The sequence below is a fragment of the Mobula birostris genome, chromosome 1, assembly GCF_030028105.1.
Source record: "Mobula birostris isolate sMobBir1 chromosome 1, sMobBir1.hap1, whole genome shotgun sequence".
Lineage (NCBI taxonomy): Eukaryota > Metazoa > Chordata > Chondrichthyes > Myliobatiformes > Myliobatidae > Mobula > Mobula birostris.
This window is the reverse complement of record NC_092370.1, coordinates 80,540,150-80,662,097: the sequence shown is the minus strand read 5'-3', so window position 1 is coordinate 80,662,097 and position 121,948 is coordinate 80,540,150. Positions and strand designations below refer to the sequence as shown.

The following is a 121,948-nucleotide window of genomic DNA, read 5'->3' as shown; positions in this document are numbered from 1 at the left end:
TTCCCCTATGCTCCAATGAATTAGATTAGATTATGAGGACACTCAGTCCTTGTTTATTGTCATTTAGTAATGCATGCATTAAGAAATGATACAATGTTCCTCCAGTATGATATCACAGAAACACAAGACAGACCAAGACTAAAACTGACAAAAACCACATAATTATAACATATAGTTACAACAGTGCAAAGCAATACCGTAATTTGATATAGAGCAGACCATGGGCACGGTAAAAAAAAGTCTCGAAGTCCCGATAGCCCCATCATCTCACTCAGATGGTAAAAGGAAGAAACTCTCCCTGCCATGAACCTCTAGCACTGCAAACTTGCTGATGCAGCACCCTGGAAGCACCCAACCACAGCCGACTCCGAGTCCGTCCGAAAACTTCAAGCCTCTGACCAGCCCTCCGACACCGAGCACCATCTCTGCCAAGCGCTTCGACCCCGGCCCCGGCCGCCAAGCAACAGGCAAAGCCGAGGATTCGAGGCCTTCCCCTCCGGAGATCCTGGATCACACAGTAGCAGAGATGGTGAAACAAGCATTTCAGAAGTTTCACCAGATGTTCTTCTGTGCTTCTCACGTCCATCTACATCAAATCAGGATTGTGCACGGTATCCTACTTGACAAATAACAGATATTCATCACTGGCGTGGCTGCTGCGTGCTGCGTCGCGCCGCCATCTTCTCTTCTGAGATGGTTAAGTTCCAGGTTGCTTAACCTCTCTCCATAACTCAGTCCCTTGAGTCCTTGGACAAATCATTGTAAATTTCTTTAACTCCATCGTCCTTATCCTTCTGATTCTTTAGTTGGAGGTGGGATGGGGATGGAATGGTTTTGACCGTGGGATGGGGATGGAATGGTTTTGTCTGTGGGATGAGGATGGAATGGTTTTGACCATGGGATGGGGATGGAATGGTTTTGGCCATGGGATGGGGATGGGATGGTTTTGGCCGTGGGATGAGGATGGAATGGTTTTGTCTGTGGGCTGGGATGGAATGGTTTTGACCATGGGATGGCGATGGGATGGTATTGACCGTGGGATGGGGATGGAATGATTTTGGCCATAGGATGGAATGGTTTTGACCGAGGGATGGGGCTGGAATGGTTTTGGCCGTGGGATGGGGATGAAATGCTTTTGGCCGTGGGATGGGGATGGGATGGTTTTGACCGTGGGATGGGGATGGAATGGTTTTGGCCGTGGGCTGGGGATGGGGGGATGGAACGGATTTCGTATTTGACCGTGGGATGGGGATGGAACGGTTCTGACTGTGGGATGGGGATGGAATGGTTTTGGGGATGGGATGGTTTTGACCGTGGGATGGGGATGGAATGGTTTTGGGGATGGGATGGTTTTGACCGTGGGATGGGGATAGAATGGTTTTGGCCGTGGTCTGGGGATGGGGGGATGGAACGGGTTTCGGATTTGACCGTGGGATGGGGATGGAATGGTTTTGATGGTGGGATGGGGATAAAATGGTTTTGGCCGTGGGATGGAATGGTTTTGACCGAGGGATGGGGCTGGAATGGTTTTGGCCGTGGGATGGGGATGGAATGGTTTTGGCCGTGGGATGGAATGGTTATAATCGTGGGATTGGGATGGAATGGTTTTGACCCTGGGATGGGATGGAATGGAATGGTTTTGACCATGGGATGGGGATGGAATGGTTTTGGGGATGGGATGGGAATGGAAAGGTTTTGGGGATGGGATGGTTTTGACTGGGATGAGGATGGAAAGGTTTTGGGGATGGAATGGTTTTGGCCGTGGGATGGGGACGGAACGGATTTGACCGTGGGATGGGAATGGAACGGATTTGATTATGGGATGGGGATGGAATGGTTTTGGCCGTGGGATGGGGATGAAATGGTTTTGGCCATGGGATGGGGATGGAATGGTTTTGGCCATGGGATGGGGATGGAATGGTTTTGTCCGTGGGATGGGGATGGAATGAATTTGGCTGTGGGATGGGGATGGAATGGTTTTACCCGTGGGATGGGGATGGGATGGCTTTGGCCGTGGATTGGGGATGGAATGGTTTTGGCCGTGGGATGGAATGGTTATAATCGTGGGATTGGGATGGAATGGTTTTGACCCTGGGATGGGATGGAATGGTTTTGACCATGGGATGGGGATGGAATGGTTTTGGGGATGGGATGGGAGTGGAAAGGTTTTGGGGATGGGATGGTTTTGACTGGGATAGGGATGGAAAGGTTTTGGGGATAGAAAGGTTTCGGGGATGGAATGGTTTTGGCCGTGGGATGCGGATGGAACGGATTTGACCGTGGGATGGGAATGGAACGGATTTGATTATGGGATGGGGATGGAATGGTTTTGACCGTGGGATGGGGATGAAATGGTTTTGGCCATGGGATGGGGATGGAATGGTTTTGTCAATGGGATGAGGATGGAATGGTTTTGTCCGTAGGATGGGGATGGAATGGTTTTGTCCGTGGGATGGGGACGGAATGGTTTTGGGAATGGAATGGTTTTGACTGTGGAATGGGGATGGAATGGTTTTGACCGTAGGATGGGGATGGAATGGTTTTGATCGTGGGAGGGATGGAAAGGTTTTGGCCGTGGGATGGGGATGAAGTGGTTTTGACCGTGGGATGGGGATGGGATGGTTTTGACCGTGGGATAGGGATGGAATGGTTTTGGGGATGGGATGGTTTTGACTGTGGGATGGGGATGGGGATGGAACGGATTTGACCGTGGGATGGGGATGGAATGGTTCTGACCGTGGGATGGGGATGGAATGATTTTGGCCATGGGATGAGGATGGAATGGTTTTGTCCGTGGGATGGGGATGGAATGGTTTTGACCGTGAAATGGGGATGGAACGGTTCTGACCGTGGGATGGGGATGGAACGGATTTGACCGTGGAATGGGGATGGAACGGTTCTGACCGTGGGATGGGGATGGAACGGATTTGACTGTGGGATAGGGATGGAATGGTTTTGACCGTGGGATGGGGATAAAATGGTTTTGGCTGTGGGATGGAGATGGAAAGATTTTGCGGATGGAATGGTTTTGGCCATGGCATGGGGATGGAATGGTTTTGGCCGGGGGATGGGGTTGGAATGAACTTGGCCATGGGATGGGGATGGAATGGTTTTGGCCGTGGGATGGGGATGGAATGAACTTGGCCGTGGGATGGGGATGGAATGAACTTGGCCGTGGGATGGGATGGAATGGTTTTGACTGTGGGATTGGGATGGAATGGTTTTGACCGTGGGATGGGGATGGAAAGGTTTTGGGGATGGGATGGTTTTGACTGTGGGATGGGGATGGAAAGGTTTTGGCCGTGGGATGGGGATGGAACAGATTTGACCGTGGGATGGGGATAGAAAGGTTTTGGTGATAGAAAGGTTTTGGGGATGGAATGGTTTTGGCCGTGGGATGGGGATGGAACAGATTTGTCCGTGGGATCGGGATGGAACGGTTTTGACTGTGGGATGGGGTTGGAATGGCTTTGGCTGTGGGATGGGGATGGAATAGTTTTGACCGTGCGATGGTTTTGACCATGGGATGGGGACGGGGCAGATTTGGCTGTGGGATGGGGATGGAACGGATTTGGCCATGGGATGGGGATGGGATGGTTTTGATCGTGGGATGGAGATGAAATAGTTTTGGCTGTGGGATGGGGATGGAACGGATTTGACCATGGGATGGGGATGGAATGGTTTTGACCGTGGGTTGGGCATGGAATGGTTTTGACAGTGGGATGGGGATGGGGATGGAACGATTTTGTCCGTGGGATGGGGATGGAATGGTTTTGACCGTGGGATGGAGATGAAATAGTTTTGGCTGTGGGATGGGGATGGAACGGATTTGACCATGGGATGGGGATGGAATGGATGTGACCGTGGGATGGGGATGGAACGGTTTTGACCGTGAGATGAGGATGAAACGGTTTTGGCCGTGGGGTGGAGATGGAAAGGTTTTGGGGATGCAATGGTTTTGACTGTGGGATGGGGATGGAATTAATTTGGCAGTGGGATGGGGATGGAAAGGTTTTGTCCGTGGGATGGGGATGGAATGGTTTTGACCGTGGGATGGGGATGTAATGGTTTTGACTGTGGGATGGGGATGGAATGGTTTTGACAGTGGGATGGGGATGGAAAGGTTTTGGGGATGTAATGGTTTTGACCGTGGGATGGGGATGTAATGGTTTTGACCGTGGGATGTAGATGGAATGGTTTTGGTCGTGCAATGGGGATGGAATGGTTTTGACCGTGGGTTGGGCATGGAATGGTTTTGACAGTGGGATGGGGATGGGGATGGAACGGTTTTGTCCGTGGGATGGGGATGGAATGGTTTTGGCCATGGGATGGAATGGTTTTGACCGTTGGTTAGAGAACAGAATTACTACCACTTCAGGCTTCATTTTTGTTTCAGTCACTGTATCACAGATGCACTGATTGCAAACTAGGGTGCATACATTCTCCATCAGTGGTTACATTGTCCATCAGCTTGTTTGAGCAGCTGGTACACTTCTGCCCCATGGAATCTTGCACTTATGTGGATTCAAGGGCAAAACATACAGATTTTTAAGGGAATAAAAGATATCAATGATGAAGTATCAACTTTATTTTCCATATACGTTTACATGAATTAGGAATTTGCTGTGGTGTGTTGCACAACATGTAACAACAAATTCAACAATTATAAAGAATTGTGTGAAATAAAGTTAGAAGTATGGATATGGAATAAAATGTACATGAATACATAAATACCAGCATGCATTTACAATGTATACAGCATTATAAAAAATGACTTAAAGTGTTTCCGTGCAGTGACTGATGTAATAGATAGAAGTGATATGGGAATAGTGTGGGATTGTGCTCTTAAGGCGGAGGGACAACCTTGCTTTTAAATGGCTTTGCAGATTATAAGGACCTACTATGGTTCCTGGCAGCAAAATAAAATGCTAGTTCAGGCACAATGGGCCAAATGGCTTCAGCTACACCAATTTGAGCTAAGATAAAGGAAATCAGGAGGCTCAGAGTCGTCAGACATATCCACCCTGACCGGTGTAAGGTGAGATGAATCTGCTAGAGTCCAGGAGGTATAATGGAGACCAGAACCAGGTAGGCCATCTGATTTTCTTCTGTATTTTTCAGTTTTTATTCATCAAAATCTGGTCATTTTATTTGCTAAAATAAACCTAAGAGATACATCAATTTTCATTCATCATAGTGTGCAATGCAATTGAGATTATCATATATACACTTGTATTAATAGTCATATTACTCATTAAAATGTGGCTAGATACACACAAGTGAACTGTGCATCTCTTATGCAGATGCATGGACATTTTGAAAATCAGATCCAAATTTCTGAAAGCAAAATGAAAATGAAAATTTGGCATGGTCAATATTTATTTGCAGTGTAGAGTTTTACAGATGAAATAAAACTTCAAAGCCTTTGGGAGTTGCTTTTTATTGATTAAAACCAGAAATTTCTAGCTCTAGGGTGAAACAGCTCAACAATAATTCAAACTGGAGTAATTCTAAGTATACTTGTGGTATAGTGTTGCCTGTAGGAAATGAATTAAAAGACAATTAAGCAGGGCAAAGATTTAGTTGTGGAACTTTTATCCAAACCACTGATGTGTGTTTACTTAAATTCCAGAGAGTAAGTTAGCCTTCAGAAACCTGAACCCAATGAACCTCACTCCACTGGAGGCAGAAGCCATGAGGAATGCCCATACAATGATAAGTGATTTACAAATAAGCATCTTAATTCGATGCATGGCAAGACGTGTGTTCGTCCATCATCGACGTCGATGAGGACCTCGACACCATTATGATAGTGTCGAGACCAGCACGTGGTTTGGATTTAAGTGAGGGAGAGTTGCGCATAAAACATAATTATAATTGTCCTAATACACATGGGTTCAAATCTTGTCTCTCAGCTCACTAAAGAACTGAAAGTAATGTAAGAGCTCTACATTTTAAGATTGTTAAGAACAATCTTAAATCTAGGCTGAAAGGTTCCTTGTTGGACTTCAACTTGATTTAGTAGTTGATAAGTAAGCAGACATTTATATAGCACTTGCTATAACCAAAGAATCACGAGAAGAGCAATAATAACCACAAGAGACACTACAGATGCTGGAAACTGGGGCAACATAAAAAGCACTGGAGAAACTCAATAGATCAGGTATCATTTCTGGAGGGAAATGGATAGTTTATGTTTTGGTTCGAGACCCTTCATCCCAGGTGAACAGTCTCGACCCAAAATGTCGACAGCCACTTCCCTCCAAAGATGATGCCTGCCCGCTGAGTTCTTCCAGTGTCTTTTGTGTTGCTAACAACTAACCAAGTTCCTTTTGAAGAGCAGTTGCTCCTCTAGAAAAGCAAAATTTCAGTGAATTGAAGGATAAATATTGGCCTGGACTTCAAACTGGGCTCATCTGCACACTTTGGTATATCTGAGAGTGAGTAGGTGTTTGAACATTGGTCTCAGTAAGCCACAGTTGACTTCTGAAATCCTCATTAACTGGAGACTATCATTTGTCAGGATGCTCAACATAAATTCAAAACTGGAAGCAAGAATCCCATTCATCGTCTCCCAAAGCCCTGCATGATCACATAGCTGCAGAAGGGAAAGCCATGATAGAGGCCTAGAAAGCCAAAATAAATAAAAGCACTATGAAATTTGAGAACATCTGTGAATGTTCTAAGACAAAATCTTACAATCTGTGTAAACATGTTCTTCAATGTGTTACCAATTATTTCATTACATAGAGATCACTATCTTTATAGTTGTCATCATTTGCCAAGTCAAAAAGCTACATGTAGCCAAGATAAGTTGGAACATCGTTCATGTTCTGATGGTTCCATTGTTGCCGATGGCGTTTTAAAAACCTTTAATCGCTGATTCTACAGAAATAGATGGAAAACTCTCCAATGTGTCATGCCTCTTGACTCCCCAAATCTTTCCTTTTGCCCAGCTTGGGATGGAATCACCTGCACATGTGTGGACAGGGTAATTGGGGTCGTTTATCAGAATGGAGGCCTGAGTCTAGCAGTGTGATATGGGGTTTGGTACTAGAACATTTGCTGTGACTTGTATAAAAGATTTGGATGTGAATGTACATACAAGTTATGGCTAGTTAGTCTGTGGAGTCTGTCTTCACATGCTGGGATAGATAACTCCCTATCTCACCGAGGGTTTGAGACCCGTCGGCTGCCCTCACCTGGTTTAGTCGGCTTGTCAAAGCCACTGCGCAGGGTTTGGCCGCTGTCCCATGCAAACAGCTATGAGGAGCCACAGGTGAGAGCTGAGTGCCAGGTAGGGAACCAAAGGTGGACAAACCACCTGAAAAGGACATGACATGTCCCCCCACCAAGTTGTTCCAGTCTTTTTGGAAGCAAGGATCCATTCCTCAGGAACTTAAAGATGCGCTCGTCCGGCATACGGATGACATGACCTGCCCTCGGGTAGACTGATGGTAGACTTGCTCTAAAGAGAACTTCAGTGTCTGGTACTTTGTCTTGCCATCTGATGCCTAATATTCTGCGAAGACAAGTCATGTGGAAATGGTTGAGCTGTCTTGCATGCCTCCTATACACAGTCCACATTTCACAGGCATACAGGAGGGTAGTGAGTACCACGGCTCGGCTCTGTAGACCTTCAGTTTTGTTGCTGGACTGATCCTCGACGTTCCCATACAGTGGAGCGCAGTCTACCGAAAGCAGAACTTGCTATTCTGCAGTTAACTTATGTAACAATAGTCACTGCTTGGGAGAGGGTGCTGCTGTGAGTAAGTAAACTGGTCCACTGCCTGTAGTTCCTGTCCTTTGATTGTGATTTTGGGTTCTGTGTACAGTGCATGAGGAGCAGGCTGGTGCATGATTTCTGTCTTTTTGATGTTGATGGTGAGTCCAAAGTTGTCACAAGCCATGAAGAATTTGTCCATATTGACTTGCATCTCTGGCTCTGAACCAGTATTACTTTCAAATCTCTTACTATCGCTTTCTTCTGTTAGTCTTGATGAAGGGTCTCAACCCAAAACATTGACTGTACTTCTTCCTATAGATGCTGCCCGGCCTGCTGCGTTCCACCAGCATGTTGTGTGTTTTTCTATGACCATATGCCTTCCACACTATCCTCATGATGAATAATTACCAGTGAGGCTCAGACAGGACAGTGAGTACAGAGGTAACCGAAACATCTGGTTTATTACCAACCCTATACAGTCAAACCTTCATATTCTTAACTGCCTGAACAATCTATTAAAAATAATTCTTGTGACTTTACTATCACTGTGCCTAAAGGCAATATCCAAAAATAGCCATTACATCAAACATTTGGTTATGACAGCATAGTTTTATTTTTTTCTCTTCTAGTCACTTCACAGTCAGCCATGATTCAGTAGTAAAATCTTGACTCACCGAAGCCAGAAGGATGGGATTCCATCCTTAACTATCATTATGCCAGGCTGATAATCAAATCAAATTTAATGTCATGTGCACTGAGGTGCAGGTGCAATAAAATTCTTGCTTGAAGCAACAGCACAGACATATGGAATCAGACAAAACATGAATTATACATAAACCAAATGAGACAGTGAAGAAAAATACTTTACAAAGCAAGTCATTAGTGTGGAAACACTATCAGAGACAAATCCATGCAAGAGCAAAAGGTGGTCTATAGTATTTCATTGCTGAGATAGGGTTAGGTTTCTGCTGGTTGGTTCAAGAACTTGATGGTTGTAGGAAAGTAGCTATTCCTGAATCTGATGCTGTGGCTTCTGTACTTTCTACTGAACTGTAACAGTGAGAAGAGAACATGAGCTGGACGGTGGGGATCATTGATGAAAGATGCTATCTTCTTGATGCAGGCCCTCATGTAGAAGCTGTGCCCATGATGGAACAGGCTGTGTCCACAACTCCTTGCATTGGTACTGAGAACACGTGGCATTGCCTTCCCCTGTTGGTCTTTCAGTAAAAGATACCTATTGTAGGTGAGTGAATCTGGAGCAACACACACAAAATACTGAAGGAACACGGCAGGTCAGTCTGTATCTTTGGAGGGAAATGAACAGTCGACGTTTTGAGCCAGAACACTTAATCAGGACTGGAAGGGAAAGGAGCAGAAGCCAGAATAAAAGGGTGGGGTAGGAGCAAGAACTGGCAGGTGATGGATGTTTCTGATCGCGTCCAAGATATCCTGGTGGGAAGGAGAACAACCAGAGGTAGTGGTACATATTGGCAGGAAAAGGGAGGAGGTCCTGTAAGCAGACTACAGGGAGTTAGGAAAGAAGTTGAAAAGCAGGACCACAAAGGTAGTCATCTCAGGATTACTGCCTGTGTCATGCGACAGTGAGTATAGGAATAGAATGAGATGGAGGATAAATGCGTGGGTGAGGGATTGGAGCAGGGGGCAGGGATTCAGATTTCTGGATCATTGGGACCTCTTTTGGGGCAGGAATGACCTGTACAAAAAGGACAGGTTGCACTTGAATCCCAGGGGGACCAATATGCTGGTGGGGAGGTTTGCTGAGGCTGTTGGGGAGAGATTAAACTAGGATTGCTGGGGCTGGAAACCAAACTGAAGAGACAGAGGAAGAGGCGGTTGGCTCACAAACAGAGAAAGCTTGGAGACAGTGTGAGAGGGAGGATAGGCAAGTGATCAAGAAGGGACGAACTCAGACCGATGGTTTGAGATGTGTCTATTTATAGACCACCCAATAGTAACAGGGACATCAAGGAGCAGATAGGAAGACAGGTTCTGGAAAGGTGTAATAACAACAGGGTTGTCGTGGTGGGAGATTTTAATTTCCCAAATATTAATGGCATGTTCCTAGAGCAAGGGGTTTAGATGGGGTGGAATTTGTTGGGTGTGCTAAAGAAGGTTTCTTGACACAATATGTAGATAAGCCTACAAGAGGAGAGGCTGTACTTGATCTGGTATTAGGAAATGAACCTGGTTAGGTGTCAGATCTCTCAGTGGGAGAGCATTTGTGTGGAATTCTGCATAGGTACGTTACAATGAGACAGGGAAGTTATGGTAGGGTACAGGCACCGTGGTGTACAAAGGCTGTTTTAAATCTAATCAAGAAGAAAAGAGCTTACGAAAGGTTCAAAAAGCAAGGTAATGACAGAGAGCTAGAAGATTATAAGGCTAGCAGGAAAGCTCAAGAAAGAAATTAGGAGATCCAGAAGGGGCCATGAGAAGGCCTTGGTGGACAGGATTAAGGAAAATCTTTTACTTTTACTTTACTTTATTGTCGCCAAGCAATTGATACTAGAGCGCACAATCATCACAGCGATATTTGATTCTGCGCTTCACGCTCCTGGAGTACAAATCGATAGTAAATATTAAAACTTTAAATTATAAATCATAAATAGAAAATAGAAAAGGGAAAGTAAGGTAGTGCAAAAAAAATGAGAGGCAGGTCCGGGTATTTGGAGGGTAGGGCCCAGATCTGGGTCAGGATCATTCAGCAGTCTTATCACAGTTGGAAAGAAGCTGTTCCCAAATCTGGCCGTATGAGTCTTCAAGCTCCTGAGCCTTCTCCTGGAGGGAAGAGGGACGAAAAGTGTGTTGGCTGGGTGGGTCATGTCCTTGATTATCCTGGCAGCACTGCTCCAACAGCGTGCGGTGTAAAGTGAGTCCAAGGACGGAAGATTGGTTTGTATGATGTGCTGTGCCGTGTTCACGATCTTCTGCAGCTTCTTCCGGTCTTGGCCAGGGCTTCTTCCGGTCTTGGCCAGGTTGTGATGCACCCTAGAAGAATGCTTTCTATGTTGCATCTATAAAATTAGTGAGGGTTTTAGGGGACAGGCCAAATTTCTTCAGCATTCTCAGGAAGTAAAGGTGCTGGTGGGCCTTCTAAACCCCAAGGTATTCTACAAGTATGTTAAGAACAAGAGGATAAGATGTGAGAGAATAGGACCAATCAAGTGTGACAGTCGAAAAGTGTATATGAAACCAGAGGAGATAGCAGAGGTACTTAATGAGTACTTTGCTTCAGTATTTACTACAGAAAAGGTTCTTGGTGATTGTAGGGATGACTTACAGTGGACTGAAAAGCTTGAGCATGTAGACATTAAGAAAGAGGATGTGCAGGAGCTTTTGGAAAGCATCAAGTTGGCTAAGTCACCGGGACTAGACTAGATGTACCCCAGGCTACTGTGGGAGGCGAAGGAGGAGATTGCTGAGCCTCTGGCAATGATCTTTGCATCATCAATGGGGCCGGGAGAGGTTCCAGAGGATTGGAGGGTTGTGGATGTTGTTCCATTATTCAAGAAAAGGAGTAGAGATACCCAGGAAATTATAGACCAGTGAGTCTTACTTCATTGGTTGGTAAGTTGATGGAGAAGATCCTGAGAGACAGGATTTATGAACAGCTGGAGAGGCATAATATGATTAGGAATAGTCAGTATGGCTTTGTGAAAGGCAGATCATGCCTTACGAGCCTGATTGAATTTTTTGAGGATGTGACTAAACACATTGAAGGTAGAGCAGTAGGTGGTGTATATGGATTTCAGCAAGGCACCCCATGCAAGGCTTATTGAGAAAGTAAGGAGGCATGGGATCCAAGGGGACATTGCTTTGTGGATCCAGAACTGGCTTGCCCACAGAAGGCAAAGAGTGGTTGTAGATGGGTCATATTCTGCATGGAGGTCAGTCACCAGTGGTGTACCTCAGGGATCTGTTCTGGGACCCCTTCTCTTCATGATTTTTATAAATGACCTGGATGAAGTAGTGGAGGGATGGGTTAGTAAATTTGATGATGACATAAATGTTGGAGGTGTTGTGGATAGGGTGGAGGGCTGTCAGAGGTTACAGCAGGACATTGATAGGATGCAAAAATGGGCTGAGAAGTGGTAGATGGAGTTCAACCCAGGTAAGTGTGACGTGGTTCATTTTGGTAGGTCAAATATGATGACAGAAAATAGTATTAATGGTAAGACTCTTGGTAGCGTGGAGGATCAGAGGGATCTTGGGGTCCAAGTTCATAGGACACTCAAGGCTGCTGTGCAGGTTGACTCTGTGGTTAAGAAAGCATACAGTGTATTGGCCTTCATCAATTGTGGGATTGAGTTTAGGAGCCGAAAGGTAATGTTGCAGCTATATAGGACCCTGGTAAGACCCCACTTTGGAGTACTGTGCTCAGTTCTGGTCGCCTCACTATAGGAAGGATGTGGAAACCATAGAAAGGGTGCAGAGGAGATTTACAAGGATGTTGTCTGGATTGGAGAGTATGCCTTGTGAGAATAAGTTGAGTGAACTCGGCCTTTTCTCCTTGGAGCGATGGAGGATGAGAAGTGACCTGATAGAGGTGTATAAGATGATGCAAGGCATCGATCGTGTGGATAGTCAGAGGCTTTTTCCCAGGGCAGAAATGGCTAGCACGAGAGGGTACAGTTTTACAGTGCTAGAAGTAGGTACGGAGGAGATATCAGGGTTAAGTTTTTTTTACGCAGAGTGGTGAGTGCATGGAATGGGCTGCCAACAACAGTGGTGGAGATGGATACGATAGGGTCTTTTAAGAGACTCTTGGACAGGTATATGGAGCTCAGAAAAATAGAGGGCTATAGGTAACCCTAGTTAATTTCTCAGGACATTTTCTGCACAGCTTTGTAGGCCGAGGGGCCTGTATTGTGCTGTAGGTTTTCTATGTTTCTAATCCAGGTGAGAGGAGGTAGGTAGAAAGGAAGGGGAGAGAGGGGAGGTGGAAGGTGGAAGAAGCAGAGTTGAACCTGATGTAATCTGGGACATCTGAGAATCTCACTCCCACCATACTTGCTTTGCACAGAGGGTAAGAATGGATATTTTAGATGCTATCTTCATAAATACGGTTCCTCTGTGTGCGATGACACTATTTCCTATGTCTGTAAGAATGTGCAAGCAAATGTTTTTCTATTTTAAGTATTCCAAATATTTCATTAAGAATTTGCAGCTTGTCATGACTGATGTTTTGCATATTAAGTGCTAATTTGAAGGGATTCAGCCTCATCATTGCAAAATAAATTGAGTATATTATCCTCAGAGTCTTGGCCAAAATGTATGGCTAAGAGCAACAGATTATCTGCTATCACTTTGCAGTTTTTTGGGAGATTCTCTTGTGCAAAAAATGGCTACCTTGCTTGTGATGTGACATAACAGATCACACTTCAAAATTACCTCATTGTCACAAAGTGCATTTCAGCTACTGGCCAAGAAATACATTCAGATACAAAGGTTTGTGGTTTCTTGAGCTATCTGTACATTACCTCAGAATGGAAAAGATGTGACTTCTAAAGCAACATTGGAATAAATGACAGGGCAATTTTTAAAAACCTAAGAGCAGATCTCTTTTCAATCCAGTATGTTTTTCCAAAATGAGGTCATGAAGAAACACTTTTAGATATTTCTAACTGGTGAGTGAAAATGTATGAGGAGAGTCAACATTTCGACCTGTGACCCGATGAAGAATTTCAGCCTGAAATGTTGACTGTTTGTTCCTCTTTATAGATGCTGCCTGACCTGCTGAGATCCTCCAGCATCTGTAGAATTTCTTTAAGATTGCAGAGTAGAGACATAATCTGGCTTTAAAATATCTAATTCTATGAAGTGACATGGTTTGATTGATCATTAAATTAATTTTGTTTTAATTGTTATTTTCAACTCTGGGCTGAACATTAATGGAGATAAGGGACACTGCATCAGAACTTCTAAAATTCCTGCCATTTCCCCACCCCACACCACCACGTGTGTATGCACAAGCAGCAACTGCTTGATCCACTGAGTTCCTCCTGCAGTTTAATTTTTGCTCTGAATTCTTATATCTGCAGTCTCTTATTGTTATCAGTAGCAATTGGCTGTAAATGTTTCCCTGAAGTAACTATTGCTTTGCATATCAAGTGGTAACTTCAAGAAATTCCTCCTCACCATCACAAAGGACAAATGACTTTTCCTCAGCTCTTTGGCCAAAATGTGTCCCCTGGCTGTAAAAGGCACAAAGCAAGTCTTTTAATCTATCCCTGGAACTGTGGAAAACTAGGTAGAGGAAAGCATTTTCTGAAGCTTTAGTGCCCTCTAAAGGGCTATATTTATACACCAGCTCAAAATATTTAGAACTTGGTGTATTCAAAAATTTCTATTAATGTCCAGAAACAAATGCAGTTGTGCCAGGACAGTGTAAAGACACAGAATCACTATAAATTAATATTAATGGCTCCGTCTAAGTAGACAATGGATGTGCCCGGTTTAGGACTCAATTGGGTGTGGAACAGCGTCGGCTGTGGCTGAATAAGCCGATTCTTGAGCGGCAGTCCTTGGCACGGCTGCTGCACACGGAGGCTGATGGCTGCTGCTGGGCCGTCACTGCTGCAGCTTTCCTTCTCTCTCTTCTGTCCGACCACAGTCGAGGTCGTTTTTCCTCTGCATTGGTAATGCATGTACGTACAGCCTGTCGCCAGGTACAGCGATTTGCAGTTGTCTCTTCCCAAGTGTCCACCCCGATATCAGCAGACTTCAGGTCACGTTTACAGACGTCCCTGTAACGCAGCGGTGGTCACCCTGTGGGCCGGGATCCTGTGGCGAGTTCTCCGTATAGGATGTCCTTGGGGATGCGGCCATCTTGCATGCGGTGGACGTGGTCAAGCCAGTGCAATCGTCGCTGTGTGAGAAGGACATACATGCTTGGCATGCTGGCCTGGTCCAGGATGTCCTTGTTTGGCACACAGTCTTTCCAGGAAATGCTCAGGATCTGACGCAAGCACCGTAGGTGGAAGCTGTTGAGGTGGTGCTCTTGGTGCGCGTAGGTGGGCCAACTCTCGCTGCCGTAGAGAAGAGTACTCAGTACGCAGGCTCTGTATGCTGCAATCTTGGTGGCTGTGGTGAGTTTCTTGTTTCTCCACACTCTCTTTGACAGCTTGGCCATAGCAGCAGCGGCTTTCCCTATTCGCCTGTTGAGCTCTGGATAAATTACAAAAATAAGTTATGCAGTAAATAGAAATAGAGGTTGTGTTCATAGACCGTTAGACAGTATGATGGCGAAGGGGAAGAAGCTGTTCCTGAATGATTGAAGGTGGGTTGTCAGGCACGTGTACCTCCTTCTCAATGGTGGTAACAAGAAGAGGGTATGGGTGGGTCCTCACTGAAAGATGCCGCCTTCTTGGAGCATCGTCTTTTGAAGATCTCTCGATGGTGGGGAGTGTTGTGCCTGTGGTGGAGCTGGGTGAGTCTACAATCCTCTGCAACTTCTTTTCATCCTGCACATTGGGGACTCCATACTAGGAGGTAATGCAACTAGTCATAATGCTCTCCAACTTGCAACTGTATATCAGGGCAGCACTGGTAGCATTTTGTGTTCCTTCAGCAGTTGTCCCCAATCTTCACACTCTCTCCCCCATCTTGCATTGCTCTGATGCACTCTCCCATCTTCTGACAGCACCTTCCCTTGTAACTGAAGAAGCTACACCTGTTCTACCTCCTCTATTCTGCATTCTAAACAAGTTCCAGCTGAAGCAATGATTTACCTATACTTCTGTGTTCATAATCTGTGCTCATCTCTGAGGATACTTAACTGAGAATAGATCTGTTCAGTTATATATATTAACCAAGACTCCCAATACCTGAAATTTTTATTTCAGATTTTTTTTTCCCCACGTACATAAACTTTAAATTTCTAAAAAAAAGTTAACACAGGCATAAAACAAATAACATTTATCCCAGCAGTCTTATATAGTGATATAGTTTTCATAGTGATAAACTCAATTGCACTGACTTACTGTTTAATTCATTCTATGTGGGCTTAACCTCTCATAAATCCTCTGGATTCAAACACTGATTACAATTAAACAAACAAGAGTTCAGTTTAATGTCAGTAAAATATATTGCAGTCACAATGAATTTCAACTACGTGCAGATCAATGCAAGGCAATCTTGTCAGCACTGCATGGCTGGAAATAGCAAATAAGAAACAAATCTGTTCAGAGAGTTATCTTTGAGTCAATTAGCATCAGAATTCAAACTCAGCTTAACAGGATGTACCATTCAATTGAAGACAAGAGCTCTGGCCATTGGAGAGAGAATGTAAACAGTGAACTTCAGACAAGCTTTGAGATACCGCCTGAAACTTGCACAAGTATCTAGTAGCATCTTTTTAAACTTCAATATTTATTTTTGCGAGGCGATACTGCAGGGAAGCAGAATTCCTCACCAGTACCAAGCCACGCTTCTCTGCCGGTTGATTGGACAGCATATGCAAGAGTCCTAATAAGCTAACAAATGCCAAGGCTTCCCCACAGCCTACATTCAGTGAAAAATCCCCTTGGCTTACATATCCAATTGCAAGTCTGGAGCAGTGGGACATCACATCCTGTGGCGGATCAGGCCACAAGCCTAGAACTAAGTCCTTTTGATAATTTGAAACTGATTCGAAGTCCTGTCCTCCAGAGCCACTTTCTTGATCTTTTGACAAAGCTCCTTTCTTTTTCTTCAAGATTTTAATTTGCCGTTTGTAGGGGTCTCTGTGCTTTGGTTCTTGAGGAGCACATCTCTGAGGCTCAGAGGCTGCAAACTGGAGGTCTTCCTCAGAAGGAATACAAATTGTTGCATTAGCAATGGGACAGCCCTTTGTCAATGATGAGAGTCTGGCCCAGACAAGGAACCGGGGATAGGAGCACACAATGGAATTCACCACATCTGCAGCCATCTGCACTTGCAGGGACCCACAGGAGAATTTAGCTTGCTGACCACGGCTTGATGTGGGGCGACACCATGCAGATAATTGCTTCAATAACTTTCTGCTCCTAGAACACAACAGAAACAACGATGACTACAATACCCTGCTAGCTTATAGAATCACTTGAGCACAACCATGTTTTAAATTATGCTTTTCAGAGTACATTGGCACGAAGTTGGAGAACAGTTGGAAAGCAGTTACTGCAGTTTGAATTGAGTGCAGCACAACAGGGATACAGATTTAAAACATTTAAAGAAAAACTTGGAACAAGTTTCGAAGTCTATAAAGTCAAATTTATTGTCATATGCACAAGTTTATGTCTGCACAGATGCAATGAAAAACTTGCTTGCAGGAGAAGCTCAGGTATATAGCATATAAGCAGCATTCTTAAGATAAAAAATTTACAAGAGATAACACAATTATAACAAAAAGTGCACTAAAATAATTGTTCCAAGCAGACACAGTGCTCAGTATGCAAGATGGACAACCAGATCAGAACAAAACCCCCTAAAGCATTATAAAAATAGATAGTGCACTTTGTCTTTCAGAATGTGAAAACAATGAACAGCTAGTTACAGACAGGGGTCTTGGGGGTCCATGTCCACAGCTCCCTGAAAATAGCCGGGCAAGTAAATTGGTGTGAAAGGCGGCATATTGCATGCTTACCCTTGTTCCTCATGGTATTGAACACAAGACTCAGTGCACCATATTGCAGCTATATAAAGCTTTGGTTAGACTGAACTTAAAGAGTAGTGTACAATTCTGGTTGACCCATTACAGAAGGATGCAGAGCCTTTGGAAAAGGTACAGAAGAGATTCACCAGGATGCTGCCTGGACTAAAAGGTATAAGAGTTTGGAAAAACTTGCATTGTTTTCTCTGGAGCATCAGAGGAAGAGGGGAAACCTTATATTAGTTTGTGAAAGGCATAGATAAGCAGAATCGTTTTCCCAGGGAAGAAATATCAAATACTAGAGGGCATGTATTAAGAGTGAAAAGATTAAAAGAGGTGTTCAGGGCAGAGAGTGGTAGAGACTGGAACAGGCTGCTGGGGTAGTAGCAGATACATGCCATTTAGATAAAAACATGAATATACGGGAAATTAAAGAAGATGGATCATGTGTAAGCAGAAGAGTTTCATTTAATCCGGATTATATTTAACGCAGACATTATGAGCTGAGGGGCCTGTTCCTGTGCTGTACTGTTCTATGGTCGTGATACAGCGCGACATTATTACAGCTCGGGGCATTCCAGTGTTTGGAGTTCAATTCCGGGTCCGTTATTTAAGGGTTCTCTGTATGTCCTCCCCATGGAATGCATGGGTTTTCTCTGGGTCCTCCATTTTCCGCCCACAGTCCAAAGGCGTATACGGTAGGTTAAACGGTCATTGGAAATGCTCCCATAATTAGGTTTGTTGGGGCCTGCTCTGCTCTGTTTTGCTAAGTATAAATAAAGTGCAGGAGATGCAGATTGCTTACTGTCCTTGCCTTAAAACATTGAAGCTATTTTATCAGTAATTAGAGACTGATAATGAAATCAAGATATCATCCTTTCTAATGCTTCTACTCAATAAAAAGAGGAATCCTTTCTGAGGCATACTTTCATTAGTAATATTGATAGACTTTGGAAAAAGACCAAGTGATATACAGACCTTAGTACAGAAACATGACCACTTTCTGCTGGAATGTCTTTAGTGCTTGAAATTGTTGGCCCAAGAACAACATTTTCAGAATCCTCTTCCATTTCCTCCCCAGGCTCAGGAGTTTTCTCGTTATTTGATGACTGTTTGGGCATTTTTCCTTCATCTACACAAACTGAACTCTCCTTTGAGTTCTGCACTTCAGAAGTTAGCTCTGTTTCTTTGCCAAAGAGAGTAGGTTTGACACTGTTAGCTTTGCACTTTCCTTCCCATTCCTCTACAAGTTGCTGCCAAGGACAACGAAATGGAGTCATGGTGCCATAGTGGATATAGTTGGGTCTCTTGGCAGGTGGATATCTGAAGAGAAATATGGTTAGTCTGTAGAACAAATGGGTAAAACTTCAATATAATGTTATCAAGAGAATAATATACAAGCCTTCTAAGACAACTACAATAAACTATGATGAAGCCCAGGCTGGAATCTGGCGCAAAGAATAAACTGCTGGAGGAACTCAGCAGGTCAAATTGTGTGGGGGAAGCGGGGTGGTGAAAGAATTGTCAATGCTCCTGATTGTGATTATATATCAGAACTCAAATGTCTTGACTCTTACATTTTGTTCTGATCCTGACGTAGCATCTTAACGAAATATGTCAACAGTCCCTTTCCCTTCACAAAAGACAAAGCCTATGCTCATTTTTCAAAAATCTGCCAGTTTGCAATAAATTACATTAGTTCAAGTAGATCTTTAAATGGCACAAAAACACTCAATAGCCACTTTATTAGGTACTTCCTAGTACAGGAGGTACTTACTAAGTGGCCACTGAGTGTATTTCTGTATGTTCGTGGTCTTCTACTGCTGCAGCCTATCCACTTCACAGTTCAACATGTGCATTCAGAGATGCTCTTCTGCACACTACTGTTGTAACGTGGTTATTGGACTTCCTGTCGCCTTCCTGTCATCTGAACCAGTCTGGCCATTCTCCCCTGACCCCTCTCAATTAACAAGGTATTTTGCTCACAGAACTGACACTTACGGGATGATTTTTTTTGTTTGTTTTTTGCACCATTCTCAGTACACTCCAGGGACAGTTACGCATGAAAATCCCAGGAGACCAGCAATTTCTGAGATAGTCAAACCACCCTATCTGGCACCAACCATCAGTCACTTTGATCACATTTCTTCCCCATTTTGATGTTTGGTTTAAACAACAACTGAACCTCTTGACCATACCTGCCCATTTTTTTATGTATTGAGTTGCTGCCACATGATCGACTGATATTTGCATTAACATACAGATGTACCTAATAAAGTGGCCACTGAGTGTATATGTTGACATATCTCGTTAAGATGCTACATCAGGATCAGAACAAAACGCAAGAGTCAAAACGTTTGAGTCATCCTTTTATTAGGTGATGTTCAGTGAAATTGATTCGTTAATGTTTTAGTTTTAAACTTCAAATGCAAATGTTTAAGCTTTAGCTACAAGTGAACCAATACTGTAGTGGTTCAAAATGCTCAACTCCACAAATTAGCAGACAAAAATAATTAATTTCCAATAAGAAGGCAAAGCAGTATAGGATTAAATTACTATCCAGATGCCTAGACAAATAACCTGTTAGAAAAGTGTCACATTGGGCAGCACAGTGCTGCAATGACCATGAGCACAGAAAACTGGTGGAATCAAACCAGTTAGACATGGAACCATAATGAGTGAAGGTGTAAAGAAATGCATGATGTAATCTGCATAAAGCTTTTAAAGTCTTAATTAATTCAAATGGAAATAGAATTGTAAATGTAGCAAGTCAAATAAAAACAGTGAAGGCAGATTTGTATGCTGAAGGTGTTGGAGAGCTGATTTTATCATATACTAAAAAGCTCAAGCAGAAATACCTGATAAAGGTTTCCATTCATATTTCCACCCAATTACATTAACCCCAATACTGAAGAGTACCTCCAAAGTTAATTTGGCATCAAAAGGTCTCCGACAAAGGATGCAAAAAATTTTCCCAGAATGTTGACCCAAGTTTAAATCTTGTGATATGATTTAAATGCTATGTACTTTTATTTTTATTCTGTGTTGTTAAATTCTTATAATGCTACCTGTAATAGGATTGCTGCTTACCTCTTGTATTTGTCCATTAGCTCTTTCTCAGTCTCCTCACTGTGCCGCATGCCAGCTGGACAGTCTGGAAAATCATCAGGGAAATGTGGGATTCCCTGATACTGAGAATGCTTAACTCCTTCTTGCAAACCTCCTGCTCGTATACCCCTATAGATCTGACATAATAGTCACAAAATTTCATACATGATTAAAACCTCAAAACATGGACATTTTACTTACTGGAAAGAAGGGAGGAATTCAAAGAAACAGAGTAGACAGCATCTTTAACTATTGGGTTAATTGAGGGAGGACATTGGAGTGGTACAGGTTAAACAGCTCTGGATAGGAGACTGGAGGTGATAGCGGATAAAGTAATGAGTCAGCCTCCCATTACAGCTAAAACAAGCTGCTGGAGGAACTCAGTGAGTCAGGCAGCACCTGTACAAGGAAATGGACAGTTGATTTCAGGTCGAGACCCTTCACTTGTACCAAAAGAGTACAGGGAAGATAGCTAGTGTAAAAGCTGGCATGAAATACCTAACATTAGAGGCGGGTAAGAATGCAAAAATGAAAATTAAATGTCCTTCATTTAAAAATATAATTAAAGACAGTCAGCATAGATTTGTACAAGTCATGTCTCATCTTATGAATTAGAGTTATTTGAGAAAGGATTTCAGTACATTGAAAAGAGAAAAGCATTCGATAAGATACTGCTTTGTGCATTAATGGCAAGTTCATAATATGCAGTATTAAAAGTATCAGCACTACAACAGGTAGTTGAAGATTTTTGGAGGACCAAAAACAATACTGACTAATCAACTTTTAATGACTTGAACAACGCTTGCCCCACTGTAAAACAACACAGGTGTCGATCTCAAAAGATAACTAAATAATCTGGCCTTGGTTTACAGGATACAATAGAAAAATGTACAGACAAAACAAAAAGACAAGCATGGTTAGCTGCGAGGAGGTCTGCAAACGAGTTAAGAGATTTAAGTAGAATTAGAAGAGGTCAAGCAGCACACACAAAATGCTGGAGGAACTCAGCAGGCCAGGCAGCATCTATGGAAAAGAGTACAACTGACATTTCCGGCCAAGGCCCTTCATAAGGACTAGTTTTTAGATGAGGTCAAGGCCACTTGGCCTAAGTAATCATGTCAGTGTTTGTGATGCATTGGAGACTCCTCCAATCTCCCTTTTAAACACTTTGAAATAATTCCTTCTAGTTTTCACTGCAATAGTGAATTCTATATCCTGAGCACTCTCGAGGGAAAAGGGCTTACTCTGAATCCACTTCTGATTTCCTTCAAAATATCTCAAATTGAAAGCATATTTCCCATTATATGAGACACTTTCCTTGTGTGTACTCCATTGAAAGCCTCCATAACTTTGAAAATAATCAGGAGCCACTTTCAAGACACTGGGAAGATGACAAATGAAATTTAATGCTGGGAAATTAGAAGTTTTGGAACAAGGAACAAGAACATAAATCCAGTAAATGAAAAATCTTTAAAAGCAAGAAAAGCAGACAGATTGAAGGAATCCAGATAAGTCTTTACCAGTGACAAGTTGACAAGGCTATCTGATAAAGGAAAATAGAACTTAAGTTTTCAAACTGGATTCCAAATAAGGATAGTGCTGAAGTTAATCACTATATTACTGGCTCACACAAGATTACAAATGCCTGACTTATGTACAACCCTGTACATAATGACAAACATTTGGGAGACCAGGGGGATAATTTGTCAGCTGTTATGGGGCTGCAGGTACTGTATCCTCTGCCACTTGAGAATTCAGTTTGCACCAATATCATTGCAATTTGCAGAGAAATCCAAATGGTCGAGTTCAATACCCTGGCTTAATTACACAACACACAAGGTGTTGGAGGAACTCAGCCGATCAGGCAGCATCTTTGGAGGACAATGAACAGTTGATAGTTTGGGTTGAGGCCCTTCATCTGAACTGATACATTTAACTACACATTACTCTTGATTGATTTAGATTTGTATTTAAATACGCATATTGCCAGATAGCCACATTTCAAACTTGTGAATGCATAACAACGACAAAAACACCTTTGGCTCCCGAGAAGCTGTCACCTTCCCCACTTTGTTTTCTGTGCTGTGAAACAATTCTCAATATGCTCGCCTGTTCTCTATTCCTCAGTGTACGCCAATCTTGTTGACCAACTCCTGCATGGAGCCATACAAGAAGTGTTCAGTTGGGAGGGAAAACTTGGTAATTGGGGTTTCCTTTACCAGGGCATGGGTCAGACGACCTGACAGATGGTCTCTCTGACGAGGATTGTAAACTGGGTAAAGGTGGGACAAGTAAAGGTGGGACAAGTAAAGGCAGGAGGTGAAAAGTCAAAGGAAATATGCAAAGAAACTTTTTTTGAAAAAAGAGTAGGTGCCAGGAATCTGCTGTCAGGGGAGATGGTGGAGGCTGATACAATAGATATATTTAAGCACTTCTTAGGTAGGTGCATGAATATGCTGAGAATGGAGGGATATGGACCATGGGAAGGCAGAAGGAACAATTAGGTGTCATGAACTTAATTATTTCAGTACAATAACAAGGGCTGAAGGATTGTCCCCATGTTGCACTGTTCTATGTTCTTAAATTATTTTTGTTGATTGGTGAATTAAACCAGAGCAAATAATAGTAATGAATTTATCAATCAAATGAATGAGGTGGAAGAACACATTAAATATAGTCATAGAAAAATACAGCACAGAAACGGGCCCTTCGGCCCATCTAGTCCATGCCAAAACCATTTAAACTACCTACTCCCATCGACCTGCATGGGATCATTGACCTTCATACCCCTACTATCTGTGTACCTATCCAAAATTCACTTAAACATTGAAATTTGAATTCATGTGCACCATTTGTGCTGGCAGCTCATTCCACACTCTTACGACCGTCTGAGTGAAGTTTCCCCTTAAAACTTTTCACATTTCACCCTTAATCCATGACCTCTGTTTGCAGTCCCACTCAACTTCAGTAGAAAAATCCTCCTTGCATTTACCCTATCTATACCCCTCATACTTTTGTACACCTCTATCAAATCTCTTCTCAATCTTCTACGTTCTAAGGAATAAATTCCTAACCAATTCAACCTTTCCTTATAACTCAGGTCCTCCAAACTCAGCAGCATCCTTGTACATTTTCTCTGTACTCTTTTTACATCTTTCCTGTAGGTAGGTGACCAAAACTGCACACAATACTCCATATCAGGCCTCACCAATGTCTTATACAACTAACATAATATCCCATCTCCTGTACTCAACACTTAGATTTATGAAGGCCAATCTGCCAAAGGCTTTCTTTACAACCCTATCAACCTGTAATGCCACTTTCAATGAATTATGGAGCTGTATTTCCAGATCCCTTTGTTCTACCACACTCCTCGGTGCCCTACCATTCACTGTGCTACCAGAGTACAACACCTCGCACTTAGCAGCATTAAGTTCCATCTGCCATTCTTCAGCCCATTTCCCCGCTGATCCAAATCCCTCTGCAAACCATGATAGCCTTCCTCACTGTCCACTGCAACCCCAATCTTGCTGTCATCCACAAATTTACTGATCTAGATAACCGTATTATCATCCAGATCATTGATATAGATGACAAACAGCCAAACCAACACTGATCGGTGTGGCACACCATTAGTCACAGGCCTCTAGTTACAGAGGTGACCATCTACTACCACACCCTGGGTTCCCCCACATAGCCAATGTCTAATCCAATTTACCTCATCTTAAATACCGAGCAACTGAACCTTCTTGATCAACCTCCCCTGCGGGACCTTGTCAAATGTCCATGTAGACAACATCAATTGGCTTGCCTTCACCCACTTTTCTGGAACCTCCTTGAAAAAATCTATAGGGTTGGTTAGACATGACCAACAAAGCACAATTCCATGCTGACTATCCTTTATCAGTCCATGTCTATCCAAATACTTATATTCGGTCCCTTAGAATACCTTCTAATAATTTTCCCACAACTGATGTCAGACTCATCAGCCTATAATTTTCTTGTTTATGCTTGGAGCCTTTCTTAAACAGCAGAACAACATTAGCTATCCTCCAATCCTCCACTACCTCACCTATTGCTCGTTGTTAGGTCACATCTGGAATTTCCAGTTGGCGGATGATTTCCCTCCACACCGCTGTCCCAACAATTGTCCACAACATCCCTAGTCTTGTCCAGCTTGGTCCAATCCTTGATGTTATCCAGCCACGTTGTTCTTTGCCTTCCTCTTCATTTCTTTCCCTCCACCTTTCCATATAGCAAGTCCAAGATGTTATCTCTCTGCGTAATTTGTCCACAGTAAGCAACTTTTAACTTCATGATCTTCTCCAGCAATATCCGTGGTCTATCAACTTCGGACAAAACCCTCTCATTTGAAACTTTCTCTACCCAGCTGATCTTCAATATTCATTGATAGCACCACATTTCAAAAGCATTAATTCGTTTCATGTCATCCTTCTTCAGGGTCCATGTTTCTGATCCATACCTCCGTAATGACCATATGTAACACTCGAGGCAGCGGATTCTACTTTGGATGTCTACCTTCCGATTGTATCGTAGATCTTTTAGCTTCATGAACTGGGTCTTACCCATACCTATTCTCCTTCTGATCTCAACTTCACATCTCCTGTCATCTGTCAGGCAACTGCCAAGATATTCAGACTTTTGCACCTGTTTAACGTCTTGTCCATTCACTTGTAACGATACTATCATGAATGAGTCTTTAGTGTTTATTTTGCTTACCACCATCGATTTTGTTTTCTTAGGGCTGATTTAAGTCCGTAGTCAAGACTTTTCTTATTCACTTTATTCAGCATAATTTGCAGTTCGCATTCGCTGTCAGCTAACAACATGGTGTTGTCCGCGTACCTGATGTTATCCACCTTCCTGCCTCTGCTTGGAATACCTATTCCTAAGGATGATATAAATATCTCTGCTAAGGCCCCTGGCACCTCCCACAGGGTCCGAGGGAACAACTTGTCAACCCTGGGAATGTATCCACCCTCATTTGCCTCCAAGACAACAAACACCTCCTCCTCTGTAATCTATATAGGGTCCACAAATCAATGCTGCTTTGCTTCACTGCAATTGACCCCATGTCCATCTCCTGAGTAAATACAAATACAGAACACTTATTTAAGGTTGCCCCAATTTATTTTCGTTCCTCACATAGATTACCATTCTGATCTTCCAGAGGACGAGAGGACCAATTTTGTCTTTTGCAATCATTTTCCTCTTAACGAATCTGTAGATGCCGTTAGGATTCTCCTTCACCACGTCTTCTAGGGCAACTTCATGCCTTCTTTTAGCCCTCCTGATTTCATTACTAAGCGTTCTCTTGCATTTCTTGTACTCCATAAGCACCTCATTTGTTCCTACCTGCCCATGCACCTCATTTTTTTCTCTTAACCAGGGCCTCAATATCTCTTGAAAACTGAAGTTCCTTACACTTGTTATGTTTACCTTTTATTCTGACAGGCACATACAAACTGTGCACTCTCAAAATTTCATTTTTGAAAGCCTCCCTCTTACCAAGCACACCTTTGTCAGAAAACAGCCTGTTTCAATCCACATGCCAGATCATTTCTAATACCATCAAAATTGGCCTTGCTCCAACTTAGAATCTCAACCCATGGACCAGACCGATCTATTTGCATATTCATTTTGAAACTAATGGCATTGTGATCACAGATGTAAAATGCTCCCCTACACAAACTTCTGTCACCTGCCCTGTCTCATTCCTTAAAAGCAGATCACACATTCTCTCGTTGGACTTCTGAATTAAACCGACGTTGTTACTTACATCTTTCACATGCACGAGGAGTAAAAATATTTACGTTACATCTCTAAATGAGCAATGTGCAATTTATAGTAATTTGTAATTAGTAGTATATACAATGGGACAGTTAATATAACAGAGAAAAACAATTGTATCAGCGCGAATTAATCAGTCTGATGGCCTGGTGGAAGAAGCTGTCCCGGAGCCTGTTGGTCCTGGTTTTTATTCTGTGGTACCATTTCCCAAATGGTAGCAGCTGGAACAGTTTCTGGTTGGGGTGAGTCAGGTCCCCAATGATCCTTCAGGCCCTTTTTACACACCTGTCTTTGTAAATATCCTGAATAGTCAGAAGTTCACAACTACAGATGAGCTAGGCTGTCCACACCACTCTCTGCAGAACTTTGCGATTGAGGGAATTACAGTTCCCATACCAGGCGGTGATGCGGCCAGTCAGGATGCTCTCAATTGTGCCCCTTTAGAAAGTCCTTAGGATTTGGGGGCTCAAACCAAACTTCTTCAACCGTCTGAGGTGAAAGAGGCACTATTGTGCTTTTTTTCTACCACAGCCGGTATGCAAATTCTATCCCATCTAGTTCTTTTACAGTATGAGAGTCCCAGTCAATATGTGAAAAGTTGAAATCACCTACTATAACAAAACTATGTTTCTTGCAACAGTCTGCCACCTCTCTATAAATTTGTTCCTCTAAATCCCTTGGGCTTTTTGGTGGTCTGTAATATAGCCCCATTAACATGGTCATACCTTTATTATGTCTCAGTTCCACCCATAACGCCTCACTAGATGAGTTTGCGAATCTATCCTGACGGAGCACACAGTGACATTTTCCCTCACTAGTACCATCACCCCTCCTCCTTTAATCCCTCTCACTCTGTCACATCTAAAACAACAGAACCCCAGACTATTGAGCTGCCATCCTGTCCCTCCTGCAACCGTCTCACTAATAGCTTCAATATCATAATTCCAGGTGTTGATCCACGCCCTGAGTTCATCTGCCTATACATATTTTAAATATCCATATATTACATATATTTGCTGTGTTCTGGCCATCATCTGTACTTTTGAGAAAACAAAATGGATCTCTATGTAAAAAGCAAAGAATCAAGGAGCCAACAATCTAATAGGACCTTTGCAGACAATCATCACAGTGAAATTGGGCGCCATGCTAGTGTAGTGGCTAGCACGATGCTATTACAGCTTGGGCTGTTGGAGTCTGGAGTTCAATTTGACGTCCTTGGTGAGGAGTCTGTATGTCCTCCCTGTGGAATGCATCAGTTTCCCCTGGGTATACCCATTTTCTCCTACAGTTCAAAGACATACCAGGTTGGTGAATTATTCATTGTAAAATGTCCCGCGGGTCAAATTGGGGTTGTTAGAGTTTGCTGCTGAAAGGGCCAGAAGGCCTACTCCGCACTGTATCATTAAGTAATAAATAACCTCCTGTGTGGCACAGTTTTGCAACTAGCACCATTAGGAAAGGAAAACTCAACCTAAGTTTTGAACTACAACCAAGAACAACACACAAGACATGCAGACAGATCTAAAGTTCAATAATACTTCACACAACATTACCAGAGGAATCCAGAATGCCATTCCCCATCCTTTTGGGAATAGGATATCCCAGCCACTCCCCCAACCGATGTGCTCCTTTCCAGCCACTTTCCCCGGTTGCTGCACCAGCAGGATGGGAATCTTAGATTCCCGTAGCCCCAGATTCAGCTGAGATCCAGGGACTAAGAGCTTGCTTTTCATCTGATTTAGCTCCTGGAACACAAGAAAAATAACAGCATCTTTAACTTGATAACAAGGCATGAGTTGAATACCACTTCAGTTTATTTTGGAATAACTATTAAAACATTGAAAACTTTGCTGCAAATACGTTTTACTGAAAAAAATTTACAGTACAGTTGGAACCTACTTTCTATATAATTTCATTATCAGTGTCTTGCTAGAGTAATCCATGACTAATACCTTAGTTCCACTTTCTCTATTGCCCCTCCCTTTCAATGTTTTCCTGCTGCAAACATTTATTTGCTCTTCCGTTGAGAGATGCAACAGTTTCTACCTTAGCTGCTCCCTACTGAACACTTCAAACATCAAGAACAGATAAAGGTATTAATCATGTTTCCATAGTTCCATACTGCACAGAACTGCTGTATTACAGTACAAGTACGAGATCATTTCTAGTGAGAGACGAGAAGAAATTGATTTCTGTATTCCTCATTTCCTCACTACCCATTTACCAGGAGCAATGTATAACAGAGATGCAAAGTGTACCAGGTAATAGAAAACAGACAACTTTTTCCAATAAGGTTGTGTGAGACTAGAACTGAAGGTCATAGGTTAAGGATGAAAGATGAAATATTAAGGGGAAACTTCTTCACTCAGAGGGTGGTGTGAGTGTGGAATGAGCTGCCACCAAAGTGGTGGGTGCGGGTTTGATTTCAACATTTAACAGAAGTTTGAATAGGTACATAAATGGGAGAGGTATGGAGGACTATAGCACAGGTATGGGTTGATGGGACTAGGCAGAATAACGGTTCAGCACAGGCTAGATGGGCTGAAGGGCCTGCTTTTGTGCCGCAGTGCTATGACCTTTTAACAATTGTGGGAGACAATGGAAGACTGATTGGTATCCAGGGATTGGGAGTGATTGACCGGTGGTTGAAGAATATCCGGAGGTTGAGGCCCAAAGTTCGAAACACTTGGGTTGGTATGTCCAGAGGTCGGAGGACTGAGTCTGGGCCAGGGACTGGAGGTTGAAAGCCCAATATCTGTATCTGAGAGCCCAAGGCCAAGGACTGGTGGTCAGAGGCCTGCAGACAGCCTTTCATAGTCATAGTCATACTTTATTGATCCCGAGGGAAATTGGGTTTCGTTACAGTTGCACCAACCAAGAATAGAGTATAAATATAGCAGTATAAAACCATAAAAAATTAAATAATATGTAAATCATGCCAGGAAATAAGTCCAGGACCAGCCTATTGGCTCAGGGTGTCTGACCCTCCAAGGGAGGAGTTGTAAAGTTTGATGGCCACAGGCAGGAATGACTTCCCGTGACGCTCTGTGCCGCATCTCGGAGGAATGAGTCTCTGGCTGAATGTACTCCTGTGCCCACCCAGTACATTATGTAGTGGATGGGAGACATTGTCCAAGATGGCATGCAACTTGGACAGCATCCTCTTTTCAGACACCACCGTCAGAGAGTCCAGTTCCATCCCCACAACATCACTGGCCTTACGAATGAGTTTGTTGATTCTGTTGGTGTCTGCTACCCTCAACCTGCTGCCCCAGCACACAACAGCAAACATGATAGCACTGGCCACCACGGACTCGTAGAACATCCTCAGCATCGCCTGACAGATGTCGAAGGACCTCAGTCTCCTCAGGAAATAGAAACGGCTCTGACCCTTCTTGTAGACAGCCTCAGTGTTCTTTGACCAGTCCAGTTTATTGTCAATTCGTATCCCCAGGTATTTGTAATCCTCCACCATGTCCACACTGACCCCCTGGATGGAAACAGGGGTCACCGGTGCCTTAGCCCTCCTCAAGTCCACCACCAGCTCCTTAGTCTTTTTCACATTAAGCTGCAGATAATTCTGCTCACATCATGTGACAAAGTTTCCTACTGTAGCCCTGTACTCAGCCTCATCTCCCTCGCTGATGCATCCAATTATGGCAGAGTCATCAGAAAACTTCTGAATATGGCAAGACTTTCCTGGGTATACAGGCCTATCTGTGTGTGGGAGTGGGGAAAAAGAGCTTGTTTGCTGTGGTATCATTATCCGTGTGGGTGAGTGGGAGGGAGGAAAAGGGCTTGTTTTGCTGTTGTTGTTTTGTTGCTTATTGTGTTCTGTGTTGTTCTGCTGAACATTGTGGGAATATGTGGCGATACTTGTGGACTACCCCCAGCACATCCTTAGGTTGTGCTGGTTATTAACACAAACACCACAGTATGTTTTGATGTACATGTGACAAATAAATGAATCTGATTTGGTATCACTAGAGCCACTAAATTTTTTTTGAGTTCGCGGTAGCCGGCCATGGGATCTTTTTCCAAGGGTAAGAGGGCAGAAAGAACCATATCCAAGAGACCTCATCCCTAGCAGCGCAGTGCTTACTTGGTTTTGGAGAGTCAGCCTAGATTCCTGGCTCATCACTCTGCAGTAGGAATTAAACACACAAACCTTCTGATTCAGAGGCAAGTGTGATAACAAAGACAAGCTGAAAGAAGCAACAAATCCATAAAGCAGGACCAACCAATCATCCAAGAGTTGGAGCAAAGGGAAAACAAAGAGTGAAGAAAAAAAAATCAACTCTGTATGATATTTTTTCTATTGCAAATATTTTGTCCTTTCACTGTAGTCAAATTACCTGTTCGGAAATTTTAGTTTCTGTAACAAAATTGCGAATGTTCCGATCCCAGATCTGACTCTGAGCACATTCTGACGGAAGTCCTTTAAGAGACAGCTCCTTTTCTTTTTCCAGATCTGCAATGCAAGGGGAAGATCACTGCAGTAAACATGTGTTAGTCACATAATCGGAATGCACACATGCACACAGTTCCCACACCTTGTAGATTTACATTATTTTCTAGAATCAGGTAGCAAAGCCATGGGGATACAAAACTGAAAGTTGGGGAAGGGAAGAGTGGGAAGCCAAAAAAAAAGAGTAGCAAGATGATTTGTAGTTGCTTTGTTTCCTAAGTAAAGCAGTATAGAGAATGTTGTAACAGGATTATCTAAAATTGGGCTTATCTTGCACTTCGTTTTCTCCCTGGAAACAAAGACATTTTTAATTTCTTATGAACAACCACAAATACACTTCATCTGCAGCAGAATGAGGGAATTCCTACAGCAGTCATAAAAGAGAACAAAGACACAAATCAAAGTTAACAATCTAGCGAGAAATCACAACTCAAAACCACCAAATGTAACAAATAAACAGGTCCTACAGAAACAATTAGTGTCAGTAAACACAGGATTACACAGGAATCCATAAAGCACTGAGGTCACCTCTGCTGTTAGGAAAGGAATTCAGAAATTTTCTATAGGTGGTTGGAAGCATCTTCATAAATTCGACAGGTACTTGTGTTGTCCACTGAACTCAACCCTTGCTCAGTGCCCCATCTGATAAGTTTTTTTTAAATATAGGAAGGATTCTAAAGCAAAGGCTCAAACCCAAAGATCCACAATCTCCTATTCAAGTTTAAGACAAGTGCTTGCTGCTCTGGCAAATTTTTACATCATAATGGTTTAGTTAACATATGGGTACATTTGAAGAAGAGGGTGTTGCCTATATTTTTTTACCCCCAGGCTAAATGAAGTCAGATAAACAAAATAGAAAGATATCAAATATTGCAAGTATGACTGCTCAGGATTTTGGAGTCAAATACTAGTTATAAATCAAATTGAGGTAAGTCAACTAGAACAGTAACTGATTTGTTTACTACAGGCATAATCTGACCCACTCACTGTTTCCAGCATTTTCAGTTTCTATATCAAAATCAGTAAATGTGGCATGTTTGACCTTACCTTTTCATAGGTCCTGCACACATCAATGCGAAACAAAATGATAAGAATGAAAACGAGATAGAATTGCACAGCACTAATAAAGCAGAAAATATGTCCAAAACATTTGCTCCAAATGACATAGCTGGATAAAATTTGATGACAAACAAAATTCTGATATTAGAAGGGGTGATAAAAAGACTGGTCAAAGATGCATGTTTTAAAGATAACATAAGGAGAGAAGTGTAAATCTAGGTTTTCCTTAATATATTCAAAAGTACTGCATTATCTTCCCTGATTATAATGAACATTTCAAAAGCACTCCATCTGAGATAACAGCTGAGGTTATTAGTACAGTGTGCGTGTGTGCCACATGCATAGATGTGCAAAGAAAAAGTGAAAAATCCTTTGTGGATTTCTGCTGCAAAGCTGCCAGAAAAGCTGTGTGTAATGAAAAACACTTTCCAAATATCCACATTTTGCTTTGGTGAAATTTTCCTGTGTTGCTATGGCAGAACCAAAATATCATTCGGGGTATTTAAATTAAGTGCTCATGGCTGATTTTATTTTTAAGGGTTGCAAAATATTTAACCAAATAAAAAGTGGAAAAATCAGGGCAAGGATATAAAGGAACATCATGGCAATGACAGCACAACTTCAACAATTAAAATTACTAATGTCCTAAGCAGCTCATCTGGCAAAAAGCAACCAATCAAATATGGAATACATACACTAAAACTGTGTGCTCTGCAGGGAAGTTTAACATCACATTATGTGGATATTCTGACGCCAGTTTAGACCTATGCAACATGTTAATCGTTGCAAATTTCTTGTTGCAAATACTGTTCAGCACCAAGATGGCCTTGCCAGGATTCAAACCTGGAACATCTGTATGAAGAACAGAGGCTCTCACTGAGCACAAGACCAGCAAAATGTGCCTAAGTATTTGCTGTTACTGAGATCATAATAATCTAAGACCAAAGGACAGAATCAGGTTTATTATCACCAGCATGTAACGTGAAATTTGTTAACTTAGCAGCAGCAGTTCAATGCAATCCATAATCTAGCAGAGAGACAAAAAAAAAACAAATAAATTAATTACATATATTGAATAGATTTTTTAAAATGTCCAAAAACAGAAATACTGTATATTTAAAAAAAAGTGAGGTAGTGTCCAAAGATTCAATGTCCATTTAGGAATTGGATGGCAGAGGGGAAGAAGCTGTTCCTGAATCGCTGAGTGTGTGCCTTCAGGTTTCTGTAGCTCCTACCTGATGGTAACAGCGAGAAAAGGGCATGCCCTGGGTGCTGGAGGTCCTTAATAATGGATGGGGCCTTTATGAGACACCGCTCCCTAAAGATGTCCTGAGTACTTTGTAAGCTAGTGCCCAAGATGGAGCTGACTAGATTTTCAACCTTCTGCAGCTTCTTTCAGTCCTGTGCAGTAGCCCCTCCATACCAGACAGTGATGCAGCTTGTCAGAATGCTCTCCACAGTGCAACTAAAGAAGTTTCTGAGTGTATTTGTTGACATGCAAAATCGCTTCAAACTCCTAACAAGGTATAGCTGCTGTCTTGCCTTCTTTATAATTACTTCAATATTTTAGGACCAGGTTAGATCCTCAGAGATCTTGACACCTAGGAAATTGAAGCTGCTCACTCTCTCCACTTCTGTTCCCTCTATGAGGATTGGTATGTGTTCCTTCGTCTTACCCTTCTGGAACTACACAATCAGCTCTTTCGTCTTACTGACGTCGAGTGCCAGGTTGTTGCTGTGGCACCATTCCACTAGTTGCATTATCTCACTCCTGTACGCCCTCTCATCACCACCTGAGATTCTACCAACAATAGTTATCAGCAAATTTATAGATGGTATTTGAGCTCTGCCTAGCCACATAGTCATATACAGAGAGTAGAACAGTGGGCTAAGCACACACCCGAGGTGCACCAGTGTTGATCGTCAGCTAGGAGGATATGTTATCACCAATCCGCACAGGTTGTGGTCTTCCAGTTAGGAAGTCGAGGATCCAATTGCAGAGGGAGGTACAGAGGCCCAGGTTCTGCAACTTCTCAATTGGGATTGTGGGAATGATGGTATTAAGTGCTGAGCTATAGTCGATGAACAGCATCCTGACATAGGTGTGTGTTGACTAGGTGGTCTAAAGCCTTGTGGAGAGCCATTGAAATTGCATCTGCAGTTGACCTATTATGGCGATGGGCAAATTGCAATGGATACAGCTCCTTATCCATTGACAATAAACTGGACTGGTCAAAGAACACTGAGGCTGTCTACAAGAAGGGTCAGAGCCGTCTCTATTTCCTGAGGAGACTGAGGTCCTTTAACATCTGCCGGACGATGCTGAGGATGTTCTAAGAGTCTGTGGTGGCCAGTGTGATCATGTTTGCTGTTGTGTGCTGGGCAGCAGGCTGAGGGTAGCAGACACCAACAGAATCAACAAACTCACTCATAAGGCCAGTGATGTTGTGGGGATGGAACTAGACTCTCACTGTAGTGTCTGAAAAGAGGATGCTGTCTAAGTTGCATGCCGTCTTGGTCAATGTCTCCCATCCACTACATAATGTACTGGGTGCGCACAGGAGTACATTCATTCCTCCGAGATGCAGCACAGGACTCATTCCTCCGAGATGCAGCACAGAGTGTCATAGGAAGCCATTCCTGCCTGTGGCCATCAAACTTTACAACTCCTCCCTTGGAGGGTCAGAACCCTGAGTCGATAGCTGGTCCTGGACTTATTTCATAATTTACTGGCATAATTTACATATTACTATTTAACTATTTATGGTTCTATTACTATTTATTATTTATAGTGCAACTGTAACGAAAACCAATTTCCCTCGGGATCAATAAAGTATGACTATGACTTTGCTGAGGCAGGAGTTCAGTCTGGTCATGACCAATCTCTTAAAGCACTTCATCACTGTCGATGTGAGTGCTACCGGGCGATAGTCATTAAGGCAGCCCATATTATTCTTCTTAGGCACTGGTGTAATTGTTGCTTTTTTGAAGCAAGTGGGAACTTCTGCCCGTAGCAGTGAGAGGTTGAAAATGTCCTTGAATACTCCCGCTAGTTGGTTGGCACAGGTTTTCAGAGCCTTACCAGGTACTCCATCGGGACCTTCCACCTTGCGAGGGTTCACTCTCTTTAAAGACAGCCTAACATCGGCTTCTGAGTCAGAGATCACAGGGTCATCAGGTGCAGCAGGGATCTTCACAGCTGTAGTTGTATTCTCTCTTTCAAAGCGTGCATAGAAGGTGTTGAGTTCATCTGGTAGTGAAGCATCGCTGCCATTCATGCTATTGGGTTTTGCTTTGTAGGAAGTAATGTCTTGCAGACCCTGCCAGAGTTGCTGTGCATCCAATATCACCTCCAACCTCGCTCAAAATTGTCTCTTCACCCTTGAAATAGCCCTCCCCAAACCATAACTGGTTTTCTGGTACAGGTCTGGGTCACCAGACTTGAATGCCACAGATCTAGCCTTCAGCAGATGACACATCTCCTGGTTCATCCACGGCTTTTGGTTTGGGAATATACAGCAAGTCTTTGTGGGCCACATTCATCCACACAGGTTTTAATGAAGTTGGTAACAACTGCAGCATACTCATCCAGGTTCGAAGATGAATCCCTGAATACAGTCCAGTACACGATTCAAAGCTGTCCTGTAGGCACTCCTGTGCTTCCCTTGTCCATACCTTTTTGGTCCTCACTGCTGGTGCTGCAGTCTTCAGTCTCTGCCTATACTCAGTGAGTAAAAGTACAGCTAAGTGATCAGACTTCCCGTAGTGAGGGCATGGAATAGCACGGTAGGCATTCTTGATGGTGGTGTAGCAATGGTCCAGTGTGTTGTTTCCTCTGGTATTACAAATGATCTGTTGATGATATTTGCTTAGTGATTTTTTCAGATTGTCCTGGTTAAAATCTACCAAAATGATGGTGATGGTGTTAGGGTGCGCTGTTTCGTGCATGTTGATCCCATTGCTCAGATCATCTAAAGCCTGCTTGACATTGGCCTGAGGTGGAATGTAAACTGCTACCAAAATGACCCCAGAGAACTCCCATGGTAGGTAAAAAGGACGGCACTTTACTGCTAGACATTCCAGGTCTGGTGAGCAGAATTGGGACAGCGCTGATATATTTGTGCACCAAGAAGAGTTGATCATGAGGCATACTCCTCCACCTCTGCTTTTGAGAGACTCTATAGATCTATCCTAACAGTGTATAGTAAACCTGTCTATCTGGATCACTGCATCCGGTACGGAAGGGATTAACCAGGATTCTGTGAAACAAAGGACACACACAGTCCTAATGTCCCTCTGATTCAGCACCCTAGCTCTGAGATCATTGATTTTATTCACCAGAAACTGCACGTTCGCCAGTAAGATAGTCGGTATAGGGAGTTTAAACCCCCCGTTTCCTTAAACACACTTGTAACCCCGATCTACACCCGCACTTCCTCTGAGGGCACTTCCGACCACAATCGGTGTTGTTTCCGTCGGTTTTAAGCAGCGATGAATCGTTTGAATGCAGTAAGACATCTTTGTTAACTGTGCTGACCTTGGAAGCAGATGTGAATTTTAGCTCTATCAGGTTGAAATGGGAATATTTAATCATATCCATTGAGAGTACTGCTGCTACTTGAGTTGCGCCTAGGCGCCCTGGAAGTAAAAACGTGAGTAAAAAGCACATTTACGTAATGCTTTTAGCATTTCTCCAAGTAGCAATTTCCCAAACTAATTCGACATACAAGCATATGAACATCACTGGCAGCAAATGACTAGTCTAACTACCCATCTCAAACAAACCTGGAAACCTACCCATGTACAATGTGAGTTCCACTATAGCCAGAAACTTCACATTGTCTCTTTAAGGAGTATCGCAAACTATCACTCGTTGCCTGAGCCGGCAGGCAACAGTCTCTGTGAAGTCTGGCTTGGCATCTAACCAAGTTCAGCATTTGTAAAGCTTCTAAGCTTGATTCCTGATATTCCTTCAAATATTTTGTTTAAATAGCTAATCTGCAGAAATGTAACCTCATTTCCATTATTATAAATCTTGAACATGTTGCTCCAAGTCTAAGCTCCTCTAAACTTAAAAGAACCTAACTTGTTGACCCTGAGAGGAAATGGTCATGGATACAATTACAACATTTGAGAGACACTAGTATAGATACATGGAGGTGAGGGGCTTGAAGTGTTCTGTGCTGGATGCTGACAATTGGGACTAGCAGGGAGGATACTGTAATCAGCATGGATCAGTTCGGCCATTTCCATGCTGCATTACTCTTTGATTCCTCCTGGGTCACTAAACTAATCTCATGCCCTGCCATTCATAGAATCATTGACATATTCAGCTTGAAGCAGGTCATTCAATCACACTAACCAGTGGGCACCCATTGAAAGCTGGAAGTGATCCTATCTTCCAGCATTTGGCTCATACTCTTCCATGCACAAATGATATAAATGTTCATTTCTTAAACGTTGTCAGCGACCCAACCTGAACCACTCTCTCAGACAATGCATTCCAGGTACTCTCACCCCTCTGTGTGTAAAGGGCCCTGTGTAGATTCCATCTAAATCTTTTACCCCTTCCAGAAATCCATGTCTTCTAGTTTCATTTCACATGGAACATCGAACATTACAGCACAAGATCAGACCCTTGTGCCCACAAATGTTATGCCGAACCACCTAAAAAGCAAAATGAAAACACCCAAACCCTAATCCCTCCTACCTAAACAATATCCATAATCCCTACACCTTCCTCACACTCATGTGCCTATCTGAATATCTCTTAAAAGCCTCTAATGTATTTGCCTCCATTACTCCGAGTAAAAAACTTGTCCCTCACGTCCCCTTTGAACCTACCTTCTCTCACCTTTAATGCATGCCCTATGGTATTAGACATTTCCATCCTGGGAAACAGACACCCCCTGTCTTCTCTATCTATGCCTCTCATAATCTTATCAATCTCTATCAGATCGCCCCCTCTACCTCTGCAAGTCCAAAGAAATAACCCAAGTTTATCCAGCCTCTCATGATAGCACATGCCCTCTAAACAGGCAGGATCCTGGTAAACCTCTTCTGCACCCTCTCCACAAAGCCTCAACATCCTTTCTATAATGAGGCAACCAGAACTGTATGTATTACTCCACATATGGCATAACCAGAGTTCTATAAAGTTGCACATAACCTCTTGACTTTTGAACTCAATGCTTCGACTAAGAGAAGCAAGCATTCCATAAGCCTTCTTAACCACCTTAATGACCTGTGCAGCCACTTTCAAAAAGCTATGAACTTGGATTCCAAGGTCTCTCTGCTCAGCAACATTGTTAAGGATTTTGCCCTCAACAGTGTACTGTCTCCTTGCATTTGCCCTACCAAGGTGCAACACCTCACATTTATTTGGTTTAAGCTCCATCCACCATTCCTCTTCCTATATCTGCAACAGATCTACATTGTGCTAATTTCTTTGCCAGTTTTCTACACTATCCACAACTCCACCAATCTTGATATCATCCACAAACTTATTAACCCACACATCTACATTTTCATCATTTATATACATCACAAACAGGAGAGGTCCCAGCATAGATCCTTGTGGAACACCACTAGTTACAAACCTCCAGTCTGAACAAGTCCCTTCAACCACTACCCTCTGTCTTCTACGTGCAAGCCAGTTCTGAATCCAAACAGCCAATCCACCATGGACCTCAAGCATCTTAATCTTCTGGATTAGCGTCCTATGAGGGACTTCATCAAATGCCTTAATAAAATCCATGTAAACAACATCCACTGCTCTACCCTCATCAATCTCTCTCATCACCACGTCAAAAAACTCAATTGAGTTGGTAAGGCACGACCTGCTCCACACAAAGCCGTGCTGGTTCTCTCTAATAAGGCCATGGGTTTTCAAATATTCGTATATCCTATCCCTAAGAATTTTCTTCACCAATTTCTCCACACCTGACGTGAGACTCACTGGCCCATAGTTCCCAGGATTTTCCCTAGTTCCCTTCTTAAATAGAGGCACAAATTTAGACACTCACTAGCCCCCGGGACTTTGCCTGTGCCTAGAGAAAACACAATGATACTAGTCAAGGGCCCAAGAATCTCATCCTTTGCCTCCTTCATTAACTTGGGGTAAATCCCACTAGGCCCTGGAGTCTTAACAGCTTAATGCTCATTAGGAGAGCGAACACTTCCTCCTCCTTGACTTCTAAACACCCTAAAGTATTTATACACTCATCACCGATCTCCTGGTCTTCCACATCCTTTTCCTTGGTAAATACTGATGCAAGTACTCATTAAGTATCTCACACACAATCTCTGCATCTAAGCAAATCTCCCTCACTTTATCTTTCAGTGGTCCTGCCCTCTCCCTAGTTTCCCTCTTGCTTTTGACGTATGTATAGAATGCCTTGGGATTCACCTTAATCCTATTTGCCGAGAATTTTTCCTGGCCCCTCCTGGCTTTCCTAATTCCCTTCTTTAGTTCTTTTTTGGGTTTTTTATACTCCTCATGTGCTTTGTTTGATCCTTACATACTTATCCTTTTCCTTCTTGACTAAATTCATCACCTCTCTGGACAGCCAAGGTTCTCTTATCTTTCCATCTCTGTCCTTCCTTCTAACAGCAACATTCCTTTCCTGCACTCTGTCCCAGTGGCTATTAGAGGGTCTGTAGTACAATCCCATCAGTGTGATTGCAGCGTTCCTGTTCCCGAGTTCCACCCAAATGGACTTGGTGTCTGAACCTTCCATTATGTCTCCTCTGAGTGCTGTGATACTGTTCCTGATTAGTAGTGCAACTCTTCCCCCCCACCTTCCTTTTACCTTTTCTATCTTTCCTAATGCTTTGAAAACCTGGTACATTAATCACCATTCCTGTCCCTTGCTCAGCGTTTCAGTGATAGCCACAAAATCATAGTTCCATGTACTGACTGAAGATCTGTGCTCTAAGTCCATCACCTTTACCCATAATACTCCTAGCATTAAAATATACACACTTCAAACTATCTGACCCATTATCCCTGTTATTTTGATTATTATACCTGTTATTTTGATTTTGCCTTTCCATGCTTTCCCTGGCATCTACCTTCCAGTCCGATCCTTCTCTTACTGACACAGTGCTCCAGTTCCCAGCCCCTACAAAACTAGTTTAAACTCTCCTGAGTAGCATTAGCAAAGCCTCCTGGCCAGGATATTGGTTCCCCTCCAGTTCAGGTGTATTCCTCTTATACAGGGATTCCCCTTCCCTAGAAAAGGTTCCAATGATCCAAGAACTTGAAACGCTGTCCCCTGCACCATCTCCTCAGCCACTCATTCATCTGTGTTATCACCCCATTCCTACCTGCACCAGCCTGTGGTAATGGGAGTAACCCAGAGATTACTACTTTGGAGGTCCTTCTCTTCGGTCTCTTTCCTAACTCTATACACTCACTGTATAGCAACTCTTCCCCTTTTCTGCTTATGTATTTACCACGACCTCTGGCCATTTACCCTCCCCCTTGAGAATATCCTGCAGCAGCTCCAATACATCCTGGACCCTAGCAGCCAGGAGGCAACACACCACCCTGGTGTCTCTTTTCTGGCCATAGAACCTCTTTTCTGTCCCCCTTAACTATCAAGTCCCCTATAACTACTATGGGGAAGTTTCCTGTAGTGTACCCTAAGAAATTTTATATACATCAGTCATGTCCCTCTTAACAATCTCCACCCCAGGAGAACAGAACCAGCATCTCCAGTCTCTCCTTCTAGGTGAGCTGCTCCATCTAAGGAGACATTCTGATGAATTCCTATGTACCCTTGCCAGCACCTTCACATCCTCCACTCCCCTCTCTGAAACCATTCCAAAGCCTCACAATAACTTTTTTACTGAATCTGCCACATCCATCTATTAAAGATCACTCCTCAATTTAAAATAACCTTGTAAAATTAATTTTATTCATTTGTTTGTGATGTTTTTCCATGTTTATAAGATTATGAAAGGCATAGACAGACAGCTGGTATCTTTCCTTCAGAGTCAAAATGTCTGAGACTAGAGGACATGCATTTCAAGTCATCATCTTGTATGTTTCTGTCAAGTCTCCTCTCACCTCTCTGAAATAGCAGAAATACAGCTAGCCTGAACAACCTTTCCTCAGTAAGTCTAGTAAAACTTCGTTTGTGCTCATATTTACTTGCTGCACATTCATATTAGCCTTCTCACCATTGAGATAATATTTTTCTTTACTTCTTCTACCAAACTGGAAAATTTCACATTTTCCTGCATTATATTTAGTTGATAAATCTTCACCCACTTATTAACATGCTTCCACTCCACCATCAAATTTCTAACAATCCATGAATACTAACTTGTTATTCCTTCTTTATGCATTATTTGTTTTTATAAGTTATGGTAATTTTATGTCTGCTGCTATAAATTAACACATTTTACATTATTTACTGTATAGCAGTGATAACAAATTGGATTCTTATCTGTGTTCTTTTGTAGCCTCCTACCTTTGTGAAATCAGCGAATTCAACAACTAGAACTGGTAACCCAATTACTTCCATTCTAAACAAAACTAGAGTAGTTGTTGTTGTCATCACTAAACAGCCATGACTTTGTGTAATGAACAGCTGACTTTTCCAAACAAAACTAATATGTGCTTTAGCTAAGGGTGAAAGGGAAGAATTGGATTTAAGAAATTCTGTTGAAAGCATTGATTTATGTCGTGCTAATCAATGGATAAAGCACCTCACAAAACCATTCTTGCAATGGTCTTCATTTCTTTGAAAGATTGAATAGAGAAATTCCATGAAACACATACTTCTAATTTTTTTTATCTAACCAATGGAAGAAAGCAAATATATACACTATGCAAAATAAGCATGTTCACCACTGACCCGATCACCATTACCATCTATTCCTATCTCTCTAGTATTTACCCAGCTTCCCTCAGATAAATCCATGTAAAAGTCTTATCGATTCCTTGTGGAAATGAATTTCACAGTTGTTATAATGACTGAAAACTGAAAAGTATTCTGAATGACTTGAGATTTGCTCTGCGGTGTTACCATGGGTGCTACCTTTAAACTTTGATGTGTCAGGCAGTGCTGTGGTTCTTTTCTCGGGTATGTTTAGTCGAGGATCCCTCACAGTAAGTCCAAGTACAGACCCTGCTGAAATTTCTGCTGGTGAAGTAATACCTTAAAAACATAAAAAAAAGCACAAAATGGTGGAAGCACTGGTTACTGACAAGAATCACGTTACAGAATAGTGGTAGGAAAGAAGTTGATGCCCTCAGACGTAACTTAGAAATTTTCAAGGCCACAATCAGATATCCTAAAAGATTTCATGTTCAATTAACACCGAGAGATACAAGTCCAAAAAGAGTAAAATCTAAAGATGCCAATAGCTAGGTTCAGTGCCTGTGAAAAGTATTCACCCCACCTTCCCCCCACCCCCTTGGAAGTTTTCAGTTTTATTGTTTTATAACATTTGAGTCACAGTGGATTTAATTTGGCTTTTTTGACCAGTCAATAGAAAAATATTCTTTCGTGTCAAAGTGAAAACAGATCTCTACAAAGTGATCTAAATTAATTACAAATATAAAACACAAAATACTTGATTGCATAAGTATTCACTCCCTTTTATTATGACACTAAATCATCACATGAGCAGACAATTGGTTTTAGAATTAGTTAACTTGAGACTTGTTTTTGGAGACCTGTGTGCAGTCAAGATGTTTCAACTGACTGTTGTAAAAATACACCTATATCTGGAAGGTCCCAGAGCTGGTAAGTCAGTATCCTAGCAAAAACTGCACCACGAAGACAAAAGAACACACCAAGCAACTCCACAAAAAGGTTATTGAAAAGTATGAGTCAGGAGATGGATACAGGATCCCTTGGAGTACAGTTAATTCAATCATCAAGGAAAGGAGATGGCATAACTGTACATCTGTCTAGAACAGTCCATTCTCAAAAACTGGGTGACTGTGCAAGAAGGGGACTAGTGAGGGAGGCCACAAAGAGACCCATGACAACTGTGGAGGAGGTACAAGCTTCAGTGGCTGAGATAGGAGAGACTGTGCATATAACAACTGTTGCCCAGGTGCTTCACCAGTCACAGCTTCATGGGAGAGTGGCAAAGAGGAAGCCAGTATTGAAAAAGACTCACATAAAATCTTGGCCAGAGTTTACCAGAAGGCACATGGGAGACTCTGAAGTCAACTGGAAGAAGGTTCTACAGTCTGATGAGACCAAAATTTTTGGCTATCAGACTAAATGCTACGTTTGGCATAAGCCAAACACCACACATCATCGAAGCGTAGTGGTGGCTGCATCATGCTGTGGAATGTTTCACTGCAGCAGACCTTGAAAGGCTTGTGAAGGTAGAGAGTAAAATGAATACAGCAAAATACAGGGAAATCATGGAGGAAAACCTGATGCAGTCTGCAAGAGAACTGCAACTTGGGAAAAGATTTGTTTTCCAACAGGACAATGACCCCAAGTATAAAGCCAAAGCTACACAGGATGGGCTTAAAAACAACAAAGTTAATGTCCTGGAATGGCCAAGTCAGAGTTCAGACCTCAATCCAATTGAGAACTTGTAGCTGTACTTGAAAAGGGCTGTACATTCATGATCCCCATGGAATCTAACAGAGCTTGAGCAGTTTGGTAAAGAAGAATGGGAAAAAATTGCAGTGTCCAGATGTGCAAAGCTGATAGAGATGTATCCATACAGACTCAAGGCTGTAATTGTCCTCAAAGGTGCATCTACTAAATACTGACATGAAGGTGGTGAATACTGATGTAATCAATGATTTTGTGTTTTACATTTGTAATTAATTTAGATCACTTTGTAAAGATCTGCTTTTACTTTGACACAAAAGAGTCTTTTTCTATTGATCAGTATCAAAAAAAAGCCAAATTAAATCCAATGTGATTCAATGCTGTAAAACAATAAAGCATAAAAACTTCCAACAGGCGGTGAATACTTTTTAGAGGCACTGCATGTAACAATAAATACAATGATTTGCTTCAGTGATATTATTACCTTGCCTTTTGTTATAAACTAGCCTAACAACTTTTTGATGCAAAGCCTAGAATCATATTCTAATTTTAATGTTAAATTAGCAAGAAGATGCTCACTAGCAGCAAAGACAAACTCAAATCTAAAATTATCATTGCCTAATTCACACAAATGTCACTGGCTTGATGCTAAGTCACCCACCAGAAAGTAACTGAAGGAAATCCCCTTGACGATTATGAAGAGCCACATCCTCAGATTTCCTGCAATATTGTGACCACCAGCAGGGCAAAGCTCTTGTTTCTGTCGCTTCTGTCACTTCAGAGTTCTAAGGACAGTTTCAAGACAAGATCATTTTAGTTAATGAAAACAAAACAGTAACACGAGTATAGCAAACAATACCAGAAGAACAAACTATTAGAAGTAGTCCCAAATAAAATTTCACAGTGACAACCATCATGCCTACTTCAAGAAAAATAACATATCTTTTATCACATCAGCTGCTCCCCTAAACATTACAAAATGTTGCAAGGTACCTCTTAAGAACATTACCAAACAATATTTGACAACTAACCACAAAAGTTATTAGAATATGTGCAAAGCAATGTCTTAAAGCAGAAAAAAAAGAGGGGTATTGTATCCAGAGAGCTGTGCCTGACATGGCTCAGCACTGCCCTCTATCCGGTCGGAAGGCACACAACATGCCGGTCAACATTTCACCCCTCTCAACTAATCAATGCACACTTAACCATTGGCCACCTTAATTGGATTAACCTGTCTAGCACCAAGCCGTTGGCCCCCTGGTGAATCACCTGGGCTGGACCCTCCAGCCCCCTGACCTATAAAGGATGCTACATGTGCTTGGCTCGCTATTCTAAGCACGTTTGTGTGAATATTGTAGCCACTTGTGTTGTCCCAAAGCACTTCTCCCCTTGTAAATAAACTCCTTATTGTTGAAACTGTGTGTCCAGAATCCTTGCCTTTGAGACCCAAAGAATCTGTCTCATTTCCAACACAAAATATGAAAAGGAATTCTGGAGTTTTGCTGCAGTAATTCAATTCATGAACACAAGTAGAAGTGATAAGATCCTGTAAGTTAATTTTTATTAGTTTAAAACAGATTAAGTAGCACTTCAACAGATAGTGGTGAAAAGAGGATTGAAGAAAGGGTAAAATTTTAAAAATTAAGTTGTTGTTTAACTGGGGAAAGTGCAACCTAGCAAGTACATAGGGACAACAGGCAAGAGAAAAACAAGGACAAGAAAATTTTTCCAGTTATCTTCCCTCCAGTATTAGTCCTAATGCAAGGGCTTGACTAAAAGCATCAATTTCTCATTTTCTACCCCTTACACACCCCCCACCTCCACCACCACACAAATACACTATAGATGCAGTTCCACCTGCAAAGCTCCCCCACCAACAGTTTGCTTTTTAACTTTGGATTCCAGCATCTGCAATTTCTTGTGTCTACATACAAATGGAAATTGTCAATTCTCTCACACAATGCAGTGAGGATACCATTTAATATTAAAGGAAGAAAGATTATCAAATCTCACAGATAGAGAACCAAAAGATTCATGAGGAAATCAGTTTTACACAGCAAGTGTTTAGGATCTGAAATGCTCTTCTCTGGAGTCAGATTCAATTGCACTACTCTAAAGGAATCTGGTTAAGTAGGTGAGGAAAGAATATGCAAGACCTTTGGAGAAAGCAAGAAGCTGGTGCTGAGTGGAAATGGAAACCAGAGGTCTATGAGCTGGTCCTCACCAGGGGATCAGAGGCGGAGAAAGTCAGCAACTTTAAAATCAGAATCAAAATCAGGTTTATTATCACCAACACGTGACGTAAAAATTGTTAGCTTAGCAGCAGCAGTTCAATGCAATACATAATCTAGCAGAGAGAGAAAAAAAATAAAATAAAGCATAATAATAAATAAACAAGTAAATCAATTATGTATATTGAATAGATTTTAAAAAGTGCAAAAACAGAAATACTATATATTTAAAAAAAAGTGAAGTAGTGTTCAAAGCTTCAATGTCCATTTAGGAATCAGATGGCAGAGGGGAAGAAGCTGTTCCTGAATCGCTGAGTGTGTGCCTTCAGGTTTCTGGACCTCCTACCTGATGGTAACAGTGAGAAAAGGGCATGCCCTGGATGCTGGAGGTCCTTAATGAGCGTTGCCTTTCTGAGACTTTGTGGTACCTGGGTACTTTGTAGGCTAGTGACCAAGATGGAGCAGAATAGATTTATAACTTCTGCAGCTTCTTTCGGTCCTGTGCAGTAGCCCTTCTATACCAGACAGTGATGCAGCCTGTCAGAATGCTCTCCACGGTATAGAAGTTTTTGAGTGTATTTGTTGACATGCCAAATCTCTTCAAACCCCTAACAAAGTATAGCTGCTGTCTTGCCTTCTTTCTAATTACGTCGATATGTTGGGACCAGGTTAGATCCTCAGAGATCTTGACACCTAGAAACTTGCAGATGCTCACTCTCTCCACTTCTGATCCCTCTATGAGGATTGGTATGTGTTCCTTCCTCTTACCCTTCCTGAAGTCCACAATCAGCTCTTTCGTCTTACTGACATCGAGTGCCAGGTTGTTGCTGCGACACCATTCCACTAGTTGCATTATCTCACTCCTGTATGCCCTCTCATCACCACCTGAGATTCTACCAACAATAGTTATCAGCAAATTTATAGATGGTATTTGAGCTCTGCCTAGCCACATAGTCATATATAGAGAGTAGAACAGGGGGCTAAGCACACACCCGAGGTGCACCAGTGTTGATCGTCAGCTAGGAGGATATGTTATCACCAATCCGCACAGATTGTGGTCTTCCAGTTAGGAAGTCGAGGATCCAATTGCAGAGGGAGGTACAGAGGCCCAGGTTCTGCAACTTCTCAATCAAGATTGTGGGAATGACGGTATTAAATGCTGAGCAATAGTCAATGAACAGCATCCTGACGTATGAGTTTGTGTTGGTCTAAAGCCATGTGGAGAGCCATTGAGATTGCGTCTGCCGTTGACCTATTGTGGCAATAGGCAAATTGCAATGGGTCCAGGTCCCTGCTGAGGCAAGAGCTCAGTCTAGTCATGACCAACCTCTCAAAGCATTTCATCACTGTCGATGTGAGCGCTACCGGGTGATAGTCATTAAGGCAACTCACATTTCACTGTCGATATGAGTGCTACCGGGCGATAATCATTAAGGCAGCTCACATTAAATTACTCGGTGTTAGCATTTCAGAGGACCTCTCCTGGGCACAGTGCACAAGTACAGTTATGAAGAGAGCACAGCAGCACCTCTACTCCCTTAGGAGTTTGCGAAGATTCAGCATGACATTTAAAACATTGACAAACTTCTATAGATGATTGGTGGAGAGTGTATTAACTGGTTTCATCACTGCCTGATATGGAAGCACCATTGCCCTTGAATGGGAAGTCCTACAAAAAGTTGTGGGTATGGCTAAGTCCATCATGGGTAAAGCCCTCCTCACCATTGAGCACATCTACATGGAGTGTTGCTGCAGGAATGCAGAATCCATTATTAGGGATCCTCACCGCCCAGGTCATGCTCTATTCTCACTGCTGCCATCAGGAGGGTGGTACAGGAGCCTCAGGACTCACAGCAGCAGGTTCAGGAAAGGTTAGTACCCCTCAATCATCAGGCTCCTGAACCAGAGGGGATAAGTGAAGATAACTTCACTTGCCCCATCAATGATTTGTTCCCACGACCCATGGACTCACTTTCAAGGATTGTTGGTCATGGTCTCGACATTTATTGCTAATTAATTGATTTATTTATTTATTATTTCTTCTTTCCCCCTTTCTTTTTGTATTTGCACATTGTTGTCTTTCACTGATTCTATTATGATTATTGGATTTATTGAGTATACCCACAAGAAAATGGATTTCAGGGTTGTACAGTATATAGTGACATACATGTACTTTGATAATAAATTTACTTTGAACTTTGAGTGGACTGCCCTAAGATGGACCTTCAAAGGACCCTATAACCACCTTCAGAGATGTAACTGCTTTGATTCTCAGGACTTGAAATCCTTAAGGTTAATGGTTAAACGATCATACTAAAATTTGAGTGGGCAGAAGTGGGGCTTAATTACAGTATGGCCAGATTAAAAATCACTGCTAAGGAACAGTGAATTTATTTTATAGGACAGAATTAGTCAATTTTGATAATAGTGGGATAGAAATGCCACTGTGCAGCTGTTGGCAATGTACAGTAAAAAGGTCAGTGCACATTTTTACCAAAGTTTACACTACTGGAAATGACGACTGGAATTCATTACATGATTTTTACTGGTTATGATGTGAATCATCAATGCTAGAAATTTATAATAAACGCAGAAAATGCTGGAAATGCTCAGAAAGTCAGGTCAGGTCTGTGAGAAGACCTATAACATTAACTCTTTTTCTTCTCACAATTGCTGGAAGATCAGCTAAGTATTTCCAGTATTCTTGTACTTATGTGAATAATGTTTTGACTTCTTTGGTCAGTGAGTTTCTTTCTCATGAACACTATTAGTGCCAGAAGTAGAAATTAGTCTTTGAAAGGCATTGCACAGGAATTTGGTCCTCAGGACAGGACTGTCCTCATGGAATATTTTCCAAATGTTATCTATACAATAGAGCTACCTTATATTCTACAATTCATACAATTCAAAATATTCATGGAAATACTTTAAGTAGACATCTCCATTTCATATTTGAGTGACAAGTAAACAGGTGGCTAAAGCTGCAAGGACGCATTTGCCTATTTTCTAATTACGTAGGTGGATATTCGACCCACTAAACATACACCACCTTTCAGAGCAATCTCATCAACTCACTCACCATCTATTTCCTTGTAATTCTCTCTTACATGTTAATTAACTACCCACTGATTACCCCACCACTCACCTCTACTAGGGATAACTTAGAGTAATCAATTAACCTACCAACTAGCAGGTCTTTGGATATGGGAGGAATTTGGGGCACCAAGGGGGTCAAGGAACATAAGACTGTAAGACATAGGAGCAGAATTAGGCCACCTTGCCCATCGAGTCTGCTCCGCCATTCAATCATGGCTGATCCTTTTTTCTATCTCTTCCTCAACGCCAGTTCCTGGCCTTCTCCCCATAACCTTTGGTGACGTGTCCAATCAAGAACCTATCAATCTCTGCCTTAAATACATCCAAGGACCTGGCCTCCACAGGTGCATGTGGCAACAAATTCCACAAATTCACCACCAACTGGCTAAAAAAATTTCTACATCTCTGTTTTGAAAGGGCGCCTCTCTATCCTGAGGCTCTGCCCTCTTGTCCTAGACTCTCCCACCATGGGAAACATCCTTTCCACATCTGCTGCAGACAGCACTGGAGGTCAGCATTGACCACGGGTCACATAAGCTGTGAGATGTCACTCCAACTTGCTGCATTGCTGTGCCACACACTGGAGCAAGTGGTAGCAATACAAACTGGTTTCTGGGACTAACATCATGAAATGAAAGTTAATCTCACAAAAATTAGGTAGTTATTACTTTAAACAAATAATTAATCAATTAAACAAACTACATTTGAGATGATATGGGATAAGTTATTACCACCCTTAGTTTAAATGCACAGATCAGGATACTGGATGCATCTCTAAAAAAAATGACAGAGTTACCATAGGAATGCATGATATCCAAGCCACAAATGAATGGCAATATGCATAGGGAATGATCAATCAGGGAAATGAAGCTACAAATTGAACATGCAAATATAGTGATGCTCTGCCTTAGTTCTTCATATCCCAATGTATCTTTAATGACAAGGTAACTAAATGACTCAAAGACTTACTTCCATGACAACAGCAGGTTGCAAAACTTCACCTATCACAGAATGAGATAGGGGTCCAATCAGTCGATACCTCAGAATTTCCATTGTCAGATCTCTGAAAAATAATCCCGCAGATTCTCCATTAAACAGGACAAATCAGACCAGAAACTTATTTACTCAAGTGATATTGATGCTGTAAAGCTCACCTTCCACAATAAAACTATCATTTATGAGAGAGAAGTAAAGGATAGATAGCTGAGGAAGTCAAGCATCCATATGCCTTTTCACTACCCTCTCTACCCATATAACTGCTTTGAGGGATCTACGGATTTATATATTCCAAGCACTATTTGGTCATCCACACTCTCAAGGGTCCTGCCCTTAATTGTTCTTCCAAAGTGCAGGAGTAGAAACAAAAACCTTTACACAGTACTACCTTACTTTTGTTAAAATATTAGAGCAGTTGACAGCATCAAAAGATTCCACTTCCAATTATCAACAGCTCAACAGACTTTTGGCACTAATGACAAACTTTGGGGAACCAAATGGCAAAGTGGATTGATATACTATACAGTCAACGAATATTTCTGGATTTCAATATACCTAGGCTGTTTCACTATACTGTCACACATCTACATTTCTTTAAATAATCATATTAGGACATTTTTACTCGATAAAACACTAAGCAAGTTTTCATCACTGGATATTGTTTCCATTCAACTTTCAACCAATTAAGATGGCAGCCATTAATGTATAACAATGGACTCATTCAAGAAATAATGGTTTGATCAGACAGAAAAATGTAGTACCAATTTTCAGAGCCTAGCTTTTATTAAAACCACACTAGCACTCCCATGGAAAGTTAATTATCTCATAAGATTTTTAGAAATTATCTTATTCTGTTCACATAAGTTAAGTGAATTGACTGGTTTGGAGTTTGAGTTCAGCCTGCTAAACTCAGCAGTATTATTTTGCTTTTATAATTATGGCTTGAATTTCTCAATTTTAATGCACAACCTCCCTACCAAAAAAAAATTCCTAAGTGCCTCCATAGAAAAGCATTTTACTGTGCTGGCAATAAATATCCAGTCATTCAGAATTAACATTTTTTAATAAGCACAATGCCTGTAGTTTTCAGAATTATTGTAGTGACTACTAAGTAATTAACTTGTGAAGTGAAAAGCAAAATACTGTAGACACTAGAAATCCAAAATTAAAGCACAGTGCTGGAAATACATAATAGGTTAGGTCTTAAATGAGAAATGTCAAAAAGAAAGAGTAACTTAAACTGCAGAGAGAAAATGGGAAGGACAGAATGTACTTTGATTGTATGGAGTCTTTGACGCCCAGGATCATAAGAGGCTGCAGAGGGTGACAGACTGTCATGGGCACAACCTTCCAGCCATTGAGGATGTCTTCAAGAGGTGGTACCTCAAGAAGATGACGTCCATCACTAAGGACTCTCACTATCTAGGACATGCTCTCTTCTCATTATAACCATCAGGAAAGAGGTACAGGAAACTGAAGACTTACACTCAGCAATTACCCTGTTATCCTTTTTTGTACTATTTTTGTAATTTATAGTAATTTTGTATTTTCAATATACTGCTGCTGAATCACAACAAATTTCACATCATAAACCAGTGAAAATAAATTCATAATCAGATTTATTAATGCTGAAAATACCCAACTTCAAACTAATTTACTGAAAAAAAGGAAAACCCTTCTGAATAACAAAATGATGAATTATAAAAGCTACATTCCAACCCTAATTTTAATCGCTCCTCAAGAAGTAGATAAGCAGAAAAAAAAGTCACAGTAATTCAAAATAGGGAACCAGAAAAATAGTACACCTAGCAATAAGTAGTCAGCAGTGGCCAGTTCCGGTAACATCCATGATACTACCCTTTCACATTTAAGCTAACACAAAGGTTTCTGCACATACTCACTCTATTATAATGCCAGTAGTTAATGATGTCCAAGACACCGGTGTCAAGGGATCTCTGGTACTATTGCCTATTACTTTTTTCTTGGGTATGACCTCCTCTCCGACTTTATCCTGCAGCTTTCTTTTCAAACCAGCTCCTTGCAGTGTTGAAGTGCTGTGTTCACTAGGATCTGGTTCAGGTAAAGAACCATCTAAACATTGGCAAGCCAATTGAAGCTCAGTTAATATATCCTAATAAAAAATACAAAATACGATAAGAAATGCATACTGTGGACTCAACAATTATGTTCACATCCACAAAGTTACCACTTCACAAAATGAGATTTGAGATTCATGAGAATCATTCCTGGTTACAAGGAGAATCAAGACAAATGTTTCAGTGGAAAATCAAAACAAAAATGCTGGAAAGCTACTGAATCTGAGAGTCTCCTACCTGAAATGTTGCCTCTGTTTCGCTTCCCACAGACACAACCACAACTACTGAATATTTTCAGCACCTTTTTGTTTTAGATTTAAACCACAAGTTTCATCCCTTGTCCCAAGCCCCTACTCTATTCACTTTACACCTATGACTGTGTGGCTAAGTACAGCTCCAACACCATATACAAATGTGCTGATGACACCACTGCTGTGGGCTGTATCAAAGGGGGTGATGAATCAGCATACAGGAGGGAAATGGAAAATTTGTCTGAGTGGTGTAATAACGGCAACCTCTCACTCAATGTCAGTAAGACCAAGGAACTGATTGTAGGCTTCGGGAGAAGGAAACCAGAGGTCCATGAGCCAGTAAGCATTGGAGGATCAGAGGATCAGTAACTTTGAATTCCTGCATGTCACTATCTCAAAGAAAGCACAACAGCACCTCTGAGTCTGTGGGACTGTGGCACCTCTGGAGTCTGTGGAGATTCGGCATGTCATTAAAATCCCTGGCAAATTTCTGTAGATGTGTGGTGGAAAGTGTGCTAACTGCATTACAGCCTGATATAGGAACATTGGGTTGCCAACTGTCCCGTATTAGCCAGGACATCCCGTATATTGGGCTAAATTGGTTTGTCCCATACAGGACCGCCCTTGTCCCATATTTCCCCCAGCTAAGGTAGAGCGTTCCTATGAAACCGTTCGTAAGCTGAAATGGCGTAAAGCGAAGCAATTACCATTAATTTATATGGGAAAAATTTTTGCACGTTCCCAGACCCAAAAAATAACCTACCAAATCATACCAAATAACACAAAACCTAAAATAACACTAACATATAGTAAAAGCAGGAATGATATGATAAATACACAGCCTATATAAAGTAGAAATAATGTATGTACAGTGTATCAGAATCGGGAAGATTAAGCCAAAACCGATTTGTAGAAAAAAAAATCGGCACATACGCGCACATCACACATACGCACACAGGTGCCCGCACAAGGCTTCATGGTCATGGTAGTCTTTCTCGGGGTAAACACAAGTGGCCCATATTTGACTGCTACTTTTGTCCCCTATTTGGGAGTGAGGAACTTGGCAACCCTAATAGGAACACCAATGCCTTTGAGCAAAAAATCTTACTAAAGGTAGTGGATTCAGCCCGGTACATGATGGGTTAAACCCTCCCAAATATTGAGCACATTTACATGAAACATTGTAGAAAAGAAGCATCTATCATCAATGATCCTCACTATCCAGGCAATGCTCTTTTCTCACTGCTGCCATCAGGTAGAAGGTACCAGTGCCTCAGGACCCACACCACCAGGTTCAAGAACAGTTGCTGCTAGGGTTGCCAACTTTCTCACTCACAAATAAGGGACAAAAGTAGCAGTCATATACGGGACATTTGTGTTTACCCCGAGAAAGACCACCATGACCATGAAGCCTTGTGCGGGCACCTGTGCGCGCATGCGTGTAGTGCCGATTTTTTTCCTACAAATCGGTTTGGCTTAATCTTCCCAATTCTGATACACTGTACATACATTATTTCTACTTTATATAGGCTGTGTACTTATCATATCATTCCTGCTTTTACTATATGTTAGTGTTATTTTAGGTTTTATGTGTTATTTGATATGATTTGGCAGGTTTTTTTTGGGTCTGGGAATGCGGAAAAATTTTTCCCATATAAATTAATGGTAATTGCTTCTTCGCTTCACGCCATTTCGGCATGAAAGGTTTCATAGGAACACTCTACCTTAACGGGGAAAATACGGGACAAGGGCAGTCCTGTATGGGACAAACCAATTTTGCCCAATATACTGTATGTCCTGGCAAACACGGGACAGTTGGCAACCCTAGTTGCTGCCCCTCAACCATCAGGATCTTGAACAAGGGGATAACTACACTAAGTTAAGGACTCTTATCTTGTTATTTCATGCTCATTATTTATTGTTATTTATTTATTACCCGCATTTGCACAGTTTGTTTACAGTTCCTGATGTTTACAAATACTGTTTACAGTTACTGTTCTATAGATTTGCTAAGTATACCTGCAAAAAACAATCTCAGGTGGTGTGGTGACATGTATGTACTCTGATAATAAATTTTACTTTGAACTTTAACACTTAGTTCTTTAAACTTTCTACCCACGTAAATGTTTTTTTTTCCTGTCTTGGCTGATTTGCTCTTGAAAAGACAATGCGCCACAGCTCTATTTCATTGATGTAATGGTTTACATTATAGAGAATGACTTGAACTTGTGACTTTCCAACTGCTTCTACTGAGTCAAGGTGGTATTACAAGGCCATTCACAACTTGTACCAGAAATAGTATTGCCCGTTTAGTTCCTCACAATAGCTCCATCATTCATTAAAATCACAGCTAACATTTTATTTTAAATGTTATCTTCCTGCATCAACCCCACATCTTGCATTCTATTAAAATCAATTACTATTTGTTCATATTGAGAATTTAAAACAAAAATCACTGGCTAATGAGGCAAAATTTCTTCTCACATCTGCTCCAAGTGTACAATCCTTTACTTTGAAGGCCATGACACATGTTTGCAGACACTCCAGCGTCTTGCCGACTCAAAACAGAAATAGTCAATGGTGTGTATGTTTGACAGGAGTTTGTTTTCAGATGTCTTTGTTGAGCTGTCTCCTTGCATACCTATACCTCTTACTATTTTGCACATCCTTCCATCACATTTTCCTTTAGGTGCTTACCCAGATTATCCTTAAACATGTGTCTGCTATTTATCTCAGCCATACCTTATCTGAAACTAGGTTCACACTGATGGTTTACATCTTTCTAAGTTTAACCCAAGTCTACATGGATCACTTCCTGGTGATGTGACTTGCTTCCAATAGATAAAACATTCCTAAAGTGCTTTCTAAACATAAGGAGGACAAAAAGAAAGGATTTTTGAACAAAAATTAACTTTAGAAATATACAGAGGGGATGTTAGTGAGAAACGACAAGGAGGTGGAAAAGCAGAAAAGGGATTCTCAACTAGTCTAAATTGGTCAAACCCCTGCTAAAAGTGAGCACAAGATCACACACAATCAACAAATTTAAAGCTATGATCTATTCTTACCATTTCCTTCACTCTTATACAGAATAGCCTGCAGCATATAATGCTCTTCTAAACTACAGCAATTAAGTAAAGTCATGACTGGTTACAACTATATTTTAAAAGTAATTTTGTTAGTCACATGTTGCAAATCTCCACCTAATGAAATAACCAAATAGAAATTAGTTACCATTTTAAGTACTGGGTGTGCCCAAATCCACAGCTGCCTGTTTTCAGAGTGGTTTTCAGGTTCTGCTTTGGGCCGCCATAAGAACGTAATGGGACCCAGTGGCTTCTCGGGATATTGCTCAGCCTTGTAGAGAACCAATGACCCTTGCCGTTTTCCTGACAAACAGTCCACAGAGGCAAATGTTGTACCTACAGCACCACAAGAATTATCTGGGTTAATGTTCATAAGCCCTTTAAAGGCATGCATAAATGTGCCAAAGCATTATGTACAATAGAGAGGCAACACATAAACAAACTTATTCCTTTCATTATCATGTGCAATTGTCAAATAATCCCAAACATGTGATATTCTAAATGGCAAGTCAAAAAAGCAGAGTTATTTGGGTAAAACAGGAAATGAAGTATCATTAAGGACCCTCAAATTTAGGACGCAGCCTGTTCACGTTACTCACATCGGGGAGAAAGCATAGGAACTTGAAGAACCTGAAGACCCGTACTCGACAATTAAGGAACAGCTCCTTCCCCTCCATCAGGTTTCTGAACGTTTCATGAACATTACCTCATTATTCCTTAATTTAGCATTATTTACTTTCTAATTCTTAAGAATTTTATGTCTTTACACTGTCCTGCTGCCACAAAACAAAATTCACATCATATAAAAACAGTGAAATGTTATTCTGCAAACTTGATTCGGATTAATGGAGAGGAGTGGAACTGAAGTTACACAGATGCAGCAAGATACACGGCCGGGTATAAAATTGAGGTCACAAAGGCATTCAGTACAAATAAACCCATTAATTTAAGGGCATTACACTTTTTACTTTAAGGCAAATGCTTCTGACCAGGGAGGTAGAGCAGTTGGAATGTCGCTCCAAATTTCAGTAAAAGATGGTACAGACCATTTAACCACCTCCAGTGTACAAGTGAGGGAGAGAGAGAAAATCAACAAATCAGGCATTGCGAGTAGAGGTGCAGCAATTCAAACTATTCATCTCCTTGTAGAGACTTTTTCCCCTCATGATCAGACTAGGTCAAAGGCTTAGGGTGAAAGGTGAAATATTTAAGGGGAGTCTAGAACAGTGGTCCCCAACCACCGGGCCGCAAAGCCATGTGCTACCGGGTCACGAGGAAACGATATGAGACGGCTGCACCTTTCCTCATTCCGTCACGACCACTGTTGAACTTGAACGCACGCGAGGTCATCAGTGACCCAAGACGTGCAAAGGAATGGGTCCATGACCCATTTGTGAATGTCCCCGGTGAATCATCCATGTCAGTGCGGGAAAAAGATCAACTCCTCGATCTTGCAAATAATGGTGGGCTGAAAAGTATGTTTGACATAACATCTCTGCCGGCATTCTGGATCAAAGTCAAGGCTGAATATCCCAAGATAGCCACGAAAGCACTGAAAACATTGCTTCCATTTCCAACATCATATCGCTGCGAAGCCGAGTTTTCTGCAATAATGAATGCAATGAAAACTAAACTGCGGAATAGACTGGATATAAGGAACCCCCGTCGAGTATCACTGTCTCCCATTAGCCCTCGATGGGACTGTCTTGTTGCAGGGAAACAAGCCCAGGGCTCCCACTGATTCAGCAATATTGGTGTGTTGCAATGATCTTATATGTTCATACGAGGAAAATATGCACTGTATGTTTAATATCCAAACGTTACTTAAAATATTATGATGCTATTGACTTATAAGTGACTTGTCTAATTGACTTATCACTATATTCATGCAAGGAAAATATGTGCTGTGCGTTTAATATTAAATTCATTACATAAACCCTTTTAGAAACTAAATTGAGTGTATTAGCCACTTATAAGTGACTTATAGTTGACTTATCACCTATATTCCGGTTGTGATTAACACCCCTCCCCTGCCCCCGCACCCCCCCCCCGTCCACAAGAATATTGTCAATATTAAACCGGTCTGCGGGGCAAAAAAGGTTGGGGACCCCTGATCTAGAACATACAAGAATACAGCACAGGAACAGGCCCTTTGGCCCACAATGTTGTAATAAACCAATTAAATCACTAATCAAATGGCTAACTAATCTCTTCTGACTGCCCAGTGTCCATATCCTTCCATATTCCTCACATTCATGTGTCTATCTAAATGTCTCTTAAAAGTCTCTAATGCTTCTGCCTCTACCACCACCACAGGCAGTGCACTCCATGCCCCTAACATCTTCTTTGAAATTAGACGTTACCTGTCTACTCTATCTATGCATCTCAATCTTATAAACCTCTATCAGATCTCTCCATAGCCTATGCTGCTCCAGGGAAAACAACCAAAGATTGTTGAACCTCTTGATATAGCACATGCCCTCTAATCCAGGCAACATCCTGGTAAACCTCTTCTGCATCCTCTCCAAAGCCTTGACATTCTTCCTATAATGGGGTGACCAGAACTGTATGCAATTATAAGGCTACAACATAACTTCCTCACTTTTGAACTCAGTGCCTCAACTAATAAAGGCAAGAGGAAGCATGTCATATGCCTTCTTAACCACCCTATAAACCTGTGTGGCCAATTTCAGACAGCTATGAACTTGGACCCTAAGATCCCTGTGCTCATCACACTGTTGCACCTTCCAAGGTGCAACACGTCACATTTGGCCAAGTTAAACTCCATCTGCCATTTCTGCACCCATATCTGCAACTGGCCTATATCTCATTGCATTATTTGCCAAACTATCACACTATTCACAAGCCAACCAATCTTCATATTGTCTGCAAACTTACTAACCCACCCATCTACATTTTCATCCAGGTCATTTACATATATCACATAGAACAGACATCCCAGTACAGATCTCTGTGGAGCACTACCAATGACAAACCTCCAGCCAGAATAAGTCCCTTTGACCACTACCCTCTGTCTTCTATGGACAAACCAGTTCTGAATCCAAATGGCCAATTCACCATGGATCCCATACATCTTAATCTGCTGGATGAGCCTCCCATGAGGGACCTTGTCAAATGCCTTACTAAACTCCATGCAGACAACATCCACGACTGTACCTTCATCAATCACCCTTGTCACATTGTCAAAAACTCCATCACGTTAGTAAGACATTTCTCACTCGCACAAAGCCATGCTGTTTCTCCCTAATTAGGCCATGGTTGTCCAAATGCTCATAAACTACTGATGTGATCTATAGTTTCCAGGATTATCCTTGGTTCCCTTCTTGAATAATGGAACAACATTAGCTATTTGCAAGTCCTCCATGACCTTGCTTGTGGCAAGAGACAACATGAAGATATTGGTCAAGGTCCCAGAAATCTCTTCTATTGCCTCTCTCAATAACATGGTGTATATCCCATCAGGGCTTGAGGACTTATCCACCTTAATGCTCTTTAACAGATCCTCCTTCTTTACTTCAAAATGCCCTAGCATATCAATACCCTCAGCACTGACCATCCTCCTCCTTGGGAAATACTGATGTACAGTACTCATTAATGACCTCACACACATCCTCTGCATCCAAGGAAATGTTTCCTTTATCTTTGAGCGGTCCCACCCTCTCCCTAGTTTTCTACTTGCCCTACATGTATGTATAGAATATCTTGGGATTCTCTTTAATCCTACTTGTCGAGGACTTTGCATGGCCATTCCTGGCTTTCCCAATTCTCTCGAGTTACTTTCTGGCTTATTTATAATCCTCAAGGATTGCTTGATTCAAGACTCCTAAACTTTGCATAGTTTCCCTTTTTCTTCTTGACTAAATTCATCACTTCTGTCAACATCCAATGTTCTCTTACCTTGTCATCATTGTCCTTTCTTCTGACTGCAAGATACCGCTCCTGTACACTGTGCAGTCCGACTTTAAAAACCCTCCACATGTCAGATGTGGCCTTGCCCAAAAGCAGCTGTTTCCAATTAACCCTCCCTAGTTCCTGCCTAATGCTCTAATAACTTGCCCTGCTTCAATTTAATACCCTCCCACAAAGTCCATAGTGACCCTTATCTATAGCTTTCTTAAAACTTAAGCAGTTGGGCTTACTGTTCCCTCACTGTTCACCCAGAGAAAGGATGGTCACCATGCCAGGCTTATTACCCAAAACCAGGTCCAGCAGAGCCCCTCCTTTTGTTGGACTATCTACATACTGATTTAAGAAATCCTTCTGGATGCACTGAACAAACTCTGCCCCATCTAAAACTCTTGTACAAATGAGGTCCCAGTTTATACTCAAGAAGTTGAAATTCCCCATGCAACAAACCTATTGTTTTAACACTTTTCCCTAATCTGCCTGCATATCTGTTCCTCGATGTCCTGGTGATTAGTGTTCTGTAATCAGTGATTGCGTCTTTCCTATTTTTGAGTTCTAACCTTATATTTAAGCCCTCCATTATGTATCCTCTGGGTGCAGCTGTGATATTGCCCCGATTAGTAATGCAGCTCTCCCCCTCACCCCTTTACCCCTCTCTTTTCTAAAACACCCATCCCTATCCCTCTCTCAATCAAGTCTCTGTAATAACAACATCATAGTTCCATGTACTGATCCATGCTCTAAAAGGTTTAAAATTTCATTTATTATCAAAGCATGTATCCCTATACAACTCTGAAATCCGCCTTTTCCAGATAACCACGAAACAAAGAAAGAACATAAAAGTAATTCAGAGAGAAACATACCCCCCTCCCCATATACACACAAACAAAAGACCAAACCACTAAAATCCCTCCTTTCACACAAAACAGAATAGGAACATCAACCCCTCCCCTGCAAAAAAAACCTATAAAACATCAACCCCCAAATACCCTCTCCTCACGCAACAAAATGGAAAAGGAACGGGTGATAAAAAACACAACATAAAAACCATAAGCCCGAAAAAGTCCATATTCTCAGTTCATTATCTTAAACCATAATACTCTCAACATTGCAATACACACACTTCAAACTATCTGTCCCTTGCCTGGAGAGTCTCAGGTCTGGCCACAGTGCCGCTGGCCTGGCTGCTGCTGCTGTGCCTTGATAGGTCATTTCCCCCTAGCATTATCCAAAAGGGTATAGTTGATGCTGAAGGAAATGGCCACAGGGGAACCCTGTACTGACTGCTTTCTCCCCTTACTTCTCCTACTGGTCACTTACCCACTGTCTGAAGCCTGCACTGTGGGTGTGACCACCTCAGTAAATGTCTCATTTGAGATGTTTTCAGTCTCTTGTTTGGTCCTGAATACACTCAGCTCCAGTTCATTGACCTTGTCAGTCAGGAGCCAAAGTTGGATGCACTTCCCAACCTGCGGGAAAACTTCTTTACTCAAAAGTGATACAGGTCTTTGGATTTGATAGACGATGGCTCAGCTGCAACAGTTAGAAGTTTAGATAGGTACAGTACATGGATGGAATGGGTTTAGAAGGATATGGTTTGGGTGCAAGTAAATGGAACTAGGCAGAGAATCAGGTCAGCATGGACTAAATGTTCTAAAGGGCCTGTTTCTGTGTTGTGATGTTCCATGAGTGTACAAGCACCTTAAACTCACTTTGCTCTGGCATATGGCAAAAGACACCATTTATTTAAACTGACGTTCATTTGTGGCAAAAACAGTATTAACAAGTACAAAAAAAAATTTGTATTATTAATCAAAAACTACGTGGATTCAGTTAAGATTGATAGAATTCCTACATCTTTAACGAGACACCCAAAGCTACCAGCTGCTACCCATAAACTATGGAGCCTGTCATACATATACTGCAAAGTATATCTGCTAACAACTGTGTCAAAAAAAAAACATTTGAAAGACTGGAGGCATTCTGCAAGGCCATCATCACTCAAGGAACTAAAGAACAAAAGAAAAAGAATGTCTGAAATTTTAATTTGGATTTAAGAATAGTGATAAAAATACCCGCTTCTCTGCTGCTCAAAGGTGCCAAAGCCTTCAAGAGATTGTCCTGTGTTCCATTCAGTTCCAAACAGCAATAGTAAGACAAATCCTGTAAGACAAATATACAAAATATATGAATATGTTTAAATAAAGCAGAATATGCTGATAACACTCAGATCAGAAAACATCTGTAGAAATAGAAATGAATAACATTTCAGAACTGGGAGACAAATTAGTTTTAGATAGCAGAAAGGAGCTGAGTGGAGCAAAGAAATTTACTCTGATAGGCTGAGAAAGAACATAAGAAATAAGAGCAGAGTGGACCATCTGGCCCATTGAACCTGCTCTGCCATTCAATAAGATCAAGGCTGATCTGGCCATGGACTCATCTCCACCTACCTGCCTTTACCCCATAACCCTGAATTCACCGACTACGCAAAAATCTATCCAACCTTGTCTTAAATATATTTACTGAGGTAGCCTCCACAGCTTCATTGGGCAGAGAATTCCACAGATTAACCACTCTCTGGGAAAAACAGTTCCTCCTCATCTCCATCCCAAATCTACTCCCCTGAATCTTGAGGCTATGTCCCCTAGTTCTAGCCTCACCTACCAGTGGAAACAACTTTCCTGCCTCCATTTTATCTATCCCTTTCATAATTTTATATGTTTCTATAAGATCCCCTCTCATTCTTCTGAATTCCAGTGAGAACAGTACCAGGCAACTCAATCTCTCCTCAGAGTCTAACACCCTCATCTCTGGAATCAACCTAGTGAACCCCTTCTACACTGCCTCCAAAGCCAGTATATCCTTCCTCAAGTAAGCCTGAGACCAGAACTGCACGCTGTACTCAAGGTGCGGCCTCATCGGTATCCTGTATAGTTGCAGTGCAAACTCCCTGCTCTTAAATTCAATCCCTCCAGCAACGAAGGGCAATATTCCATTTGCCTTCTTGACAGCCTGCTGCACCTGTAAACCAACCTTCAGTGATTCATGCTGCAATTTTATACCATTTAAATAATAACCTGCTCTTTCATTTTTGCTTCGAAAGTGGATGACCTCGCATTTACCAACATTGTACTCCATCTGCCAGACCCTTGCCCGCTCACTTAACCTATCTATATCTCTCTGCAGACTCCCCATATCTTCAGCACAATTGTTTTTCCACTCAATTTAGTATCATCAGCAAACTTAGATACACTGCACTCATCTCCTCTTCCAGATTGTTAATGTATATCATGAACAGTTGCGGGCCCATCATTGACCCCTGAGGCACACTGCTCACCGCTGACTGCCAACCAGAGTTACACCCCATGTATCCCAACTCGCTGCTTTCTATTAGTTAACCAATCCTCTATCCATGCTAGCACATCACCTCCAACTCTATGCATCCTCATCTTATGGATAAGTCTTTTACGCAACACCTTATCGAATGCCTTCTGGAAATCCCAGTAAATAATGTCCATCTGTTCCCCTCTATCCACTGCATCTGATTCAAAGGATGACTAATATGGGAATTAAGGGGCAGTTAAAATCAAATTAATCTTCTTTGTGCTCTGTTAATATTAAGGCTTGGGACATGCACAAGTCAGGCAATACCAAAGGAAAATAATGGACAAGCTGAACCAAATTAATGATAGACAAAAATGAATAGTTATCATAAAAAGTTAACTAAAGTTGAAAAATTTGATATTGAGTCCTGTTGGCTGCAACATGCCTAAATGAAAGTTGAGATGCTGTTCCTCAAAATTGTCTTGGGCTTTGTTGTAACAGCACAGGATGTCATCGACAGAAATGTCAGAATAGAAGCAGGATGATAAATGAACATGGCAGGCAGATGAAAGCTTAATGGTGCTGGTGTTCTGCAAAATAATTACCCAGCTTATGCTTTGTTTTTCCGATGTAGAGGCCACATTGTGAACACTGTATGCAGAACAGTAGATTGGAGAAAGTGCAAGTGATTTGCTGCTTTACTTGGAAGAACAGTTTAGATGTTGAGATGGTGGGGGGAAAGAGCTGAAAGAATTGGCGTTGCCCCTCCTACACTTGGATGGGAAAGTGACATATAGCTGCGAATGAGTTTTAAGCAGGGACTGCAGAAGGAAACAGATGTTTGGTGGTGGATCCTTGTTGGGTCTAGCAGGACTTGTGACGGATGATTTGCTGAATGTCAATTTTGATTTTCATACAAATATGCTAAGGCTCCGAGTGAAAACTATGACCAAAAGCTCCCAGTACATAAAGCTTTAAACAACATGTTGACCAGTTCAAAGTTATTCTTTGAACTAAAATATACAATAATAAAATGATACTGATCTGGTATATCTATAATTCTTTAGCATAGTTTCATTTTTAATAAGAAATTTAAGTTAAATTAGAAAAATATACAGTGCAAAAGTCTTAGGCACATAAGATAGCTAGGGGTGTCTAAGACTTGCATAGTACTGTATTTCTCAATGTGGAGCAGAGAGCCAGTTTGTAAATCTGGCAGGAGCAAAGGATGTTTGGGGTGGTGAGGATGGAGCACTGCGGGAGGGGTGTGGGACAAGTGGTAGAGAAGGAGTGCCAGTGGTGTGAGTGCAGCCACACTCAACCCTGAAACACCAGGCAAGGTAACTTGATTCCAAACAATTGGTTTATTGATCATTACAGAATGTCTCTCAGGTGCTTCCCGCTCCCTCTCCTCTCCCTTTTCCCAACCATGATTCCCTTCTCCCTGCCCCCTTCCAACTCTAAGTCTACAATAGAGGCCCATATGAGAATTAGACTAAGACTCTTGCATAGTTCTATACTTCTAAAATAAGAAAGAAAAGTCCAAGCAATTTAATTAGTGACAAACATTCCCTCTTAATTGAATCATAGTACACAATCACAAATTAGCCACATTACCTAACTGGCAACAGTATGATTAAAAAAGAAAATTTACTCTGGTCTCAGACAGTGCACCTTTTTTGGACAAAACAGCAATGGACAATCTCCAAATGTAGTCTCCAATAGAATTAATCAATCGGGGGGACTTCCGGGGTCGAGTATGGAGTGAGTTGGTGCGTGTGATTGTGGCTCCCGATTTTTATTGAAAATCTACCTGTTTATCTTTGCCATATGCTCGAGATAACTGGATATTTACCATTGTGAACAACGCGGGACATAGCTGGACATTGAAATGGCAAGTAGAATGTACCTTCGAAGTAAAACTGAGGAAAAAGATAGCGAAGCCTCGAGCAAGAAGGCAGATGTTACAGTAATGGCGCCGTTGCACGCTGCTGGAGCTGGACCCGGACCTGTGCTACCCGATGACTTGGAGAGGCTTCGTTTAGTACTTATTACTGACATGACGCAAGCGGTGCATTCTGCCCTAAAAAGAGAACTTGAAGATGCTTTATCACCAGTGACTGCTACCATGGAACAAATTATGTCTGCTTACGAGACACACGACGAACACATTCGTGGGGTTGAAGACGGCCTGAATGATTACAGTGACCAAATGGTGAGCGCCGAAGCCGCCATTGCAGCGTTGCAGAGCGAAAACGCATTTCTGAAGGGAAAGCTAGATGACCTCGAAAATCGGTCACGGAGATCCAATTTGAGAGTGGTCGGCATTCCTGAAAATTTGGAAGGTTCGGACCCTGTTAAATTTATGACCGAGTTTTTTGACGAAGTGCTGGGGACAGATTTTTTCCCAAGTCCTCTCGTACTTTCGCGTGCTCACCGAGTCGGACGTAAACCATCCGGTGTCTCTGGAGCCAAGCAAACGAGACCAAGAATGTTCCTGGTTTGCTTTCACTCCTTTCAAGATAAGCAACGCATCATCAACAGACGGAAGCAGGAGCTGTATTTCCGCGGACACCGCGTGTTTTTTTATGAAGATTTTAGTGCGGAGCTGGGTAAAAAACGAGCAGCTTTCAAGGAGGTGAAATCCCTGCTTTACGGGAAAGGGGTCAGGTTTGGCCTCTTATATCCTGCCCAGCTCCGGGTCATGCATGAAGGTAAAAAGCATTATTTCGATACACCAGAGGCGGCCAAAGAGTTTTACCATTTGCGCTGGGGAGAAGAAGAACGAGAAGAGCAATGACTTTTTTTTAAGGTTATTCATGCAGCATGGAAGGGGTCTCATGCCGAAGCAAACTGTTAATTTTCACAATCCACTTCTTTGTTCATTTTTTCCAGTTTAATTTGTGGAACGTGATCGGGTTGAACTGCTATGCTGCCAAAACTGATTAACAAAAACTTTCAACCAGCAAAATGTAAATATTTGGGATTAGTATCTCGGGTGTTTAAGTTGCCCAGTGTGTTTTTTTTTGTTTTTAATGCTTAGCTTGACCTGTGTCATCTTTAGCCTATATGTTATATTAAAGGTAGTATAAGTGATAGGATAAATTTTAAGGAGGGGAGCCACCCGAGATTAGATTGAAAGTTGGGTTGTATGGGGAACACCTTGGAAGTTTTTTGTTGGGTACTGCCTGCGATCATCCTCAATTGGGGAGGTAGATCTAGGTTTCGGGGGTTAATTGGGTTTTTTTGTTTGTGTAAAGGGATGAGGAGTGTTTTGGGGGATTACCATGGCAGTTTATTCTTTTGTGTGTTACGGATTGACCAGACTTTCTTTTCATTGTGCGTTATTGTGTGCAACTTATACCCTTGCACTGTTTTGGATTGTAGGCTGTGTGTGCCTTTTGATATGGTTAACGTGAGTGCTGCTGATGGAGGCCACCCTGTGAGGTTTATTTCTTGGAATGTAAAGGGGCTCAATGGTCCGGTTAAAAGAGCTAAAGTTTTCTCTCATCTGAAACAATTAAAAGCAGATATACTATTTCTACAAGAGACACATTTAAGAGTGGAGGACCATAATAGACTTCGTAAAGCATGGATTAGTCAGGTTTTTCATTCCAGATTTAATAGTAGGTCCAGGGGGGTGGCAATATTAATCACCAAAAGAATGCAGTTCATACCATCTGATGTAATCAGTGACCCTAATGGTCGCTTTATTATAGTCTCTGGCTCTCTCTTTCAGATACCTGTTATTTTGGTAAATGTTTATGCTCTTAATGGGGACAATGTCCAATTTGCAAATAAGGTTTTGTCATTAATACCAAACCTGAATACACATAAGCTAATCTTTTCCGGAGATTTGAACTGTGCTATTGACCCACTGCTTGATAGGTCTTGCCCTAGGGGAACATTTTCTGGTATGGCAAAGGCCTTCTCGATGTTTATGCAACAAAATGGTTATATGGATCCTTGGAGATTTTTGAATCCATCAGTTAGGCAATTCTCTTTCTTCTCTCATGTTCACCACTCCTATTCCAGGCTAGACTATTTCTTTATAGATAATTCCTTGATACCTATGATTAGGCAAATTGAATACACTGCTATAGTTATATCTGATCACTCGCCCGTGAAACTGGACCTATGTTTTCCTTTAAACGTTAGAGAACGGCCTCTGTGGAGACTTAACCCCCTTTTGCTTTCTAATGAGAAATTTTGTAGTTATATATCGGCTAACATTGACACATTCTTCGAGACTAACAAAACTGAGTCGGTATCGTACCCTTTACTTTGGGAAACTTTAAAAGCTTACTTGAGGGGTCAAATAATATCTTATACTTCACATGCCAATAAAGAGCGTAGGAAGGAAATGCAAGTGTTATTGAAATCTATTTGGGACCTGGATAGAAAATATTCTGAGGCACCCACTGCGGAATTATATAAAAGCCGGGTTGATTTGCAAGCGAAGTTTAATCTTCTATCTACAAACCTATCAGAACAATTAATTCTTAAGACACGTGGCCTCTATTATGAATATGGTGACAAGGCGAGCCGGCTTATGGCTCATCAGTTGAAACGTCAAGCTGCATCACGACTTATTCCCCAGGTAAGAGACATGCACCAGAACCTGACAAGCAATCCAAAAGAGATTAATAACATCTTTGCAACTTTTTATTCCTCTCTGTATGCCTCAGAGTTCCCCTCAGATAAAACAAATATGGAACGCTTTTTAGATAATTTGGAAATACCAACTCTTGAACCAGAGGAAGTGGAGAACCTAGATCGGGCTCTTGGGCAGGAAGAGATTAATAATGCCATTATGGCTATGCAGAGTGGTAAGTCTCCAGGTCCTGATGGTTATCCAATAGAATTTTATAAGAAATTTAAGGATAAGCCCACACCGGTCCTTCTAAAAGTGTTTCAGGAATCTTTGGAGAATGGCTCCTTACCCCCTTCTCTTTCACAGGCAGCTATTTCACTACTTCTTAAAAAGGACAAGGACCCGACTCAATGTGGATCATATCGCCCCATCTCACTTTTGAATGTAGATGTGAAAATTTTGGCTAAAGTGCTTGCATGTTGTTTAGAACGGCCCCTTCCCAAGATAATTTCAGATGATCAAACAGGTTTTATTAAAAATCGCTATTCTTTTTTTAATATCCGTCGACTGGCTGATGTGGTTTATTCACCGAGTGATTCTCCAAGTCCAGAGGTTGTTAGCACCTTGGACGCGGAGAAGGCATTTGATAGAGTGGAATGGGTATATTTATCTAGTGTTTTGGAGAAATTTGGATTTGGCAGAATATTTATAGCTTGGGTTAAGCTATTATACCACTCGCCTTTAGCGTGTATACAGACAAATTATTTTCGATCTGACTATTTCCCATTAACACGTGGCACTCGCCAAGGCTGCCCACTGTCCCCTCTTCTTTTTGCAATTGCAATTGAGCCCTTTCTATTGCAATTAAGTCAACTACATTATTTCAAGGTGTTAGAAGAGGGGACATGGAACACCGTGTTTCCCTATACGCTGATGACCTCTTACTTTATGTTAGTGACCCTATAGGTAGTAGTCCTGCTATTGTGTCATTATTAGGTCAATTTGGAGCCTTCTCTGCCTATAAACTGAACTTTCAAAAAAGCAAATGCTTTCCTATTAATAACTTGGCCCTACAGATCCGACAGGAATCCTTGCCCTTTCCTTTATCTCAAGATGATTTTGTATACCTAGGAATACATATTACTCGCTCTTTTACATCTCTGTTTGAAGCTAACTACAGGCCTCAGGTTAGCCAAATGAAGGCTGATTTCAAGAGATGGCGCAGATTACCCCTTACTATAGCTGGGAGAATTCAGTCAGTGAAGATGACTATACTTCCTAGATTTCTCTATTTGTTTCAGTGTTTGCCAGTTTTCTTATCTAAGTTATTTTTTAAATCAGTTGATCAAGCTATAACCTCCCTTATTTGGGAAAATAAGGTCCCAAGGGTTAATAAGCGCATTCTTCAAAGAGGTCGTGACGTAGGTGGAATGGGTCTTCCCAGCTTTATTCATTATTACTGGGCATCGAACATTCAAAAAGTATTATTTTGGCTTCACCAGCCAGATATAATCTGGTGCCTGCTTGAGTCATGGTCTTGCCATTCACCGTCTCTCCCAGCTTTGGTGTATTCTTCCTTACCATTGAAATCTTCTCAATTCACATCTAACCCGGTCGTGCTCTCCACCCTCAAAATTTTTAATCAATTTTGCTGCCACTTTAAGTTCATATCAGCTTCAGTTTTGGGCCCCATTCATAAAAACCATTTATTTCCTCCCTCCACATTCGATTCAGCTTTTAGACAATGGGGTTTGAACGGTCTTATGCGCATTAAGGATTTGTATACTGATAACATATTTGATAGTTTTGATAACCTGCGTGGTAAGTATGGCCTTCCGCATAATCATTTTTTTAAAATACCTGCAGATTCGCCACTTTGTCAAGGAAAAATTTCCCTCTTTTCCTGTTCTATCACCTGCTATGTTATGGGAAAAATTCACTCTTAGCTTTAACAATAAGGGGCTGATTTCTGAACTATAGTCTCAGCTGATGTCTTTGGGAGTTCAAGATCTAAACAAAACTAAGAGTAGGTGGGAGGACGACCTCGGTATGGACCTTGCGGAAGAATATTGGGCAAAAGTATTGAATAGGGTTCATTTCTCATCATCATGTGCTAGACTGGGGCTCATACAATTTAAAGTTTTACACAGAGCACATTTAAGTAAAGCCAGACTTGCAGACATATACCCTGGGACAGACGCTGGCTGTGACAGGTGTTCCTTCTCTCCGGCTGGTTTAGTACATGCATTTTGGTCATGCCCTCGGCTTGATGACTATTGGGCACTGGTTTTTAAAATTATCAGTGAGGTTTTGGGGGTGACACTGAGACCTTGCCCGCTTATAGCTGTATTTGGTGTGGCAGATGATGATTTGGGTTTAAATGCAAGCCAGTCGAATATCATTGCATTTACATCGCTATTGGCCAGTAGGAGAATTTTGCTGGTTTGGAAATCTGCCACTCCCCAACTGCTGCTGCTTGGTTAAAAGATGTAATGTTTTTTCTGAAATTAGAAAAGATTAAATTCGCTTTGAGGGGGTCTGTGAAAAAGTTCTATTTGAAATGGGGACCTTTCTTATCATATTTTGGGAGTCTTAAGGAATTACCTACTAGTTGAGGGCATTTGATTGTACTTAGGAAGTTGCCTCCCATTTAACACACTTATAATTTACCTCACAGGGTGGTTGATGAATTGTAAATATGAGTGTATTTTGGATCATCTGACATGTTGCAGATGTGTATGAGCTGTCGTATTGAAGTAGTGTGGGGGTACGGTTGTGAAATGTCCGTACTTGTATTTGTGAATTGTTGTGTTGTAGATATATTAGCTGCCATGATCGGGGAGGGTGGGTGGGGGGGGAGGTTTGTTTTGGAGGTACGATACTAAAGCAAAATGGAGGAAAATGTAATCCATTATATATTCTGTATCGTGTCATTCCTTCAATAAAAATAAAAATTAAAAAAAAGAATTAATCAATCATTTTGGAGCAGAATTGAACATGGTTCACAAACCTATCAAAATAGAATAAATGAATTATAACACATTATGTTGTGAGCTATTACTAAATTCATTTATCGCGTGCACTCAGCTTTCTACATTCTAAAGTGAACAGCTTTCAAGGCCATTGCTGGATTATACAAGTTACGTAAAAAATCACAGTGATTAAGAGATTAGGGTCAGTTGAGAAGCAGGAAGAAATAAATTTTGACATTGTCCAGACGTTCCAATTATGACATTGAACAGTCAACTGTGCAATGCTGGCACTCATTCAAGATTCAGTAAGAATTCTCCAACCCATACATCACTGAGGAGACTTTCCTTTGATTTAAAATGGTCATAGGTGGAAGAAGCTGATGAATAAGCAGGGTATTAGAATAGCTAAACAGTATTCATAGTGGAAGTCAAATTTTAAATTATTCATTAAAAAGGACTTTGAAACACACTTATTGTATACAGTGTAATTCTTAACAAAACAATTGAAAGGTACCTGAAGTAGGCACTGGTGTGTCATAGCACGATAGCACGCTCTATAACTTTTAATAGTCGGTTTATTGGCCAAACAGTATCCCCACTTTTTGACCATGTGGAATCTTTTTGCATGCCATATGTGAGTTTCCAGCCAAATGTTTTTTCTTTGTCTTCGGTTAAATTCCAGTAACAAATTCCCATGTCGTCGACGGGCTTTGCGAGACTTGCTCTTTGATTGTTCTTTTTTCAAGTGGGCAATCTTTTCCATCTGTAGAAAATCACTGGTTAGTAAGTTATTTGATTAGGGTTTTCAGAAAGCATTTTCAAGTTGTCTTAAAAAATATCTGTACCATCAACATTTGAACAGTTTGTTTTGGAGTAATGGTCTCACTGTGGTTTCAAACCAGTTACAAAGTAAAACAATGGTGATATAGCACAAAGAGTGATACAGCACAGAAATGGGCCCTTAGCCCACCATATCCATACTGACCCTCAAATATCCATCTATATTAATCTCATTTACTCATACTTAGTCATTTGCCTTTGTCTTGGCAATTAAGTGCTCACCCAGATACTCCCTTAATATTGTGACAGCACCTGCTGAAGTATTTTCTCATATAATGCATTCCAAACTGCAACTATCTTTGAAAGTTGAGTCTGACCCTGTGGCACTGAGTCTGACCCTGTGGTGCAGAAGGGTGGGATGGAGAAGAGGAGAGCTGTCGTCATTGGAGACTCTATAGTCAGGGGAGCAGACAGGAGATTTTGTGGACGTGAGAAGGACACCGGCATGGTTTGTTGCCTCCTGGGTGCCAGAGTCCGGGATGTCTCTGACTGGGTGCACGACATCCTGATACGAGAGGGAAAGCAACCAGAAGTCGTGATACATGTTGGTACCAACAACATAGGCAAGAAGAGGAATGAGGTCCTGAAGTGTGAGTTTCGGGAATTAGGCAGAAGGCTGAAGAACAGGACCTCAAGGGTGACGTCCTCAGGATCGCTGCCAGTGCTACGTGACAGAGATGGTAAGAATTGGAGGAGATGGCAGTTGAATGCGTAGCTGAGGAGTTGGTGCAGGGAGCAAGGTTTTAGATTTTTAGATCATTGGGATCTCTTCTGGGAAAGGTGGGACCTGTACACATTGGATGGGTTGCACCTGAACTCGAGGGGGAGCAATATCCTTGCAGGTAGGTTTGCTAGCATGGTTCGGGAGGGTTTAAACTAATTTGCGAGGGGGATGGGACCCAGAGCGATAGAGCAGTGAAAGAAGTGCATGGAGTAAAGCCAGATCTAACATACAGAGAGGTTTTGAGGAAAGAGAAGCAGAATAAACGGTGTAAAGACAGTAAGGTAGAAGGGCTGAAATGTGTGTTCCTCAATGCAGGAAGCATCAGGAACAAAGGTGATGAACTGAGAGCTTGGATACATACATGGAATTATGATGTAGTGGCCATTACAGAGACTTGGCTGGCACCAGGGCAGGAACAGATTCTCAATATTCCTGGATTTCAGTGCTTTAAAAGGGATAGAGAGGGCAGAAAAAGGGGAGGAGGGGTGGCATTACTGGTCAGGGATACTATTACAGCTACAGAAAGGGTGGGTAATGTAGCAGGATCCTCTTTTGAGTCAATATGGGTGGAAGTCAGGAACAGGAAGGGAGCAGTTACTCTACTGGGGGTATTCTATAGGCCCCCTGGTAGTAGCAGAGATACAGAGGAGCAGATTGGGAGGCCGATTTTGGAAAGGCGCAAAAATAACAGGGTTGTTATCATGGGTGACTTTAACCTCCCTAATATTGATTGGCACCTGATTAGTTCCAAGGGTTCAGATGGGGCAGAATTTGTTAAGTGTGTCCAGGACGGATTCCTGTCACAGTATGTGGACAGGCCAACCAGGGGGAATGCCATACTAGATCTAGTACTAGGTAATGAACCGGGTCAGGTCACAGATCTCTCAGTGGGTGAGCATCTGGGGGACAGTGACCACCGCTCCCTGGCCTTTATAATTATCATGGAAAAGGAAAGAATCAAAGAGGACAGGAAAATTTTTAATTGGGGAAAGGCAAATTATGAGGCTATAAGGCTAGAACTTGCGGGTGTGAATTGGGATGATGTTTTTGCAGGGAAATGTACTATGGACATGTGGTCGATGTTTAGAGATCTCTTGCAGGATGTAAGGGATAAACTTGTCCCGGTGAGGAAGATAAAGAATGGTAGGGTGAAGGAACCATGGGTGACAAGTGAGGTGGAAAATCTAGTCAGGAGGAAGAAGGCAGCATACATGAGGTTTAGGAAGCAAGGATCAGATGGGTCTATTGAGGAATATAGGGAAGCAAGAAAGGAGCTTAAGAAGGGGGCATGAGAAGGCCTTGGCGAGTAGGGTAAAGGAAAACCCCAAGGCATTCTTCAATTACGTGAAGAAAAAAGGATGACAGGAGTGAAGGTAGGACTGATTAGAGATAAAGGTGGGAAGATGTGCCTGGAGGCTGTGGAAGTGAGTGAGGTCCTCAATGAATACTTCTCTTCGGTATTCACCAATGAGGGGGAACTTGATGATGGTGAGGACAATATGAGTGAGGTTGATGTTCTGGAGCATGCTGACATTAAGGGAGAGGAGGTGTTGGAGTTGTTAAAATACATTAGGACAGATAAGTCCCCGGGGCCTGACGGAATATTCCCCAGGCTGCTCCACGAGGCGAGAGAAGAGATTGCTGAGCCTCTGGCTAGGATCTTTATGTCCTCGTTGTCCACGGGAATGGTACCGGAGGATTGGAGGGAGGCGAATGTTGTTCCCTTGTTCAAAAAAGGTAGTAGGGATAGTCCGGGTAATTATGGACCAGTGAGCCTTACGTCTGTGGTGGGAAAGCTGTTGGAAAAGATTCTTAGAGATAGGATCTATAGGCATTTAGAGAATCATGGTCTGATCAGGGACAGTCAGCATGGCTTTGTGAAGGGCAGATCGTGTCTAACAAGCCTGATAGAGTTCTTTGAGGAGATGACCAGACATATAGATGAGGGTAGTGCAGTGGATGTGATCTATATGGATTTTAGTAAGGCATTTGACAAGGTTCCACACGGTAGGCTTATTCAGAAAGTTAGAAGGCATGGGACCCAGGGAAGTTTGGCCAGGTGGATTCAGAATTGGCTTGCCTGCAGAAGGCAGAGGGTGGTGGTGGAGGGAGTACATTCAGATTGCAAGATTGTGACTAGTGGTGTCCCACAAGGATCTGTTCTGGGACCTCTACTTTTCGTGATTTTTATTAACGACCTGGATGTGGGGGTAGAAGGGTGGGTTGGCAAGTTTGCAGACGACACAAAGGTTGGTAGTGTTGTAGATAGTGTAGAGGATTGTCAAAGATTGCAGAGAGACATTGATAGGATGCAGAAGTGGGCTGAGAAGTGGCAGATGGAGTTCAACCCGGAGAAGTGTGAGGTGGTACACTTTGGAAGGACAAACTCCAAGGCAGAGTACAAAGTAAATGGCAGGATACTTGGTAGTGTGGAGGAGCAGAGGGATCTCGGGGTACATGTCCACAGATCCCTGAAAGTTGCCTCACAGGTGGCTAGGGTAGTTAAGAAAGCTTATGGGGTATTAGCTTTCATAAATCGAGGGATAGGGTTTAAGAGTCGCAATGTAATGATACAGCTCTATAAAACTCTGGTTAGGCCACACTTGCCAGTTCTGGTCACCTCACTATAGGAAGGATGTGGAAGCATTGGAAAGGGTACAGAGGAGATTTACCAGGATGCTGCTTGGTTTAGGAAGTATACATTATGATCAGAGATTAAGGGAGCTACGGCTTTACTCTTTGGAGAGAAGGAGGATGAGAGGAGACATGATAGAGGTGTACAAGATAGTAAGAGGAATAGATAGAGTGGATAGCCAGCGCCTCTTCCCCAGGGCACCACTGCTCAATACAAGAGAACATGGCTTTAAGGTAAGGGGTGGGAAGTTTAAGGGAGATATTAGAGGAAGGTTTTTTACTCAGAGAGTGGTTGGTGCATGGAATGCACTGCCTGAGTCAGTGGTGGAGGCAGATACACTAGTGAAGTTTAAGAGACTACTAGACAGGTATATGGAGGAATCTAAGGTGGGGACTTATATGGGAGGCAGGGTTTGAGGGCGAGCACAACATTGTGGGCCGAAGGGCCTGTACTGTGCTGTACTATTCTATGTTCTATGTAAATAAAATATCTCTAACCTTCTTAATTTTCACATTAAACCCATGTTCCCTAGTTTTAGATATTCCCATAATGAGAAGAATTTCTCATTTTCTACCTCTTCTACTACTTTTATAATTTTATATGCCTCTGTCAGCTACCTCCTTACTCCTCTCCACCCCAAGGAAAACAAACCCAGTTTATGCAGCCTCTCCTCATAACTAAAAAGCTCTGTCCCAGGTAGCATGCTAAAAATTCTCCTCTGCCTCAAGCTTGACCCTTGCTCTCGTGAAATGACCAGAAATACACACAATACTCCGGCCATACCCAAGTGAAGCTTCACGGATTTGAGCTATGACTTCCATGCTCTTGTACTCTGTACCAGGCTAATGAAGGCCACCATCCCATGCCTTCTTCATCACCTTATCTATTTGGAGTCTATGAATTTGCACAAGGTCCATCCTCTGATCCCCAATACTCCCTAAAGTCCTACCGTTCATGGTGTATCTTCTACTGTTAGTACGAACCGTGGCTGACAGGGGATGTCAAAGCTCATGTAAAAGCAAAAGAGAGGGCATACAACAAAGCAAAAATTAGTGGGAAGACAGAAGATTGGGAAGCTTCTAAAACCCTACAGAATGCAACTAAAAGAATCATTAGGAGGAAAAAGATGAAATATAAAAGCTAGCAAACAATATCAAAATGGATAGTAATATAAGACTTTTCAAATATGCAAAAAATAAAAGAGAGACGTGGATATAGGACCGCTAGAAAATGAGGTCAGAGGAGTAATAACGGGGGACAAGAAGATGGTAGATGAACTAAATGGGTATTTTGTATCAGTTTTCACTGTGGAAGAGAGTAGCAGTTTGCCAGTTGTTGAAGGGTGCGAGGGAAGAGGAGTGAATGCAGTTACTATTACAAGGGAAAAGATGCTCAAAATGCTCTAAAACCTAAGGGTACATAAGTCACTGGACGAGATGAACTGCACCCTACAGTTCTGAAAGAGGTCGGGATTATGGAGACATTAGTAATGATTTTTCAAAAATTACTGGATCCTGGCATGGTGCAAGAGGACTGGAAAATTGCAAATATCACTCCATTCTTTAAGGAGAAAGGCAGCAGAAAAAAAAATTATAGAGCAGTTATCCTGACCTTAGTGGTTGAGAAGATATTGTAGTCAATTTAAGGTTGAGGTTAGGGAGTACTTGGTGACACAGGAGAAGGCAGGACAAAGTCAACATAGTTTCCTTAAGGGAAAATCTTGCGGGACAGACCTGTTGGAATTCTTTGAAGAGATTGTAAGTAGAATAGATAAAAGGGATACAATGGATGTTGCATATTTGGACTTTCAGAAGGCTTTTGACAAAGTGCCACATATGAGGATGCTTACCAAGTTAACAGCCCATGGCATTACAGGAAAGTTACTAGCATGGTTAAAGCAATGGCTGATTGGTAGGAGGCAGTGAGTGGGAATAAAAGAATCCTTTTCTGGTTGGCTGCCAGTGACTAGTGGTGTTCCGCAGGGGCTGGTATTGGGACCACTTTTTTAACGCTGTATATCAATGACTTGTTGGCGCGTGGCCAAGTGGTTAAGGCATTCATCTAGTGATCTGAAGGTCACTAGTTCGAGCCTTGGCAGAGGCAGCGTTTGTCCTTGAGCAAAGCAGTTAACCACACATTGCTCTGCGACAACACCGGTGCCAAGCTGTATGGGTCCTAATGCCCTTCCCTTGGACAATATCGGTGGCGTGGAGAGGGGAGACTTGCAGCATGAGCAACTGCCGGTCTTCCATACCTTGCCCAGGCCTGCGCCCTGGAAACTTTCCAAGGTGCAAATCCATGGTCTCATGAGACTAACGGATGCCTTAAAAAATCAATGACTTAAGATGATGGAATAGATGGCTTTGTTGCCAAGTTTGCAGGTGAAATAAAGATTGGTGGAGGGGCAGATAGTGTTGAGGAAACAGGAAGGCTGCAGAAGGACTTAAGACAGATTAAGAGAATGAGCAAGAGAGTGGCAAATGAAATACAATGTTGGAAAATGCATGATCATGCACTTTGGAAGTAGAAATAAATGTGCAGACTATTTTCTAAACGGGGAGAAAATCCAGAAATCTGAGTTTCAAAGGGATTTAAGAGTCCTTGAGCCAAACACCCTAAAGGTTAACTTGCAGGTAGAATCGGTTGTGAGGAAGGCAAATACAATGTTAGCATTCATTTCAAGAAGTCTAGAATACAAGAGCAGGGATGTGATGCTGAGACTTTTAGGCACTGTGGAGGTCTCACCTTGAATATTGTGAACAGTTTTGGGCTCCTTGTTTAAGAGAAGGTGTGCTGGCATTGGAGAGGGTTCACAAGGGTGATTCCGTGAATGAAAGGGTTATCATACGAGGAATATTTATAGCTCTAGGTCTGTACTCGCTGGAATTTAATAAGGATGGGGGGGGGGGGAATCCCATTGAAATCTTTTGAATGTTGAAAGGCCTAGGCAGAGTAGATGTCTTGGACAACAAGGCACAGCCTCAGGATAGAAGAGCTTCCATTTAAAACAGATGCAGAGAAATTTCTTTAGCCAGAGGGTGGTGAATTTGTGGAATTTATTACCACAGGCAGCTGTGGAGATCAGGTCGTTGGGTGTATTTACGGCAGAGCTTGATAGGTTCTTGATTGAACACGGCATCAAAAGTTACAGGGAGAGGGCTGGGCAGTGGGGCTGAGGAGAGGAAGAAAGGATCAGCCATGATTGAATGGCAGAGCAGACTCAATAGGCCAAATGGCCTAATTCTGCTATGTCTTATGGTCTTATTATTTGAACACTAAAGATGTATTACCTCACATTTATGGACATTAAAATTCCATCTGATAATGCTCTGCCAGATTTACCAGCTGATCAAAATCACTCTAAAGCCCAGACCAGTCTTTTCACTGCCAGCACTGACAACTATAATTTTTTTAAAAATCAGATTAAAGTGATAATGAATGATAAACTACCAAACTGTATAGCATGCAAAATATGAAACATGTTAGCATGGGATCAGATGCAGAGGTAATGCTGAGAGCTGTTCGGCTATAAATCGCATTAAGTAAATGGCAATTATATACATGAGGAGTTTCAAAAGTCTAATGCAGTGTTGCTATTAAATGTTAAATTTACTGATTCAGTAAAATTTTGCAGGCTTGTCAGTGTATTAATTATATAAACAGAATTTTTTTTTTTTACAGTTGCATTCAACCAAAGTCCTACCTTACACATTAAAACAAAAACCACATCTTAGCAATTAACTAACCAAGTGACTTCAGAGGTTTTTGTCTTCACTCCAAACTAAAGACCATTTAAGACTATCACAAGATTACTAAACATCACCCTAGTACAAGGTGGCCTCTTGACCTCATAATCTACTTTGTTATGGCGTTGCACCTTATCATCTGCCTGCACTACATTTTCTCTGTAACCCTAACACCTTATTCTGCATTATTGTTCTCCCTTGAACCACTTTAATGCACTGTGTAATGAAATGATCTGTATGGATGACATGCGAAACAGTTTTTCAGTCTACTTCTATACGTCTGATAATAACGAACCAATTTTCCAATTTATAATTTTAAAGTCATAATTTTGATTCATTTAAAATAAACTGACCTCTTTCTTTGCAATTTCTCTGAGCCTTCGAGGAAGACGTTTAACATTATCACTCATCGCTCTTCTGCGCAAATGTGGTGGTAGGGACTGCAGAAACTGAGAGTTTGATTTGTGTGCTACTGCTTTTAACATGGCACTGATTTCTGCTGCACGGTACTGAGCAAAGTCTTTTGCTGCAAAATGAAAAATAAATGTTAAAGGCATCATTTTCCTTTTACCAACTTTATGCTAGGTTTCTTCCTCCTTGGATATTTACTATTGAAGTTGGTGAATGTTCACGTTGATCATTCACGTTGACCACCCGCATCAACATTTGAACACAGATTACTTTAATTCTTAACAACACCCGACAAAATAACTCAAAGACACATTTGTCTGTGGCATTTCCATATCACTGTATTAAGTCATTACTGCAAATGCATGACATAAAATGGCCCAACCACCACTGCTTAAGTTGCATGTCCATTATCTCATATTGACGGGAGAACATCAATCACTTTGAAACGCAGTAGGACATCTATGGATTGCTTCATTTGAATATGGAATTTAAGTAGCTACCCTCTGCACTTACTAATCTTCTTGGGAAAGAATAAACTACAGTATCATAGTATGTGAACAGACTACATAGAAAGGACAAGCAGAGAACATACTGTACATCCTCTGGATAGCTAACTTCCCCAAATGAATAAATAGAAAGTTTAAAAAATATATAAATAGGAAATACAATTCATTTCACTCTCATTAATCAGTTGTCTTCAATTAAAAAACTTTCCTGCTTAAATTAGGAATAACACTCCACCCATGGATGAGATTTTTAATTCACAGGAAGTATAATGAATGCAGTTTCTCAAAGGTGTTCTATATATCATTAAGATGACTTTTGGGTGCTCTAGCTCAATACATGAAGACGTAAGGCTGGAGAAATTGTTCTGTAGTGATATCTATTGGTTACTTTATGGAAGATCTAAATGAGGATCAATTGTACTTCTTTTCTGTTTCTACCAGTGTTCTATCTATAAATTCAGCATTTTCAACCTACGAATCTCTGTCAGGGATTTGAAGGAGGCTGCGATGGTAGAGTAATCCAAACTTCAATGGACTTCTGTGTATTAAAAAAAATCGTGTTATAAACTTTACTCCAATATTGTTATCAATCTGCCAGGAAGTCATGGAGATGATCAGTGTATAATGCAACAGCTATTACACAGAAAAAAATTATGAAGCATGATAAGGCTGTGAACACACGAATTAAAATCCTGCTATTCCCTACCTCCAACTTCTTTGAACACTTCTACACTGCAATATTTTAATCACTTCTTAACTCAATACTCATTATCTATCCTGATGGCTTCACTATTGTCAGCTGTGCTAAGAGCACAAAGTCTGGAACTCTTTCCTTAAACCTTTCTTTCTCTACATTAAGAGCTCTTTAAAACCTACATTCTGTGCCCTAATATCTCAAGTTGTGATTGATATTGCTCTTGTAACAATACAAGTTACTACATTCAAATTTCCATAAAAACAGAAGCTGTTGCTGTCCAGTGCAGATGACTTACTTACCAAATAAGAATTTGGGAACATTTTGAAGATGTTTACGATCAGTTCCTTGGCTTCTGTGGCAATATCCTCCATGTGACCCTCTCTGCTGTTCTCTATAGTTGATATCTGAATTGCAAAGTGAAAACCACAAGTGACTGATAGAAAATAGTTCTTTACAAAATGAAGAGCTAATAATTCAAAAATATATCTTTCTGATATAAAGTGCTCTGATACAACATCCCTATATCCTAATTCTCTTTAAGCACACTGTTAAAAACTTATTTATTTTATATGCTCCATTGGTGTGTCAGAGTCGTACAGTATGAAATTAAGAACTTCAGCCAGCCAAGTCCAAACTCATTCCATTTGATTCTCTGCACATTCCCATCAACTCTCCTCAGATTCTACCACTCAGCTATAAATAGAGGACAGCCAGGGTCGACTTATGCTTTTGAGACGTGAGAGAAAACAAGCATCTGATGAAAACCCATGCAGTCACAGACAGAATTGTTAGAGTGAGTTTCTGGGTAGATGATTCATTTACACTTAAGTGACTCTGGCCACCAGTCTTCTGCTTGACAAAGTACTGTGGCTTGAGTTCACAACACTGCATTTCCTAAAAGCTGTGAACATCGGAATACTAGCCAGATGCTGCAGATGGAAGTGTGAAGTTTACAGGTAGTTTCGAAGACAGCCTTATCTATACTTTATAAATACTAATTGTCCTCTGTTAGCACATAAAATACCAAATAAATGTATTGTGGATTTGACTTGCACTCCTAAAGGCTGTGAGTACCAACCTAAACATGTTGGCGTCAGGAGGAAAGGATGAAGTCAGAAGGTGTGATGTTTTGTATGTAGCTTCAAAAGGAAGCATTGTCTATAACTTTGTAAATAGCGATTGCCCTTTGTGTTTAGCATATAAATAACGAGCCCACATTGGGCTAGCAGACCTTTCTACCGAAAGCGTCTCCATCCATATGATGCCTGCTGTACCTTGTTGTGTCGAATAAAGAAGCTGCTTTGTATCTACCAGCGGCTCTGTCTCTCCGGTGATTTCCTCCACCCCACAAACACCACATATATAGCACCAGAGGTTGAAATGAACCGGGATGCTAAAGCTACGAGGCTATAGTTCTGCTAGTTGCTCCATAAGGTACCCTCCCCTATCCCACCCTGACAGGACCCTCTACTCCCTTTACCATTCTAGATCTCTGTTATCCTTTAGCTGAAGAGGCAGATAAACAGAGAATGTTTTTCCTCAACATTTGTTCAGCCAGAACCCTAAGAATTACAAATCCTTCTGATACAAACCATATAGAAAGTTTCCAGCTTATAATTACAGATACAGATCTTGCCACACGAACGGCTGCTTTACAGACCTGCAGTTGTACAGCTCTGAGCACTGCATCACAACAGTTAACATCCAATACAAAATAATGAGGCTACTGCAAGTCACAACTAGAAACAGCTTACCAATGAGTGACCACAACCTGGTATAAGTTAATATACAGGCAGCAGCATTTTAGATGAGCTCACGTTTGAGGAGACTGGAAAATTAAGGGGGTGAGGTGAATAGCCATGAGACTTTTCCATTTTCAGCAGTAGTAACTAATACTCTTAAACCAGGCTCAAGAACAGCTTCTATCCCACTGTTGAAAATAACTGTTGTACAATAAAGATAAAATCTTAATCTCACAACTGATCTCCTCGTGGCCCTTGCACCTCATCAGCCTACCTGCACTGCACTTTTTCTGTAACTATAACACTATATTCTGCACCCTTGTTATTGTTTTTCCTTCTTTACTACCTCAACGTACTTGTGTATGGAATGATCTGTCTGGACTGCATGCAAAACAAAGCTTTTCACTGTGTCTCAGTATGTGACAATAAATAACCAATGAATACTGACTGAAAATCAAGCAGCTTAAATTAAAGCACAACACCCAGACAAGAACAGCAAAGTGAACAGAGCCTCGAACAATGTATGCTTTACAAAAGTGGAGCAAAGTTTTTACTTTACACTCTTAGTACAAATATTATCAAACCTCAGATTATTCAAACACTGTACATCTCCTCAAAGCTCCGTAAAGTCATTTTTTTTTAATTACCTGACTGAGATTCAACTGACTCTATTCCAGATCTACCAGCCCCTGGACCATATGAAGAAAAGGTGACATTGCTAGGTTGGTTTCTCATCTTCTTAGCATATTTCTTTTCTTTGCGATTGATTCCAGACATGACTGTGGGGAAAAAAAAATCTCAAAAGTCAGTCAAATTTATTGTCCTATGAAACGTAGTAACAGCACAAGTACATATTATCAGATGAGCAACGCTCACAGGTGGTATTAAATTATACACAAATATAAATTAAACAAATTATACACTTTTCCTACAAGAAAAAACACAATTAAAACAAAAAAACACCCGTTTTGCTGCAAAGTGATCGAAGTGGCCTTAGCATTGCTATACTATACTGATTATAGTTTTGCTTGTTGATTCGAAAACCAGATAGTTGAAATGAATTAGCATGTTCGTGAACCTACTGGTGTGAGACTTCAGAATTTTGTACCTCCTGCCCAATGGTAGCTGAAGATGACATGGCCTGGATAGTGAAGATCTTTGATGATGATGTTACTTTAATGAGGCAGTACCTCATGTAGATATTATCAATGAAAAGGAGGAATGTGCCCATGATGTAGTTTGCTGAGTCCACTACTCTCTGCAGCTTCTTACATTCTTGCACATTTGAACTATTGTACCAGGCCACAATGCAGCCTCTAGGATATTTTCTACAGTACATCTGTAGAAGTTTGTTACAGCATTCAATGATATACCGAACCTCCTAAGGAAGTAAAGACACACTGGCACACCATCCTTGTGACTGCATCTATGTGCTGAGCCCAGGACAGGACACTAAAGAAATTTAATACATTTTACACAAATCAAGTAAAAACTTCAACTGCTGCAAGAGAATACAATAAATAATAAAATCCATCAAACCTGCTCTGCCATTTAACGGACCATAACTAGTCTCATCATGGCTTCGACTCCACTTTCTTGATTGGTGTCCATAAACACTAAACTGTCGACCTCTAATATAGATAATGACTCGGCATCTATAAGTCTCTGGGGTACCTAATTCCAAATAGTCACAACACTCAGGACATAAATTCCTTCGCTTAAACAGGTGACCTTTTATCCTTAGCTTGACACTCCCCAACCAGCAAAAATATTCTCATACCATCTATCCTTACAAACAAATTGCCTCCACAGATCTGCCTGACACAATGAAGTCATCCAGCAAAGTGCTTTAGCTCTAGATTCCAGTAACTGCAGTCTCTTGTATATCCATCTATGCTGTCACATCTCTTAGAATCCTACAACATTATCTCCCATTCTTCAATCCAGAATGTCCTTGCCAAATCTAACCAATTGTTCCTCATATGACTACCCCTTCAACTTCAAGATCAATTTCGTGGACTTTTTCCCCCACGCTGCACCCTAGACAAGTATATATTTGTTCAAATGACGGAAAAAGAGTATGTGGTGTTCCACGTGCAGAATCGGCAAAGTCCCATACAGTAGTAGCGTGATTTCCCTTCTTCTGTACGCTATACTCCTTCATCTGTGATCAATGACCACAATTAAGTCACATATGCAGTTATAAGGGGAAAAAAAAATCAAAATCCAATTATTACCACAGTCTTGCGTTATGATATTTGTTGTTTTGTGGCAGTACAGTGCAAAACATTAAAGATTGCTATCTGTTGCAGTAAAAAAAAACAGTGTAAACATTTTAAGGCACCTCTTGCACCTAATAAAGTGGCCACTGAGTGTATGTTTATCGTCTTTTGCTGCTGTGACCCAACCACTTGGTTCAACATGCTGTGTGTTCAGAGGTGAGTGGTTATTTGAGTTACTGTCGCCTTCCTGTTAGCTTGAACCAGTCTGGCCATTCTCCTCTGACCTCTCTCATAACAAGCATTCACTGGATTTTTTTTTTGTTTTTCATACCATTCTCTAAATTTGAGAGGCTGTTGTGCATGAAATTGCCAGGAGATTAACAGTTTGAGATAATAAAACCACCCCATCTGGTACTAACAAACATTCCTCAGTCAAAGTCATTAGATTTCATTTCTTCCCCATTCTGATGCTTGGTCTGAACAACTGAACTTCTTGACCACATTGGCATTAGTTGCTGCCATATGATTGGCTGATTAGGAATATGCATTCACGAACAGCTGTACCTAAGAAAGTGGTCACTGAGTGTAAATAATGAGTGCAAAAGATAAATACTGAGGTACTGTTCATGGAGCATTCGGAAGCTAATGGAGGAGGGAAAAAACATTTGAGTGTGCACCTTGAGGCTCCTGTACCACCTTCCTGTGATAGTAATGAGAAGAGGGTATGTTCCAGATGGTGAGGGCCCTTAACAATGGATGCCATCCTATTGAAACGCCCTTATATATAGATGCCTTTGACAACCTAACTTCAAAAGTTTATTATACCTACCAACAAGTATTACTTAGGGATGGATTAAACCTACGATACTTACCTGGTCTTAATTATGTGCCTCCAGGTTCTATACCGAAATCAAAGCTAAACACGGTGAACATCCAAGAGACAGAAAGACAAACAGTGACTGTGGAGAGAGAATAAGTTAATATTTCAGGTTGTTCAGCTATCATTAGAACCCATCACCAGCTTGTACAGAACTAATAAATGCCTGCTTTGTAAGCAAGACCCAGAACCCAAAAAAAAAAGGAAAACAAATCTTGAAACAGATGGATGCTTGTGTATGAAGACATCCTGGCTCATTAACAAAAAAAATTCAAACAAATCAAGGATGTTACACAGGATATCAGCAAATCTAATATAGGCTTTTTTTCTGAGGATATTCAAGATTCAGGTTTCAAGATTGTTTAATGTAATTTCCAGTACACAAGTATAAAGGTGATTGAAATAATTGCTACTCCAGATTCGATGCAGCACAAGATAAAGAACACAATAATTAAAAAAAAACACAATAAATAAAAATACAGAAAATAATTTATATGTGTAGATGAATTAAATACACAATATACCGAGTCTCCTGGGAGGGCAGGATGAGCAATTCAATAGGACAGATACGAACAGCAATGGCCAGGACTGGAAATACGATAACAAGAAGGCTAAAGCAAACAATACTGACCAGGGAGGCAGTCGTTGCAAAGTGCCATTGCAGCAAAATCTGCAAAAACAAAAGCCTCAAGATACACCAAAGGAAGCACCCCACAGAGCTGAAGATCTCTCTGCACCTGAACCATCCCAGTGCCAGAGTGCCCCCACCCCCGATTCCCTAATCTATTCATCAAGAAAAAAAAAGGATCAGATGGCCTAGATCATCAGCTAATGTATCTTGGAAGCAGTTTGATGATGACCTGGATTGCATCTTGGAAGCTACATTGGCAGGAACTGTCTACAGGGAACTCGGCTCTCAATACAGCCATTATGTTCAACATAGCTAAAGAATAATTGGCCCAATTGAGAAGAAAGGGGATCTTAAAACCATCACAGCAACCACAAAGGAGAGAAAAGGAAATTTGCCACCTGACAAGCAAGATAAAGACCCTGAACAAACAATTCAAAAACAGTTCACTTGATGAAGAAGGTGTCAAAGATCTAAACAGCAAACTGCAGGAGCGGCTGCGCAAGCTCATGAGGATGGAGCAGCTGCGAAAGTAAAGAAGGGAGAAAGAGACAAGGAGAGCGCAGTTTGTTAAAAACCCATTCAGGTTCACAGGGCTCTTCGCGCAGCCAGAAAAAATTCTGGGACCCTAACTAGATTAGCTGGCTGGTGGCGTAGTGGCATCAGCGCTAGACTTCAGAGCGAAGGCTCCTGAGTTCGAATCCAGCTGGCTCCCTTGCACACTCTCCATCCGTGCTGGGTTGAGCATCGAGCTAGCAACTTGGCCTCGTAAAAATAAGAAAGCCTGCTAAAAAAACGCCGTCACAATGGCGTCCCGATGACTCCACCCGGAGTTAAGGGCTTTCCTCTTCTTCTAACCAGATTAAAGCAGGAGGAGGAAGAGTTTCTGTGGGAATCACACAGCGATCCCCGTAGGAATCAGAGACTAGAATTCAATCCAAAAGTCCCCAAACAAGAACCCTAGCTGAATGTGGCAGAGCCCAGTTGGAAGGAAGTCTAGGATATCATCAAGAGAGCAAAGTCATCTGCTGCCCCAGGACCATGTGGTATACCCTGCAAGGTGTGTAAGCAATGCCAAAAACTCCAGAGGTTGTGGAAGATAATAAGGAAGATTTGGACCAAAGGCTCTGTCCCTCAAGTTGGAAACTGGCTAAAGGATGCTTTGTTCCCAACAAAGATGATTCCTCCACAATCACCCAGTTTAGGACAATCTCCCTCCTTAGCATAGAGTGCAAGATATTCTTCTTGGTGCTTGAGAGAAGGCAGACCTCTTTACTTAACGGAGAGCCACTTTATCAACTCATCCATCCAGAAAGGTGACATCCCAAGTTTCTCAGGGTGCCTCGAACACACGTCAATAATCAGCCAATTGATCCGCAAGGCCAGGCAGAAGAAAAGCAACCTAATAGTTGTCTGGTTAGACTCAGCCAATGTCTACAGATCAATTCCACAAGTCCTCATCCCGGCTGGCCTGCATCACTATACCCCACCAATTGATGCAAGACATGATCACCAACTACCGAGGAGGATTCAAGTTACGCTTCAAAAGACCTTTGTCGGAAGTTTCCTATAAATGGAGTTAGTGTGCAAAATTAAAGCACATGAGATTGAGGGCAATATGCTGGCATGGTCCAAAAACTGATTGAAAAAATAAACAATTGGAATATACAAGATGGTGGCAAGCTGTGACCATAGGGGAACTGCAGGGATCAGTGCTTCAGCACCAGATATCTATCAATGACTTGGATGAAGGAACTAGATGCAATATTTCCAAGCTTGCTGACACTACAAAGCTGGGGAAGATTGTGAGTTGTGACAGCAATGCAGAAGACTAAAGGCTTTTCATACACTGAGCGAGCGAGAAGTGTCGAGTCCCAAAAGCTGTACCTGCCTGGTAGGAAAATGAGATGCTGTTCCTGAAGCTTCATTTAAAAGGATCAGAGTGAGGAGCAGGTGAAAGGTCAAAGTTTAGGACCCCACACTTACTCCAACACCATCATTTTTGAATGAAGCTTGAGGAAAAACATCTCATCTTCCAGCTACTGTGAACTGAGTGGAACAGAAGCATTTAGCAAAGCGGTAACCTAATTCACATCTGGTATGTCAATGTGAGCTCAGATGCAATGCACTAATTTGTAAGTGGTACAAGCAAAGCTTTGCTACACCCGGGAGGGATGTTTGGGTTGCTGCAGGGTAAGATGGGAAGAGATAAAAAGGCAAGTGTTGCACCTCTTGTAGTTGCATGAAAAGGTGCCATTAGGAGAAATCTTTCAATGGAATAGTAAGACAATGTATCATGAAGAGAATGGATTTTTTGGAAAACAAAGTAAACAAAGGGGAAGATATGCCTCACATTAGTCTCATATTGAGCATACCTATTTCTGTCCATTTATATGAACAGATCTGCTGAACTGCAGAAATGTGTAAGCTTCTCAACAATCTGCAGAATTGTCACTTCAACACTGGAACTTTTGAAAAATCGAGCATGAAAGAATGACAATTTTGTATCAAGAAATGTATGCCTGTTTAGGAGTTCCAAGTTTCCTTATGTTGGTGAGTATCAGCAGGTCCAATCTGAACCATGAACATTTCACAGGAAAATGCAAGCTAATGAAAATCAATACTGCAGATGCCGGTACTGTATTCAGATCTGTAGAGTGAAAAGCACAGTTAGCATTTCAGGTTGAAGGTACTTAATCAAAACTGATTCCATATAGATGCAAACACGAGGAAATCTGCAGATGCTGGAATTTCAAGCAACACACATAAAAGTTGCTGGTGAACACAGCAGGCCAGGCAGCATCTCTAGGAAGAGGTACAATCGACGTTTCGGGCCGAGACCCTTCGTCAGGACCCGATATAGATGTCATATAGATGTTGTCCACCTGCCACGCTCAATGTCCTTCTCTCCATAGATGTTGCCAGACCCTTTCAGTCTTTTTTCCAGCATTGCCTGATTTTAATGCCATCAGCCAATATTTAATGGCGACATTTTAACGTTTAGCTCAGCTTATTTTACACCCACTTCAACACATTTCGTGGAAGTGGGTATGCATCAAGGAGCCTCAAAGCCTTCCCCAGAATAACTACCACATACACTGTCACTAACCATTCAGTACCAGATTCACATTGACCAAAGGAACCAAACTGTCATTAGTAAATCTTACCACTAGTATGGGGGAAAACGTCAGCCAACAGTTAGCCTCCTTGTCTGCAACAGCGTGGGTGCATCCTCCCAAACAGCACAACTACGCATGAGGACCTGCCGGTCTAGGACAACTGCGCATGTGCAACAATTGGACCGACGCAACTGCGCATGCCTGACTCGGCTACCGGCCCCCATGCTGAATCCATGCTGTCCTCCTCAATTTACTGTGAGGATAATTTACCCCTTCCCTACAAAAGACGAGATGTTCTGCGTTTTCTTTATAAAATCTAAATAAAACGACTCAGTCAGGGATGCGAACTTACCGATCCTCAGGCGAAGCAGGGCTGTGCTCTGAGGCAATGAACCAACCAATGAAATTTGCCTACTCATCGGAGGGTGGAACTACCACTGCATCCTGGGAGTCGAGAAGCCAAGAGTGCATATAAGACTACAACTCCCGTGGTACATCACGAAGGATAGGGGTTCTTGCGCATGCGCACTGTGGAAGTGTGCCTAGTTGAACTTTGCCCATTAGAATGGCAGCACTCGTGAGACGTGTAATTAGTACCGCCAAGGCACCGGGAGTAATCGGTCCCTACAGGTAAAGTTAGCTTGCATTGGTGGGAGCGATATTGATTGGAAATAGATCAACGTTATTTAATTCATAATTACATGTAAATGGTAGAATACTAAGATGTACCATACCTAGTATTCTATCTGGATGTATCACAACTTGGTGTGGTAACTGCTGTCCGCATTGCAGCATTGACTATGCTTTAAAACTGCTTGTCTCCCCATAAAAACATTAGGATATCCCGACAACGCAATTGTCTACTTGCACTGCAGTTGGTACATTTTGTTCTACATTCTGATGTTGTTTTAACTTGTGCTACCTGTAATGTATTGATCTGTATGTGCAGTATATTAGGTATGCTTTTCATTCTATCTCAATACATGTGACAATGATAAACCAATTCCAAAGCACGTTGCAAGTACAAGCTATTGGTTCCAACTAACTTCATGCATAGTAATGGTAATTGGTTTATCATTGTTATACACAGTGAAAAACTTTATTTTGCATGCCAGCTGTACAGATCTGTCAGTGTATAAGTACATTGGGTAGTATGAACGAAAAAGCATTTAACCGAACGTAGTATTCAGGATCAAGGTTATTATCACTGACACATAAAATTTGTTTTTACTGTAGTAGTACAGTGCAAGACTTAAATTACTATAAATTACAAAATAATGTAAATATAGGAATAGTGAAGTGGTATTACTGCAGTAGTCCCCAACCACTGGGTCGCAAAGCATGTGCTACCGGGCTGCGAGGAAACCATATGATTTGGCGATATGAAACGATATGAATCAGCTGTACCTTTCCTCATTCCCTGTCATGCACTGTTGAACTTGAACACCCCCCGCCCCCCCCCCCCGGTCGACCGGTCTTCAAGAATATTGTCAATATTAAACCGGTCGGCGGTGCAAAAAAAGTTGGAGACCCCTGTATTAATGGGTTCATCGACCATTCAGAAATTTGATGGTGGAGGGGAAGAAACTTATTCTTAAGTTGTTGAGTATGGGTCTTCAGACTCCTTAATGGTAGTGAGGAGGAGAGAGCATGTCCCAGATGCTGAGGTTCCTTAGTGATGGATGCCATCTTCTTGAAGTGCTGCCTGCTGAAGGTGTCATTGAGGATGGGGAAGGAGCCTGTGATGGAGCTGGCTGTGTCTACAGCCTTTTGAAAACTTCCTTTGATCCTGGTCCATTGAAGCCTTCATAACAGGTTGGGATACAACCAGTCAGAATGCTCTCCTTCGGATGTATCAAATCCCATCAAACTCCTAACAAAGTAGAGCTGCTGGCATGCCTTTTTTGTGAGCACAGTTTTTCTTTGTGAAAGTGCAGTGCAGGTAGGCAAATGAAGTGTAAGGAGCAAGCAAACTGAGAGATCAAAATTCGATCTTTACCATATAAGTGGTCTGTTCAACAGTCTATCCTTAAACATACTGCTGTGTGTTTTCAAGCCTTTGTATCTTCTGCCTGATTGAAGAGTGTAAAGAGAGAATGACTGAAGTGGTAGGGGCCTTCGATTATGTTGGCTGCTTCACTGAGTCAGCAGCAAGTGTGGGCAGTCAATGGCTGGTGAAAGAAGAGGGAGTTGGGTTTTCATGATAGACTGGGCTTTGTCCGTAACACTCTTGCACGGTTTGGCAGAAAAATTGTGATACCAAACTGTGATGCATCTGGATAGGATTTTTTCTATGGTGTCCCTTTTAAAAAAAATTGGCTTTTTAGTACTTGCATTCTATATTAATGACTTGGATAATAGAAGTGGGTGTGTACTGTAAAAGACTGCTGATAATTCAGCTTGTAACTGTGATGAGGGCACAATAGCATGCAAAAAATTAAGTGAGTGAGCAAGAAATCGGTATGTGGAAAGTTTTGAGGTTATTCACTTTGACAGAAGGAATAGGAAAGCAATTTATTATTTAAATGGAGTGCATCTGCAAAGTGTTGTGGTATTCAGTGTTCTGGAGTCCCTTCATGGAACACAAAGGACTGGCAGGTAGATGCAACAAGTAATTAGGATGGCTGATGGAATGTTGGCCTTAATTGCAAAGGACTTTAAGTATAGAAGAGGGAAATAGTCATAGTCATACTTTATTGATCCTGGGGGAAATTGGTTTTCGTTACAGTTGCACCATAAATAATAGTAATAAAACCATAAATAATTAAATATGAATGTAGACTTGTGAAACGGTTGTGAAACTACACATGAATGAGTGCATACAGTTTTGCTTACCTTGTTTAAGGAGGGAGATAGAAAAGGTTGACAGATGGACGGTATTCTCATTGGACTTAGAAAGGGAACGTTATTGGCGCAAATGCTGGAAATTAGAAAATGCTGGATGAACTTTAAGCCAGGCAGCATCTATGGAGGGGAATAAATAGTCACCGTCTTGGGCCAAGCTGTCTGACTTGCTGAGCTCCTCCAGCATTTTGAGAGAGTTTTGCTGAAATACGTAGGGATTCTTTGGGGAATGCAAGGTGAATGCTGGAGGTTGGGGGTGGGTGGGTAGGTAGGGAAACTTCTACTGGGGATACCTAAAACATGAGAAAATCTCCAGATGCTAGAAATCTTTATACTTTATACTTTATTGTTGCCAAACAATTGATACTAGAACATACAATCATCACAGCGATATTTCATTCTGTGCTTCCCGCTCCCTGGATTACAAATCGATAGTAAATATCCATCAGCTAAGGAAGTGTATGCAAGAGTTAACCTTATACAGGTGTTACAGTTTATCAGTGATAACAGCAAGACAATTCGGAGCAACATGCACAAGATGCTTTTGGAACTCAACAGGTCAGGTAGCATCTATGGAAAAGAGTAAACAGGCGACATAACGGGCCAAGACCCTTCTTCAGGATTAAGAGGGAAGGGGCAAAATGCCTGAATTAAAAGGTGGGGGGAGGAGGGAAGAGGCTAGCTGGAAGGTGAAAAGTGAAGCCAGGTGGGTGGGAAAGGTCAAGGGCTGTAGAAGAAAGAATCTGATAGGAGGGGAGACTGGACAATAGCAGGAAGGGAAGGGGAGGGGACCCAAAGGGAAGTAATAGGTAGGTGATAAGAAGTAAAAGCTCTGAGTGTGAAATAGAGAGGGTACGGTTTGTTCACTGGAAGGAGAAATTGATATTCATGCCATCAGGTCAGAGGGAAACCAAATGGTGGCCTCATCTTGGCACAAGGAGGCCATAAATTGACATGTTAAAAAGAGAATGGGAATGGTAATTAATATATTTGGCCACCAGGAAGGCCCGTCTGTGGTAGCTGGTGATCAGAATTAAATGATATCTAGGGGGATATATCCTCAAATATATTTGAGGGTTGTCTGGAACTAGTTTCAGAATAGAGTCCACTATTTAAGACAGATAGGGAGGCTGTGCCTCTGGAATTTGCTACTCAGAAAAAGGTATTGAGACAAAATAAGTCATTATATTCAAAGTGGTAATTGACAGTTCTTTAAACATTAACAAAGAAGAGTTCAGGAAAGTGGTACTGAAGAAAAAGTTTGATTCAGTCATGACTATATTGAATGGTACAGCAAGCTATTTTCCCTACTCCTCTTAAGTTTTTATAACAGCTAAATCAACTCACATGGAAAATAAAGATGGAGAGATAAAGCAAGGACTGGTTTCACCAAGTGTTTGATAGTGCTCCTCAGGAGCACTTCAGAAAGTTTTGATGTTAAAAGGTGAATTGCTATTAATGCTGTAAGAGGCAAGGGATAAATAAAATGATTTTGAAACTTTAAAAAAATTTCTTTAGGGGCCGGTTGGTGGCGCAATGATATCGACATCGGCACCGGGCCCGGGAGTGGACGTTCCCGGGTTCGAAGGCAGTCAGGTCTGCTTCCAAGTACGCTTTCCATCCATGCTGGGTTGAGTGTCGAGATCGCAACTCGACCTCGTAAAATAAAGGGGAAAATACTGAGAAATGTCTGTGTGAGGAGTGGTGTGCCGCACAGTCTCTCTGTCGTTCCGCGCCTTGTAAAAGCCATGAAAAAGACATCATCACGGACGCACGCACACTCATCACCATCGTTGTATGTTAGTAATTGTTGCCAATGTTCTTTCAACCAGTATGTTCCAAAGGTCGCACTATTACTTAATTATTAATCGGTCTGAGGAACTGTAAGCAGATGCAAAATCAACCATGGCTATGACACGAGCTCTCGTTTATTCTCCTAAAGCCCCCATTAGACTTGGAATTTACAGGTATTAAAACCATGAGCTTCTCCAGTGTGCTGGCCATATTGAGTTATTGGTATATTTGCTGTAATGTTATTAAAAGGGAGGGAGCAGATTTCATTGTTGTTAAAACCTGGTAATTTTGTTTACTGCTCTGATTTAAACATTGTGGGTTCAGTAATCTGTGAAATTAAAGTGCTCTTCAGTTAAAGATTGATTGCTATAAAGTTATCTTCAATTTCTGAAAAGTCAAAGTTTTGCAGAGCTTTCTGTCATTCTGTAATGTTAGAATAATATCTGCCTTGAATGAAAGGTTCCTTGCATTGCAGGATTTAGCATTGAAGCTTACTGAATATTGAAAAGCTTGGACGTGGAGCTGATATTTCCAATAGTGGGGAAATCTAGGTCCGGGGGCACAGCCTTAAGATAAAAGGACGTCTCTTTCGAACAGAGATAAGGAGGAATTTCTTTAATTTCTGTGGGATTCATTGCCGTGGACAGTTGTGGGGATCAAGCCATTGGATATATTTAAAGTAGAAGTACAAGGGCCCTTGATTATTAAGGACATCAAAGGTTATATAGGGACAAGGCAGGAGAATGAAGTTGAGATGGGAAATAAATCTGCAATGATTGAATGCTGGAGACCCACTGGTCTGAATAACCTAATTCTGCTCCTATGTCTTATGGACCTGAGTTTCTTAGCAGAATTGGAGCCTGTGGAATAAAGGAGGCAGTGTGGATAAAAGTATTTGAGAAGACATGGAAAGCAAAAAGTGAAACAGTTCAAAATCTACCACTCTTGAGGTTTGTTAGAGTTGGTGGATTCAGCAAGTGAAATTCACTGTGGAGAAGTCTGAAGTGATGAATTTTGGAAATAATAAGACCAACACACCATAATTGGAAAAATGACATTAAGGAGAGTGCTGGGGGTATTTCAACTGAAAACCATGGAAGCTAGCAAGAGAAGACAATGTAACAATTAATAACGAATTTTATTGTTAAGTTGATTATAAAAGAATGAGGGGGATCTCTTTGAAACCTGCTGAATATTGAAAGACTAAGAGTGGATGTGGAGAGAATGTTTCCAATTGGGGGGAGGGGGGTGAATCTCGAACCAAAAGGCACAGCCTCAGAATAGAGGGACATCCATTTAGAACAGAGATGAGAAGGAATTTCTTTATCCGAGGGTGGTGAATCTGTGGAATTCATTGCCATGGATGGCTGTGGATATCAAGTCATGGAGTGTATTTAAAGCAGAGTTTGATGGGTTTTTGGATAGTTAGAAGGTCAAAGATTTCAGGGTAGAAGGCAGGAGAATAGAGTTGAGAGGAGGAATAAGTCAGGCACGATGGAATGGCGGAGAAGACTTGATGAACTGAGTGGCATAGTTCTGCTGTAATGTCTTAGCATCTTATTTATTTATGTAATTTATAGAGTCTGTCACGTGCACTTGTATGGCCTTTAGACGTTACACCGTGCCTAGAACAAACAGTTGCGTGTGCTTGTGCTATTTTTATCCATTTGGGCTGAAAGACTCATTCATGAAAATAATAATGTTTGATAATTTTTTTTTTATTTTTACTTTTAAATGAAATTGAGACCCTTGCCAAGATGCCACAAAAAGATTTGACACTAGCCGAAAAAAAACCCTACTGGATCAAATTAAAAGCCATCTGCCTAACACCACTGATAGTCAGCTGGCGGAGCCCAAAACGTCAACGGTACTTTTTTCTCAGCATCTTGTGCGTGTTGCAGAGATAACTGGAGTGCTGAAATCTATAATTACACACTTGATACATCTGTAAGGAGAATGGGCATTGCACAAGGGACCATGGGAAGAATCCTATATTTGTATTTAATTTTATTTTCTTGTAGTTGCTGCTTATTGGACAATGGGCCTGTGATGTTGCTGCAAGTACTGTGTCTCTGAAAAGTATTCACGCCCTTGGAAGTTTTCATGTTTTATTGTTTTACAACATTGAATCACAGTGGATTTAATTTGGCTCTTTTTTTACACTGAACAACAGAAAACAACTCTTTCGTGTGAAAGTGAAAACAGATCTCTACAAAGATATCTAAATTATTTACAAATATAAAATGCAAAATAATCGATTGCATAAGTATTCACCCCTTTCAAGTCGATATTCAATAGATGCGCCTTTGGCAGCAAATATAGCCCTGAGTCTGTGTGTAGGTCTCTATCAGCTTTGCACATCTGGACACTGGAATTTTTCCCCCAAATTTTAATTGGGGAAAATTTTAATTTTGAGGTCTGGACACTGACTTGGCACCCCAGGACATTAACTTTGTTGTTCAGCCATTCCTGTGTTTGGGGCCATTTTCTTACTGGAAAACAAATCTTCTCCCAAGTCGCAGTTCTCTTGCAGACTACGTCAGGTTTTCCTCCAGGATTTCCCTGTATTTTGCTGCATTCATCTTACCCTCTACCTTCACAAGCCTTCCAGGGCCTGCTGGAGTGAAGCATCCCCACAACATAATGCAGCCAGCACCATGCTTCACGTTAGGGATGGTGTGTTTTTGATGATGTGCAGTGTAGTGTTTAGTCTGATGGCCAAAAAGCTCAATTTTGATTTCATGAGATCATTGAATCTTCCGGCTGACTTCAGAGTCTCCCACATGCCTTTTTGCAAACTCTAGCTGAGATTTCATGTGAGAATTTTTCAACAGTGGCTTTCTTTTTTCCACTGTCCCGTAAAACTTCGACTGGTCAAACACACGGACAGCAGTTGTTGTATGTGTAGTCACTCCCATCTCTGCCACTGAATCTTGTAAGTCCTCCAGAGTTGTCATGGGTCTCTTGGTGGTCTCCATCACTAGTTCCCTTCTTGCGTGGTCACTCAGTTTTTAAGGACAGCTTGCTCCGAGCAGATTTACAGCTGTGCTGTATTCTTTCCATTTCTTGATGATTGACCTAACTATACTCCAAGGGATAGTCAGTGACTTGGAAATGTTCATGTATCCATCTCCTGACTTGTGCTTTTCAATAACCCTTTCATGGAGTTGCTTGGAATGTTCTTTTGTCTTCATGGTGTAGTTTTTGGCAAGATACTGACTCAACAGTAGTTGGACTTTCCAGATGCAGGTGTATTTTACTACAATCAATTGAAACACCTTGACTACGCACAGGTCACTAAAAACAGATCTCAATTTAACTAACTATGTGACTTCTAATGAGTGGTGATTCGGTGTATCATATTAAAGGTGGAGATGGGTACGCAATCCATTATTTTGTGTTTTATATTTAAATTATTTTAGATCACTTTCTGGAGATCTGTTTTCACTTTGACACGAAAGAGTCTTTTTCTGTTGATCAGTGTCAAAAAAGCCAAATTAAATCCACTGTGATTCAATGTCGTAAAACAATAAAACATGAAAACTTCCAAGGGAGGTGCATACTTTTTATAGGCACCTTTTCATTGCACCTGTATGTTACTGTGCATAATGACAGTAAACTCAACTTTGACCTACATTCCAGTTTTTTGATGTAAATTTTTCATGTTTTTTTTCCCCCGGCTCTAGGTTATGAGATCTTCCATTTATTCTGAGATAAGTTTGAGAGTCACATTAGGAAAATGTCACTTCTCATCTTTTGGCTCAAATCTTGCAGATGGCAGTGAAGGAAATGAATTTGTCATTCATTTTGTTGATGGCTGTCCACAATTTGTTTTCGGATTCAGAGCAGAAATTCATCTGACACAGTATTTGATTTAGCACAGTCCCTGATGCAGGGTAATCATCTGTGCAGCTTCAGACTGGGACAATAAATAATGAGACTCTTCAACCAACCAGATTGAAGAGTAATGCTCTATAGAAGGTGTAGAGGAGATTCACCAGAATGTCCTGTCATCAAAATGCTCTAGAGAAGGTGTAGAGGAGATTCACCAGAATGTCCTGTCATCAAAAATCTTGCAATTCCTAAATTTTTCGAGCAGATTAATTGCCAAACATGGAGCATTACAGTATAAAGGAAAGATTGGATAGGCTGAGTTTGTTTTCCATGGAACAGAGGAGGCTGAGGTGACTTGATAGTTATATAAAATTATGAGATTATAATACAATTATAGGTATATAGTTGAAGTATTTTTCACATGGTGGGGTGTCAGTGAAAAGGGACACATAGGTTTAAGTGAGAAGAAAAGACTTAGAGTAAGTAACAGAGGTTGGTTTCAGACTGGAATGTGCTGCTGTAAGAGGCAATGGATACAGGTATTCACAACATTTAAGAAACATCCAGACAAGTACTTGAATGACCAAGGCATAGAAACCTACAGACCTAACGTGTAAATGGAGGTCGTATCGGTAGGTACAAGAGGTGGCATGGACGTGATGGGCCAAATGGCCTCCTTCTGTACTGTACGACTCTGACTCCAAATCAGAAGTAAAGAGTATCCACATTCATGATTTTTTTTTTTGAGGGCCAAACAAATCCTGTTATTTAATATTGCAGCATCCCTAACTTTTTCTGCATGCTTGTTAAGAGCCTGATAGACAAGTTTTCTCTAACCTACTTCTACTCTTTCTTTCTGGGACTTCATTTGCGTAAAACATCTTGTGGCCCTTCATGGGATCGCGAGTGAGCAAAATTTTGCCTACTTGGGTCCCAGAGTCTCATAGCATGAAAACAGGCCCTTTGACCCAATTTATCCATGGCGACTGTGTTGCCCAATGAGATAGTCCCAGTCAAAAACTTGGCAAATATTCAAGTTTTAAGGAGCATTTTAAGAGATGAGAGATGTGGAAGGAATTCCAGAATTGGGGTTGCTGCTGTTTTGTCATGTCTTATTGGCCTGTGACACATGTATGCCTTGTAACTATATTTTGTAGCCAAGCTGTAGTGGTGGACCGAACCATGTACATTTCTGGACAGTTGGGACTAGACCCTGCAACTGGACAACTTGTACCTGGAGGAACATCACAGGAAGCCAAGCAGGTAATACCTTCATAAAACAAGTGCATTGATTCTCAGAATGTTAACACTTCCCTCTTCCCACATTCTTTCAATAAATAATATGACTTTAATTGTTCTTCACTTCTTGATGTTAACCTTGTCTTTCCTCTTGCTTTAACACATCTACATGGTGCCTTTCTCCATACTTACAGTCTGTGAAGTCTGAGTATTTACCATTTGAAGTGTGGTCAATGCACAGTAATGTATGCAAACCTTAAATCCTTGCACTCTTTAGCCTTGCCTTTCCTTTCATTCTGTAATCCAAAATTGGCCAAGCTAATTTTGAATGCAATCTGCCAAGTCTCTATTGTTCCCATGTGCCATAATCTTCTAGATCAGCTTACCATGAGGGATCTTGGTGAAAGCTCCAACTATACACCTTCTCATCAATCATCTTTGTCACCACCTCAAAAATGTGACTTCTGCACAAAACCATGTTGACTATCCCTAATAACACCATGCTCTTCCAGATCCAAGTAGTTCTTAATCCTTAAGAAAAGTCTCCAATAATTTCTCTACTGCCAATGTAAAGTTTAATAGGTTGTAATATTGTAGTTTGTCCCTTTTGCTCTTCTGAAGCAGAGGGGGACAACACTGGCTTTTGCCTAGACCTCTATATCTTGGTTACTTATTGTTTTTCCCCCATTGGGGAAGGAGGATCAGTGGAGACAGTGGGATGGGTGTGTGAAGGGATTAAGTGTCACATTTGTTTTAATTTATAATGCATGAACTAATTTTTGCAATTATTTTGACAGGCTCTAATCAACATGGGAGAAATCCTCAAAGCTGCAAACTGTGACTATGATAATGGTATGAGGATTAATTATAGCTTTTTCTTTTTGGTGCAACTACAGCCAATAACAGGAGAGCTTTTACTCATGAATTAAGGCAAATGAGATGAAATAACCAAAGAAAAATAAAGAATTTCAAGCAACACACATCAAAGTTGCTGGTGAACACAGCAGGCCAGGCAGCATCTCTAGGAAGAGGTGCAGTCAACGTTTCGGGCCGAGACCCTTCGTCAGGACTAACTGAAAGAAGAGATAGCAAAAGATTTGAAAGTGGGAAGGGGAGGGGGAGATCTGAAATGATAGGAGAAGACAGGAGGGGGAGGGATAGAGCTAAGAGCTAGACAAGTGATTGGCAAAGGGGATATGAAAGGATCATGGTATGAGAGGATCATGGGACAGGAGGCCCAGGGAGAAAGAAAAGGGGGGGGAGCCCAGAGGATGGGCAAGGGAGAGGGACAGAGGGAGAAAAAGGAGAGAGAGAAAAAGAATGTGTGTATATAAATAAATAAAGGATGGGTTACGAGGGGGAGGTGGGGCATTAGCGGAAATTTGAGAAGTCAATGTTCATGCCATCAGGTTGGAGGCTACCCAGATGGAATATAAGTTGTTGTTCCATCATGAACATTGACTTCTCTATCTTCCACTAATGCCCCACCTCCCCCTCGTATCCCATCCATTATTTATTTATATACACACATTCTTTCTCTCTGTCTCCTTTTTCTCCCTCTGTCCCTCTCACTATACCCCTTGCCCATCCTCCGGGTTTTTTCTCCTCCTCCCCCTTTTCCTTCTCCCTGGGCCTCCTGTCCCATGATCCTCTCATAGCCCTTTTGCCAATCGACTGTCCAGCTCTTGGCTCCATCCCTCCCCCTCCTGTCTTTTCCTATCATTTTGGATCTCCCCCTCCCCCTACCACTTTCAAATCTCTTACTAGCTCTTCCTTCAGTTAGTCCTGACGAAGGGTCTCAGCCCGAAACGTCGACTGTACCTCTTCCTGGAGATGCTGCCTGGCCTGCTGCGTTCACCAGCAACTTTGATGTATGTTGTTTAAAGAAGTTTAATGATCCTTTTAAGGGGAATACTGTCAGAATTTACTTTGGTTAGAATCTGTGAGTTTAAAACAACAGTGAAATACTTTGGATGATGACAATCAGAGACAAGAAATGAAAAATCCAAGGCATAGTTGGATTTTTTTTTAAGAGAAAACGTGACTTGGTGGTTTACCTTGCCAATCTTTTGTTTCTGAATGAGAATGTCTCCGACCTGAAACATAGCAAAAGCCATGTATAGGTTAGGTGACCACTTCGTGGACACCTATGATCAGTTTGCAGTGTGACTCTAAATTTTCTATTGTGAACACTTTTATTCACTGTCCTGGTCACACACTGACCTCTCCTTCTGTCACCTCCTGCACTGTTACAACTTGCCCAATATAAGTTTGAGGAGCAACGCCTTGTCTTCTGCCTGGACACGTTTCAGCCTTTCAAGTTTGACATTGAATTCTCCAACTTTAGGTAATTGTTTTTTTTCTTCTGTTTGAATTGGAACTGGCCACTTCTGCCAATAATCATTTGGGCTCAGTTTTTCTTATTCTATTTATAGAGTCTAGCCTACTGGAAATGTTCCATAGCCTGTTATACAGACAAAATGCATAATGTGCTTTTAACTGTATCTATTAACTTTTTTGGTCTTATCCTATCAGAGATATTTCTTTTGTTCTTCTTTCTCAATCTTTTTACTAATTTTTTGAGAAGTACATGTATACAGACAAGAGGATTATCTCTGATATCTATATCGATAACAATACATGTAAAATAAACATTATCAAGATCATACATATCATACATGGTATTAATCTAATAGTATATAATAAAAATAAAATACTCCTCATCATTTCATAGAGAGAAAAAAGATAAAGAAACTTTTATAATTTTTATATATAGGAAAAAACCCACTATTCTCTATATATTTAAAAAAAATGAAAAATAATTTTTAAAAAAAGAGGGACCAGCCAGCCCACGTTGAGAGTAAAGCAAGTAAAAAGAAAAACTTTCTGATCAAATCCAAAGTTTCGAGAGAGTAACTGGGAGAGCAATAAATCAAACCATATGAAAATATTGAATAAAAGGTCACCAGGTCTCTTCAAATTTAAAGGCTGTATCAAATGTCTGACTTCTTATTTTCTTTAAACTTAAACAGAACACAATGGAGGAAAGCCAAAAGAAAACAGTAGGTGGATTAGAGTCCTTCCATTTAAGCAAAATGGCTCTCCTAGCCAATAAAGTTGTAAATGCTATCATCCGTTGAGCGGAAACAGGAACATATCTTGCTTCCGGTGGAATGATCCCAAAAATTGCTGTAAATAAATTCGGTTGTAGGTCCAAATTCAAAACTTTTGATAACTTTTGGAAAGATGTCTTTAAAACTTTATCTATCTTGATACAAGACCAAAACGTATGAGTTAAAATAGCCACCTCAATGTTACATCTGTCTGAAATAGGATTAATATTAGGAAAAATATGGGCTAATTTATCCTTTGACATATGTGCCCGGTGTACTAACTTGAACTGTATCAAGGAATGATGGGCACAAATGGATGAGGTATTTACCAAATGAAAAATTTTATCCCATTGATTATCTGAAAGTGACTCTCGAAATTCCAATTCCCAGGCACCTTTAATTTTATCATTAGATACCTTTTGCAAATTCAATAACCATTTATAAATTATAGCTATCAGTCAATGTTCCCTCTAATTTTTAGTAGTCAGTGTGCGCAAAAATCTTCTATTGTGCAAATTTTTTTCCTGTGACAAAAGTATGTGTGCACTGAATGCACACAGGGGACAGTTTATGTAGGTTTACAAAATATTTGACATAAAACTGTACAGAATAACAACAAAATAACATACATATTTAAATCACACACACAAAAAATGCTGGTGAACACAGCAGGCCAGGCAGCATCTATAGGAAGAGGTACAGTCGACGTTTCGAGCCGAGACCCTTCGTCAGGACTAGCTGAAAGAAGAAATAGTAAGAGATTTGAAAGTGGGAGGGGGAGGGGGAAATCCGAAATGATAGGAGAAGACAGGAGGGGGAGGGATGGAGCTAAGAGCTGGAAAGTTGATTGGCAAAAGGGATACGAGGCTGGAGAAGGGAGAGGATCATGGGACAGAAGACCTAGAGAGAAAGAAGGGGGGGGGGGGAGCCCAGAGGATGGGCAAGGGGTATAGTGAGAGGGACAGAGAGAGGAAAAAAAAGGGGGAAAATCATAATAATGATAAGAAATAAGGGATGAGGTACGAAGGGGAGGGGGGCATTAGCAGAAGTTAGAGAAGTCAAGTTCATGCCATCAGGTTGGAGATATTTAATTTTTATCATATTTAAGTCACTCAGTTATTTTTTCTCTCTCCTGTCTTTGGCATTTACCCATTCTTTGTAAACGCTATCTCGACTAATAGAACTTCTATCCCATTGATATCTTTTGATTCTCATTAACATATCCAAATGACATTCACCTAAACAGTTTCTCAGCTTGGTTTTGAGTTGATTCATTAGGCTAAAACCTCGCTCACAGTCCGCACTAGACACAGAAAAGGTTCCCCCAATGTCTATCAACTGTGCAAGGTCGCAAAACTGTTCATTTTGAAGTACAGATGCCACCATTTCAGCAAAGTTTGAAATCGGTTTGGATTTAATTTTTTCTTGAAATCATTAAACTGTGTAACTATTACAATATTTTCAGCTAGAAAATCATGATATTTTAGACATAAGGCATTAATTTGTTCATCGCCAAATGTGAAGTCACAATCTGCAATTATGGAAAAATCAAAAGTTGACCATTCTTGTACCTCAACTTTGATCTCCTCTGGGTTTGATCGTTTTCGCTATCGCTCATCTGCACTCAACCGTAACATACATGGCACTCCTGTAACGCAGGGGTCCCCAACCTTTTTTGCACCGCGGACCGTTTTAATATTGACGATATTCTTGCGGACTGGCCAACCGGGGGGGGGGGGGGGGGGGCGGGGTTCAAGTGGGGTTAAACTTACCTCAACATGTCTCTTACAGTTAGGGTTGCCAACTTTCTCACTCCCAAATAAGGGACAAAAGTAGCAGTCAAATCCCAGGACACTTTACCCCAGGAAAGACTACCATGACCGTGAAGCCTTGCGCGGGCACCTGTGTGCGCATGCGTAACGTACGTATGTGATGTGCGCATGCGCGTACGTGCCAATTTTTTTTCCCCACAAATTGATTTCCCCTTCATCTTCCCGACTATACTGTACATACATTATTGCTACTTTATATAGGCTGTGTATTTATCATACCATTCCTGCTTTTACTATATGTTAGTGTTATTTATTTTCGGTTTTATGTATTATTTGGTATGATTTGTTAGGTTATTTTTTGGGTCTGGGAACGCTCAAAAATTTTTCCCATATAAATTAATGGTAATTGCTTCTTCGCTTCACGCCATTTCGGCACGAAAGTTTTCATAGGAACGCCCTACCTTAGCGGGGGAAATACGGGACAAGGGCGGTCCTGTATGGGACAAACCAATTTAGCCCAATATACGGGATGTCCCAGCAAATACGGAACAGTTGACAACCCTATGTTCAAGTTCAACAGTGCGTAACAGGGAATGAGGAGAGGCGCAGCTGACTGATATTGTTTCCTCACGGCCCGGTAGCACATGCTTTGCGGCCCGGTACCGGTCCGTGGCCTGGTGGTTGGGGACCGCTGCTGTAACGGGTAATGATGGGTTCTGTTGCCTGAGCTTTTGTACACCATCCAAGTGCGATTCACTTGCCAAATAACGCTTCAAAAAGTCAAATTTCCAAATATCATCCCACTTCTTTCCACTAGCAAATTCTCCAGCAACTTTCGCATCACAATACAAACAGATAACTCCATTTTCTGAATCGTACATAAATATTTCTCGTAGCTGAACGTTCATGACCTCATGAGCTTTCAGTGTAACAGTTTCTACTATTTTGTTAAGCCATTCAACTTAATAAATTTGCAGTTCTTTTGCGCTTCACGCCCTTCGCTTCTTTTGAATTCGACATAGTGAATCAATATCTTTTCCAATAAAAACTTAGTAAGCTATCTACAGGATTTGAAACAGATCTTTGTAAACTTTACGATATGAACACTGTCTGCCAAACCTGGCTGCCGCCGTGATGCAGCTGTACAAACCGGAACAGGATAGGTGAGGTAACGTAAATTAGTGACGTGCATTGTGGTATTTGAAAAACCAACTAACTAGTTAACAGAAACAGTTAGCTAAAAGATTATTTTCAATAAGTATAATAATTATTAACTACTACATTATTTTAGTTAACTAACCTTTTGTATGTACATTATTTTCCTTTGTGCGTTGGTTGAAAAACGTGTGTGTGCGCGCGCACATGCGCACAGCTTAGAGGGAACTATGCAATCAGTCCTTCTTGAAATGGTTTAACCTGAAAAAGAGTGTCTATCGTATTGGGTGGATAAGCAGAGGGAAAATTTGGAAGTAAACTATGTAAAAAAAAAAATTCCTCATTTGTAAATATCTAAAAGAGTGTGCATTAGATAAATCATATTTGCCCACTAACTGAGTGAAAGACATTAAACCATCCTCCATAAACGGATCCTTAAAAGTTATTATTCCTTTAGTTTTCCAAATTAAAAAGGTCTGATCAGAAATTGATGGTTTAAAAAAATAATTAAGATGGATTTTACTAGAAAGAACAAAGTTATTAAACTCAAAAAATCTATGAAACTGAAACCAAATTCTTAATCTATGTTTAATAATTGGATTGAGGTCTCGACTACCAATCTTAGAAAGCAAAAAAGGAAGAGAAGCTCCCAGTAAAGAGGCCAAAGAATACCCCTTCACCGAGTTTTTCTCCAAATCTACCCATAGAGGACAATCATGTATGTCTGAATAATGAATCCAAAACAAAGTGTATCGAATATTAATTACATTCTAAAAATTTGGCAAAGCCATACCACCATGCTTTTTTAATTTCTATTTCTTTTGTTCTACCCAGACCTGCCTTGGCATATCTTCTACTAAAAACTATGGTCCGCTCTCCGCTATCCAATTCCTTCCTCTCCAGCCCTTGTCTTTTCTACCCACCTGGCTTCACTATCACCTTTTAGCTATCCTTCTCCTCCCCCTACCTTTTTATTTTGGTGTTTTCCCCCTCCCTTTCCAGTTCTGAAGAAGGGTCCTGGCCCAAAACGTTGACTGTTCATTTTCATGTCTTGTCTGACCTGATTAAACTGCCAGCATTTTGTGTGTGTTGCGGAAAACTAACTTCTTTTTCTCTTTACCAGTGTGACGAAGGTTCCTGGACCTGAAATGATCACTGATCTTTCCGCAGATGCTAATGATCTGCAAAATGTTTTCAACATTTTCTGTTCTTATCACTGAATCATGAACTGTTTGCTCCTTCACCTTCTAGTATTTAATGTCAGTTTAGATTTAAGTATGTAGAAGGGCTAGATTTACTTCACAGCACCATGGAGACTTACTTCATGGAACTTAGGATAGATATTTCAAATAAACAACAAAAGATGTATTTTTAAATTATTGATTCACTAACCCTTAATAATGCCAGTAGTTTGCAGTTTTGTGTAGTTAATGAGAAATTTATAAATTTATCTTCTAGTTGTAAAAACAACAGTTCTGCTGGCAGACATCAATGACTTCAACTGTGTTAATGAAGTTTACAAGCAATGTAAGTAGAACTATTATGCTCCTTTTCCTGGCAGGGAAGCCGGTGAATAACTCAGAATTAAATAGGCATTCACAGTGAATTGTAGTATTTCGTGGTTCCCTTTAGCTTCATTAGATTAGCTTTATTTGTTACTTATATGTTGAAACATTCAGTGGAATGCATCGTTTTTGTGTCACTGACCAACACGTTCCAAGGATTGTGATGGAGGGGGTGGGCACAGTCTGCCAGTGTTGTATGCTTCTAGCACCAACATAGCAAGCCTGCAATTTTATTTGGATTATTTCCATTTGTGGATCTTGCCCACAAACGTCAAATGGGATTGGTGGAACTTAACCTATTAAATAAAAAAAAGGCTGGGTCTAGAGTACATGCATTGACAAATGCAGAAGTGCTTAACTGACTGAATGATGTGGTTGGCCTTGCAAAGGATCTTTAACCCCAATGGTTTCAACAGGGATTGCAGAGCTTTGGGTGTAAAGTAACAGGGAGGTCAAATTTGTTGGATAGTTTCTGGATGGTTCAATCTTTTACATTTTTGCTTATTACTTTTAAATGAAATTTTTAATAATTTTTAATAGTTTCTCACTTTAAATCGCTAGAGAAATTTGCATTATTGAAAGTCCTCCAAATCTTTAACAGGTGGTTAAGCTGGGAGCAGTGTTTTCAAACATGATGAATCTTTATATACTGATTCTGTCCCAAGGCTGAAGTTGTGTCCTATTTGGGTGCCAAGAGAGATGTGAATGTTTCAGAGGCAGCAGAGGAGGTTTATTTAAACGGCAAATGATAGTTCTATGTGTAGACTGGAGAAGCTATCCTCTCTTTAGAGCAGTCGGGGTTTTAAGATCTGATTTGAAATATTTAAAATCATGAAGTAAAATTAGGAGGAAAAGATGAAAAAGACTCAACAGGCTGAATGGCCTTGCTCCATACTGTGTTTCTAAAAGGTTATTCCTTTTTATTGCATTGTACTGCTTCCGCAAAGTTAACAAATTTCATGACATATGCCGGTGATATTGAACTTGATTTTGATTCCCATCAGGAAAGGTTGTGTATGCCAGCCTCTTCCCTCCAAAATTCAAATCTAATTGAGGCCTTCAACACTATGAAAGAATTTGTTACAGATGTAGACAAGACATTTATAGGAGAGTTGGGAAATAGAGCCTTTAAATACAGTACTTTGCAAAAATCATAGGCACCCTAGCTATATGTCCACTGTATGTGCCTAGGACTTTTGCACAGTTCTGTGGAAGATGGTCATTAATGACTATCATTGGCAATCTGAGTTGAATCCTGTGGATGATTTCAAGGTAGGCGAAGTGAGATACAAGAGGAAGGAAGGAAAAGCAGGATGGTCTTACAGATAAATAGGATGGTTGAAGACCTGGGATTAGCATCAGATTAGGCAGAGACATAAATGCCTCTTCCTGTTTTCTCTAATTTCCATTTGATTTAAACTTGTGTTTTCTTCTCAGATTTTAGAAGCAACTTTCCGGCCAGAGCAGCTTATCAGGTTGCAGCATTGCCGCGGGTGAGTTGTGTGTGTGTGTGTCTCACAAATTTTAGACTTCGGTATCCCAAGGATGCATGTTTCACTGTATGGTTATCCCTTGTCGCCCTTAAATGGGTCCTGAACTGGTGAAGGTATTCCAAAGGCGTAGCTGAGGAGCAGTTTCAAGATTTGGAATAGTGATAGATGGTGTGTAATTTATAGAGAAATCTGATGATGGTGGTGGTGTCCTGTGTTCTTGGTGGAAGAGATCACTGGTAAGGAAGTTGCTGTTAGAGTTAACAACAGGAATTCTGCAGATGCTGGAAATTCAAGCAACACACATCAAAGTTGCTGGTGAACGCAGCAGGCCAGGCAGCATCTCTAGGAAGAGGTGCAGTCGACGTTTCAGGCCGAGACCCTTCATCAGGACTAACTGAAGGAGTGAGTGAGTAAGGGATTTGAAAGTTGGAGGGGAAGGGGGAGATCCAAAATGATAGGAGAAGACAGGGGGGGGGAGGGATAGAGCCAAGAGCTGGACAGGTGATTGGCAAAAGGGGATACGAGAGGATCATGGGACAGGAGGTCCGGGAAGAAAGACGGCGGGGGGGGGGGGGAACCCAGAGGATGGGCAAGAGGTATATTCAGAGGGACAGAGGGAGAAAAAGGAGAGTGAGAGAAAGAATGTGTGCATAAAAATAAGTAACAGATGGGGTACGAGGGGGAGGTGGGGCCTTAGCGGAAGTTAGAGAAGTCGATGTTCATGCCATCAGGTTGGAGGCTACCCAGACGGAATATAAGGTGTTGTTCCTCCAACCTGAGTGTGGCTTCATCTTTACAGTAGAGGAGGCTGTGGATAGACATGTCAGAATGGGAATGGGATGTGGAATTAAAATGTGTGGCCACTGGGAGATCCTGCTTTCTCTGGCGGACAGAGCGTAGATGTTCAGCAAAGCAGTCTCCCCGTCTGCGTCGGGTCTTGCCAATATATAAAAGGCCACATCGGGAGCACCGGACGCAGTATATCACCCCAGTCGACTCACAGGTGAAGTGTTGCCTCACCTGGAAGGACTGTTTGGGGCCCTGAATGGTGGTAAGGGAGGAAGTGTAAGGGCATTTGTAGCACTTGTTCCGCTTACACGGATAAGTGCCAGGAGGGAGATCAGTGGGGAGGGATGGGGGGACGAATGGACAAGGGAGTTGCGTAGGGAGCGATCCCTGCGGAATGCAGAGGGGGGGGGGAGGGAAAGATGTGCTTAGTGGTGGAACCCCGTTGGAGGTGGCAGAAGTTACAGAGAATAATATGTTGGACCCGGAGGCTGGTGGGGTGGTAGGTGAGGACCAGGGGAACCCTATTCCTAGTGGGGTGGCGGGAGGATGGAGTGAGAGCAGATGTACGTGAAATGGGGGAGATACGTTTAAGAGCAGAGGTTGATAGTAGAGGAAGGAAGCCCCTTTCTTTAAAAAAGGAAGACATCTCCCTCGTCCTGGAATGAAAAGCCTCATCCTGAGAGCAGATGCGGCGGAGACGGAGGAATTGCGAGAAGGGGATGGCGTTTTTGCAAGAGACAGGGTGAGAAGAGGAATAGTCCAGATAGCTGTGAGAGTCAGTAGGCTTATAGTAGACATCAGTGGATAAACTGTCTCCAGAGACAGAGACAGAAAGATCTAGAAAGGGGAGGGAGGTGTCGGAAATGGACCAGGTAAACTTGAGGGCAGGGTGAAAGTTGGAGACAAAGTTAATAAAGTCAACGAGTTCTGCATGCGTGCAGGAAGCAGCGCCAATGCAGTCGTCGATGTAGCGAAGGAAAAGTGGGGGACAGATACCAGAATAGGCACGGAACATAGATTGTTCCACAAACCCAACAAAAAGGCAGGCATAGCTAGGACCCATACAGGTGCCCATAGCTACACCTTTAGTTTGGAGGAAGTGGGAGGAGCCAAAGGAGAAATTATTAAGAGTAAGGACTAATTCCGCTAGACGGAGCAGAGTGGTGGTAGAGGGGAACTGATTAGGTCTGGAATCCAAAAAGAAGCGTAGAGCTTTGAGACCTTCCTGATGGGGGGATGGAAGTATATAAGGACTGGACATCCATGGTGAAAATAAAGCGGTGGGGGCCAGGGAACTTAAAATCATCGAAAAGTTTAAGAGCGTGAGAAGTGTCACGAACATAGGTCGGAAGGGATTGAACAAGGGGGGATAAAACTGTGTCGAGGTATGCAGAAACAAGTTCGGTGGGGCAGGAGCAAGCTGAGACAATAGGTCGGCCAGGACAGGCAGGTTTGTGGATCTTGGGTAGGAGGTAGAAACGGGAAGTGCGGGGTGTGGGAACTATAAGGTTGGTAGCAGTGGATGGGAGATCCCCTGAGCGGATAAAGTCGATGATGGTGTGGGAGACAATGGCGTGGTGCTCCTTAGTGGAGTCACGATCGAGGGGTAAATAAGAGGAGGCATCCGCGAGTTGTCGCTGTGCCTCGGCAAGGTAGAGGTCAGTACGCCAGACTAGAACAACACCCCCCTTATCGGCGGGTTTAATAATAAGGTTAGGATCAGTGCGGAGGGAGTGGAGAGCAGAGCGTTCGGAAGGAGTGAGGTTGGAATGGGGACAAGGTGCGGTGAAGTCGAGACGGTTGATGTCCTGTCGGCAATTAGCGATAAAGAGATCCAGAGCAGGCAGAAGACCAGAGCGGGGTGTCCATGAAGAAGAGGAGGGTTGAAGACGGGAGAAGGGGTCATCGGTGGGAGTGGAAGAGTCCTTGCTGAAGAAGTAGGCTCGGAGACAGAGGAAGAAAAGTTCCACATCGTGGCGAACATGGAACTCGCTGAGGTGTGGGCGAAGGGGGACAAACGTGAGGCCCTTATTGAGAACAGAGCGTTCTGCCTCCGACAGTTGAAGGTCGGAGGGGATGGTAAAGACCCGGCACGGATGAGAGCTGGGATCAGAGGGGGAAGGGGGGAGGCTGGGTATGTCAATGGAGAGGGGAGGGTTGGGGTAAGAGGAAGATGGAGCCTCTGAGGGCCCAGGAGTTGATGGTGGGATCTGAGGAAGACGGGGCTGCGGAGTAGTGGTGGGGGAAGGGGAGACGGGAGTCACAATAGCAGCACATAAAGACCCGGCCTGGAGTTCAAGGCTGGCGTCGCAGTTGGTGGTTGCGTAATCACTGTGAAGGTGTCCATGGTCGTTGCTGGAGTCCGGGTTTTGAATATGCCCTGAGGTGTTGGAGCCGGCAAGATCAATGGCAGGGGCCGCAATCTGAAGTTCATGCTTGCTAGCGTCGGGGCCGGCAGGCTCTGGAGTCCGTAGATGTAGGATCTTGCGATCTTTGCCTAACATGACAAAGTCAAAAAAACGGCGATTGCAGGCGTGAATCTGACGGAGGATGAAATAACGGGTAGGACCATTACAGACAGCGAAGAAAGTGTCCCGAAGGTATGGAAGGGTCTGGGATAGGGACACCAAGTACCTCCTCATGGCGGAGAGAGTCACCTTCAGAGCTTGACGGGAGAAGCGGTGAGAGGCAGAGTCAATAAAATGTGAGTACCTGGGATCCTCAGAAGGTCCAAATTGAGAGGCTCGAAAACGAATCCTGAAGCCAACTGGAGTAAGTTGGCGACGGAGGCACGTTCCAAGAAAGGATATATGGCTGTGATAGCGAGTCTGAGTCAAAATGTGGTCGAAAAGTTGAAGAGCGAAGAAATTACAGATGGGGAGCAGTGAGAGATGGTTTCACTGAACTCCCGTCGAAGAGAGGATCTAAACTTCTTCGGTGTAGGCATCACCGGAAGAGGCTTCGCAGTAGTGAATATAAACGCAAACAACAGGAATTCTGCAGATGCTGGAAATTCAAGCAACACACATCAAAGTTGCCCCACCTCCCCCTCGTACCCCATCTGTTACTTATTTTTATGCACACATTCTTTCTCTCACTCTCCTTTTTCTCCCTCTGTCCCTCTGAATATTCCTCTTGCCCATCCTCTGGGTCCCCCCCCCCCCTTGTCTTTCTTCCCGGACCTCCTGTCCCATGATCCTCTCGTATCCCCTTTTGCCAATCACCTGTCCAGCTCTTGGCTCTATCCCTCCCCCCCACCCCCGTCTTCTCCTATCATTTTGGATCTCCCCCTCCCCCTCCAACTTTCAAATCCCTTACTCACTCTTCCTTCAGTTAGTCCTGACGAAGGGTCTCGGCCTGAAACGTCGACTGCACCTCTTCCTACAGATGCTGCCTGGCCTGCTGTTAGAGTAACTTGGGCAAGTAATTGCAAAGCATGTGTAACGCATCTGGTGCTTAGTTTGATACTAGCTAGCCTGGCAGGTTTCAGTGTACTTGTTTTGGCATAATTAGGTAATGTTGGAGTTACTTGTTTGAATTAGGAGCCCAGTGTAGGCCAGTCAGAATAAGAACCATGGATATTATCCAAGTCCAAGCAGAATGGTCATTGTCATTCTTTTGGAGTGTGCCATTCTTTAGTGGCTTTGGTGAGGTAGATTGTCTTATAGGTTACTCTGTCTCTGTTCTTATTTGTTCATTCCTTATCTATTAGTGCATAGTACAGTGAGAATGTGTGTGGGATGTGGGAAGTCTGGGAGACCTCCAGTCTCCCAGATAGATACATCTGCACCAGGTGCACCGAGCTACAGCTCCTTAGAGAACATATTTAGGAAGTGGAGCTGCAGCTTGATGATCTTTGACTCATATGGGAGGATGAGGAGGTAATAGACAGAAGCTACAGGGAGGTAGTTACCCCTAGCTTGCAGGAGACAGGTAACTGGGTGACTGTCTGGAGAAGCAGGGGAAATGCACAGCCAGTGCAGAGTACACCTGTGGCCATTCTCCTCATGTAACTTTAGAGACTATTGAGGGGAACAACCTACTGGAGGGGGGCACAGTGACCTGGTCTCTGGCACTGAGTCTGGTGCTGTGGCTCAGAAGAGCAGAGAGTTGAAGAAGACTGTAATGCTGATTGGAGATTCTTTAGTCAGGGGAACAAAGATGAGGTTCCGTGGGTGCGATAGAGACAACTGGGTGGTATATTGCCTCCCTGGTGCCAGGATAAGGAATGTCTCGAATTGTGGCCATGGCATTGTTGAGGGCAAGCGTGAGTAGCCAGAAGTCTTGGTAGATATTGGCACCAATGCCATAAGTTGACAAGGTGAGGAGGTCCTGAAGACAGATTTTTGGGAGTTGGGAGTTAGCTGAGAAGCAGGACCTCCAGGGTAGTAATCTCTGGATTACTGCCTGTGCCACATGCCATTGAAGGTAAGAATAGGATGATTTGGCAGGTGAATGTGTGGCTGAGGAAATGGTACAGGGGGCAGGGGTTCAGATTTATGGATCTCTTCTAGGGAAGGGATGGGTGACAGCTGAACCCGAGGGGGTCCAGTATCCTTGCGGGCAGATTGGCTAGAGTTGTTCGGGTGGGTTTAATCTAATTTGGTGGGGATGGGAACTGGATTGACATTGTGGAAGATGAGGTAGTTGGTTTACAAACAGAGGCAATGTGTAGTGAGACTCCTAGCAAGAAGAGACTGATGATAGGGTGAAATTGCAGTCAACAATATTAGTTGCAATGTAAAAGTGGACAAAATTGAAAAAGGTGAATACAGGACTAGTGGTCTTATAGTTGAATGCACGCAGTTTAGGTCACTTGGACTAGATGGTTTACACCCTAGGGTTCTGAAAGAGATGGCCGAAGAGATTGAAAATGGTTTTTCAGGAACCACTAGGTTCTGGAATGGTTCCGGAAGACTGGAAAATTGCAAATATCACTTCACTCCAAGAAGGGAGAGAGACAGAAGAAAGGAAATTGTAGGCCAGTTAGTCTGACCTCAGTGGTTGGGAAGATGTTGGAGTCGATTGTTAAGGATGTGATTATGGGGTACTTGGAGGCACGTGATAAAATAGACTGTAGTCAGCATGGTTTTCTCAAGGGAAAATCTTGCCTGACAGATCTGTTGGAATAGTTTGAAGAAATAACAAACAGAGTAGACAAAAGAGAATCAGTTGATGGTGTGTACTTAGATGTTCAGAAGGCCTTTGACAAGGTGCCTTTCAGGCTGCTTAACAAGCTATGAGCCCAAGATATTGCAGGAAAGATTCTAGCATGGATAAAGCAGTACTTGATTGGCAGGAGGGAAAAAGTGGGAATAAAAGGAGCCTTTTCTGGTGGCTGCCGGTGACTAGTGGTGTTCCACAGGGGTCTGTATTGGGACCAATTCTTCTTATGTTTTGTGTCAATGATTTGGATAATGGAATTAATGGCTTTGTTGCAAAGTTTGCCGACAATATGAAGATAAGTAGAGGGGCAGGTAGTTTTGAGAAAATAGGGAGGCTACAGGAAGATTTGGACAGTTCAGGAGATTGGCAAAGAAGTGGCAGATGGAATACAGGGTCGGGAAGTGAATGTTTATGTACTTTGGTAGAAGAAATGAAAGGATTGACTATGATCTAAATGGAGTAAAAATATAAAGAATCTGAGGTGCAAGGGGATTTGGGAGTCCTTGTGCACGGTTTCCCTAAAGGTTAATTTGCAGGTTGAATCTGTGAAGGCAAATGTGATGTTAGCATTCGTTTCAAGAGGATAAGAATATAAAAGCAAGGGTGTAATGTTGGGACTTTATAAAGCAGTGATGAGGCCTCACTTGGAGTCTTGTGTGGAGATTTGGGCCCTTTACCTTAGAGGGGATGTGTTGAAACTGGAGAGGGTTCAAAGGAGGTTCATGAAAATGATTCCAGGATTGAACGGCTTGTCATATGAAGAGCGTTTAGTGGCTCTGGACTTATAGTCACTGGAATTGAGGAGAATGAGAGGGGGTCTAATTGAAACCTATCAAATATTGAAAGGCTTTGATGGAGTGGATGTGGAGAGGATGTTTCCTATGGTGGGAGAGTCTAAGACTAGGGAACACAGTCTCGGAATAGAGAGACTTTTAGAACAGAGATGAGAAGGATTTTCTTTAGCTGGAGAGTGGTGAATCTGTGGAATCCTTTGCCTCACAGGCTAAGTCTGTATGTATATTTAAGGCAGAGGATGATAGATTCTTGATTGGTCAGGGCATGATGGGATACAGACCAGAGTGGAAAAATGGATCAGCCATGATGAAATCGCAGAACAGACTCAATGGGCAAAATGGCTTGATTCTGTTCCTCTATCTTATGGTCATGTATCCCTCCCTGAAAGACATCGGTGAATGGGGTGGATTTTTATGACAATCCAGATATCAATGAGTAGGAGCTGTCTTTGTCCTGAAATGTCTCAATATAGCTGACTTGCTAAGTATCCCTGCCTTAAATTTTTGATTTTGATTTTCCCCCTCTGGGTTTGATAAGGTGGGCAGTTTTGTGGAATCCACATAACTAATCACATCTATTGACTAGACCAGCGGTCCCCAACCACCGGGCCCGCAAAGCATGTGCTACCGGGCCGCGAGGAAACGATATGATTTGGCGATATGAGTCAGCTGCACCTTTCCTCATTCCCTATCACGGCCACGCGTTATCCATGTCAGCGCAGGAAGGAGAAAAACTCCTTAAGCTTTGCAAATGACAGCAGGCTAAAAAGTATGTTTGACATAACATCTCTGCTTTCATTCTGGATCAAAGTCAAGGCTAAATATCCTGAGATCACCACAAAAGCACTGAAAACGTTGCTTCCATTTCCAACATTTTTCTGCGAAGCGGAGTTTTCTGCAATGAATGCAACGAAAACTAAATTGCGGAATAGACTGGACATAAGGAACCCCGTTCGAGTATCGCTGTCTCCCATCACCCTTCGATAGGACCGTCTTGTTGCAGGGAAACAATCCCAGGGCTCCCACTGATTCAGCGATATTGGTGTGTTGCAATGATTTTATATGTTCATACGGGGAAAATATGTGCTGCGTGTTTAATATCCAAACAATACTTAAAATGTTATGATGCTATTGATTTATATAACTATATAACAATTACAGCACGGAAACAGGCGATCTCGGCCCTTCCAGTCCGTGCCGAACGCTACTCTCACCTAGTCCCACCGACCTGCATTCAGCCCATAACCCTCCATTCCTTTCCTGTCCATACACCGATCCAATTTTTCTTTAAATGTTAATATCGAACCTGCTTCTGCCACTTCTACTGGAAGTTCGTTCAACATTTACTTCAAGCTCCCCTGTCCTCCCCTGATAATTGACTTACCACTATATTCATGCGAGGAAAATATGCGCTGTGTGTTTAATATTAAATTCGTTAGATGAACCCTTTTAAAAACAAAATTGAGTGTATTAGCCACTTATCACCTATGATCCAATCGTGATTAACACCCCCCCCACCCCCCGAACAGAATCGCCAAAAACGATTTGCAGAATTGAAAAATTGACAGGTACACGCATGCGCACTGGTGCCCGCACAAGGCTTCATAGTCATTGTAGTCTTTTCTGGGTAAACACAACGTATTTGACTGCTACTCTTGTCCGTTGGCAACCCTACCCCCCCCCCCCCCCCCCCCCGGGTCGGCCGGTCCGCAAGAATATTGTTAGTATTAAACCGGTCCGCAGTGCAAAGAAGGTTGGGGACCCCTGGACTAGACATGTACTTCAGTTGTGTGACTAGGTTTTATCTTCTTTGCAGGGAGGTCGAGTTGAGATTGAAGCTGTGGCTGTTTTGGGACCTGTTGTGAATTGGACCTTAGACCAGAAATTATAAACCGGGATCAATTCTTTCGAGAATGTAATACACTCAACAAGGGAGGACACAGCTCCTTGATTTTATTGTTGCCTTGTATGGATCAATGGTATAATAAAAAGCAAGAATTCAAGTCACTACAATCATTTTCAGCATCGATGCCATTTTACACATTGTCTTAATTTTCAGAGGCTAATGATTCTTCTAACCTGTGGTTGAAGTGAAGTGAGGCAGCTTGGTTGTAGTGCCCTCATCCACAATTCTGTGTTAGCTCATTTCTGGGGGAGCTGTGGGACTTTTGAATGGAACCAAATCCATGTCCCACCTGGGGAAAGCTAAGGGTTTCTCTGGACAGCGTCTGAAAACTTGCTCTAGGTGTTCCCACATTCCTTGCCTGCCTACTCAGAGCTAACATATTTCATGTCTGGGTTCAAGTGACTTTATGAGTGTGTTCTTGACCATGTAATTCAGCATGGCTCCTTTGACCCTCACCAATTTTTATCGATGCACCATAGAAAGCGTCCTATAGCACCTGCTCTGCCTGAGACCACGAGAGTTGTGAACACAGCACATCATGGAAAAAAGCCTCCTCTCCATGTCTACACTTCTCACTGCCTCGGTAAAGACCCCATCCACCCTGGATGTTCTATCTCCTCCTTCCCATTGGGTAGAAGATGCTACAACCTGAAAAATACGCAAGACCAACCTCAAGGACAGTTTCTATCCTACTGTTACAAGACTGCTTACCAGTCTCCTTGTACAATAAGGATGGATTCCTGACTTCACAATCTATTTTCTGACCTTGCGCTTTATTGCCTGCCTGCAATGCACTTTCTCTGTAACAGTATTCTGCATTCTTATTGTTTTCCTTTGTACTGCCTTAATGCACTGATGTAATGAAACAATTTGTGTGGAAGGCATGCAAAACCAAGTTTTCCACTGTACTTTGGTACATGAGACAATATCAATTTACCAATTCATTGCAACTAAAATAAATATAAAAGCACTGAAAAGGTCATGCAGAATTTGTAGAAAGAGTAGCAGTTAATATTTGAGGTCCCAGGTACCTTATCAGAACCAAAGCATTTGTTCAGGTCCAGGACCTAAAGCATAAAGTGTTTTTCTTCCTATAGATGCTGCCTGACCTACTTAGTGTTCATAGAATTTTCTGATTTAATTTCCGATTTCCTGCATTAGTAGTTTTTAATTTTTTTGACTTGGTTGTGGTTGGGTGAACTACTTGGTATCAGATTATATTTGATTTTGCCACAAACAGGTGAAGAATGTTTAAACCCAGAAAACTGAACTGAATACAATTTCCAGCCATCTCTATCCACCAGAAAGCAGGGTTAAAGCATAGAGAAATTAAGTTTGCAGATGCTGGAATCTAGAGCAAAAGATAACTGGTTTTAAAGATTCACACAACAAAATCAGAAAGACAATGGGAAGCAAAGGTAACCTGGAGGGGAAAAAATATAAATAAAGTGTATTCCCCCTTGGAAGTTTTCATGTTTTATTGTTTTACAACACCCATGAGTACGAACAGTCTTTGACCCGAAATATCTCATTACCTGCCTTCTGTTTTTGTTTCTGGGCCAGTTAGACTTTTCAATTTCCTCCTCTGGGTTTGATAGGGTGGGCAGTTTTGTGGAATCCACGTAACTAAACACGTCTGTTGGCCAGACATGTACTTCAGTTGTGTGACTAGGATTGATGGTAACACAGAGCTCCTTTATCTGAGTCTGTTAATATTTCCACCAACTCTGCAATGACTTGCTCAGTCCTAGTGGTTTGGATGCATTTGGCAGCCAAGCTCTCGGCATGTCTGTATATTGGGACTCTTCAAGTTGTCGCACTTCAAGGTACTTGCAGTAGTAGGTGAAAGGAAGACAGGTGACTTATGTGAGCATAGAAGGTACTGCATAGTTAAATGCCGTAGACCCCAAATGCTCCATGTCAATACTTTAATTTTCATTTTCATTTATTTTATTTTTATTTTGGCAATACAGTGTGTGGTCGGCCCTTCCAGCCTCAGTAACCCCCGACAAACCCAATTAACCCTAACCTAATCACAGCACAATTTACAAAGACCGATGAAGCTACTGGTTATGACTGGACTGTCAGAGGAAACTGGAGCACCCACACATTCCACAGGGATGATGTACAGAGGCTCCTCACAGATGGTGCCAGAATTGAACTCCAAAATGCCCTGAGCTGTGGAGTGCTGCACTTACTGTTACACACATAATGATAGTGGTTTAAGATGGTGCTGGTGGAGCTCAACGACTACTTGCTGGTGGCAAATAAAACAAAGAAAACAGCTGAATACTTTATTGATCACACTTTTCCTGGTAAGTGATCACTGCAGGGACTGTAACTTCCCTGTTGGAGCTGAGCTTTTAAACTGCCCGTACGACTTGCCATTTTTGTAGTGTGAGCTGAAGTCTCAAACGTGCAGGATGGTTGCAGTGAAGGCAAAATGGAGACAGCAAGGTCCGGGCTGGAGCAGACTTGAAGGCAATTTGATACAGCATATCCGAGTCGAGGCAGAGTCGAGGTGGAGCCTGGTACCAAGAACGAGGAAAGACTCGAGGTTTGAGCGATTTAAGCATCGAGCTGAATTGGAAAGGTTGGGTACAGGCCGAATCAGGGTGGTGGGGCTTGGGCCCAAGAATGTATGGAAGTGGCAGGGCCCAGGTTCGGGCAATTTAAGCACCAGACCAGATTGAAAAGATCAGGGTGTCAGGACCGGAAGTGAAGATGGGCCGTTTCAGCTCACTGCTCCGTGAGATTTACTCATCTCTGCACTGAACTAACGCTGTGGCCTGCAAATAATGGGCTTTTGAATCCGCTACAGTGATGGCTCATTTTCATGAACTTTAGTTCTGAATGTTATTTGCACGATTTGATTTTTTTTCTCTCTGCACAGCAGATGTTCAGTCTTTTGTTTTAATGGGTTCTAATGCCTTTCTCCTCATAGTTATGCAGCACAGAAACAAGCCCTTCAGCTTAAGTTGGCCATGCCAACCACAGTGCCTCCCTGAGCTAGTATAATTTGCTCAAGTTTTGCCCATGTTCCTCTAAACTTCTCTATGTAACTGTCCAAATGCCCTTTAAACATTGTAATTGTCCTATACAATTTTCTCTGGCAGCTTGTTCTACATACCCACCACCATCTGTCTGGGAAAAGTTGCCCTTACAGGTCCTATGAAATATTTCTCCTCTCACCTTAAACCCCTAGGTTTTGACTGCCCAACCCTGGGGAATAAACTGACCATATACCAGATCCATAAGACATAGGAGCAGAATTAGGCCATTAGGTCTGCTCCACCATTCCATCATGGCTGATTCCAGATCCCACTCAACCCCATACACCTGCCTTCTCGCCATATCCCTCGATGCCCTGACCGATCAGGAAACAATCAACTTTTGTCTTAAATATACCCACAGACTTGGCCTCCACCACATTCTGTGGCAGAGAATGCCACAAATTTACTACTCTCTGGCTAAAAATTTCCTCTTCACCTCTTCTAAAGAGTTGCTGTTCAATTTTGAGCTGTGCCCTCTAGTTCTGGATACCCTGACTGTGGGAAACATCCTCTCCACATCCACCTTGTCAACATTCAGTAGGTTTCAATGTGATCCCCTGCATTCTTCTTAATTCCAGTGAGTACAGGCCCAAAGCTGCCAAACACTTGTCAAATGTTAATCTCTTCATTCCCAGAATCATCCTCGTGTACCTCCTCTGAACTCTCTCCAAAGACAACACATCCTTTCTGAGATACGGGGCCCCAAACTGATGACAATTCTCCAAGCGCAGCCTGACTAGTGTCTTGTAAAGGCTCAGCATTATCTCCTTGTTTTTATATTCTATTCTCCTTGAAATAAATGCCTACATTGCTTTTGCCTTCTTTACCACAGACTCAACCTGTAAATTAACCTTCTGGGAGTCTTGCCTGAGAACTCCTAAGTCCCTCTGCACTGTTGATATTTGAACTTTCTCTCCATTTAGATAATAGTCTATTGTTCCTTTTACCAAAATGCATTATCGTACATTTCCTAACACTGCATTTCATCTGCCACTTTTTTGCCCATTCTTCCAATTTGTCTAAGTGCTGCTGCAATCACATTGCTTCCTCAGCACCACCTACCCCTCCACCTATCTGCCCATCATTTGCAAGCTTTGCCACAAAGCCATCAATTCCATTATCTAAATCATTGACAAACAATGTGAAAAGCAGTGGTCCTAATACTGGCCCCTGAGGAACACCACCAGTCACTGGCAGCCAATGAGAAAAGGCCCTCTTTAGTCCCACTCGCTGCCTCCTGCCTGTCAACCATCCTGCTATCCACACCAGTATCTTTTCTGTAATGCCATAGGATTTTATCTTGTTGAGCACCTTATCAAACACCTGAAAATCCAAGTAAATGATATCCACTGCCTCTGCTTTGTCCACCCTGCTTGTTACTTCCTCAAAGATTTATCAGGCAAGAGTTCCCTTTACAGAAACTATACTGACTTTGACTTATTTGATCAATTGTCTCCAAGTACTTCTAAGCCCCATCCTTAATAATAGACTCCAACACTTTTCCAACCACTGAGATTAGGCTAACTGGCCTATAATTTCCTTTCTTTTGCCTTCCTCCCTTCTTAAAGAGTGGAGTGACATTTGCAATCTTTCATTCCTCTGGGATCATGCCAGAATCGAGTGATTCTTGAAAGATCCTGAACAATGTATCCGTTATCTCTTCAGCAACCTCTGTCAGGACTGTAGAATGAAGTCCATCTGGCCCAGGTGACTTAACCACCTTAAGACCTATGAGTTTGCTTAGCACTTTTTCCTTTGTAATGGCAATGGCACTCACTCCTGTTCCCCGACACTCACGGACCTCTGGCACAATGCATCATTTTGTAAATCCCTCAACCTCCTATACTGCAAGGGGGAAAAAGCCCCAGCTTATCCAGTCTCTCCTCAAACATGTCATCCTGTCTCAGCAACATGGTGGGATCAAATCAGGTGACGTGGTTTCAGACTATGAGATTACTTATGGAGCGGAGGAACAACTTCCAAGAGTTGTGATTTATTTATTTATTTATTTATTTTTTTGGAAATTTCTGCTTGAAGACTGAGGAAGCCCTCCCTAATTGTTTGAACATATTCAATGACGTGACAGTGTTTTAATCCAACAGGCATGTTAAGGGTCACAGGGTGCAGGTAGGTCCAGAGCAGGCTTGAGAGGCCATAAAGCTTACAGTTCCCATTGATCACATTCTTGGCTTTGTGCAGAGAGATATTTCCATTGCAAGCTTTAGTTTCATTAGAACACCTTGCATTCTTCATTAAACAACCTTAGTCATTTCTGGTAAGTTGGCGGCACACCTGATCACAGCGACTTCTATGGGACCAACTAAATGTGTTATTGCCTTTATTAAACATTTTTTTATAATCGCTAGACCCTGCTGGACATAAGTACTGCAGGTCTACCCCATCAGTGAGTTGTTCATTGGTGGAGAACCTGAAGGAGCTCGACTTGGTGCAAATCGTGTTGCTGCCTTTGTCAGAGAGGCATCAGAGGAGTTGGTGCGCAGTGATGGTGTGCAGTCTAACAGCAAGTGATTGGCTTAGTCACTTGTGATTGCAAGACGCTATTGGACATTGTTAATGTGGAATACTGCAAGTCTGATTCACTGATCTATTGGCGAATGGTGGGGGAGCTGCATGGCCTTGGTCATAGCAAGGACAGGCCTCAGGCCACCCAGGAGAGACGCAATGCACTGGAGTGCCGGGGACAGTATGGTACAGTGTCCAAGCTGGAGATGGTGCTGCCCCCAGTGTTTGCCCAGCAAAAGACAAGCCATATTGTATTTGACTGCAGACTGCTGCAACATTCATGGACTCAGGGTCTTGGACTAGATTTTTTTGTGTGCTTAACTTGACTAAAACTTGAATCAATGAAGGATGCTCGATAGTTGTGGCAGGCCTTGAATATCATCACTTCTTGTAAAGTAAAGTCAAGTGACACAGGCAACAACAGGGCTTTACTTCCAGATGAGTTCAATGCCTTCTATGCATGATTTGACTGTTGAAACATAGAGGAACTCCTGCAGCCCCTGATGATCCTGTGATTTCAGTCCCAGGCTGACATACAAGCCATGAAAAGCATCTGGCCCTTATGGGGTGCCTGGCCACGTATTAAAGACCTGTGATGATCCACTGGCTAAAAATGTTCACTGAGATCTTTAATCCCTCACTTCAGCAGTCTGGGGTATCCACCAGCTTCAAGCTGACTTCACTTTTACTGGTGCCTGAGAAGAATGTAGTGAACTGCCTCAATAACTATTGTCCAGTAGCACTTACATCCACAGTGATGAAGTGCTTTAAGAGGTTGGTGATGAAACATATCAATTCCTGCTTGCGAAATGACTTGGATCCATTCTAGTTTGCCTAGTTTG

General features: G+C 41.9%; 2 protein-coding genes across 5 annotated transcripts; one reads left to right on the top strand and one right to left on the bottom strand.

Annotated features, from left to right (window-relative positions):
• Nucleotides 1–15,609: 15,609 nt before the first annotated feature.
• pop1 (POP1 homolog, ribonuclease P/MRP subunit) lies at nucleotides 15,610–88,501 on the bottom strand. 3 transcript variants are annotated; one of them, XM_072257994.1, is made up of 17 exons: nucleotides 88,419–88,501; nucleotides 84,315–84,401; nucleotides 81,868–81,999; nucleotides 79,778–79,882; nucleotides 78,218–78,390; nucleotides 70,434–70,682; nucleotides 61,102–61,189; nucleotides 55,248–55,435; nucleotides 51,568–51,797; nucleotides 49,640–49,733; nucleotides 44,005–44,128; nucleotides 41,856–41,975; nucleotides 30,635–30,750; nucleotides 27,833–28,024; nucleotides 20,451–20,605; nucleotides 18,339–18,683; nucleotides 15,610–16,755 (listed from the first exon to the last, which is right to left on the bottom strand). In XM_072257994.1, exons 3-17 carry the CDS (start codon nucleotides 81,995–81,997, stop codon nucleotides 16,107–16,109), a joined length of 2,958 nt encoding a protein of 985 aa, XP_072114095.1. In that variant the 5' UTR covers nucleotides 81,998–81,999; nucleotides 84,315–84,401; nucleotides 88,419–88,501; the 3' UTR covers nucleotides 15,610–16,106. The 3 variants fall into 3 exon arrangements, with proteins under 3 accessions (XP_072114095.1, XP_072114086.1, XP_072114104.1); XM_072257985.1 differs by lacking the exon at nucleotides 88,419–88,501 and adding an exon at nucleotides 88,115–88,211; XM_072258003.1 differs by lacking the exons at nucleotides 84,315–84,401; nucleotides 88,419–88,501 and adding an exon at nucleotides 88,115–88,211.
• Nucleotides 88,502–88,587: 86 nt separating this feature from the next.
• Nucleotides 88,588–115,637, top strand: rida (reactive intermediate imine deaminase A homolog). Of its 2 annotated transcripts, none has more exons than XM_072258018.1 (6): nucleotides 88,588–88,696; nucleotides 97,696–97,801; nucleotides 98,575–98,629; nucleotides 105,276–105,344; nucleotides 106,820–106,875; nucleotides 115,441–115,637. In XM_072258018.1, the coding sequence occupies exons 1-6, from the start codon at nucleotides 88,632–88,634 to the stop codon at nucleotides 115,513–115,515; spliced, it is 426 nt and encodes a 141-aa protein (XP_072114119.1). In that variant the 5' UTR covers nucleotides 88,588–88,631; the 3' UTR covers nucleotides 115,516–115,637. The 2 variants fall into 2 exon arrangements, with proteins under 2 accessions (XP_072114119.1, XP_072114130.1); XM_072258029.1 differs by lacking the exon at nucleotides 88,588–88,696 and adding an exon at nucleotides 92,429–92,877.
• Nucleotides 115,638–121,948: the final 6,311 nt, after the last annotated feature.

Excerpts from the sequence above, each read along its gene's own strand:
- pop1 (XM_072257994.1), bottom strand. The coding sequence starts at position 81,997 with ATGTCTGGAATCAATCGCAAAGAAAAGAAATATGCTAAGAAGATGAGA. Across the intron at positions 61,190-70,433 it reads CACACCAGTGCCTACTTCAG|GATTTGTCTTACTATTGCTG; the intron begins GTACCTTTCAAT and ends TTTGTCTTACAG. Across the intron at positions 51,798-55,247 it reads CACACCCAGTACTTAAAATG|GATATATTAACTGAGCTTCA; the intron begins GTAACTAATTTC and ends ATTTTTTATTAG.
- rida (XM_072258018.1), top strand. The coding sequence starts at position 88,632 with ATGGCAGCACTCGTGAGACGTGTAATTAGTACCGCCAAGGCACCGGGA. Across the intron at positions 98,630-105,275 it reads AAACTGTGACTATGATAATG|TTGTAAAAACAACAGTTCTG; the intron begins GTATGAGGATTA and ends TTTATCTTCTAG. Across the intron at positions 106,876-115,440 it reads AGGTTGCAGCATTGCCGCGG|GGAGGTCGAGTTGAGATTGA; the intron begins GTGAGTTGTGTG and ends TCTTCTTTGCAG.